The 144,179-nt window shown below is 43.7% G+C and overlaps 1 protein-coding gene and 1 long non-coding RNA gene across 5 annotated transcripts; one reads left to right on the top strand and one right to left on the bottom strand.

Annotated features, from left to right (window-relative positions):
• The first annotated feature begins 24,730 nt into the window (after positions 1 to 24,730).
• Positions 24,731 to 99,575, top strand: snx10b (sorting nexin 10b). 4 transcript variants are annotated; one of them, XM_085988651.1, is made up of 7 exons: positions 24,731 to 24,871; positions 61,128 to 61,203; positions 63,749 to 63,835; positions 65,536 to 65,636; positions 67,382 to 67,480; positions 79,755 to 79,964; positions 80,372 to 82,686. In XM_085988651.1, exons 2-6 carry the CDS (start codon positions 61,174 to 61,176, stop codon positions 79,927 to 79,929), a joined length of 492 nt encoding a protein of 163 aa, XP_085844777.1. In that variant the 5' UTR covers positions 24,731 to 24,871; positions 61,128 to 61,173; the 3' UTR covers positions 79,930 to 79,964; positions 80,372 to 82,686. The 4 variants fall into 4 exon arrangements, with proteins under 4 accessions (XP_085844777.1, XP_085844776.1, XP_085844775.1 ...); XM_085988650.1 differs by having other exon boundaries at positions 24,787 to 24,871; positions 61,158 to 61,203; XM_085988649.1 differs by lacking the exons at positions 24,731 to 24,871; positions 80,372 to 82,686 and adding exons at positions 62,000 to 62,231; positions 93,307 to 99,575 and having other exon boundaries at positions 61,158 to 61,203.
• LOC147117566 (uncharacterized) lies at positions 79,703 to 90,366 on the bottom strand. The gene is made up of 2 exons (XR_015078480.1): positions 90,097 to 90,366; positions 79,703 to 79,912 (listed from the first exon to the last, which is right to left on the bottom strand). It is a non-coding gene; the product is annotated as an uncharacterized LOC147117566 (long non-coding RNA).
• Positions 99,576 to 144,179: the final 44,604 nt, after the last annotated feature.

The raw sequence follows: 144,179 nt of genomic DNA, 5'->3' as shown, positions 1-144,179 counted from the left end.
TATTTCGCTAGCCTACGCAGTTCGACCAAGTATTCCGCATTGCTTTCGTCTTTCTTCTGCGTTCTTGCGTAGAATTTGAATCGTTCAGCCAGCATCAGCGGTGTGGGGTTCAAGTGGTCCTTCAGCACAGCCACAATCTCTTCGAAGGTCTGATCCGCTGGTTTATTTGGTGTTATTAGATGCTTCAAGAGCCCGTATGTTTTTGCCCCCATCGAGTTTAGCAATGTTATCGCCTTGTCGTCTTCCTCTATTTTGTTGGCTTCACAATAGATCTCTATGCGTTCCACGTACGTGGCCCAGTCTTCTATTTCAGAATTAAAGTCGTTAATATTCCCTCGCTTAGGCATCTTTCTTCCCTTGGGAGCAGCACCAGTATTTCTTTAAGTATTCTTATTTATTTGTTTGTTTCTAAGATGGCGGTTTTCCCGCGAAATTGGCGGTTTCCCGCTCTTCCTTTCTCGCCCCGCCCACTTCAATGGCGGTTTCCCGCTTCTGGCGTCTTCTCCGCCTAATGGCGGCTTCCCGCGTTTCTTCCCGGTGGAAGGGGTACGCTTCCCCCACAGCGGGCAGGTTCAGCCGCTGGCTGGCTTCCGCACAGCTCCCCTTACTCGGCTATGTCTTGTCCTCCCGCCCGCACGGCTCTACCAGCGCTGGGTACACCCCGTTAACGGAGGACAGTTCAGCCGCTGGACTGGCTCTCGCGCAGTCTCTCTCTCCGTACCCGGCTCTGTCGCTCTCTCACCCGCACGTTCGGTGCTACCGGCCCTGGGTACCCCGTTGGTGGAGAACAGTTCAGCCGCTGGACTGGCTCTCGCACAGTCTCTCTCCCCTTGCTCGGCTCTGTCTCTCCCTCTCCCGCACGTTCGGTTCTACCGGCTCTGGGTACCCCGCTGGTGGAGGACAGCTCAGCTGCTGGACTGGCTCCTCGCAGTCTCTCTCTCCGCACCCGGCTCTCACCCGCACGGTTCCCGTTCGCCTCCCCAGCCCTCTCGCAGACCGGTGTTTCCCTCCCCGGCTGCGGCTGGGTTTCTCTTCCCGCGCCTACTCGCAGGCTCAGTGCTTCGTGGCTGCGGTCGCTGCCCGGATTTTTCCCGCCGATCGCGGTCCGGCTGTCACCCGACGCCGTTGGACCCGACTTTTGGCCGGCACAGCTCCCCCTCGACCGAGGTCGAGTGCTCTGCCCTTATCCTCCGGATACTTCTACACCTTCCCCTACTCACAGTCTCTTCGGCCGCCTTGTTTCTTGCTGGTCGGCTCACTCCGCACCGTGGCAGAAGGGCAGTCAGTGCCTGTTGCTGATACAGCTTTTGTTGTTAGTCTTCCTGCTTTCTGTTGTTGCAGCCTCGTGTTTTCTTTTGGTAGCACGACGAGGGCGGTTGTCTCTCTTCGACGCTCTTCGTTGCTTTTGGTAGTCTTGCCGCAGGGTACGATCGGACTCGTCGCCACTGTAAAGTCTGTGGTTTTTGCAGTTAATAAATACACAGACTTCAGAAGTAACAAACAAACAGGTCTTTACTATTCGAAGGTCCGGGCGAATCTGCCCCAGCAATCCTGCTACAACACTTATATACTGGTGTGGTCACTATCGGTATTACAGTATACAGAAGCCAAACAAATAGTGCCACACCTAAAGTAGTTCCCTTAAAGGTGAACGGTTACATTCAATAGTTCCCTTAAAGATAGACGGGTACATACACTACACCCCCCACCCCCCATTCCATGCCTGTTCTCTGCTTTTTTCATTGAACTCCTGGAACGCTTTGAAAATTTGGCTTCCAAATTCCTAGACTTCTCCGGACATCAAGACTATGCTTCTGCACTTAACTACACCGTAAGACTCATCTGCTATGTCTCTGATCTGCTGCTCTGTTGCTTAAATTTTAATGTAACTTTGATCAGCTGACATCCCTTCCCCCATCGCTGCTGCTCCCTGCTGATCCTGTGACTGGCCTGCTGGTTCTACTGGTTTTTCAGCTTCAGCTACATTCTGGTTCCTGGCTAGTGTTTTACTCTCCTGAGCTGAAGTACATTTCTCCGCCCCTTCTGGATCTTATGGTGACCTCAAACTTCGCCATCATCTTTCTGTCCCGCAACCTATTCTGCACATCACCTTATTCCCATGGAAATAACCTCCATCCTCCAATTCTCTACCCTTCAAATAGCTTCTGGATTTCACTCGCCGGCTACACCTGCCTCCGAACTTGGACAACAGTTCATCGATGCTCCATGCCATCTCTACCTTACCTATGTCAGCTTTATCCCACCACGGGACCTCTGACTTTAACTCTGGACTCCCTCCTATTGTCTCCTATCTATTCCCTGTTACTACCGGGATATATGTCTCCCTCTGTGCCTCTCTTGGCACCTTCCGAACGGCTCATCAAAGCACTCGTCGGTCCCTCCTTACGAGCCGCAACCCTAATTGCCACATCCTACTCGCTCGTTGTGGTAAACCACTGTTATACCTGCCTGCATGTGTGTGTGTACTCCACTAGGTACAGGTCTGTACATGCCTCGGCTGACTCCTCCCACTATTCCAGGTATATAAGTGACTGCCTCTCAGTCCCTTGGTATTCTGGACGGGTCGACCACTCGAGGCAAGACCTTCATTCTCTAGTTAATAAAAGCCTGGTTGTTACTCGCTCAACCTCAGTCTTTTGAGTAATTGATGGCGCATCAATTTTATTAACTAGATTTTTATAATGGAGAAGATCCTCACACCAGCATGCCTGGACCTGGACAGTCGGGAAGCGGACGCTTCCACCAAGTTTGCTCACTGGCTCATGTGCTTCGAGACATTCCTGACTGCCTCCACTGTGGTCGTAATGGATGCGGACAAACTGTCTGTCCTGATCTCCAAGGTGAACCACCGAGTGTACTCAGTCATCCGGGACGCGACCTCGTACACAGCCGCCCTCCAGCTCCTCAAGACCCAGTACGCGTGCCCTGTGAACGAAGTGTACGCCAGGCACCTCCTGGGGAGTCGCAAGCAACAACCTGTGGAATCGACTGAGGAATACCTCCAAGCACTGTCCGTGCTTGGCCGGGCCTGTGGGTGTAAGGCGGTAACGCCTGCTAAGTACACGGAGGAACAGATCCGGGATGCCTTCGTAGCGGGCCACAGGTCCAACTACACCCGACAGCGACTGCTGGAGCAGAGCGACCTCACCCTCAACAAAGCCTCCGAAATTGCACTAACGCTGGACGCAGCCTACCGGGGCATGGATGCCTACTCCTCTGCACCGTGGACGCCGCAGGGAACGACAACCTGGGACACAGTAGGACAGCCCCATAGCACCGTGCCACCCCAGCCACATCCCAACAATGGCCCAACTACCGCAGCAGTGTCCCAAGGCCAGACAGCAGTATCCCAAGGCCAGAAATGCTACTTCTGTGGCCAGGCCAAACACCCCAGAGCGCGCTGCCCAGCGAAGAATGCGACCTGCTCGGGCTGCGGGAAAAAGGGACATTACGCCAGCGTCTGCAGGGCCAAAGCCACCCCGAACGCCAGCAGTGCCGCGTGTGGGCCGTGCGAGCCGCCATCTTGGGCCCCCAACAGCGCCGCGTGTGGGCCGTGCGGGCCGCCATCTTGGGCCTTCCCAGCCATGTGCGAACCACTGCAACAGCAGCCATCTTGGACGACTCCAGCCACATGGGGATCATGGACGCCGCCATCTAGGACACCAGCCGGGACGCAGCAGGCCGCCAACCCCCCCCCCATCTGATACCCGCAGCGACACACCGACCCCTACGCTGGCCTCTGTTACGCTGGACCAAACGAGACCGCACCAACTAGCTCGGTCCAAAATGGACGTTAAGGTAAACGGCCATGCAATAAACTGCCTTTTTGACTCCGGGAGCACAGAGAGCTTCATCCACCCCGACACGGTGCGGCGTTGCTCTCTCCCAGTCCTGCCTGCGCATCAGCGGATTTCTATGGCCTCCGAGTCCCAGTCAGCGGACATTGGCGGCTACTGCGTGGTGACACTAGTAGTAGACGGGACTGTGTTCAATAATTTTAAACTCCTGGTCCTGCCCCAACTTTGCGCTGCCGTTCTACTGGGGTTGGATTTCCAGTGCCACCTCAAAAGTGTTACGATGGCGTACGGTGGACCCCTCCCCCCACTCACAGTCCGCAGCCAGCAGCTTCCAAATTGCCCGCCGCGCACCAGATGCAACCTCTCCACACTCAGAGTCCCCCCCCCACACTGTTTGCTAACCTCCCCCCCGACTGTAAGCCCATCGCCACAAAGAGCAGGCGATACAGTGCCGAGGACAGGGTTTTCATCAAAACCGAAGTGGAGCGGCTCCTGAAGGAGGGGATTATCGAGGGCAGCTCCAGCCCCTGGCGAGCCCAGGTTGTGGTCGTTAAGACCGGCGAGAAACAACGCCTGGTCATCGACTACAGCCAAACAATTAACCGCTACACCCTGCTGGACGCCTACCCACTCCCCCGCATAGCTGACATGGTCAACCAGATCGCGCAGTACCGCGTCTTTTCGACCATTGACCTGAAATCAGCGTACCACCAGCTCCCCATCCGCCCTGAAGACCGCCAGTATACTGCCTTTGAGGCAAACGGCCGCCTCTATCACTTCCTTAGGGTTCCCTTTGGCGTTACCAACGGGGTCTCCGTCTTCCAAAGGGAGATGGACCGGATGGTCGATCAAAACGCGCTGCAGGCCACTTTCCCTTACCTGGACAATGTGACCATCTGCGGCCATGACTTGCAGGACCATGACGCAAACCTCGAGAAATTCCTCCGCACCGCCCAACTCCTGAACCTGACATATAACAAGGAGAAGTGCATATTCCGCACAGACCGCCTCGCCATCCTTGGCTGTGTTGTGGAACACGGGGTCATCAGTGCCGACCCGGACCGGATGCGTCCCCTTATGGAACTCCCACTGCCCCACTGCCTAAAAGCTCTGAAGAGGTGCCTAGGGTTTTTTTCCTACTACGCACAGTGGGTCCCCTACTATGCAGACAAAGCCCGTCCGCTGATCAAGTCCACCTCTTTTCCCCTGACGGCAGAGGCTCACTTGGCCTTCCACCGTATCAAGGAGGACATTGCCAAAGCCACCATGCACGCAGTGGACGAATCCATCCCCTTCCAGGTGGAAAGCGATGCGTCCGACTTCGCTCTGGCCGCCACCCTTAATCAGGCGGGGAGACCTGTGGCCTTCTTCTCACGAACCCTCCAGGGCCCGGAGACCAGACACTCCGCGGTCGAGAAGGAGGCCCAGGCCATTGTGGAGGCTGTGCGCCATTGGAGGCACTACCTGGCCGGAAAACGATTTACCCTGCTCACTGACCAGCGTTCAGTTGCTTTTATGTTCAACAACAAGCAGAGGGGCAAAATCAAAAATGACAAGATCTTGAGGTGGAGAATCGAACTTTCCACCTACAATTACGAGATCTTGTACCGGCCTGGGAAGCTCAATGAACCCCCAGATGCTCTATCGCGTGGCACCTGCGCCAGCGCGCAGATCGATAGGCTGAGGGCCCTCCACAATGACCTCTGCCACCCGGGGGTCACCAGGTTCTTCCACTTCATCAAGGCCCGCAACCTGCCTTACTCCATCGAGGAGGTCAGGACCATGACCAGGAACTGCCAAGTCTGCGCTGAGTGCAAACCGTACTTTTATAGACCAGACAGAGCCCACCTGATAAAAGCCACTCGCCCTTTCGAACGCCTGAGCGTCGATTTTAAAGGGCCTCTCCCCTCCCCCGACCGCAATGTGTACTTCCTCAACATCATTGACGAGTACTCCCGTTTCCCGTTCGCTATCCCCTGCCCGGACATGACCAGTGCCACGGTCATTAAATGTCTGAACAACCTCTTCACCCTGTTCGGTCTCCCCAGCTATATCCATAGCGACCGGGGCTCATCGTTTATGAGCGACGAACTCCGCCAGTACCTGCTCGCTAGGGGTATAGCCACAAGCAGGACCACCAGTTACAACCCCTGGGGGAACGGACAGGTGGAAAGGGAGAATGCGACAGTTTGGAAGGCCGCCCTACTAGCCTTAAAGTCTAGGGGCCTTCCGACCTCCCGCTGGCAGGAGGTGCTCCCCGATGCGCTCCACTCGATTCGGTCACTGCTCTGCACGGCCACCAATGCCACCCCTCACGAGAAAATGCTTGTCTTTCCAAGGAAGTCCACATCGGGGACATCGTTACCACCATGGCTGACGTCCCCAGGGCCGGTACTGCTGAGAAGACACGTGAGGACCCATAAAATGGACCCCCTGGTCGAGAGGGTCGACCTCCTCCACGCCAACCCCCAGTATGCTTACATTGCGTACCCGGACGGGCGGGAGGACACAGTCTCCATACGAGACCTCGCACCCTCGGGGGCCGCAGTAACCCACTACCCATTACCACCACCCCCCACGACCCGATATCCAACCCCAGCAGCCGGCACGCCTGAGCCCATCACCCACGAGGACTACACTCCAGTGCACCAGCCTACACGGGATGCGACGCCAGAAGCTCCACCACCCCTGCCGTCGCCACGTCGATCACAGCGGCAGACAAGACCTCCGGAGAGACTCCAATACACGAACTTCTAAATACACTTCACCCCGCCGGACTCATTTTTAAACAAGGGGTGAATGTGGTAAACCACTGTTATACCTGCCTGCATGTGTGTGTGTACTCCACTAGGTACAGGTCTGTACATGCCTCGGCTGACTCCTCCCACTATTCCAGGTATATAAGTGACTGCCTCTCAGTCCCTTGGTATTCTGGACGGGTCGACCACTCGAGGCAAGACCTTCATTCTCTAGTTAATAAAAGCCTGATTGTTACTCGCTCAACCTCAGTCTTTTGAGTAATTGATGGCGCATCACTCATCGACCTTCCCGCCCAGCGTGCGACTGGGGGCTAATCTTGCCAATCTCCTCCGCGTCCAATTCAGCCCTCCCAGTGTTGACCCTGTGGACTCCGCCAGCAGATTAGCCATTGCCGCAACTTCTCAACCTCAGTGAATTCAACCTCCATCTCAATTCATCATGCTCCCTCTCATCTTAGTTCACTATCCTCCTATCCTCCCTTAAACTCTCCCTCCATGTAAGCTTCCCAACCCATATCCATGACCACTCCCTTGATCTTGCCATCTCACATGGCCTTGCTACTCCCATCGTGTCAATCATAGATAAGGCCTTCTCTGATCATTTCCTTGTATCGCTCTCTACCCACATCCCCCTTCCCCCTTCCCCTTTCCCCCTCCAAACCCTACTTCCTTCTGTGTCCGCCCTTGGAAAAAACTCTCCTCCAATTCACTTACAACTGCACTTTCAAAATCCCAACTGTCCAGCCTTTGGCCCTTCATTCACCACAATGTTTCTGCAGCTACCGAGCTGCTCAACCATACCTTCACCTCCACCTTTGATACCCTAGTCCCCATTAAAACCATTACTGTCTCTCACCTTGGTTGTTCCCCCTGGTACAGTCCTCATCTCCGCTCCCTTAAGACCAAAGGGCACAGACTTGAATGGATGTGGCGGACAACTGGTTTAGCCATTTACCACCAGATCTGGCTGGACCACATAAAGCATTATCGGGTCCTGCTCTCATCTGTCAAAATTGCTCACTATTCCAGGATCAATCTGGAATGCAAAGATTGCCCTCGGCTTCTTTTCTCTACTGCAAACCATCTTGTTAAACTCCTCTCCCCTGTCTCCTCCACCCTCACCTCCAACAACAAGTGCGAAAAGCTCATGGACTTCTTTGTCACTAAGATTGAGACTATTCGATCAGCTGCCACTGCCACTTCCCTCCCTCCCCTAGCCCACTGGGCCAAACTTCCTCTAAGATTCCCCCCTGCCCTAGCCCTTGTAATGTATGTACCTTTAAGGGGAGAACTACTTTTTACAGCTCCTGTATACTGTAGTACCGGCAGTGACCACACCTGTATATAAACCCTGAGTAGTGATCTGTACAGTTAGTTCTAGAGTAACCCTCATTCAGTAAACACCTGTTGAATCGTTCCCTGCAGTCTGTTGTCTGATTATTGAAGGACACAACATTAAGATACACGGATCTAACATTGGCGACGAGGTAGATTCGAACCTACCTGCAACTCTGCATCACCTCCCAGGGATTCGCTCCTGGAGAACAGTGGAAGAAGGTCGAGTCCAGAAGCACGGGCGTCGACCACGGGCAACCGCCCAGTCATCCAGCGGAGATTTGAGCATCGCAGGGGAGGCTGTCGAGAGCCAGGCTTGGCTTTCCAGTCATGGTGGTCCAGCGAAACGGGCTGGCAACAGATACTGCGCAGACCCTTCCCGGACAGCGACGGGCTAGAGCCCGACCGAGCGGCACAGAAAAAGGCCGAGCAGCGTCGACGGGGGAGAGAGAGAGGGCAGAGCGCACAGGGCGCAGCCGGTGTTCAGGACCAAGCGGCATCAACGGGGGAGAGAGACGAGAGAGAGCAGAGCGCAGCCGGTGTTCAAGGGCCGAGCAGCGTCAACGGGGGAGAGAGGCGCGCAGGAAAACGCGAGGCGCTGCCATTGCCACGAGGACCACAGAGAGTGGCATTGGCAGCAGTGCAGGAGCAGCGCACAAAACCCACAGGGCATCGCCATTTGCCACGAGGACCGGCGAGAGCGGCGTTGGCAGCAGCGCGGGAGACGCCATTTTAAGCCGCAGCGGGGAAGAAAGGAAAGCGCGGGAGACGCCATTTTAAGCCACAGCGGGGAAGAAAGGAAAGCGCGGGAGACGCCATTTTAAGCCAGTCTAACCACACCCAAAAATGCCGAAGAGTGGCAATATCACAGCGTTCGACAATGAAGTTGAAGATTGGACGACATATGTCGAACGCATAGAAGTATACTGCAAGGCGACTAAAGTGCCAGATGACAAGAAAGTGCTGGTATTGTTGAATTCAATGGGTGCAAAAACGTATGGCTTACTACGAAACCTAGTAACCCCAGAGAAGCCAGTAGAAAAGGATTTTGAAAACATAGTGTCAATCCTACAGGACCACTTAAACCCCACACCGCTGCTGATAGCAGAAAGATTTAAGTTTCACAAAAGGAACCAGCATAAAGATGAAAGTAATGCTGAGTATTTAACGGAACTGCGCAAGCTATCGAAACACTGCCAGTTTGGAACGGGACTAGCAGATACTTTAAGGGACAAGTTTGTGTGTGGGCTTCAAAGTGAAGGAACCCAGAAATGGCTTCTATCAGAAAAGGATCTTACGCTGGACAAGGCTTTCAGCATTGCAGTATCACACGAAGCAGCAGCATGGGGTGCTGCAGAGATACAACGGAGACCGCAAGAATATGGCACAAATGAAATGTCATACGGAACAGTGAAGTGCTATCGCTGCGGCAGAACAACACACGACCAGAATGATTGCTGGTTCAAGGACAAAGTGTGCAGACAGTGTGGAAAAGTAGGACACAGCAAGAGTCTGCAGGTCGGAAAAGAAAACCAGCAGCAAGAAATCTCCACAGGAGAAGTACAAGAAGGTACATAAGGTGACGGAGAGTAGTTCCGACGAACAGAAGAGTGATACAGACTCCGGAAGCAAGGAGCTGGGTTGTCTGAAACTACATAATGTGATCAAAACGGAGGATCACCAAACTATCTGGGTCACGCTCAAGATAGCAGGAGTCCAAGTGAAAATGGAATTGGACACAGGATCAGCCCTAACAATCATAAACCGAAGGGCCTACAAGTGGATATTCTCACATATACCCTTGAGAGATACAAAGATTGTCTTGAAGACGTACACGGGGCAAAAAGTCTACCCCAAAGGAAAAATAAGGGTGAACGTTATATATAACGGCAAGGAAACACCAAAAATGGACCTATATGTATTGCCAGATGGAGGACCACCACTACTAGGACGTGAATGGATCCGGAAGATACAGCTAGGTTGGCATTCCATACAGGCACTGACTGTGGCTGACAAAAAGGATGACGACGTCACACCTGGGCGACTGTCAAAGACCCTAACTGACGCGAAAGAAGTGTTCCAGCAAGGACTCGGAACACTAAAAGGCATGACAGCGACGATTAAAATTGAAGAAAACGCAAGTTTGGAACGGGACTAGCAGATACCTTAAGGGACAAGTTTGTGTGTGGGCTTCAAAGTGAAGGAACCCAGAAACGGCTTTTATCTGAAAAGAACCTTACGCTGGAAAAGGCTTTCAGCATGGCGGTATCATATGAAGCAGCAGCACGGGGCGCTGCAGAGATACAACAGAGACCGCAAGAATATGGTACAAACGAAATGTCATATGGAACAGAGAAGTGCTATCGCTGCGGCAGAACAACACACGACCAGAATGATTGCTGGTTCAAAGACAAAGTGTGCAGACAGTGTGGAAAAGTAGGTCACATAACACGAGTCTGCAGGTCGGGAAAGAAAACCAGCAATAAGAAACCGACCAAAGGGAAATACAAGAAGGTACATAAGATAACGGAGAATAGTTCAGATGAACAAAAGAGTGATAATGACTCCGAAAGCAGGGAACTGAGTTGTCTGAAACTATATAATGTGATCACAACGGAGGATCACCGAACCATTTGGGTCACTCTCAAGATAGCAGGAGTCCAGGTAAAGATGGAATTGGACACAGGATCAGCTCTAACAGTCATAAACCGACGGGACTATGAGCGGCTACACTCACACATACACTTGAGAGACACAAAAATTATTTTGAAGACGTACACGGGGCAAAAAGTCTACCCCAAAGGAAAAATAAGCGTGACCGTTATATATAACGGTAAGGAAACACCAAAACTAGACCTGTATGTATTGCAAGATGGAGGACCACCATTACTGGGACGTGAATTGATCCGGAAAATACAACTGGATTGGCATTCCATACAGGCACTGACTGTGGCTGACAAAAAGGATGACGACGTCACACCTGGGCGACTGTCAAAGATCCTAACTGATGCGAAAGAAGTGTTCCAACAAGGACTCGGAACACTAAAAGGCATGACAGCGACGATTAAAATTGAAGAAAACGCAATCCCAAAATTTTTTAAGGCCAGCCGTCGAAGCAGAGCTGGAGAGTCTGGAATGTTCAGGTGTACTGTCCAAGGTAGACTGGAGCGAGTGGGCTACACCCATCGTCCCTGTGATGAAAAAGTCGTTGAGCAGCACGCCTGGGGAACCAAGGAAGGTTCGCATCTGTGGGGACTTTAAGGTAACAGTGAACCCGGTCCTTCACACCGTACAATATCCACTTTCGCGGATTGAAGATATTTTCACCTCGCTATCTGGAGGGAAATGCTTCACTAAGATTGATCTGGCCCAGGCGTATCTGCAAATGGAGGTAGAAGAAGCATCAAAAAAAACCTCACAATCAACACCCATAAAGGTCTCTACCAATACAACCGGCTGGTATTCGGGGTAGCATCAGCTCCGGCTATTTGGCAGAGGGCAATGGAACAAGTCCTGCAAGGGATCCCAGGGACCCAGTGTTATTTGGACGACATCCTGGTCACGGGTGAAAATGACAGTGATCACCTTGCCAACCTGGAGCAGGTGCTCACTAGATTGCAGGAATATGGGCTCCGAGCTAACCACCCCAAATGTGAGTTTTTTAGAAAACAGATCTCGTATTGTGGTCACGTTATCGATAAAGAGGGGTTACATAAGTCCCCAGAGAAGATTGAGGCAGTAGTCAAGGCTCCAGCACCGGGAAATGTGTCACAACTGAGGTTGTTCCTCAGGCTGGTAAACTACTACCATAAGTTCTTGCCAAATTTGTCTACAATACGACACCCACTGAACACCCTACTGCAAACTGGGGTGCCATGGAAGTGGAGTGACGAATGTAGACGAGCTTTCCAGAAGAGCAAAACACTAATCACATCGAAAGAGGTATTGGCCCATTACATCCCGGCATTACCAATTCGGTTGGCATGTGATGCGTCACCCTACGGCATTGGAGCGGTGCTGTCGCACAAATTCTCGGACGGCTCAGAGAGGCCAATAGCCTTTGCATCACGATCACTAACCTCAGCCGAGCATAACTACGCCCAGATTGACAGGGAGGCCCTCAGCCTAGTGTGGGGAGTGAAAAAGGTCAATCACTATCTGCACGGGCAGAAGTTCACCTTGCTGACTGACCACCAGCCACTTGTCTCCATCTTTAATCCAAAGAAGGGCGTTCCGGTGATGACTGCGCAACGGCTACAAAGATGGTCCCTTTTTCTAGGGGCGCACCAATATGAAATCGAGTATAAGGGCACGAAACAGCATGGAAACGCTGATGGGCTATCACGCCTGCCACTGCCTACTGCGGAGGAAGCACCAGCAGTGGGTCCTGTCGAAATATTTCATTCGACTATAATTGAATGCTTGCCAGTAACTAACGCTGGTATAGAGAAGGAGACCCGAAATGACCCGACACTGCCTCGGGTATATGATTTGATGGTGAAGGGATGGCCAGCACATGCCGACTCACTGTTGCCAGCATTCTCATCCAGAAGAGAACAGCTGTCAGTATGCCGGGGACCTTGATGTGTGGATCCCGAGTGGTAATTCCACCCAAGTTAAGGGAGAGAGTGCTCAATGAGCTTCACGAAGGTCATCTGGGAGGGGTGAAAATGAAAAGCCTTGCTAGGGCTTATATGTGGTGGCCGGGGATCGATCAGCAAATCGAGGACCTGACAAAGAGCTGCTCAGGATGCCAGAAGGTCCAAAATGCACCACCACATGCCCCTCTACACCCATGGGAGTGGCCCTCATCTCCATGGCAACGGGTGCATATTGATTTTGCTGGTCCATTCATGGACTCAATGTTTTTAATAGCCGTGGATGCGCACTCAAAATGGCCTGAGGTGATCAAAATGTCCTCCACCACCACGGAGAAAACTATTGCAGTCCTACGGACCATTTTTGCCAGGAACGGCTTGCCAGAGCAGATTTGCTCTGATAACGGACCACAGTTTGTGTCCGAAGAGTTTCGAAGATTTATGAAAAGGAATGGGGTAAGGCATTCCACATCCGCCCCGTATCATACAGCCACAAATGGATTGGCTGAGAGGTTCGTACAAACCTTTAAGAAGGCAATAAAGGCTATGTACAATGACAACATTCCGCTGCAGCACAAGGTGGACAATTTCCTGTTCGCCTACCGGAATGCGACACATGCAGTCACCAACCAGGCCCCAGCCATCAAGTTCTTTAAGCGAAGGTTGAGATCTCGCCTGGATTTGCTCAGACCAAACGTACGAAGAGATGTTGAGAGTAAGCAATTCCAGCACATCCATGAGAAGCCAACAAGGAGCTTCAATGTAGGGCAACCAGTCTTGGCCCGCGACTACCAAACAGAAAAATGGCAGCCAGGAACGATATGCACACGGCAGAGCCCACTAATGTACACAGTGGACGTTGGGGAGAGCATCGTGAGACGCCATGCTGACCAGATCCTAGAGTCACAGGAACAAGTCAACCCCATGCCTCGCCCATACGTACCTGGTGAGGAACCCGACGTACAGGTAGCATCTACCCCAGAAACGGTAGCATCGGAAGCTTATGAACCAACCGACGATATGGGTCCAGAATCGCCTCCGCACCAAGAGCAAGACACTCGGGAAAGGCGCTATCCAGAAAGGATCAGGAAGCCTCCCCAAAGACTGAATTTATAAATAGACTATTTTCAGCTAATGTTGCATGTTAAAAGTGTTAATTGTAATTAGTTTGATATTTAATTGTTAAATGAGTGTTATGGTACTGTTAATCTAAAAGGGGAGGAATTGTTATGTATGTACCTTTAAGGGGAGAACTACTTTTTACAGCTCCTGTATACTGTGGTACCGGCAGTGACCTCACCTGTATATAAACCCTGAGTAGTGATCTGTACAGTTAGTTCTAGAGTAACCCTCATTCAGTAAACACCTGTTGAATCGTTCCCTGCAGTCTGTTGTCTGATTATTGAAGGACACAACATTAAGATACACGGATCTAACAGCCCTGAAATTTCGTCTTTCTCAATTTCTCTCCAATCTCCCCTCATGACCTCTCCGAGTTCATCTTGTCCATGAGACCCACTTCCTGCTCCCTTGACCCTATTCCCACTAAACTGCTGACCACCTAACTTCCCTTCCTGGCTTCCATGTTAGCTGATATTGTTAACGGTTCTCTCTCCTCAGGTACTGTCCCACTCTCCTTCAAATCTGCTGTCATTAGCCCCCTCCTCAAAGAAACAACCTTTGACCCCTCCATCCTTGCAAACTGCCATCCCATCTCCAAACTCCCTTTCCTTTCCAAAGTCCTTGAACGTGTTGTCGCCTCCCAAATCCGTGCCCATCTTTCCCGGAACTCCATGTTTGAATCCCCCCCCAATCAGATTTCCACCCCTGCCACAGTACTGAAACGGCACTTATCAAAATCACAAATAACATCCTATGTGACTGTGGCAATGGTAAACTATCCCTCCTTGGCCTTCTTGACCTGTCTGCAGCCTTTGACATGGTTGACCACACCATCCTCCTCCAATGCATCTCCACCGTCGTCTAGCTGGGTGGGACTGCACTTGGCTGGTTCCATTCTTATCTATCAAATCGTAGCCAGAGAATCACCTGCAATGGCTTCTCTTCCTGCTCCCACACCATTACCTCTGGTGTCCCCCAAGGATCTATTCTTGGCCCCCTCCAATTTCTCATCTACATGCTTCCCCTTGGCGACATCATCTGAAAACACAGCGTCAGTTTCCACATGTGCACTGATGACATCCAGCTCTGCCTCACCACCACCTCCACTGTTTCTAAATTGTCAGAATGCTTGTCCGACATCCAGTACTGGATGAACAGAAATTTCCTCCCAACTAAATATTGGGAAGACGATAGCCATTGTCTTTGGTCCCTGCCACAAACTCTGTTCCCAAGCCACCGACTCCATCCCTCTCCCTGGCAACTGCCTGAGACTGAACCAGATTGTTTGCAACCTTGGTGTCATATTTGACCCTGAAATGAGCTTCTGACCACATATCCATACCATCACTAAGACCGCCTATTCCCACTTCTGGAACATCACCTGACTCCGTCCTGCCACAGCACATCTACTGCTGAAACCCTCATCCATGCCTTTGTTACCTCTAGACTTGTCTATTCCAAGGCACTCCTGGCTGGCCTCCCATGTTCTACCCGCTGTAAACTTGAGGTCATCCAAAATTCTGCTGCCTGTGTCCTAACTTGTACCAAGTCCCATTCACCCATCATCCCTGTGCTTACTGACCTACATTGGATCCTGGTTAAGCAACGACTTGATTTTAAAATTCTCATCCTTGTTTTCAAATCCTTCCATGGCCTTGCCCCTCCCTATCTCTCTGCACTCCTCCAACCCCACAACCCACCAAGATATCAGCGCTCCTCTAATTCTGCCCTCTTGAGCATCCCTGATTATAATCGCTCAACCATTGGTGGTCGTGGCTTCAGCTGCCAAGGCCATAAGCTCTGGAATTCCCTCCCTAAACTTCTCCACCCCCCTACCTATCTTTCCTCCTTTAAGACGCTCCTTAAAACCTACCTCTTTGATCAAGCTTTTGGTCATCTGCCCTAATATCTCCTTATGTGGGTGGGTGTCGAATTTTGTTTTATAACACTCCTGTAAAGCACCTTGGGACGTTTTACTACATTAAAGGCGCTATATAAATACAAGTTGTTGTTGTAGTTGAAGCTCAGCGAGGAACAACATGTGAGACGTCTACATTTCAGTAAGGACGTCCTCACTGAAATCTGCCACTTTCTGCGGCCACAACTGCAACCTCAAAGCAGGGCAAGGACCACATTGCCAGTGGCTGTGAAGATGACCATGGCGAGGAACTTTTATGCATTGGGCTCCTTCCAGGCTGGAGCTGGAGATATTTGCAACATCTCGCAGTTTGCCGTCCACTGTTGCATAAAGGAGGTCACTGAGAGTTGACTACATTTCATTCTCTTTTGCCAGAGACCAGCAGATGGAGCGAGCACAAGGTTTTGCTAGAATTGCAGGATTCCCCGTAGTGCAGGGTCCCATTGATTGCACGCACATCACTTTGCAGGCACCGCATGTCAACTCTGCCATATACCACAACTGAATGGGATTTCACTCAACGTCCAGACGATGTGCGGCCATAGACAGCAAATTGTGTAGGTATTCTAACAGCACTCATGATGCCTTCATTCTGCGGCAGTCCGCTGTGCCAGCTGCATTTGAGCCACCACAGCAAACCAAAGGGTGACTATTGGGCGACAGGGGCTATCCACTGACGATATGGCTGATGACTCCAGTGTACAACCCACGCACATGTGCACAGCATGCATACAATGAAAGCCATGCTGCCACACAAAATGTGATACAGCAGATCACTGGAGTGCTGAAACAACAATTCTGCCACATGGACTGCTCTGCATTAGCCCTGCAGTACTCGGCAGAGTACCTCTGAAGATTCGTGGTGGTCTGCTGCATGCTGCACAACCTTGCCATCATGAGGCACAGCCCTTGCCATCAGCTATCAGGCGAGCGACTGAAGAGGAGGAGGAAGAGGAAGGGAGAAGGCAACCTAGGCAGCCCCTTTCTGCCCAGGCTGACGATGAGGAACTCATCCGAGTGCGATATCAGTAACCACAACCCCAATTCCCCATTCACCAACAGTCCCACACCATAGTTTCCCTCTGTCACTGACCATCACAGCGTCTGCTTGGCCAAAATGCAAAAATAAAACCCTCCACAAAATAAACATTCCAAACCAAATTTATAAATCAAATCATGCCATATTGCATACAAATGTAAACTAATCATCCTTGTGCATTCCCTTAGTGCCCGTCTTCCGTGCGCCTTTGCCTATCCTAGTGCTTCTACGCAGTGCTACCCCAATGGCTGCAGCATAGCTGGTGGAAGGCTGCTGACTTTCAGTGGAGGAGACTGCAGATGGCCTTGGAGGATGATCTCGAGCAGCTCTGGTCCTAGAAGGCCTGGCTGCAGACAGCACCATCTCGGCAAGGGTGGCAGCAGTTTGGGCTGGATGGCTGACAGGCAACAACAAGGGCACTGGCTGAGTGGTAGTGGTTGGAGGACAAATGCTGTCATTCTGAGAGAGGACAGCAGGTTTGTGCTCCATGGAGCCACTACCACTCGCCTGGGGCGGCGCCTCAGCAATCCTAGTAATCTCTTGGAGGACAGATTGCCGTGACATCCTGCAAGCCCCTTTGAGCACTGCAATCCACAGCCATGATGGCAGCAGTCTGAGCTTGTATGGCAGCACTCAGACTTTTGATGGAATCTTCTTGTGCTGCAATGGAAGCTGAGACATCGTCATCAGAGGCTGCACCATGGTTGGATCCACAAGTGGGCTAATGGAGTTGGCCACCACTTCCATGCAGGAAAGGATGGGCGCTGAGCTCTGCGCAAAGCCCTGTGCCAAGTTGGTGCCAGACTCCTCCATGCTCCTTGATGTTGCACGCAGCCTTTCTGGCAGGCTTCCCAATGCATCAAACATTTCATTGTGCATAACCATCAGCCTTCTTCTTTAGCCTGTCCCATCGAAGTCCTCATCTGAGTCCTGTGCAGCAGAACTCATGTGCGACCTCACCCTCCAGCGGGCTGGCACCGGCGCTATCCTTGCCCCCTGCTCCGGCTGCAGGCCACTCATGCCCAGTGTCTCACCATGTGCCGATCCCGCCTCTATGCTATCCTCTAAATTATGCGCAGTGTCAGTATCTGAGCTGGTGGTTGCGAGTGTCAAATCAAGTGACATCACTGTCTTGTTGCTCTTCCACCACTGCCTGGGCAGGTTGCAGTTCTTGGGTATGTGAGAGGAGAAAGGCACAAGGGTAAGGTTGTGGTGAGGGGAGGGGGAAAAGTAAGAGGTGCATGCTTACACCATCTGAGGGGGAAGTGGGATGTGAGTAGGAGGATTAGGTATGAGGATACCGTTATCTTCGATGGTTTCAGCCCCTCCGCTGGCCACAGCCTCAGCAATGGCCATTCCAATAATGGCCAGCACCATCTCTGCCATAGGGGTTAGGACATGCAGGCGCACCACTGGTTAGCTCCTGCTGCCTCCGGTTGTGCTCCACCTTGACCTGCAAGAGAGAGGAAAGTGTGTCAGTGAGTGTGGTGCAATCTGTTTGGGTGATGTTGCTGTCATGTTTGAATAGCTGGCAGTGTGTGCAAGCTGTGAGATGTGGGTGTGAGGTGTGCAGCAGTGCTAAGTGTTTGAGGCTGAGGTGAAGCTATGAATGTTAGGTTAGAGATTGTTGGTAGATGAGTGATGGAGGTGTGGTGCATTGAGCAGTGGCTGAGGCTAGTGGTGCAGATGGTGGGATGTGGCATTTGAAGATACATTCATTGACCTTGACCACTCGTGTGAGGCCATTGAACTTCTTACGGCACTGCATTCAGGTCCTTGGGGCTTGACAACTGCCATTGATCTCCACGGCTTTCTGCTCCCAGTGCCTTCTGAGCATGTGTCTGGAGTGCCTTCTGGCCCCCTGCAGATACAGGACATCTCTCTTCCTTTCCAGCTCCTCCAGCAAGACCTCCAGTGCAGTGTCTGAAAAGCTTGGAGCCCACTCTCTCCCATGTTGTGCCATTTTTCACTGTTTCCCAGATCAGATTCACTTCCTGAATGACTTCCAGCACTTCCTCCAACCACAATGCACCTCCCGTTTAAGAGATGCAGGCTAGCTTTAATCCGTGCAGGCTAGATTTAACTGGTGCTAGCAAGTGACGATTTTGGGCCCTGTGCTGATGCATGCAGCTAATCAACAGTGTGGATAGCAGTGGTTGCTCACTGAAATCATTGAAATGAGCAGTCAGCACGAAGTTGGCATATCGCGATCTCCCGCACCTGTTTTCAGGGGCTATTGAATTTAGTACCCCCCTTGTCTCTTACTGAAGCATCCCCACCTGGCTGTACTTTCCATCACCCTCCCCACCCAAACCACTGCAGTGGGAGTGTGCCTCATCACCAAATCTCACCTCGGTCTCTCCCTCTATTCCTCTGGTACCTTCGCCTTCTTAAAACATCTCACTTATTCCGCCCCTCTCACCTCTTCTTTAAAATCCTCATTGCCTACTGCATCCCAAACCCCACCCCAAATTTCTAATGAAGATATTCTCCCTCCTTTCCTCCCTCATCCTCTGCAATAAATAACTCTTCATAACTCAAGTCTGTGACCAATGAAACTTGTAACACTGTATCAACCTCACCTTGTTCCACCCCTCTTGCCTCTTTAAAATCCTAGTTGTCTACCACTCCCCAAGCCCCAGCCTGAGTTTCTTACTGAGATATCCTCCCTCCTTTCCTTGCTTAGCCTCTACAATGATCAACTCCTTATTATCGGTGATTTCAATCTTCATCTCAACTCACCATGCCTTCTCTCATCTGAATTCACTGCCAACTGTCCTGCCTCGACCTCACCCTCCATCAAACTCTCCTATCCATTATCACAGTCACTCCCTCAACCATGCCATCTTCTATGGCCTCTCTACACCCATGGTCTTGATTGCAAACAAGGCCATCTCCAACAAATTCCTTGTATCCCTCACCATCTACATCCCCCTACACCCCTTCCAACCCCACTTCCTTCTGTGCCTGACCTTGGAAAAAAACTGTCCCCCAAGTCACATTCAACTGCTCTTTCAAACTCCCAAATTTCTAGCCTTTGATCCTCCATGTGCCACACTACTTCTACAGCTGTCAATCTGGCCAATCTGTTCCTAGTGTCCACCTGTGATGCCCTTGTTCCTAGCAAAACATTTACTCTCTCCCATGCTGATCAGTCCCCCTGGTATTGCCCCATATTATTACGTTTATCTTATAAAGGTTGGGTTCCCTATAGTTGAACATCTTTGCTGATGGTTTTGTGCCAGCAGCTGTTTTGTGAGAAGTTCCAAGAACCAGGAGGCCAGCTATGACCAAACACATAAGGGAAACCTAGGGTGGGCAAGACAGGAACCCAGAGTTAGGAGGAACTTTGATTTTACCAGTAACTAATAGTGACTCACTGAAATTGCACTGATAACTAATAGTAATAGTGCTAACACTCAGATTCCCCATATAACATAATACACTGATAGTCTACATGTAATTGGTAGTAACAAGTGTAATGCCTTGATATCCTACCTGTAACCAGTAGTAATCCTGTAACCCGCTGATAGTCATCCTGAAAGTACAGCCAGAATCTCCCTGCACAGTACAAGGTGTGGTCAGGCTCTCCAGTCAATGTCACTTTAATAGGCCTGATATCTCTCCTTATTTCCTTGGACTCTGGTTTGGACTCAGGTTCTGTGTGAAGGTGACAACTCTGAACCAAGAACCTCGGTCAGAGCTCATCTGTACTTGGGCTTCACACGTCAAAACTGGGAGGCACAGACGGACCTGAACCAAACCAAGAGATCGTGCAAAAGGGCAGTGGGTTCAGCGTTAGGGGCACTTCTCATAGGGCACATCGACCTAAATTCAGCTTAGCACCAACATTTCAAAACCACTCCCTGGGCTTAGACTCAATAAAGGAGGGTTTCCATAGAATTATAGAAATGACAGCACAGGAGGAGACCATTCGGCCCCTGGTACCTGTACTCTCTCCTGTAACCCCATTCCCTCCAGATCCTTTTATATTCCTTCTTTTCAAATATTGCTCCCATTTTCTTTTAAATTATGTTTTAATCTCTACCTAAATAGTCAGTTGTGGTGAAGGAATAGCCCTCAGTTCAAGAACTTTCCTCCTCCCTTCCTCTTTGATTCTTCCAGTGAGAATCCTTCATCTTTGTTCCCTAGTTCCCCATTCACACACCAGTGGAATCAATCTTTCATTGTTTAGCCACAATAAAGTCTTCAGATTTCACTCAGCCCTTTACTGGCTGCTCTTCTGCAATGCCGCTCCCACTCACCAAGTTACTGCTCCCAGCTCTGCAGGAAATACTGGGTCCCACATCCACCCCACTCCCTAATCTCCCTCTCTCCCCACCGCTCGAGGCCAATGCAACAGATTCTCAACTCCCGAATCCTCCCCAAATTCCCGACTCCTGTGCCCACCCAGATTCCCAACTCCCGAGCTGCCCCCCCCCACCCCGCTGCCAATTACTGACAACCCCCACTGACTCCAGACTCCTGAACTCCTCTTCCAACTGTTCCTGGCACACCTGCCTCTCTGTGCTGGTGGATAGGCCAGAGGTTTCTGTGCAGCAACAGTTGGTGAAGTCATGGAGAGGGGCAGGGCACTGCTGCGGTGGGAAATTTAAAGTGCGAGCCATCCAGGAGATCCATGCCCCATTCTGGAAGACTCCCACACAATCTGGAAGGGTTAGCAACCTTAGGTACACACGCAAAATATCATAACCTGTCACTGTGTCCACTTTTTAATGACACCTCTATGCAGCACCTTGGGATATTTTTCTACATTAAAGGCGCTATATAAATGCCAGTTGCTGCCGCTTTACAGACACTGACTGCCCTGTTGTGTATTTCCAGCACTTTCTGTTATTTTTATCTCCTGCCTATTTGATGAAAATTGCAATAACTGTGGGTAAGTCTGATAAGCTTAAGAGCTGAAAAGAGAGAATTGTATCTAATAAACAGCTGTAAGTGTTCAGAGCCTTTTACGTTACAGCTCAGATCCTGAGCGAATGACGTTAAAAGTGGAACTCCACTGTCATCAGCTCTATATAGGTCAGGTCATTTATATTAAGGAATGCCACTTACAGCACAAGAACCATGCATCTGTAGTTCATTTCAGCACTGACATTTTATAGCATTTGTGTGACATACCCTGGGTCATGGTTTCCATAGAGGACAGATTTCAGCTCAGCAACAACATCGAAACAGCTCTTGACATCTGAAAGTTTTAGAATTTGGTTTATAAGTTCTGAAACCTCACTGTCCATAAGAACATAAGAATTAGGAGTAGGAGTAGGCCATACAGCCCTTCGAGCCTGCTCCGTCATTCAATAAGATCATGGCTGATCTTCTACCTCAACTCCACTTTCCCACCCGATCCCCATATCCCTTGATTCCCCATGAGTCCAAAAATCTATCTATCTCTACCGTGAATATACTCAATGATTCAGCATCCAGAGCCTTTTGGGGTAGAGAATTCCAAAGATTCACAACCCACTGAGTGAAGAAATTCCTCCTCATCTCAGTCTTAAATGGTCAACCCCTTATCCTGAGACTATGCCCCCTAGTTCTAGACTCTCTAGCCAGGGGAAACAACCTCTCAGCATCTACCCTGTCAATCCCCCTCAGAATCTTATATGTTTCAATTATCCATTATTGGCAGCAAGTCATAATTTAAATGCTAAAATCATCTTGACCTGGGTTTTTAGCAAAGCTGCCAGGTTTCCCTCACCAGTTAGCTTGCTTCTGCCTCCTCAAAGGCATGCCTCTTGTGAGGCCGCTGCCCACTAACCGTGCTGTCTGCAGGTCTTCAAAAAAAGTTACTCTGGTTTTTAAAGTCACTGTCCCGCTTTTAAAGTCCTACAGGGAGAATCTCCATGGTGTTCTCCCAATCTACTTTTGTAACTTCAGCCGAGTATTAGCAAAAACTAGAGAAAATGTCTGCTTTTAACTGTTTTTGCCATTTCTTCGGGGGTTCTGCCAGAGTTGCAGCAGTAGATTGGGAAAACTCCTGCAGACATTGCAGAATTTGTTCTCATCCCAACCCTGCTTATAAACCATCGGAGTCTCTCACCACTAAGTGCTGATCCCGCTTCCCTTTTTCTACAGATAATGGCGTAGGATGCATGGCTGCTGCTGTTGTCCAATCAGAGAGCCATACTGCTGCCAATCACATTCAAAGGCCAAACGTATTGGATGGTGGAGGAGTGGACTAGATGTCGCCAGAGGCACTGGCAGTCGGATGTCCTGGCGCTACGTCCAGCCCACACTCAAAGCCATCCAGGCACTAAAAGTCGCACTCGGTCCTGACTCCACTAGATAAGTCGAGGAGGCTCAAGCGCGTGGAGCGATCTCGTGTGAACTTACCTCCATTTGGACGGAATTCTTTATTGGCACGAGGCCCTGAAACTTCCATCAGGAACCTACGCCTCACAACTTGAGCCATCTCCTAGAATTCCCTCATGTCATTCCACAATTCATGGAGGGATTTCCTGTATGGGCTGCTCCTGCACACTCTCCACTTCCTCGCCCTTGTCTTCTGTCCGGCGTGCCAATGGAGGGCTCTCTATGTAGGAGTCCTCCCCTGCATCATTGGACACCTGGGGTGGAGAGTGTTGCACAGAGCAGTCTCATCTAATTGGGTTTTAAGCTATTTTTGGACTCCCAGGCCAACTTTTGCAGCCTGGACAAGACCATTTTCTATATTTTTGTTTAGTGTGAGAGGTTGCAGTCCCTCTTCTACTATTTGAAGGGGCTACTCCTCAACTTCTGGTTCCACTACATTCCCAATCTTTGACCATCTGGTGTGGAGGTGCGGGAGTGGGTGTGCAGGTAAGTTGAAGGCCCTCCTTATGGGTCTGCTCTTGGGCCTGGCTAAGGTGCCCATCTACAATTCCAGGTTGGACACGGCCCGTGGGGTTGGTCGCTCTGGCTGCCTGCCTCTCTTCCGTGGTCCTGTCCATGCCCGGGTGGCCCTGGAGAAGGAGCAGGCTGTGTCTGCTGATACGCTGAAGCCTTCCGCGACCAGTGGGCATCGCATAGACTGGAGTGCCTAGTGGATACTAGTAATAATATTATTATTTAAGTTTATAAGTTTCCTTTGTTTTTATGGTTAGGTTCTTTATTAGCTGTGCCCCTTTTAAAAGAGGGCACTTTTGTTTGATGACACTGGGGCAACCCAATGTCTCCTTATTAATTATTGTAGAAAAAGTATTCAAAGACTAAGGAGACACACATAAGGAACAGAAGAGCTGCTTGTGACCTGTGAGCCACATGTTTGGCCATCAATTGCTCTGGGGTACCACAGCATTCAAATATATTTGAAAATAAGCTCCCTGGTGGATTTTTCAAATGAGTAGCTAAGCCTAAAGTTCTGTGCTTGATCCCTGATTTTTGCTGCAAATGAGACCTGTGTCTCTGTCAGTATTCAGATGAAAGCTACCCCGCTGCCTGCGAATGATGTCACTACGAGGCAGCGTGTAGGTAAATAGAGAAGATTGATTCTTGGGGGACTGCAGAGGTGACTATGTGAGGGTAGGAAGAGAAGCCATCACTGGTATGCCAACCAGAGTTGTCAACTCTCTGTGTACCCTTCATCATTGCTATGTGTTTACAGCATCTTCTATTTATATTTCAGATTTTCAGCATTTGCAGCTTTTCCTTTTTTTTAACAGGAAATAAAGTCTGTTATTTATATATATATATTAGTCCAAGTGTGTATCTATAATTACACACATATATGTATGCATTTTACTGTACATACATAGGAATTATAATTGTACCATAATAAACAATTTTAATTGTGGAAAAATATTCATTATTTATAAGCTGGTAATCAGGTTTCTCGTTCTTTTTTATTTTGCAGTTGCATCAACAAAATCAAATACATATAACGCGTAAAGGCAATTAAACAAGTTTGTGCAATCAACGTGGGAAATACGATGTTTCATTACAAGCCTGCAAAAAAATTAATTTAATTCTTATTGTTTCTAAAATGGTCAGCTTTGCAATGAATTGCGCCATCAAACAGGATGGGCGTTGAAGGACGGGTATTTCCATTTTTGAAGACGGGATCCCCCCCCATCCATCCATATCCCATAGCAATGTGGCCGTGCCCCTTTAATTGTGCGGCTCTGGACAGGGCGGAAGCAGCGGCGCAGAAATTGGTCGTTGTCACGTGCCTGGGGTAATCCAGTCTCGGCACAAAATAGGAAGGAGCTGGCCGTGCGGAGTGGAAACAGCGCAATAACGTCTTGGTGCTGCTGGGTAGGGAAGGTGTTCGCTGGAGACAGGTGAGCAGAGGGTGTCTGGTGGGAGCGGGGACAGCTGGATAACTGGACACCTTGTGTCGAACGTTGTTACTGTAACAATTGTTCGCCAGAGATGAAAATTGCAATATGCGAACCTCACGGGACACCCTTTAGAGAAGCAGCGCCTGATATTAGTTAGTACTTTATTTCTCAGTGCTTTTGACTTCCCGTTTGTTTTCCCCTAAACAATCACCGCACTGTCCAGCCGAGTGTTTCCTATTTTCATATTCCCTTTTTTTTACTGTGGTTCTTTGGCCTTTTCGCTATTATTTGCTACACATCTGCCCGTTGACTGCAAAGTCTGCTGTGCCCGAGGCTGTGTACTGATTTTTAACTTAAGATACCAGGTGCCATAATAAACAATTTGGAAGTATGTATTTTTTTTATTTGTTAGCTAGTAATCAGGTTCCTGCTTTTCTGTTTTGCTGTTGTATCAAAAAGAAATCAAAACTGAAATAAATGTTGAAGTTGATTTGTAAGTGCCAGAATACAAGATCCACTTGGCTCACTTCTGGTATTGTTTTGCAACTGCATTGACACACCACCATTGAGAGGAAGCTGCGACTAATGCCATGAGTAATGCATGGTATGTCAAATGAATAAAGGCAATTAAATTAGTTTGTGTGATAAATGTGGGAATGATACAATAGCAAAGTACTGTGGATGCTGGATATCCGAAATAACAACAGAAAATGCTGGAAATACTCGGCAGGCCAGGCAGTATCCGTGTAGAGAGAAACAGAGTTAACGTTTCAGGTCTGGGATCCTTCATCAGAACTGGAAAAAGCTGGAGATGTAACAGATATTAAGCAGGTGCAGAGACGGGGTGGTGTTTAGGAGGGGAGGAAGGAATTGAAAGAACATACTGTGCTTATGTAAGAGGCAGGAAAGATAACATTTTGCAAATGGGAATGGCAAAATCATACAGTATGGAAAAATGGGGGCAGGGTTTATTATCTGAAATTGTTGAACTCTGTTGAGTCCGGAAGGCTGTAAAGTACCTAATCGAAAGATGAGGTGCTGTTCCTCGAGCTTATGTTGAGTTTCATTGGAACAGTGTAATAGGCCGAGGACAGAGAGATCAGAGTGGGAGTGAAGCGGAGAATTAAAGTGACAGGCGACCGGAAGCTCAGGGTCACCCTTACGGACTGAATGGCGGTGTTCCACAAAGTGGTCGCCCAATCTGCGTTTGGTCTCCCCAATGTAGAGGAGACCGCATCGTGGGCAGCGAATACAGTATATTAAATTGCAAGATGTGCAAGTAAATCGCTGTTTCACCTGGAAGGGGTGTTTGGGGCCCTGGACAGTGGGAAGGGAGGAGGTAAAAGGGCATGTGTTGCATCTCCTGCGCTTGCATGGGAAGGTGCCAGGCGAAGGAGAAGGGCTGTTGGGGGTGATTGAAGAGTGGACCAGGGTGTCGCGGAGGGAGCGGTTCCTTCGGAATGCTGAAAGGGGAGGTGAGGGGAAGATGTGTTTGGTGGTGGGATCACGTTGGAGGTGACGGAAATGGTGGAGGATGATACGTTGAATGTGGAGGCTGGTGGGGTGAAAGGTGAGGACAAGGGGAACCCTATCGTGTTTCTGGGAGGGAGGGGAAGGGATGAGAGCAGAAGTGCGGGAAATAGAACGGACACGGTCAAGGGCCGTGTCAACCACAGTAGAGGGGAATCCTCGGTTGAGGAAAAAGGAAGATCTGTTGGAAGCACTGGTATGGAAGGTGGCATCGTCAGAACAGACGCGGCAGAGATGGAGAAACTGGGAGAATGGAATAGAGTCCTTACAGGAAGCGGGGTGGGAGAAGTGTAGCCCAGGTAGTTATGGGAGTCAGTGGGCTTGTAGTGGATGTTTGTCAAAAGCCGATCGCCAGAAATGGAGACGGAGAAGTCAAGGAAGGGAAGGGAAGAGTTGGAGATGGACCATGTGAGGGAAGGGTGGAAATTGGAAGTAAAGTGAATGAACTTATCTAGTTCAGGGCGAGAGCAGGATACAGCACCGATACAGTCATCGATGTACTGGAAAAAGAGGTGAGGGAGGGGACCTGAGTAGGACTGGTGGGAATGATTTTTTTCTGGTTTGTGGAATAGTGAGGGTAGCATTCACTTAGCCCCAGACATCAATAGGAGTGTCACAGATGACTACTCTGTGTTAAATATATGAAGCTTTTCCATTTTTTTTTTTTTGGGTCAAAAATCACATCTCAATTTTTTTCCACTCCTGAAGGGGTTGATTCTCGGGTATGGTTCCAATGACACAAAATGGCCAATCGCATGGATGAATCCAAAGTGTTGGCAGGACCATTTTGGAGGAAAAGGAAGGAGCATCATTGCCAAACTGATCCTTCTATAACCTGACATCAAGAAAGTGCGCACACATGAATGAGAACAGAAAAATAACTTTTACTGACTTCTTTTTCCCCTCTCCCATCCTAGTCCAGTGGCACTGAGAGCAATCATTGTGTCCTACCAGTGCCATGGTCAAGATAATTTAAAACTGCTGATTGAGCCATGGACCTGTATAGTTTCAATCGCCCACTGAACTATCAGGAAAAACTGGAATCATCTTGTTTTCAAAAATGACATGTACCAAATAAGTTACATTTTTAAACCAAAATGAGTGACACTCAACTTCAAAAAGAGGGAAATACAGCTCTAATTGTCCTACTGAATTTTCCATTCACTTCCTTATTTAACTTCCCCTGCCTCTCAGGCTAGACTTGTAGCAAATCCATACTCTGTTATAAATCTCTTTTGGTGCTACAGTGGAAATCTTCTAATACAATCTGTAACCAGAATATAACTTCTTAAAAAAGCTACAGTAATAGAGGACAGTCAGTGATATATAACAAATTCTGGGAACATTTTTGCTGCATGCTTGCATATTTAAAAAAAAAAAAAATAGAAAATGCTGGAAATACATATGTCTGTCAGTATCTTTAGAAGAGAAAATGCAGAATTAGGTGGCACAGTGGATTATACTTGGGCCTTTTGCCTCTGTGGCCTGGTTTCAAATCCAGCCCAAACTAGGTGGGATGAAAGTCTACTCTGCCTGCTGGCTGCAGGCGTCCCATGCAAAATGAGCTTGGGTTGGGCAGCCCAGATGGCCTACATACCCTAATTTACTACAAATTGGCAATCTCACTTGGAGAGGCCACAGAATGGCTGCTGTGGGTAACTGGAAAAACTCTCATTAGTGCAGTCGAAGATGTTCTTGGGATGAGGCTGAGGCACATTGGGGCAGAGTAAAAGGAGCTTCACTCTGCATTTGCCTGTGCTGTACCTGACCTGGCAGTGGTAAATGCAGACACTGAGTGCCTGAAATGGGAAGTGTTGCATTCCCCAACAATAACATCTCTCTTCTTGGTGAGTACAAAATTTAAGAAATAAGACTGCATAACTTTTTAAGGTCAGGCAGCACCTGTGGAGAGAGAAACGGTGTTAATGTTTCAGGTTGATGACATTTCACCTTGCTGATGGAAGGTCATCTACCTGAAATGTTAACTCTATTTTTCTGTCCACAAATGCTGCTTGACCGGCTGAATATTTCCTGCCTTTTCTGCTTTTATTTGATTTCCAGCATCCGCAGTATTTTGCTTTTGTAACTTTAAGTGTATCTGCTTCAGAACTGAAATCTGAAATAGAAAAAAGATACGTTAGTGTAGGAATGGAGATGGGGGTTAGTGGTTATGGTTAGAACAGTGATGAGCAACGAATATAGTGCACCACATTTGGAGGGAGTGAAATGAATTGCTGAGACATTGGCCTGTATTTTCCGATTGCAGGCCTCCTGCGGGCGGAGGCCTGAGATCTGGAAAAATCTACGCCCATACCTGAGTGCTCCCATGACGCACACGCTTCCGAGTCTGGGCGCCTCCAAACTCCAAGTGCACAGGGCCCACGTATCCCAGAGGCGCGTGTAGTTCGCAGCGTCCCTGGGATCACGTGGGCCGTGGGAAGCCAATCAAAGAAGGGCCCTGTGGGTAGCGGAGCGGGCCCAGGGGCCGTGTAGCCTGATCCTGCTCCTATTTCGTGTGTCTAATTCTGTTAGATTCAGGAGATGGTTCTGCGATAGTGGATTGGCGGTTAGGATCAGATCAGCCATGATCTTATTGAATGGCGGAGCAGGCTCGAGGGGCCGATTGGCCTACTCCTGCTCCTATTTCTTATGTTCTTATGAATCTCCCTTCATACACTTGACGAGAAGACCTGTCATATATGAATGGAGATCACCCCAAAAACATAGTAAAACTTTAAGTAAATTTAAAAAAAATCACAGCACAATAAATTTAACATTTTGGAAAAAAAAATAATTAAAGTTTTTTGCGGGGCTAAAAATAAACGTACCTTTTTTAAAAGTATTTTTAAATGATAAATCAGTGAATTTTTAAAAAACTTTTTTCAACTCTTATTCTGGTAAAAGCAGGTCTTACGCCTGCTTTTACCAGGCGTAAGAATTGTAAGGGTTTTCTGTGGGCGGAGGGTCTCCAAAAAACGGAACTATCCACCCGCAGAGGCCCTTCTCCAGGGCAGACCATTCTTGACAGATCGGAAATGCCGGTTTTCAGCGCATGCGCTGTGCATGCCTGAAACCGGCATTTCCGATGTCCCTACGGGTGGGTACACAGCGTGTACCCTGGGGCAATGTCTTGATATCTCAAATAATCATCTGATTCGGATTCTAGTATCAGTGGTCGACTTTTGTTTCAGATATTCATTACAGTAAGCAACCAGACAGTACATACGTTGGTGTATACAAGCAAGCAGCTCATTGGGATAATCCGGCCCTTCGGTTCTTTCCTCTAGTCCAGGTACTTTAAGCTGCTCAACCTCTCTACCAAACTTCATTCTTGTATATCCTCACATAAACTACTTCCTTCTTGTTTCATTATTCTTGCCTAATTTAGGCAAACATGTACCTCAGCACATTCACTCCCCCACCCCAAAGACCCCAGACCACTTTTGTGGACTGCCAACCTTTTTAAGTACCTCCTCATTATCTAATTTTATCCTAATCAATATCGCTACTGCCTTTTCCTTTACTGTTACATTGGCAGCATCCTCTTCTGTAGTGAAGACAGATGCAAAATACTCATTTAGTACCTCAGCCATGCCCTCTCCACAAGAAGATCTCCTTTTTGGTCCCTAATTAACCTCACCCTTTGACTACCCTTTTGCTATGTGTTTATAAAAGACTTTTGGGTGTTCTCTTTTTTTTTTTATGTTAGCTGCTAATCTATTTTCATACTCTCTTTGACCCTCTTATTCCCTTTTTTTGATCTCCTCTGTACTTTCTAGCTTTCTACTGTAATATGAACCTTACATTTGTCATAAGTCTCCTTTCTCTATCTCATTTTAACCTTTATATTTTTAGACGTCCAGGGAGCTCCAGCTTTAGATGCCCTCCCTTTTTCCCCTCATGGGAATGTGTCTACTCTATATCCGAACCATCTCTTTGAAGGCCTTCCATTGTTCAATTACTGTTTGGCCTACCAATTTTTGATTCCAATCCAGCTGGGCCAAATCCCTTTTCAACCCACTGAAGTTAGCTCGCCTCCAGTTAAGTATTTTTATGTTTGATTGTTCCTTGCCCTTTTCCATAACTATTCTAAATCTTGATATGGTCACTGTTCCCCAAATGCTCTCCCACTGAAACATGCTCCACTTGCCCCACTTCATTTCCCAAAACTAGATCCAGCATTGCTTGCTTCCTTGTTGGGTTAGAAACACACTGATCAAGAATGTTCTCTTGTACACATTTCAGGAATTCTTCCCCCTCTGCCCTTTACACTGTTACTATCCCAGTCTATATTAAGATAAATTAAGTCCCCCATTATCGCGACTGCAGTTTCTGTAATTTGCCTGCAAATTTGCTCCTCTATTTTCTTTCCACTATTTGGTGGCCTATAGTATACACCCAGTAGTGTAATAGCTCCTCTATTCTTTAGTTCTAGCCAAATAGATTCTGTCTTTGATCCCTCAACTACATCATCCCTCTCCAGTGCTACATAGTTTATTTGATCAATACTGTCACCCCCCCCCCCCCCCCCCTTCCTGTCTCCTTCCCTATCTTTCCTGAATACCTTGTAGCCAGGAATATTAAGTTCCCAGTCCGGCTCCTCTTTGAGCCAGGTCTCTGTTATTGCCACTATAACATAATCCCATGTGGCGACTTGTGCCTGAAACTCACCAACCTTATTTACCATGCTACGTGCATTTACGCACATGTACTCCAAACCCATCTTAGATACTGATCAGTCTCCCTCTTGAGCGTTTGCTATAAGACGCTTAAGCGACTGGCCCTCCAGTGAATATATCCAGTAGTCAGTGCTGTGCTGAACCCAGACCAAGCTGGTTTCCACCGTGGCTGCAGTACGCGTGACCAAGTACTCGCCCTAATCACCTTCGTGGAAAATGGCATTCAAAAGACTGCTGTTATCATTATCTAGCAGCAGGGCTTTTCCTTACCAACTCATTGGCATAAAGAGTGGACAGCAAATGCTCCTCTAAATCACCATGTCATCTCCGACCCTACAGACTTGTCAACCAGGATTCAAATGGCCATGTCGCAGTTGGGTGCTTCTCAACCGCTTTCGAACTAGACAGGAATAGTGCGCCCCAAATCTTCATCTATGGGGTCTTCGTGATTCGTGATGTGCACAAATACAAACCATGTCTTGCGTCGTTGAATCATGCCCACTAATTTAAACTATCTGGTGGCCTATGTACGTTTTATGCTGGTGATTACAATGCTCTAACATGGCTGGAATTATATTCCAAATTTGCATATGCTAAATAATCATTATATAAAAATGTTTTCCTGATATCCTAGCTTGGTAGTTGCCAATTTGAGCCTGTGTGCTCTAGTTTTACTCCTGCAGTTTAAATTAAAGTAATATATGCTGAGTTAAATATTTCTATACCCTTAATAATCTTGCATACGTCTAAGAGCACCTCTCGGGTACCTTCTTTCCAGGCTCAAAGTCTAACTTACTCCAGATATGCACATTTGTGGTTTTAAAAGACACAGCCAACTTCATTCATGTATAGAAACATAGAAGATAGGAGCAGGAGTAGGCCATTCGGCCCCTCAAGCCTGCTCCGCCATTCAATGTGATCATGGCTGATCATCCAAATTCAGTACCCGGTCCCTGCTTTCTCCCCGTACCCCTTGATCCCTTTAGCCTTAAGAAATATATCCAACTCCTTCTTGAATATATTTAATGAATTGGCCTCTACTGCCTTCTGTGGTAGAGAATTCTGGGTGAAGAAATTCCTCCTCATTTCTGCCCTAAATGGCATAGCCTTTATCCTTAGACTGTGACCCATGGTTCTGGACTCCCCGACCATCGGGAACATCCTTCCTGCATCTAGTCTGTCCAGTCCTGTCAGAATTTTATAAGTTTCAATGAGATCCCCTCTCATTCTTCTAAACTCCAGCGAGTACAAGCCCAATCGACCCAATCTCTACTCGTACGTCATTCCTACCATCCCAGGTATCAGCCTGGTGAATCTTCACTGAACTTCTTCCATGGCAAGAACATCCTTCCTCAGATAAGGCAAACAAAACTGCACACAATACACAAGGTGTGGTCTCACCAAGGCCCTGTAGAACTGCAGCAAGACATCCTTGTTCCTGTACTCAAAGCCTCTCGCTACGAAGGCGAACATGCCATTTGCCGCCTTAACTGCCTGCTGCACCTGCATGCTTACCTTCAGTGACTGGTGCACAAGGACACCCAGGTCTCGGTGCACTTCCCCTTCGCCCAATCTATTGCCATTCAGATAATCTGCCTTCCTGTTTTTGCCACCAAAGTGGATAACCTCACATTTATCCACATTATATTGCATCTGCCATGCTTCTGCCCAATCACCCAACCTGTCCAAATCATCCTGGAGTTTCTCGGCATCCTCCTCACAGCACACACGCCCACCTAGCTTTGTGTCGTCTGCAAATTTGGAGATATTACATCTAGTTCCCTCGTCTAGATCATTAATATATATTGTGAATAGCTGGGGTCCAAGGACCGATCCCTGTGGTACCCCACTAGTCACTGCCTGCCACTCAGAAAAAGACCTGTTTATTCCAACTCTTTGCTTTCTGTCTGCCAACCAGTTCTCTATCCAAGAAATGGCAGACCAATTAAATACACATTTTGGTTCTGTCTTCACAAAGGAGGACACAAATAACCTCCCAGAGATGTCGGGGAACATAGGGTCTGATGAAGGGGAGGAACTGAAAGAAATCAGTATTTGTAAGGAAATGGTGTTAAGGAAATTGATGGGACTGAAGGCCAATAAATCCCTAGGGCCTGATAATCTACATCCTAGGGTACTTAAGGAAGTGGCCCTAGAAATAGTAGATGCATTGCTGATCATCTTCCAACATTCGATGGAATCTGGAACAGTACCCATGGATTGGAGGGTAGCTAATGTTACCCCACTATTCAAAAAAGGTGGTAGGGAGAAAATGGGGAATTACAGACCAGTAAGCCTGACGTCAGTAGTGGGGAAAATGCTAGAGTCCATTATAAAGGATGTAATAGCTGAGCACTTGGAAAACTGACAGGATCGGACAAAGTCAACATGGATTTACAAAAGGTAAACCATGCTTGACTAATCTACTGGAATTTTTTGAGGATGTAACTTGTAAAATAGATAAGGGAGAACCAGTGGATGTGGTGTATTTGGACTTTCAGAAGGCTTTTGATAAGGTCCCGCATAAGAGGTTAGCGTGTAAAGTTATGGCACATGGGATTGGGGGCAAGGTATTGACTTGGATAGAGAACTGGTTGGCAGACAGAAAGCAAAGATTTGGAATAAACAGGTCGTTTTCCGAGTGGCAGGCAATGACTAGTGGGGTACCGCAGGGATCGGTCCTTGGACCCGTTATTCACAATATATATTAATGATCTAGACGAGGGAACTAGATGTAATATCTCCCAATTTGCAGACGACACAAAGCTAGGTGGGCGTGTGTGCTGTGAGGAGGATGCCGAGAAACTCCAGGATGATTTGGACAGGTTGGGTGATTGGGCAGAAGCATAGCAGATGCAATATAACGTGGATAAATGCGAGGTTATCCACTTTGGTGGCAAAAACAGGAAGGCAGATTATTATCTGAATGGCAATAGATTGGGCGAAGGGGAAGTGCAACGAGACCTGGGTGTCCTTGTGCACCAGTCGCTGAAGGTAAGCATGCAGGTGCAGCAGGCAGTTAAGAAGGCAAATGGTATGTTGGCCTTCGTAGCGAGAGGCTTTGAGTACAGGAACAAGGATGTCTTGCTGCAGTTCTACAGGGCTTTGGTGAGACCACATCTTGAGTATTGTGTGCAGTTTTGTTTGCCTTATCTGAGGAAGGATGTTCTTGCCATGGAAGGAGTTCAGCGAAGATTCACCAGACTGATACCTGGGATGGTAGGAATGACGTACGAGTAGAGATTGGGTCGATTGGGCTTGTACTCGCTGGAGTTTAGAAGAATGAGAGGGGATCTCATTGAAACGTATAAAATTCTGACAGGACTGGACAGACTAGATGCAGGAAGGATGTTCCAGATGGTCGGGGAGTCCAGAACCAGGGGTCACAGTCTAAGGATAAGGGGTAGGCCATTTAGGACAGAAATGAGGAGGAATTTCTTCACCCAGAATTCTCTACCACAGAAGGCAGTAGAGGCCAATTCATTAAATATATTCAAGAAGGAGTTGGATATATTTCTTAAGGCTAAAGGGATCAAGGGGTATGGGGAGAAAGCAGGGACAGGGTACTGAGTTTGGATGATCAGCCATGATCACATTGAATGGCGGAGCAGGCTTGAGGGGCTGAATGGCCTACTCCTGCTCCTAACTTCTATGTTTCTATCTCCCTGGCCTGGCAAATCCTACAATTGTGATGGTTGTGGCCCCCCTATTAACGTTTCACTCAATTGCCCACTAGGGAGCAAGTGACGACCGCGATTACGCCTTTTTTTTCTGTCGTTTTAGTCCAGCAGCCATCACCACCAGTTTAAAGGTACCTGGGCTCTAATTTCCACCCCTCTCCATAGCATTGCAGGTGAGTTCAGCAACTAAGCAATGAAGAGATTGAATTTGTGTCCCTGGTTCCATGTGTTGGCACTTCAGTGTGCTGTACTGCTTTTTAATATCTTTAATTTGTCAGGTAGGACGTGCTCAAGATTGACCAATGTTTATTTCCCCCCCTTCTCGCGGCCTTAATATTGCGGTGCTTCCTTTTTTGGAAAAATTGGATATCATGATTTAGGATTGTGGGGCCACTTTTCAGGAATAGGTCCCAGGCATGAACTGTCTTAAAATGCATTTTGAACAGAAACTTGCCTAAAAATGGTTAGCTGCTCCAGCCAATCCCATACTGAGTTGTCAATCTAATGGCAGTCAGATGTTGTAAATGTGGGATATGCCATTTTGAAGAGATCTCAAACAATGGTGCATCTGTTGGTGCTGTCTGGTCATAGAGACATCTAGCATCTTGATGCTGACAAATTTCTTTGATCTCTGCTAGTCTTGAAGAGAGGCTTTCTTTCAACACTGAATCAGAAAGCCAGAAAAAAAGCAGCAGAAAGGCTGCAAGGGAAGGTAATCTTGTTGGCAGCACAGATAGCAAAGTGACTCTCTGGGGGCAATTTTAACCTAATCTGCCCGTTGGGTGGAACACTGATTTTACACCCTACCCAATTTCACAATCCACTGAAGTCAATGGAGAGCAATATTGGGTGGGGTGTAAAACTGGCATTCCACCCGATCCCATCAATTTCCTAATGGGCAGTTTGGTTAAAAATTCTCTTTCTACATTAAGATCATGCATCTACTAGCCCACTTGGGAATCCCCCCAAGTGGGCCAATATATGCATGATCTGTTCACGTACTGTTGTAAAAATAAAGAAGTTAAACTGATTGTACTGAGTAACTTTCATCATACTCTGTGTTCTGTACATTTCGATGAGCATGGAATAAAACCACTTACAAACTGAATCCAGCAACAAATTGCCTAGTATTGGTCGCCTTTTCCAAGAGAATAAAGGAATACACTTGCTTAAGACATGGAGATCTGGTCCCGATCACAAGGATGTTTCATTGTTACACTACTGGGTTCTGCTACTGAGGTAGCAGACACGGCAGTGGGAGTTAACTTCCACTTTTTTTAAAAGCAGGCCTCCAGGCTATTTGAGAGCAATTGACATTAATGAACCCATGAAGATTCCTGTGACAAACCTGAGTTCATAATGTACACATTGGCACTTAAATATTTTGCGTTGCTTTTTAGTATCTTTTAATCTGGCAATTAGGAAGTGTTCAAGATTGGCCAATGTTCATTTTTCCCTTGCCCATTGCCTCATTACTCTTTGACTTCCCTTTTTAAAAAGAAAAATCATGAAGTCCGTGTATTTAAAATCTATGTACTGTTCAGCTAATGAATAGCCTTGAGTTACCTTCTGTATCCCAAATTTTCCCCATATTTGATCGTGTTTCATCAACTTAAAACATAAATCCACGTTAAGAATGACTGCATATAATGTATCCTTGATTTTTCGATAGTTCTTTTACTTGATTTCTCTTCCTATCTTGATGGCGTTCACACTTACCTGGGTTATTCTTCCATTGGTGCTGTCTGCTACTTTGTCCATTGTTCAGTGAATGTTTGCATCACAAGGAGCATCACAGCTGAGCCTGATTCTATCCACACTCCGTGCCGACAAATGCAAACTTCAAGCAGAGGTTGTTGGATAGCTATCAGGAACTTCGTCCAGTTGTTGCACCCCTATCACTGTGCTGGTTATGACTGTTTAACTAAACAAACACACAAGTTTGAACTTTGGACCCTTCAGTCTATACAGCTCAGTTATTCACTGGATAAATTTGCAAAAGTGTTGGTTGAGAATTGTAGCAATTTTTCTTGCAACTAGTGTTGGAATGTATTAGATCGATCACCCGCTTCACACTAATGTACTTTATTGAGAACGTGTTTTTTGTTGGCAGTTTAAACTGCTGTGGATCCTTAAGTTCAATATATTGTAAACCTTGGATTAGTTTGTCTCCCATTTGTGTAATAATTCACAGGCCTCAAAGATTCCATCTAGGTTTGTTCGAGGTCTTTCTTGAAGCTGAACTCTGCTATGAAAATATCATCTGTAATTATTCTGTTGGCCTGCCAGCAATTCTTGAGGTACATAAACCCTTTTGTGTTGCGGCACTATATTGATCGAAAAAATGAATGTAGCCATTGAATACAGCATTGATCTCCAGGTTGTATAATCGAGAGAATTCTTTCGACTGAATGTGATCCAGTTCTTTGTAGTAAAACTACAGTCAAAATCAGGAAAAAGTAAACTGACGTGTCAATTGAATTTTTGTCAATGATGGTCAACGCCAGTAATGGATGACCGTGAATCGGCAGCCCATTTTACACTGCACCCACTTTTCTTTTCCATTGATTTATTGCACATTGGTGAACCATTTGGGGTTTTTATGACAATTTAATAACTTCATGGTCACTTTTTTACTTATTTCCAAATGGTTTTTAACTGAAATTAAAATTTTCAAACCATTATTTTCTCTGGATTATTAGTTCACGCCTCTGGATTATGTCCAATAACAAAGCTACTACACTACTGTACCGAGAATATGTGATCATGGAGCTTGCATTGCCGTGCCCTCTTGTACTGCGGGGCCGTGCCCTCTTGTACTGCGGGGCCGTGCCCTCTTGTACTGCGGGGCCGTGCCCTCTTGTACTGCGGGGCCGTGCCCTCTTGTACTGCGGGGCCGTGCCCTCTTGTACTGCGGGGCCGTGCCCTCTTGTACTGCGGGGCCGTGCCCTCTTGTACTGCGGGGCCGTGCCCTCTTGTACTGCGGGGCCGTGCCCTCTTGTACTGCGGGGCCGTGCCCTCTTGTACTGCGGGGCCGTGCCCTCTTGTACTGCGGGGCCGTGCCCTCTTGTACTGCGGGGCCGTGCCCTCTTGTACTGCGGGGCCGTGCCCTCTTGTACTGCGGGGCCGTGCCCTCTTGTACTGCGGGGCCGTGCCCTCTTGTACTGCGGGGCCGTGCCCTCTTGTACTGCGGGGCCGTGCCCTCTTGTACTGCGGGGCCGTGCCCTCTTGTACTGCGGGGCCGTGCCCTCTTGTACTGCGGGGCCGTGCCCTCTTGTACTGCGGGGCCGTGCCCTCTTGTACTGCGGGGCCGTGCCCTCTTGTACTGCGGGGCCGTGCCCTCTTGTACTGCGGGGCCGTGCCCTCTTGTACTGCGGGGCCGTGCCCTCTTGTACTGCGGGGCCGTGCCCTCTTGTACTGCGGGGCCGTGCCCTCTTGTACTGCGGGGCCGTGCCCTCTTGTACTGCGGGGCCGTGCCCTCTTGTACTGCGGGGCCGTGCCCTCTTGTACTGCGGGGCCGTGCCCTCTTGTACTGCGGGGCCGTGCCCTCTTGTACTGCGGGGCCGTGCCCTCTTGTACTGCGGGGCCGTGCCCTCTTGTACTGCGGGGCCGTGCCCTCTTGTACTGCGGGGCCGTGCCCTCTTGTACTGCGGGGCCGTGCCCTCTTGTACTGCGGGGCCGTGCCCTCTTGTACTGCGGGGCCGTGCCCTCTTGTACTGCGGGGCCGTGCCCTCTTGTACTGCGGGGCCGTGCCCTCTTGTACTGCGGGGCCGTGCCCTCTTGTACTGCGGGGCCGTGCCCTCTTGTACTGCGGGGCCGTGCCCTCTTGTACTGCGGGGCCGTGCCCTCTTGTACTGCGGGGCCGTGCCCTCTTGTACTGCGGGGCCGTGCCCTCTTGTACTGCGGGGCCGTGCCCTCTTGTACTGCGGGGCCGTGCCCTCTTGTACTGCGGGGCCGTGCCCTCTTGTACTGCGGGGCCGTGCCCTCTTGTACTGCGGGGCCGTGCCCTCTTGTACTGCGGGGCCGTGCCCTCTTGTACTGCGGGGCCGTGCCCTCTTGTACTGCGGGGCCGTGCCCTCTTGTACTGCGGGGCCGTGCCCTCTTGTACTGCGGGGCCGTGCCCTCTTGTACTGCGGGGCCGTGCCCTCTTGTACTGCGGGGCCGTGCCCTCTTGTACTGCGGGGCCGTGCCCTCTTGTACTGCGGGGCCGTGCCCTCTTGTACTGCGGGGCCGTGCCCTCTTGTACTGCGGGGCCGTGCCCTCTTGTACTGCGGGGCCGTGCCCTCTTGTACTGCGGGGCCGTGCCCTCTTGTACTGCGGGGCCGTGCCCTCTTGTACTGCGGGGCCGTGCCCTCTTGTACTGCGGGGCCGTGCCCTCTTGTACTGCGGGGCCGTGCCCTCTTGTACTGCGGGGCCGTGCCCTCTTGTACTGCGGGGCCGTGCCCTCTTGTACTGCGGGGCCGTGCCCTCTTGTACTGCGGGGCCGTGCCCTCTTGTACTGCGGGGCCGTGCCCTCTTGTACTGCGGGGCCGTGCCCTCTTGTACTGCGGGGCCGTGCCCTCTTGTACTGCGGGGCCGTGCCCTCTTGTACTGCGGGGCCGTGCCCTCTTGTACTGCGGGGCCGTGCCCTCTAAAATAAAAGCTTTTTTTTTACTGATTTTTCTCAAATTACTTGAATTTTTTGGCTTCAGTTCTTCCGTTACCCAGATAAATTTTTCTCTCTCTTTGATGCTAAAAATAAAAACTGAAAAATGTGCAAAAACCCAGGTTTTTAAATCGTAAGTAAAAACTGCCTTTAAAGGCCCTTATTTAAGCTTTTTAAAGAAAATGTGCTAACTTTTACCATCTTAGCTTTTACACTTTTTTTTCTGAATTGTGTTTAAATTCCACCTGACAGTGCCGCCTGATTCTATCCAATATTCTAGACTGGAATGGCTTATCTTCAGTGCAATATCGCAAAACATAAAATTGCTATTGTACCCCTGCAGATTAATTATCAAATCAGCTAAGATGACCTTTCAAAGAACTAAATGTGATCTGTTGACCACTTTTGTATATACATATAAATCTCGAGTGTTAGCAATTGTGAAGATTTGGCAGAATAGCAACCATTTGTGGATTTTAGGTTGGCTAAACACACTAGTCTTAACTTAAGGTTGTTACAACTGAACATTTTCTAATTGAATATTTATTAATAGCTGAATTAATTCATGATTTACCACCTTCTAAATTAGATCAATTTGTCCAGTAGTGTGCTAATTTCCCCAGCTAAATAAGAGTAACTTCAAGTTCATTAAAAAAAAAAATTAATTAAAATAGCAATATGGCATATTTTGGCATATTCTAACAGCAGGATTTTTTTTCTCAGCAACTTAGTTTTTATTGAAAGTGTTGGTTAGTGTAATGCTACATTAAATCTATGCTATAATAGCATGGATGTTGGTGTCTAATTCTAAGATGGTTCTGGCAAATGTTGAATCAATATACTAATTTTCGAAGAACTAAATGAACTTTGTGTGCTTTTAATTATTGCATGTAGCTCACTACATGACAATGATTTTACGATCATTATTTTTCTCCCAGTAGTAGGTGTTTGTTTCTAAAGGACAAGTTTGTGTGAAGTTCTGTAACATGTCTAAACTTGCTGTATTGAGGGGCAACATCACAGATGGAAATCTTTGTTTCTGTATTTCTAATTGACTACTTCTGTTTCTTGACATTTTCTTGACTGGCTTGGAGAACAGAAATTTTTAAGTGAAACAGCATTTTTTTGACGCAGCTTAGCTATAATTAATTTTAAATGTCGATTTGTTTCAAAACTGAGAGCCTTGAACTTTTGAGGTCCTGTTGCTTGGGGCCATGATGTGGGTGTAGAATTAATTAACCTGAAATTTGTAGCATGAAAATGGCTAATTGGAGGTGTGTTTTGTTGCATGTATTTAAGTAACTTTCTGAATTTTAGAAAAGTGATTATAGTGCCAAATTTATTTAACTGATGTACCTAGCTTCTTTTAAAATCTGCCTACTGTGTGTGATTTAAAAACAGAGGTTTCCACTTTGTAGCTAATGACCATTTAGCTGTTTCTCTTAACGAGGCTAGATATCCATTTAGAGTTGTGTGGTTGTGCTAAAATGAAACACTTTGTGGTGTATTGATACTGGATAAAGAAATGGTTGCCTTCCTGATGAGAATTGACAGTGGTTCACCTTTGTTTAAAAATTCACAGGCAGTTGCATTGTTCTGCACGGATTATATTACCTGTCTCTTTCCATAGGTACAAAATAGGAATATTTTTAGGCGGAGGAAGAGATTAATAGTAAATTTGTTGTTCTTCATGGTCGACTGCAAAGCTGAACAAGATAAACTACAGGAGGATTTGAATATACTTGGGAATTAGACAGACAGGTGGCAGATGAAAATCATTATAGAGAAATGCAAGATGCTTAACATGGGGATGAAAACATTCAGGAAGGGCCTATTATCCTGCCACTTTATAAATCATTGGTGCAGCCACACATAGAATACTGTGTACAGTTTTGGTTGCCGCAGTACAAAAAAGGATATTGCAGCTACTGAAAGGATACAGAAGAAGGCAACCTGAATGATGGAGTAATTGGATTATGAGGAGCGATCATGTAAATTTGGCATGTTCTCACTGAAAAGGGGACGGTTAAGAGGTGATAGAATTACTTTTAAAATTCTAAAGGGGTTAGATAATATAGACAATGACAAACTATTTCACTTTGCCCAGAACAGTAGAAGTAGATCAATCAGGCAGGGGGATTGTGATATACTTGACCAAATTAGTATTGAGAGGGAGGAGGTACTAGCGGTTTTAGCAGGCTTAAAAGTGGATAAATCCCCAGGCCCAGACGAGATGTATCCCAGGCTGCTGTGCGAGGCAAGGGAGGAGATTGCAGGGGCTCTGACACAAATTTTCAGAACCTCTCTGGCCACAGGGAAGGTGCTGGAGGACAGTTAACGTAGTACCATTATTCAAGAAGGGTATTGGGGATAAACCAGGGAATTACAGGGGAAAACTCTCCATTGGTTGGAATCATACCTAGCACAAAGGAAGTTGGCTGTGGTTGTTGGTCATTCATCTCAATCACATGACTTCACTGCAGGAGTTCCTCAGGGCAGTGTCCTAGGCCCAACCATCTTCAGCTGTTTCATCAATGACCTTCCCTCCATCATAAGGTCAGAAGTGGGGATGTTCGCTGATGATTGCACACTGTTAAGCACCATTCGAGACTCGTCAGATACTGACTCAGTCCGTGTCCATATGCAGCAAGACCTGGACAACATTCAGACTTGTGTGGTGCGAATATTACTTGCCACTTGTCAGCCCAAGTGCCAGGCAATGACCATCTCCAACAAGCGAGACTCTAACCATCTCCCCATGACATTCAACGACATTACCATCGCTGAATCCCCCACTATCAACATCCTGGGGGTTACCATTGATCAGAAACTGAACTGGACCAGCCATATAAATACTGTGGCTACAAGAGCAGGCCAGAGGCTGGGAATTCTGCGGCGAGTGTCTCACCTCCTGACTCTCCAGAGCCTTTCCACCATCTACAAGGCACAAGTCAGGAGTGTGATGGAATACTCTCCACTTGCCTGGATGAGTGCAGCTCCAACAACACTCAAGCTCGACACCATTCAGGATAAAGCAGCCCGCTTGATTGGCACTCCATCCACCACCTTAAACATTCACTCCCTCCACCACTGGCGCACTGTGGCTGCAGTGTGTACCATCTACAAGATGCACTGCAGCAACTCGCCAAAGCTCCTTCAACAGCACCTTCCAAGCCCACGACCTCTACCACTTAGAAGGACAAGGGCAGCAGACGCATGGGAACGTCACCACCTACAAGTTCCCCTCCAAGCCACACACCACCCTGACTTGGACCTGTATTGCCGTTCCTTCACTGTCGCTGGGCCAAAATCCTGGAACTCCCTTCCTAACAGCATTGTGGGTGTACCTACACCATATGGACTGCAGCGGTTCAAGAAGGTGGCTCACCACCATCTTCTCGAGGGCAATTAGGGATGGGCACTAAATGCAGGCCTAGCCAGCCAGCGACGCCCACATTCCATCAATGAATAAAAAAATTTAAAAAAAATTACAGGCCAGTGAACCTAACATCAGTGGTAGGGAAATTATTGGAAAAAATTCTGAGGGACAGAATTAGTCTCCACTTAGAGAGGCAAGGATTAATCCAGGATAGTCAGCATAGCTTTGTCAGGGGGAGATAATGTCTAACCAATTTGAATTTTTCAAGGGGGTGACTAGGTGTGGATGAGGGTAGTGCAGTTGATGTAGTCTACATGGACTTCAGTAAGGCTTTTGACACAGTCCTGCATGGGAGACTGGTCAAGAAGGTAAGAGCCCATGGGATCCAGGGCAATTTGGCACATTGGATCCAAAATTGGCTTAGTGGCAGGAGGCAAAGGGTGATGGTCGAAGGTTGTTTTTGTGACTGGAAGCCTGTGTCCAGTGGTGTACCGCAGGGATCGGTGCTGGGTCCTTTGCTGTTTGTAGTGTACATTAATGATTTAGATATGAATGTAGGAGGTATGATCTGTAAGTTTGCAATGACATGAAAATTGGTGGAGTGGTAAATAGCGAGGAGGGAAGCCTCAGGCTACAGAATGATGGGCAGAACAGTGGTAAATGGAATTTAACCCTGAGAAGTGTGAGGTGATGCATTTTGGGAGGACTAACCAGGCAAGGGAATACACAATTGAATGGTAGGACCCTAGGAAGGACAGAGGATCAGAGGGACCTTGGTGTGCATATACATAGATCCCTGAAGGCAGCAGGACAGGTAGATAAGGTGGTTAAAAAGGCATATGGTATACTTGCCTTCATTAGCTGAGGCATAGAATATAAGAGCAGGGAGGTTATGATGGAGCTGTACAAAACGCTAGTTCGGCCACAGCTGGCATACTGTGTGCAGTTCTGCTCGCCACACTATAGGAAGGATGTGATTGCATTGGAGAAGGTGCAGATGAGATTCACCAGAATGTTACCTGGGCTGGAGTGTTTCAGCTATGAAGAGAGACTGGACAGGCTGGGGTTGTTTTCCTTCGAGCAGAGAGGGCTGAAGGGGGACCTGATTTGAGGGGCATAGATAGGGTAGATAGAAAGGAACTTTTCCCCTTTAGTAGAGGGGTCAATAACCAGGGGGCATAGTTTCAAGGTAAGGGGCAGGAGGGTTAGAGGGGATTTGAGGGAAAAAAAATTCACCCAGAAGGTGGTTGGAATCTGGAACTCACTACCTGGAAGGGTGGTAGAGGCAGGAGCCCTCCACATTCAAGAAGCATTTAGATGAGCACTTGAAATGCCATAGCATACAAGGCTACGGACCAAGTGCTGGAAAATGGGTTTAGAATAGACAGGGCTCGATGGCTGGCACAGACACGATGGGCTGAAGGGCCTCTCTGCTGTATAACTCTGACTCTAAATTCAGGCTGTTTTGGGAAGGGCCTAGAAAAGGAAAGAAAAATAATAATCTTGTACATTATTAGAGTGCACTGCTTGGGCGGTCCATTAGATTGTGCAGAAATGCTGATTGTCATTGAACATCTCTAACTGCAATGGTTGTTGAAATGAGAGCAACAAATATATTTCCAGGTACTTCTTAGGAATGCCTATTCTAATACAGTATTAATGGAAAGCTTTTTTTGTACAATTTTATTCACTTTTAAAAGATTTGTATCTCATATGTCCGGTGACTAAGATGAAGAGCAATGAGGATGACCCTTAACCCAAGTGCTTTGAGTTATGGAGAAGGACCATGCATTGGGTTTGGATTCACTGGGCAGGCAGACTTAGAGGGGCTCCGTTTCAGGTATTTAGAATTATTAAAGGTATCAATAACCGACAAGTGGATATATTGTTTGAGGTGATGGGGCTGGTTTGTACTATAGGGTACATATTTAAACTGAGGAAACGGGCAGTGAGGTTGGATGTGCAGAAGCTTTATTTTTCCCATACAGTGATTCAACTTGTGGAACAGCATTCTGGAGGTGGCAGTCCTTCAAGAAGGCATTAGACATGTTGCTGAAAAACTGAAATCATGGCAGAAGAAGGGCATTATTTTGGGTAAAAACTAACGGGTTTGGGCCTTCTGGGGCCTGCCCTGGTCACTTTTTTGATTGATCAGAGTGGACATTTTTTCATCGAGGTTTCCTGAATTGGCGACCAATCTTTGTGCTTTTTGATTTTGCTCAGGAGGTGTGGGGGAAGGGGAGGGATGAAGGATGGGTGGGTACATCGGGATGGGGCTAGTGCATATGTGCATGAGTTTGATGGCTTTTTCTTATCCTAAGTACATAGCATAACTATTGAGGCAAATAGTTTTTTTTTTCCTCCCTCCTGTTTCCTACACCGGTTAACTTTCTGGACTCTTGGGATCGATGCTGTTGTTTATGCATAATCAAAGGTAAGTTTATTTGGTTTTCAGGCCACAAGGAATTGGGTTGAGACCAAACACCCATTCATGCTTTAGAGTGTGGAGGATTTTCATCCCATCAGAATGGCTGGATTCATACCCAGATTTCAAAGGCCAAAGGATAATATTCTAATCCACTGCTCCACCTACTTCCTGCAGTTAGTTTTTAATGCACATTAATCAGGCACAGAAAGTGAAAGAGAGAAAGAAAAATTGTATTAAGAGGTAAGAGAGTTTTCAAAAAATTAATTAAATTGTTTTTATTTTTAAAAATCTCCAACAATAATTAAAATCTGAAGGAATGAGACTCCATACTTAAAATTAATTTTCAGTGCCAGATAGGTTGTTTGTGGTAATTAAGACTTATCATGCCATTAAAAAAATTACTTACACTGGAATGGACAAGCCCTAACTTTTTCTAGCGTGTTTCGTGGGTATCTATCTCATAAATACAGCAACTTCATGCCATTCATGTGTTTCAATGCTGAATGTCTCATCAAGATATATCGAAGCTTCTGGAGGAGCAGGGCAACTCGGACAGCAACTTCCTGATTTTTCACTTTTTAACTGTGCATGTGCAGTTCCCAGAAGTTGATGTCCAATTTACTCTTTAGTAACAGTGACTGCTGGTAGCCTCACTGTTATTTTTACTGCAAAATTTGGGCCAAATTAGCCTTTGGTTTCCTCAAGGTTGGCACTGCAAATGTTCTGTTTGTTCTTTCATATCACAGCTAAGATTCTTCAGGAAAGTTCACATGTACAAATATACAGCATGGACTGGAACAGGACCAGGGACAATTGGAACTTGGCATCTTCCGTCCAGATAATAAAATGAATACATGCAGTTTGATCACTAATTTTGAGAAATTAGTAGATGGGATATTTCAACCAGACTTTGTTTTATGCAGCACCTGCTCTTGAACAAATGCCCTTCATGTGACCTATAAAGAAAAAGAAATTAAGTGGCACAGGGTCAAATCATTGTATGTTTTGAAGTTTTAGTTTAATTCTATTTTCCTTGTGACCCATTTGTTACTTAGTCACTCCACTGTTCTGTGAATCATACTGATGGATGCTAGGAGACTCTCCACATGTCACTGCAGTATTCTGGGACTTGCAGGCACAGGAATGAGGCAGTAGTTTAGTGAAACTACAACACTGGGCTACCTGTGTGCTAAAAGCCAAAAGTAGTGAGCTACACAGTCCCACAAGCAACTAATTAAAGCAAAGCTCTGTGCGCACCACAACTCTCCATTGGATGTGGTAGGGCTAATCGGGCAACTAACTTATGGGGGTGGCTCCATGAAAATCCTCATCCTCAACCGTGGCAGGTGGGGCACGTGAATGCAAGAGACAAGGTTAGAATGTTTGTAAGCGTCTTCAGCCAAAGGTGCCAAGTGGACGATCCTACTTGGCCTCCTCGGGGTCTTCACCCTTTATAGATCCCAATGGCCAATCAATTTGGTTCATTCCATGTGACCTTTAGAAGCATTTGAGTATATTGGTCGCTGATGGCCATCATGCTGAAGATTTATGCACCAGAACTCACCACTCCCACTACCAAACTATTCCAATGCAGTTATGACGCTTGCATCTACCTGATGTGGAAAATTGCCCAGGTATGCCCCAATGACAAACCTAATCCAGGAAAATACTGCCTCCTCCCAATCATTCACAAAATGATAGAAGTAATCCATACTGCTATCAGGTAACACCAATAACTAGCACACTGATGATCAGTTGGGTTCTGCCAGAACAATACTGCTCCTGCTCTCACTCAAGTCCTCGATCAAGAGCTGAGGAAAGGTGAGAACAGCTGTCCTTGACATTAAGGCAGCATTTCACCAAGCATACACCAAGGGGCTCGACCGAAACAGATAGTAGGGAAAACCCTCCAGTGGCTGGATTCATACCCGCCACATAGGAAAGTGGTAATGATAATCGGAGGGCAATCACTGCAACCCCGGGACATTGTTGCAGGAGTTCCTCAGGGCAATGTCCCTGGCCCTGACATCTTCAGCTGCTTCAGTGACCTTCCCTTGGTCACGAGGTCAGGAATGGACCTGTTCACTGACTGTTTAGTGCTATTCATAACTGCTCTGATAATGGCGTAGTCATGCTAGCTTGCAGCAGGATTTACACCAGGTCCAGGCTTGGGTTGACAAGTGGCAGGTAATGTTCATGCCACAATTGACAGGCAGTAACCCAGCTCTAAGAAGAAAAGCCTAACCAACTCCCCCTGACCTTCAACAATGCCATCATCATAGAGTCCACCATCAGCATCATGCCGATTTGTATTACACGCCATCCTGAATTGGACTTGTCACAGATCCTTCGTGTGTGTGTGTGGTCTTTTTCTGTATCATTTCATCTTGTCAAGTTTTCTACTGTCAAAACTTATACTTTTGCAACTTAAATAGCATGCTCTGGAGTCTTGGTTGCGTTTCATGAAGCATTGCAAATTATGATCACTCTTAGTCACAACATTTCTTGCGTACCATAATGGTTGCATTTTTTTTACCCCCAAATATGGCAGCTGCAAATTTTTCTCTTTCTTATTGGGCATACCTGCATTAGGTTGGTGTGATTGATTGATTGTGAGGCACATGCTATGAGCGGTTCCTCCTGTAATAATACTGGACCTTTTCCTGAACTGCATGCCATCATTGCTGATCCTTCTTGGATTGGTCACATCATAGCATTTTAACACTGGGGTTTCTGTGACCATGCATTGCAGCTCTTAAAATCTTCCATCATGCATATGTCTGTTTCAAATAGCTTTCATTAGAGGTTTTGTGTATTGAGCTTGAACATACCTAACTATGCCAACATACTGTTGCAGGATTTAAAAAAAAAAAAAAAAAAAAATTTGGTTGGGTATCTTTTTTTACTTTGAGTGCTTTCATCAGCCTTTAGTCCTTTTGTTGAGTCTTGAGTAACTGACTTCTTGTACTTCGTCTGTGCACTTGTTCATATTCAGCTTCACATTATGTTCCCTTGCTCATAGGACAACCTTTTTGTTATGTTTGTTCATTCTGGCCCCAGATCAACATATTGTCTATAATAACTTCCACTCATTCAATACCTTCCAGGATCTGACATTATGGGGGTAATTTTAACCCCCAAAACGGGTGGGTTGGGTGGGATGTTAAAATTTTAAAAATCGCAAACCTGAACCCAACCCACCTACTTCTGGTTTTAGCAGAGGCGGTATGGCGGGTGGGCAAACAACCTGCTCCCAGGAGGCGGGTTACTCATTTAAATGAAGCTACAGGAAACTCTCGATTTACCGGCACCCAAACAACTGGAAATCTCGGTTAACTGGCAAAATTCAGGAGTAGGTTCAGTTAAGTTTTTCTTCATATTAGTGGCCGTTTTTTGATTCTTGGCTGTGTAATCGGGGATTCCTGCACTTGTTGCTAAGCAACAGGGACGCTTGGTCTGTGGCCGGGCTTCTTGCACCTGTTGCTAAACAGTTGTTGCTGTGTACAGAGCTCTCTTACCTTTTAACTATATCTGTAATCTGGACTTTTTGATAAACCGGCACCACGTCGGTGCCGGATAAAGAGAGTTTCCTGTATGTGCCTCAGAGTTTGTTGTCCAGCTTTAACGCTGGCTGGCTGGGTTTCCCAAGCCTTTGGGGAAACCCAGCAGCTAAAGGGAGGTGAGGACTGCTGCGTGGAAAAGGTAAGTGTCTTTCCAGCACTGCTTATGGACCAGGAGGCCACCCCCCCCCCCCCCCCAGCAAACCTGCTGACCCAACGCGCCCACCTCCCCTCTGCCCCCAATCTCTCTCCGACACCCCGTGATCATTCCCTGACCCTCCAATCCACGCTCTGCCCACCCCCCCCTTGCTATCACTAACCCGAGGAGCAGGAAACCTACCTGCTCCTGGCTGCGGCCTCTTGAGCGTTCCCCGCCCAACGGGGCGTCAAGCCTGCCAATCAGGTTGGCTTCCGGGTGGGGATCCTGATTTAAAATTTAAAAAGGCACAAGTTAAAACGCCAACGTTCGAAGCAGAACTCCTTACCTCCCTCACCCCCCCGGCAACTTTGAAATCCCACCCCAGTAAATCTCTGGGTCTATGCGTTAGAAAGTTTCTGGAGCTGGGGTGATCCCAAAGACTTAATCATTTGCTAACCGGGACACTACTTCCTTTATGGTCTGCCTTGGCTAATGTTCTCTTTCTAGCTTACTATTTAAACCTTTAAGGTTCAGACATATTCTCACTCATTTGCTGTTTGGTTTGACTACTGTTGCCATACTGCTGACACTAGTTTGGTTCTTGACCTTTTTCATTGCATCAAGTTTCTCCATTTTATTCAGCTCGTCACAAACTTTATCATGAAGTGAGATTGATGTTTTCCTTGGTGCATGTATAATGATTGAGCAGTTGACTTTTATTCATATGCTTTGCTTTTATGCATCTTAAGTCTTTAAATAGAGCAGCCTACATCTGTCACTTTTCAGCATTTTATTGTTAATGACTGCATCAGATCTCTTGATAAGTCTTAACTGATGGTGCTGCATTCCAGGAACTGGCTCAACTTGTTCCAGACATTTAAATTCCAGGCTTTATATTCACATCACATTTTCCTATTTGCTTGATATGGCCAGAGTACATTACCAACTTTACATTAGATTTGCTCCGTTGTATACTTGGCTTCTTGTAAATTGACTGTGGCACAGCTTTAAAATGAACTCCCATGCCTAGCTTAAAGATCTTGTGGGAATGAGGCTTCACATTACCTGAGTACTCAATTGTTCTTTCTGGGCAGTCTTTGGGATCCGCACACTTGAGTTAAAACAGCTTTCTGCTGAGCATGGGTTGTAAATTGTGTAAGGGGATTTTAAGCAAATGTATCTCCACAGATCAGAGGGCTGACATGTATGTCCATCATGTCAGGAATCGAGTCACTTGTGTTTATATGGTAATAAAATGATGGGGCGTTTATTCGGGCACTTTTGTGTTAATGGAAGTGCATGTTTGTTTAGTTCATGTTATTCTGTTGACATTTGTATGTATCTTTGAACTATGATTTGCATGGAATGTAGTGATCGAAGGTGAAATTTGGTATGAGATGCAAGTGAACCATTGTTCAGCTCCTACTAGAATTGTGAAGTGTGATGTCACACAGAGCGCTCATACTGGTTTTGTGAAGTATGGAGTTTCAGTAAAGTCCTGATTCTGTATTGAAACAACTGTGTGCGTAAGTAATCTGGTGTTTAAAGTAACGAGATGAACAAGAAAGCAGTCTAACCGATCTTCCTTTCATTGTATGAAGTGACTGATATTCCAGCTATGTTTTGGTGCTTGGCAAATATTCAGCTGCTTTCTGTAGATCTACGCTCCTATTTGCTTAGTAATTTTGCTCTGACTTTATCATCTGTTATCTCGATTAAAATTCTGCCTTTAATGAGGCTTCTGCTCACACTTGTCTTTTTTCACAAATCGTATCTATTAAATATTGATCAATGCTTTCTCCTTTGAGCTTGAAACCTGGTTTGAACACATGTCATCTGTATTAATCTTCTGAAATGTAATGCATTCTTCAAATGTGCCTACTTAATGGTTGTATTGCGTACACTTCAAAACACTGCTTCCATTTTCTCTGTGCTTCTACAACATTTCCTTCAGGTCTTCTATGATCCGGGAGCTTTACATCTCCCAGTTCTGACACCATGTAAAGGTTTGTAGCCTGCTGAACATCTTTAATCTCGGGACACTTCTGTACCATGTCTCAGCTTTATTTAAGATGTCAGCCTTCTCTGAGCCTGTGGAGGTCATAGATTAATTCCATCTCTGATCACTACCTACCTCAATACAAATTTTATTGGAATGCTTTAGGTACTGCTCAAGTTCTCCATTTTTATGTGGCAGCTGTGGCTCAGTAGGTAGCACACTCGCCACTGAGTCAGAAGGTTGTGGGTTCAAATCCCACTCCAGAGACTTGAGCACAATCTAGCAGTGCTGCACTGTCTGAGGTGCCATCTTTCGGCTACGACATTAAACCAAGGCCCTGTCTGCTCTCCGGTGGATGTAAAAGATGCCATGGCACTATTTAGAAGAAGAGCAGGGGAGTTATCCCAGTGTCCTGGCCATATTTATCCCTCAGTCAACATAATCACATTGCTGTTTATGGGAGCTAGTTGTGTGCAATTGACTGCTCCGTTTCCTACATTACAACCGTGACTACACTTCAAAAGTACTTCATTGGCTGTAAAGTGCTTTGGGACGTTCTGAGGTCGTTAAAGGTGTTCTATTAAATGCAAGTTTTTTTTTATATCGCTGCATTTTGACTTTCCAGTAGCCAAGATTTTAGTGAACTAGATGTATTTATTCACCTTTCCACCTGTAGAAGTTTTGCGCCTGTTCTCTTTTAGAATCTGTCAACAGTCTGCTTTCTCATCTGAGTAGTTGTCATCCACCGATCTTCCAAGGAGTTTGAAAAATGGGACATAGTGAGTTAGTAATTTTTATACTTTTTTGTACATTATAAAGCCTCTTTTTGTACAAAAGCAAGGACGTTCTGTTAAACCTTTATAAATCACTGGTTAGACCTCAGTTGGAGTATTGTCCAATTCTGGGCACCACACTATAGGAATATGTTAAGGCCTTGGTATGGGTGCAGAGGAGATTTACCAGAATGGTTCCAGGGATGCAGGACTTCAGTTATGCTACATGGAGAGACTGGAGAAGCTGGGATTGTTCTCTTTAGAGCAGCGAAGGTTAACTGGAGATTTAATAGAAGTGCTCAAAATTATGAGGGGTTTTGATATTGTAAATAGGGTGAATTGCTTTCCACTGACATATTAAGATGATTGGAAAAAGAACCGGTGTGGGGGGGATGAGATGTTTTTACACAGCGAGTTATGATGTGGAATGTATTGCCTGAAGGGGTGGTGGAAGCAGATTCAATAGTTACTTTCAAAAGGGAATTGGATATATGCTTGAAAAGGAAATATTTGCAGGGCTATGGGGAAAGAACAGTGGAGTCCAACTAATTGGATAGCTCTTCCAAAGGGTCGGCACAGACACAATAGGATGAATGGCCTCCTTCTGTGCTGTAAGATTCTATGTTGTATTGTGCACGGAGGCATTGGCTCATATTTTATGAACAGTATTGCACTGATGCCATACAGTAAGAAGGTAGGATCAAGAAAATCATTCAACACACCTATCTCGCCCAGTTGGACAATGCACACTGCACTCTTGGCTTGTCTGTTTCTTTAGAAGAATTCTGTCCATATGCTTTTTAGAAGAGTGAACTCTAAACTCTGCCACTTCTGTGCTCTGTGCAGAAGCTGGTCTCTATCGGCAAGCTGGGCTCTGCTGTACAATACATGGGAGCTGCTCCCTGTGTTTATATTACTCAGGTGCCATAACCTGACAGTAGATTCCTAAACCCATTGCAAAATCGAGATGTTTACACTGTGGAGAACTCTGTGCTTGGAGTCCGCTGCACAACTTTTAGTGTAAAAGCACCTTTTGAAGGTTTCTGCTTGTCTTCATTTTCTGTACCAGGTAAGTTTGGAATTCCGTTTATTTCAGAAGCTAGTGTGAAATAGCTTTACTCAACTTCTGTTCAGTTTGCAGTTGATTTTCTGAGCTTATCAGCTGGTGTTGTTTTGTCACTCCTAACATCTTGTAAGATTGGGCCATAATTTGCTGTGGCAGGGCATCTAATGAATCCACTGTTAGTTAGACTTGCCCTTGCATGTTCAGGTGTTTAAAATTATTTGTGTGGCAAGTTGCTGAAAGTGCGAGCTGATAATGGTGCAGCAAGGGAAACTGGGCATCTGGGACCTGAGTGAACGGGGCAAGCAACTGTGTACTCCTTAACCAATCAGATTGAAGGATTGTGAAATTAAAAGTGCAAGGATTGAAGAGAGTGTAAGTTCAAGTGGATGAATTCAATATCCCATCAGGTACAGAAAAAGAAATAGAGGGGAAAAAAGACTGGATTAAGAGAGCGAAAAAGAGGCAACAGAAAAGTTTTTCAAAAATTGACATTTTTTAAATCTTCAACTATTAAAACCTGAAGGAATGAGACTGCACACCTGTAATAGTTAATTTTCAATGCCAGAGAGGTTGACTGGCAGTAATTAACACTCCTCACGTTGTTAAAAGGGTACTTGGACTTGAAATGGACAAGACTTAACTTTCTGTGGCGAGTTTAGTTTGTATCCACCGTGCAAGTACAGCAACTTCATACTGTTCAATGGTGAGGTAGACAGTGAGATGCTAACGGCGGACCAGGGCAATTGGGACAGCAACTTTTGCATTTCAGGGTTTTAGCATGCAGCTGCCCTTGCCTGAAGTTGCTGTAGCATTTACGCATAAACTTTTAGCATGCTACTTCTAACCCATTAGGATATAGAGGCACTGGAGAAGATGCAAAAAAGGTTTACTAGAATGATGCCAGAACTGAGGGGTTATACCTATCACAAAAGATTGAACAGGCTGGGGCTCTTTTCTCTAGAAAAGAGAAGACTGAGGAGTGACATGATAGAGGTCTTTAAGATTATGAAAGGGTTTGATGGGGTAGACTTGGAGAAGACACATCCACTTGCGGGGGAGATCAGAACTAGGGGTCATAAATATAAGGCAGTCTCTAATGAATCCAGTAGGGAATTCAGGAGAAACTTCTTTATCTGCAAAGTGGTTAGAATGTGCCACTCGCTACCACAGTCGTTGAGGCAAGTAGCATAGATGCATTTAAGGGGAAGCTAGACAAACACGAGTGAGCAATGAGTAGAGGTATATGTTGACTGGGTTAGATGAAGGGTGGGAGGAGGCTCACAGGAGCATAAACACTGGCATGGACCTGTTGGGCTGAATGGCCTGTTTCTGTGCTGTAAATACTATCTAATGTCAAGTGGTACTTGGGGACATCATCATTAGGAAGGCTAGTGCCGGTGGTCAAGATCCTCCCCAGCCTGGTTTAAGGGCTGTAAAATTTTTACCTGAGGGCATCTTTTTCGAGCCAATCCAACATAACAAAATGACCAATGCTAAGAGAAACTAGAAAAAGTAAAAAAAAAAAAAAATGTTATGACCAGCATGTAAAACTTCTACCTGTATCTCCTGGGATCTCTTTTTTAGAACTGAGCAGAACCACAACTGGCTGAGGAGGCCAAGTTGCACCCAGGTCTTGCATTGTGAAAACACAGCAACACTAAATGTAGAGATGTTCTGAAAGTCAGCTAATCAGATGGTCAGGATTTGCATGATTTGAAAATTATTCTATTATAAATTACAGATAATCCGCTTGATGACAGTGAACACTCTCAAATTAAATTGTCTTCCTTATCTGTCTGTCATTTACACAAACTTAAAACTGTGTTTGAGCAACATCACAGAAGATCACCTTGGGGATGATTTTGCCAATGGGGAGCTTTTGGAGGCGGGACTCCCACTTGTTGAAGGCAGGACTGAAACCCGACAACTTTTGGCCAACCCACGCTATTTTCCCTTGATTGACCTTGTTAAGCCCGCCCAGCGGGCTTAGTAGGCCAATTAAGGGAAAGCCGGTTGCAGAGAACGTCAACGTATGATGTTTCATCTGTCCATTTTGACAGATGAATTGTCATCGTTTGACAGCTGTGAAGCTGTCAAACAGTGACATTCTTTGTAGTTTGATGAGGTCTTGAACTCAAGACCTCATCAAACTACTTTTCTTTTGTAGAAATGAGATGGTTGTTGCATCTGAGAATGCAATGGCCATCTGTCAGTTCCAAAGCGGAGGTGCGAGACTCTCCGCATAGACACCGACTGAAGCCTGCAGGAAGAAACAAAGGTAAGTACACTTTTAATAACACTTTGCACTTACCTCAGATACTCACCTCTACACTCTTGCACCCATTACTTACCTTCACAGCACACTTGTGCACCCCTGCAGACCCAGTACTCGCCTCGCTGAGCTGGCGGGTTTCGGAACCTTCGTAAAGCACGCACTTGAGGGCAAAAAGGGGATAATCTTATTTTCTGCCTGTTAACTACCTGTTAATAGGCTTTAATCCCTTCCCTCCTCCAAGGAGACGGGACCCGGCGCGGGACGGCTACTTGCCTCCTGGGATATTGGCATGGGGGCAGGTTGGGCACCCGCCCCCAAATTCTGCCATTTTCCTGGCAGTTTCGCCTCCATACCCACCTCCCCAGGGCTGGCAAGATCGTGCCCCTAGTCTTTGGTTAGTCATGAAAGATTGACAATCAGAATTTGAAACCATGCATATCTGGATACTTTGGATATGGGCAAGACTTTCTGTTGTTGGAAACAGACTGCTCAAACGTCAGATGTCTGTGTATCTGTTTCGATGGTCCATCTTTTGTGTTTCAGTCTTGTTCGCAATCATAGATACTGGCTTTACTAACAGCATAGATTATGATGGCAATAGAATAAAATATGGTATAAAAATAAGATAGTAAATTAAACAATGTAGAATTAACAAAAGTACTGTCCATTTTGTGTTTTAACAAGCTATCTTTAACTGGCTTATTTATGGAGTATAACTTTTTTAAATTGGTGATTTTCAAACTTTTCTTAGTGGGGGACCACCTGCAAATATAAACCCATTCATGAAGATCCACTATCCTAATCTCAAAGACTAGCAGCTACCAAAAGAAAAACCGTATTATTGTAGGAAAATGTTTTTGCTATTAGTACACAGCAACAGCAATAACATACTAATAGAGACTTGCATTTATATAGCGCCTTGCATGCATTTATATAGCACCTTTCACGACCTCGCGATGTCCCAAAGTGCTTCAAATACAAAAAAGAATTATGTGCTTGAGATAGACACATCTGATAACCTAATGGATCCCGAATGTGTGACAACCCCACTTTGATCACAAGTTTTAAATGACCCTTTTCAGATATTTACAGAGAACTTTTGTGAGATGCTAAATTTAACTGAAGTTGTGCAGGAATATTCCAGTTAAAACTATGAAACTTAAGCAGCCCATAGAAATTAAAATCACAAGAGCTTCTATAAATTGGAGGTACTGTGGATACCAGAACAACAACTTGCATTTATATAGTACCTTTTTAATGTAGTATAACATCCCAAGCCAAAATCTGACACCGAGTCGCGAGAGTTAAGACAGGTAATCAAAAGCTTGAATCAGAGGTAGGTTTAAGGAGCATCTGAAAGGGGAGAGGTAGAGATTCAGAGAGGTTTAGGGAGGGAATTCCAGAGCATGGGGCCTAGACAGCTGAAGGCACAGCTGCCGATAGAGGGGCAAAAGAAATCTGGGATGCACAAGAGGCCAGAATTGGAGTAACACCAAGTTCTCAAAGGGCTTATAGGGCTAGAGATATTCACCATCTAGAATCGGGGCAGAGGGTATTTAAGAATAATAAATTTAATTAATTACATAGAATGGGAGATCAGGTGATGTGTTGCTGCTGCAATATGTGGGAGCTGGTGAACACCATTGATGCTCACGGTGATCACATTTGCAGTAAGTGTTGGCTGCTCGAGGAACTCTGGCTCCGTGTTGAAGAGCTGGAGTCCGAGCTTCAAACACTGAGACACATCAGGGAGGGGGAGAGTTACCTGGACTCTGTGTATCACGAGGTATTCACACCAATTAGATTAATTAATTCAGATGTAGTCCGTGGCCAGGGTCAGGATGGTGTGACTAGAAGTGAGGCAGGTACGGGGATCCAGGAGGTAGTGTTGGAGGAGCCGCAGCCATTGCACTTGTCCAACAGGTTCGAGGCTCTTACTCCCTGTGAGGATGGGAACAGGGACTGCGGGGAGGATGAGCAACCTGACCATAGCACCGTGGAGTAGGGGGCCATTCAAGTGGGGGGAATTAAAAGAAATGTTGTAGTGGTAGGGGATAGTATCGTTAGGGGGATAGATAGAGTTCTTTGCAGCCGAGAGCGAGAGTCCCGAAGGCTGTGTTGCCTGCCCGGTGCCAGGGTTAAGGACATCTCCTCTGGACTGGAGAGAAACTTGGAGTGGGAGGGGGAGGATCCGGTTGTCGTGGTCCATGTTGGTACCAATGACATAGATAGGACAAGGAAGGAGGTTCTGCTGAGGGAGTTTGAGCAGCTAGGGGCCAAATTAAAAAGCAGAACCACAAGGGGGGTAATCTCTGGATTATTACCTGAGCCACGAGCGAATTTGGCTAGGACAAATAAAATTAGAGAGTTAAATGCGTGGCTCAAAGACTGGTGTGGGAGAAATGGGTTTTGCTTCCTGGGACACTGGCACCAGTACTGGGGCAGGAGGGAGCTGTTCCGTTGGGACGGGTTTCACTTGGCCAGTGCTGGGACTAGAGACCTGGCGGATCATATAACTAGGGCTGTAGAGAGGGCTTTAAATTAACTAGTGGGGGGGGGGGGAGGTTCCTAGAGAGCAAATAATAAAAATGACAACAGAGAAGGTCATAGGCTTAGGTAGCAGTGGGGAAATTAAAAACCAGAGCGTGTCAGGAAGGGGCGGAAGGTATGGAGTAAAAGGTAAAGTAATAAAAAGGGCAAAAGCAGGAACTAAGTGTCACAAAACATCTTTGAAAGTTCTCTATCTGAATGCACGTAGCATTTGTAACAAAATAGACGAGTTAATGGCACAAATAACTACATATGGGTATGATCTTGTGGCCATTACAGAAACATGGCTGCAGGGTGACAATGCCTGGGAATTAAACATACCAGGTTATTTAACGATCAGGAAGGACGGGCAGGAAGGAAGGGGAGGTGGGGTGGCTATGTTAATAAAGGAAGGAATCACTGTAATACAGAGAAATGATATTGGGTCAAAAGATCAGGATAATGAAACAGTTTGGGTGGAGGTAAGGAATAATAAGGGGAAAAAAACACTAGTGGGCGTAGTCTATAGGCCTCCGAACAGTTGCAACTCTGTTGGACGGAGTATCAATCAGGAAATAGTTGAGGCTTGTAATAAGGGAACATCTATAATTATGGGGGATTTTAACTATCATTAATTGGACAAATCAAATTGGGCAGGGCTGCCTTGAGGATGAGTTCATTGAGTGTATTAGGGATGGGTTTCTTGAGCAGTATGTAACTGAACCGACCAGGGGGCAAGCAACCTTAGATCTGGTCCTGTGTAACGAGACAGGATTAATTAAAAATATCCTAGTAAAGGATCCCCTTGGAATGAGTGACCATAACATGGTTAAATTCCATATTCAATTAGAGGGTGAGAAGGTTGGATCTCAAACAAGCGTGCTAAGCTTGAATAAAGGAGACTATGAAGGTATGAGAGTGGAATTGAGTAGAGTGGATTGGGAAAATAGATTAAAGGGTAAGACGATACATGATCAGTGGTGTACATTTAAGGAGTTATTTTACAACTTCCAAAAAAAATATATTCCACTGAGAAGAAAAGGGTGTAAAAGAAAAGACAGCCATCCGTGGCTAAGTAAAGAAATTAAGGATAGTATTCGACTAAAAACAAGGGCATATAAGGTAGCCAAATCTAGTGGGAGGATAGAGGATTGGGAAAACTTTAAAAGACAGCAAAAAATAACAAAAAGATTGATTAAGAAAGGGAAGACAGATTATGAAAGTAAATTAGCAAAAAATATAAAAACAGATAGTAAGAGTTTTTATAGTTATATAAAAAGAAAAAGGGTGGCTAAAGTAAATGTTGGTCCCTTAGAGGATGAGACCGGGAAATTAATGGTGGGAAATATGGAGATGGCAAAAACACTGAATATTTTACATCAGTCTTTACAGTAGAGGACACTAAGCATATCCCAACACTGGACAAACAGGGGGCTAAAGGGGGGGGAGGAGCTAAACCCAATCAAAATCACTAAGGAAGTGGTACTCGGTAAAATAATGGGACTCGAGGCGGATAAATCACCTGGACCTGATGGCTTACATCCTAGGGTCTTGAGGGAAGTGGCGGTAAGGATTGTGGATGCATTGGTAATTTTCCAAAACTCCCTGGACTCAGCAAAAGTCCCGGCAGACTGGAAAACTGCTAATGTAACACCCTTATTTAAAAAGGGCAGTAGACAGAAGGCTGGAAACTATAGACTGGTTAGCCTAACATCTGTGGTAGGTAAAATTTTGGAGTCCATTATTAAGGAGACATTTGGATAATCATAATTTAATAGGACAAAGTCAGCATGGTTTTATGAAGGGGAAGTCATGTTTGACAAATTTGCTGGAGTTCTTTGAGGAAGTAACATATAGGGTGGATAAAGGGGAACCAGTGGACGTAGTGTATTTAGACTTCCAAAAGGCATTTGACAAGGTGCCACACAAGATTATTGCTTAAGATAAAAAATCATGGGATTGGGGGTAATATTCTGGCATGGATAGAGGATTGGCTATCTAACAGAAGGCAGAGAGTTGGGATAAATGGTTCATTCTCAGACTGGCAATCAGTAACTAGTGGTGTTCCGCAGGGGTCCGTGCTGGGTCCCCAACTCTTTACAATCTATATTAACGATTTGGAGGAGGGGACCGTGTGCAACATATCAAAGTTTGCAGATGATACTAAGATAGGAGGGAAAGTAGTGAGTGAGGAGGACATAAAAAACCTGCAAGGGGACATCGACAGGCTAAGTAAGTGGGCAGAGATTTGGCAGATGGAATACAATACTGGAAAGTGTGAGGTTATGCACTTTGGCAGGAAAAATCGTAGAGCAAGTTATTATCTTAATGGCAAGAAACTGGAAAGTACTGAAGTACAAAGGGATCTGGGGGTCCTGGTGCACAAAACTCAAAAGGTTAGTATGCAGGTGCAGCAAGTGATTAAGGCGGCCAATGGAATGTTGGCTTTCATTGCTAGGGGGATAGAATATAAAAATAGGGAGGTATTGCTTCAGTTGTACAAGGTATTGGTGAGACCGCACCTGGAATACTGCATACAGTTTTGGTGTCCATAATTAAGAAAGGACATACTTGCTCTCGAGTCAGTACAAAGAAGGTTCACTCGGTTAATCCCGGGGATGAGGGGATGGACATATGAGGAGAGGTTGAGTAGATTGGGACTCTACTCATTGGAGTTCAGAAGAATGAGAGGCGATCTTATTGAAACATATAAGATTATGAAGGGGTTGGATCGGGTGGATGCGGGGAAGATGTTCCCGATGATGGGTGAAACTAGAACTAGGGGGCATAGTCTTAGAATAAGGGGCTGTTCTTTCAAAACTGAGATGAGGAGGAACTACTTCACTCAGAGGGTGGTAGGTCCATGGAATATGCTGCCCCAAAAAGCTGTAGAAGCTACATCATTACATAAATTTATAACAGAAATAGACAGTTTCCTAGAAGTAAAGGGAATTAAGGGTTACGGGGAGCGGGCAGGAATTTGGACATGAGTCTAGGTTCAGATCAGTCATGGCCCTGTGGGTAGCGGAGCGGGCCCAGGGGCCGTGTAGCCTGATCCTTCTCCTATTTCGTGTGTCTAATTCTGTTAGATTCAGGAGATGGTTCTGTGATAGTGGATTGGCGGTTAGGATCAGATCAGCCATGATCTTATTGAATGGCGCGGAGCAGGCTTGAGGGGCCGATTGGCCTACTCCTGCTTCTTATGCTCTTATGTAGAGGGGCAAGGCCATTGAGGGATTTGAACATGAGAATAAGATACTTAATCCAAGCCTAGTGTTCCAGTGTAATTTCTGTTCATCATCTGCTCTTGGAATTTGAATAAAAGGTTCCTCAGTTTGTCAAATTATTAATTCTTGATATGTCTGTCAACTGTTGCCAGTAGACTCGCACAATTTTGACCTAATCTGTTATAGGTTTGGTTTTGTATTTTTATGTTGAGCTCATGTAAAATCAAGTTATTTTAGTAAGTTAAATTTCAATAAAAATGGCAGTAAAGCAGCATGGTGTACCCTAGCTGAGTATAGAAATGTTGCGTGCATTTAGTCTTTTTTTTAAAATTCTATAACGTACCCAGAAATGAAAATACTGTGGATTTCTCATCTAGACTTCTACTAGAAACAATGGAAGAAATGATAAAGGAAAAAAGAAAGGTAAGACGTGTAAATGTTACCAAATTTCTCAATATTTAGATGCCTTTGAAATCTTGGCAGGTTTGTGGAGTTTTGCTGAAGTTCAAATTGTATCCACTATTGTGTATGGTGTTGGGAATTCTGTACGTCATTTTGTGATGCTCAACAGGAAGAGAGTTTGCAGGCAAGGTTCATTTTAACTCTTCGGGTGCAAGTACCTAGAAGAAAGCTGCATTTAAGGCACATCAGGGAATCCTCTATCTTTCTACATCATGTTGTGCTAATGAGTTTTAAATATCTAGTGAAAACAGCTCCACTCTCCAGGTTCATACACAAGGGCTGTTGGCCACAACACCAGTTGTTGCCCTTATCGTTCCGCAAGTGAGAGAAAGTTTGTTCAAATGCCATAATTTATGTATAATGGCCACTTGGCCCAAGTTCCACAAGGCACTTTGCAGCAATGGGTTTCATAGCCATTTGAAAATTTATGTTGGTAATCATGCCACATAGGTTCTCCTTTCTCCACCTCCAGAGCAAGACAAGTTGACTATTCAATAGTCTATTGGTTAAAAAGGACCTCCTGCCTGTGACCAGACAAAACTCTGAAGGCTCTGCTAGTTTAGCCTTGCTTTCTGTTTAATTGCATGAAATCATAGTATCTGACTTGATCAGTGTGAAAGAGTTATTTTATTATGGTAATCCCAAGGTTTATCTTAAAGATTCCTGTTAAGCTGTTAATATATAGAAATCTTATTACAATTGGAAATGGTTTTAAATTTTGCCATTTTATTTCTTGCCAATTTTCTCTCTTCTGAAGACATGGCTCCAGAATTTCCTCGGAGCTGCACCCGCTCCATCACTTTAGGGTTAAGTGGCTCAGAACCAATAATAGCCAGGGACAGACGTATATATCCGAGGGTGCTAAGTGACACTAGGGGCACTACGAGATGCTGACCCTCATCATGAGGGAGTCGGTAAATACAGGGGAAACCCAATCAGATTGGAAATGTCATCATTGTATCTATTTTCAAGAAAGCGGTAAAACCCAGGTAACTATAAACCCATTAGTTTTACATCGGTAACTAGCAAAAAAAATGGAATTGATTATTGAGAACAACGTTGAGTACTTGTATACAAATAACCTAGCAAGTGGAAGCCAAAATAGTTTTGGAAGGAACAAATTCTGCCTCCCTAAACTCCGTGACTCTTGAGAAAGTTATAAACCAGGTGGCTGTTACAAAGCCCTGTTATAGTTTACTTGGCCTTTGGGGAAAACCTTTGATAAAGTTTTGTGTGTAAGGCTGAGGTAGCCTACATAAAACTTGTAGATGGATAAGGAATTGGCTGAAAGAGAGGAAGCAACAGGTACTAAACAGCTAATTTTGAGGCTTCACCCTATAAACTGCTGACCTGTTGTGATTAATACTGCATGCGTAAATATAAATGGAGAGTTTACCTCTTTTTGCCTTGTCCTCTCTGGTTTCCCCCCCCACCCCGAAAAACCCCCTGAATCTTTTAGACTTTTATTTCAATTTACAGAAAAAGAACTAATTCTCATTTTGAGATTTTCAGGACCATTTTAATTTCTCCTTTGGTTAACTGAACTCAAAGCTTGGCTAAATCAGCAAGTGGAAATAACAATTTCACTAGCTGGAAAATAGATCATTAGCTCTCCAGTAAATCCCTACTGGAAATCCTTACTTTTTGAGGACAGCATTGAGCTCAGCTGTGATGGCTTGTATATATGAATAAACTGGCTGATTAGAAGATCAGTCACTTGGGCAAGGTACCAGAGGATTGTTGCTGGCAGAACTGTACTTCAGCATAAAGGTATGGGTGAGAAGATAACTCCTTGGGGCTATATGTTGTGCCTCAAGACCTCAATCTGAACATTGTGGGTCTACGTATGGAGCCTTTTTTCTATATCTGCGTGCCATTGTTTTAAACTTTCCATTTGAATCAAGTTGATCAGCCAACCTGTGAACTGATGTCAGCAGAATTTGCTTTCAAATTTCACCTGTTGTTTTTTTTTTTTTTGGTGATACTAGCAAGGTAGTATTTACTGTCCATTCCTAGTAACCCTGAGGGCATTGAGTCAACCACATAAAGCAGGTTAGGATGGCAGGTCCCTTCCCAAAAGGACATTAGTGAACTAGTCGAGCTTTATGCCCACTTTACCTGATGCCAACCCATAAATTACCAGATTTATAGAATTCAATTTTACAGCTTGGGACTTGAACTCTCTCCCTCTAGGTTACGAGTCCAGTATCATAACCATTGGGTCACAGTACCTTGCCCTCCTTCACACAATGAACAATGGGTAAATTATTGGTACTTTCTACTGCCTGGAAGATCGTACTAAAAATAACTAAGTTATTTGTGGGTTTTGTGAATCTGCTGACTATTATGTCTAAAGGAATTTCCATTATGAAGCAAGACATCTAACTTCTGGAATGCTGTCACATGTTCTAGTATCTTGTATAAAAGCACTACATTTAATAAAGCTTTCATACATGCTGGTGTGAAGTGACCATTTCTAACATCCTTCTCTACTATGCCAAATCAGGAATTCATCAGTGTGTGGGTGCGAGATCCAAGAATCAAGAAAGAAGATTCATGGCACTCCTATGTAGATTATGAAATTTGTGTTCACGTAAGTGCATTATATTTAGTAATCTACATTTCTAGAAATAACAATTTTTGGAAGATTTTGGCTACAAGATAAAGTTACATTTCCATTCAATAACATTTCTACCTTGTGCTAAATATTATGATTTAACCTATTATTATTTGCAGCAGAGGTAAAAGTTTCAGTATAACTATGTAGTTATACTGCTACTTATTCATGTTTGTGTGCATCACTTTCAAATTCACTGCCACTTCTCTTCTAGGAATGCCCACCTTGAAGTTCTGCTCTTCTCTTCGACGGGATCTCCGTTTGGCTCTTCACACTTCATCTAGAGCCATCCTTTGTTCTTTACCTGTCCTATTTCCATCTCATCTCGCCTTGAATATCTCTTAATGTCTCTTCACCCCCCCCCCCCCCCACAGACCTTCCCTTTTGTACTTTCATCCCCTCCCCCATTTCCCAGCCCCCAAACTTGCTTTTTAATCTGTTTCATTTCCTGCTTTTTTTCTCAGTTCTGACGAAGGGTCTTCGACCTGAAACGTTGACTCTCTATCTCTCCACGGATGTTGCCTGGCCTGCTGAGTTTTTCCAGCGTTTTCTGTTATTTCAAGTTGACAATCTGACTTTCAAGCACGTTAAAATGAGATGCAAGACGACCACTGCTTGGAGTCTGTACCGGTGCAAAGCTCTGTTTTAAAAATAATTTCAGATTATCCACTGGCCCTCTTGGGGATTTTATAAACTTATTCTTAAATCTTTTCAAATCCTGAGAAAGTGGGTGCTCCTGCCCATTCTCTTATACCTTTTTTAAAATTAGCTATTTGGGGAGTGGATCTCTACGTGCATTTAATCACACACACGCATCCTTGATGCTGTGCTCATATGGGGTGCAATATTGCACTGCTATCAGCTGTAGTTTAACTGCACTCGAAGCAACCGGAGTTAATTTTGTAAACACTTCCTATCACTTTTTAAATTTGTTTTATATGTAAACATGTTTAGTTTTCTGTTGTATGAAGCTGTTTCTAAAATTGTCTGCCCCAAGCTTGGTCAATAATTTCCCTCTGGTTATTGTGTGCTTAGTAATATAAATGTAAAGAAAACTGTTTCTGATTTCATTATAAATGGCAGTCTGATTAAATCATCCACTGTTTCTAATGTTGCTAATGCATAGTGATCAAAGGGAATCTTCCCTCGTTTTACTGTGGTGTGTTTTGTTTTAACATTGCTCCCATTTTTCTTTTTAGTTTTTGAAAGTTTGAGCTTTTACACCGGCCAGAAAGGGAGGTATACACTGCACTGCAATACATGACTCTTGAGCTTTTCAGAAAAGCAAGACTTCAAAACTTTTACTGTCAAACTGAATTTTGTACCCACAAGCACATTTTTAATCTTTAGGGTAGATAGATTTTTCTCTTGGCATCAGGTACGCATTGTTGCCACATTCCTGGAACCACATATTAAAAGCTTTGAATTACCTGAGCTACCCACAGTTTATAAAATAAATCTATTCTTGGGCATGTGTAAGCTAAGTAGTATAAAAATGCCTTTTTTCAATGCTTAAAATGCCAATCCTGTTGATGCTTCAATAACTAAATGTTCAGTCTTCAGCCACAATTTTCTGCATTTTACATTTAAAATTGGATTGTCAGTGAATGGGGGAAACACTTTTTTTTACTTCTCAACGTAATTTTTTTTCTCAAACTTTTTTTTGTTTCTTACAGACTAATAGTATGTGTTTCACAAAGAAGGCTTCCTGTGTCCGAAGACGGTACAGAGAATTTGCTTGGCTCAGGCAGCGACTTCAAGACAATGCTGTATTGATGTGCGGTTTTATTTTTGCTTCTATTTTTAAAGCCAGTCTGTTTTGCATGGTATTCAACCCCACAAGGGTAGAAAGATGACTTGTCAAAATACCAATGCAGCTTTTAATTAGACATCCCAATGTGTAACAGTAAAACATGCCTTCTAGTTTTTTCCCTCTCTCTCTGTCCTCTCTGGTGAAGTGCCCAGCCATTGCTTGGGATTGCTCAATATCTGATTGGCAGTTGTAGGAAACAGCAGACAATAGTTGTCACAGTATGTTAGTACAAATGTACTGGGCCTGATGATTTAATGTAAATATTCCAGAACTTATTGCATAGAATGTACAGCACAGAAACAGGCTTAGCTTGTTTAGTGCATCAACCATTGACCAGAATCTTAACTGGACAAACCACATAAATACTGTGGCTACAAGAGCAGGGCAGAGGCTGCGTATTCCGCAGTGAGTGACTCGCCTCCTGACTCCCCAAAGCCTTTCCACCATCTACAAGGCACAAGTCAGGAGTGTGATGGAATACTCTCCACTTGCCTGGATGAGTGCAGCTTCAACAACACTCAAAGCTCAATACCATCCAGAATAAAACAGCCCACTTGATTGGCATTCTATTCACCACCTTAAACATTCACTCCCTCCATGCGCCGTGGCTGCAGTGTACCATCTACAAGATGCACTGCAGTAACTCGCCAAGGCTCCTTCGGCAGCATCTCCCAAACCCGCGACCTTTACCACCTAGAAGGATAAGGGCAGCAGGCGCATGGGAACACCACCACCTCCAAGATCCCTCCAAGTCACACATCATCCTGACTTGGAAATATATCACCGATCCTTCATCACTAGGTCAAAATCCTGGAACTCCCTCCCTAACAGCACTCTGGGAGTACCTTCACCACATGGACTGCAGCGATTCAAGAAGGCAGCTCACCACCACCTTCTCGTGGGCAATTATGGATGGGCAATAAATGCTGGCTTTGCCAGTGACCCCCACATCCCATGAATGAATCCTGTGTAGCCTCCATTATGAAAAGTAAATCCATAAATTTATGGGAGTGATGCAACAATGCACAGCATTTCTAGTATCACAATCTAAAGCAATCACCTCTTTGTTTGCTGTTTAAAGTCTTCCATAGTACAGTTTGCCGCACTCATGTATACATAGAGATGTGGATGCTTAGACTGGTATTTCACTTCCATTTTCTCCTCTTCTACCACCTCCACCCACTCCTTCAAACATGCCTGAGATATCGAGGCCAACTCCCAATGTTGCACTGGCTGAGATTGACCGATTTTGAGACTGGGAGCTTTCTGATCAGTCTTGCTGTGTAGCACCGCTAATTAACTGCTGCATTGCACTTTGTATTTATCCACTGAATCATCGGAGATAATTGGAGTTTATTGGGGATAAAAATTGTTAAAGCACGAGACTTTGTTGATGGTTGCTATAATATTGTTTTTTATTGTCAGTTGTCAGTTAATTGAAGACCAAGCAGTGCAAGATATTCTAGATTTCAGTTCTTCTAGCTCTGTCATGGTTGTGTAATACATCGAAGTTATTTGTACAAAGCCCTTCCTGTTGCATACTATGGCTCTTACAGTAATGTTGCTTATTTTTGAGATTCACTGATGTAATGCTTCCAATTTTTTTTCCAGTGATAGCACAAGATTAACAGTTTGTAACAGTTTGTAATAACTGTTGGTGGCCAGCTGATCTGAGCACTGAAAGTTCATTGTCCTTATTCTTTTTACAGGAGTTTACCAGAGTTTCCTCCTAAAAACCCTTTTTTTAGTGCCAGTAATGCCCAGCTTGTAGAGCAGCGCCGCCAAGGACTCCAAGAATTTCTCGAGAAGTAAGTACCTGCTGCACAGCTTAATTTATATTTACAGAATCTGTCATGGCAAGTGAGCCTAGTCATGGTTGTTACAAGACAATGCATGAATTTTAAACTTTTATGGCAACCAGCTTTCCCCTATATTCCCCTTTTTTTACAAGTGTAATCCTTACCTCTCTCAGCAAATCAGGTGAGTTAGAATGATAAATATGGTGTTTGCACCTGATGAATTTCCTTTCTCTCTTTGCTCCTCCAAGCTTTTTGATCTTGCAATTAGAATTGGCTTGCACAGAATGTGTTAACTTGTTTTCTGTATGTAGGATTTTTGCTGTTCACTATTTGGATGTCATACTGGTCATGTGCAGCTAATCAAGATGTTGTGCAATAAGTGTGAATTTTGCTGCTGCTTGCTCCATGTACAAGGTTTAGCTTAAGTACTCAATCCTGAAGGTTAAACCACAAAGTTAGATCATAAGGTGTGGGTTGATGAACTCCATATCCTAGGAATGTCAGTCTCCTTCTCCATCCCCTCCACCCCCGCCCCCAACCACTCACAACCGAATATGTGACTCATGCAAGTTACAACGAACATGCAAATTGATACAATTGAAAATGATTACTGGAACAGTTGTGTATTTGTTTGTCACACATGGTTTGAGTTTTCAATCTCTGTAGATAACGATAAGGAAACCAACATGTGCATTATCCCTATTGCATTTTTTACTGAACATTTACTGTACAGGAATAAAGAAGGCAGAAATTAAAACTGTATTTTACAGGAATGAACCTAAATATGTAAGCGTCCTACATCTACTTTTGATTTTGTCAATAATTTGATTTTTTTTTTTTGTTTGCCTTTGGTATGTCCAGGACTTGCTATAGTGAGCTATATATTTTTTTTTAAAACCTGTAAACTTCTCAATGCCAATAGAAAATTACACTTTGCTCAGTTTTACTGAATTGCTTTGTTCCTGTTTTCTGGATGCTGTCTTAACCTGTGCCTTTTGTTTAATAACCACTGCCATCTTGTGGTTGAAGGTTTGTACTGCAGTAAATTTGTGGCTATAGCTCTGGTGTGTTGCTGAGAATTTATTTTATTTAAGCTAGGTATTTTCTTGTAAAGATTAAGTAAATTGTCCCTGTTCCCCTATTCTACTGTGGGCAGATTTTTCAACAACAGTAAACTGTTCAAACATGAGATTTATGCATGCAGTTACTTCAATGCTATGATCACAACTTTAAAGTTACTGTGCATGTGTAGTTCTTGTGCTTGTGCAGTCACATTCTTTTTTGAATGTAATAGTGGCTCCTTGCTGACGTGTGAAGACCTGTACAATCCAGCAATACTAAAACACAATGCTGCCTCTCCAGACAGATTGAGAGGCCAGTCTGCTCACGGCCAAGTCAAGTGGCGGGTGCTACTAATGGAAGCTGTTTGTGTCTCCAACCAAAACAAACAGAAATTGCTCACTCCCACTACTTTTGGCAAGAGTGTGGGGCCATTTTACTCTGGAATTGTTGCCAGTGGTGCTGTTGTATCAGAGACAACCCTGTAATACATATTTTCTTTCGAATGGCTAATTCAATAAATTACAAATGCGCAGGCCCAAAAATGCCTGCCTGATGAGTGTGACTTAATGCTTGGCCATGATGTGCAATACTAGTAATGAATGCATTTGTGGTGAAATTCGCTCTATCTGCAATTTAAGTGAAGGCGTTTATTTCAAATTGGTTAATGCCTTGGTGAAAAAATAATTGATAAATTCAAATGAACAAATGAAGGAGTTTTCTAGTATGCACAGCACAATTTAAGTTGATAGAATGTAGCCTACAGTACTGACATTTTTGGCGAATTGTCACAGTTAACAAATTTGTTTGACACTGTTAATGGTTACTCTGGTCTTGATTCTTAAATTTATATATACAGGTATTTATATCCTGTACGATTGTCTGAGCTTACACAATTGGCTGTGTAGGCAAATTATACCTTTTATAGTGTGTGAGCAGTTGTACCTCCAGTATGAAATCACAGCAGAGTACAGGACTTGCTGTGAATTGGTTCTGAGCCAGAGTTAGGATTTGGACTCTACCCAGCCAGCCTGCCACTTTGGCACCTGTGTTTGCTCCACTCACCGAACACTATTATTTTTTTTATTTTGAGTTCAGACAACACAGTCTGGGATTATTAAACAGAATGATAGAAAGACTTGCATTTATATAGTGCCTTTCACGACCACCGGACATCTCAAAGCGCTTTACAGCCAATGAAGTGGAGTCCCTGTTGTAATGTGGGAAACATTGTAAAAGGGTAAGCCATTGTGCAGCAATTACTGCCAGGTTTGAGACTGGCTGAAGCTGGTTTTGAATTTAATACATGTAATGGATAATATCCAGACTCTCTGGTAGGTGTAATCTAAACTTAATGGGTGTGGGAGATGACCTTGCACATTGTCAAGTCCTGAAAGTGTCCAAAAGTGTGTTTTAGGATAAATACCTGTGCCTGTTCAGCAAGTGATTCCTGCTAGTGCCAGATTGGTCAGGCAGTGTAGAAGTTATGGTACGCCTCACCAAACACATTCACTGTCTGGCTTTGACTTCACTGAGCATCATTCTGCAGCACCAATAAGATATGGCTCTCTCCATCTCCAGATGGCGCACTGAATAGATTATAGCTGGAAAGTCTCCTGGCTGGCATTTTAAACCAAATTGCAGCCTTAGTTTGAATGATAATTCTATATTCGATCTCCTTCCTGGGGGTTGCAAGAGTAAACATATTGGATGATTCAATCCAGTCTCTGGTATATGACTCATCTAGCAGTCGTGTGCTTTTTAGGTCTCTTGTATTTATTTCAGCTGAGTATTCTTTATTGTAGATTTCTCAAGATAAATGGGTAAAGGGAAAGGAGGAATTGCATATGTTGTGATGCAAATTAAATGAATGAGCGCTGCACATCCAGCCAGTAGTGTGGGACAGCTACTGATCAGTTCCCATACTGTTATCAAGACCTGGTCCCCATTGCAACCAGTGGAGCTGTTTGGAATGCCTTCGTCAGTAATGTCACCAAAGTGCACAAGTAGTGAGGAGGTCTTCCATGGTAGTTTCCAAGATGTGAGAAATTATACTTGGTTTTTCAAAAAAAAAGTTAGCCAATATCTTTATATTTAAATAAATTGAGTGAAAGGGTATTTTGAACAAAACTTAATCTTTCTCCCGCCCCAGTTACCCTCTCATTTCCTTCTCCCCCTTTTTAATTAATGCATCAGACATGAGCTTCATGTCCTTTTAATCCCCCTTCCAAGCCAAGTAACTCGTGATGTTGCATGTGCTTACTCATTTATCTTCAATGTTTCAACTAAAATGGCAGGGGGTTGGGAACCTGAGCAGGGAGACAGAGGAAAGGGAAACAGGGATAGAAGCAAAAGACAGGAAGGAGAAAAACAAAGGTGGCAGTCAGAGAAATCAAGGGTTTCAATCAAATATGGCCACAGTAAATAATTCTAAAAGGTCTAAGAGAATTTAAAAAAAACAAGCCTGAAGGCTTTGTGTCTTAATGCAAGGAGCATTCGTAATAAGGTGGATGAATTAGCAGTGCAAATAGAAGTAAATGAATATGATATGATTGGGATTACGGAAACATGGCTCCAGGGTGACCAAGGCTGGGAACTCAACATACAGGGGTATTCAGGAAAGATAGGCAAAATGGAAAAGGAGGTGGGGTAGCATTGCTGGTTAAAGAAGGGATTAACACAATTGTAAGGAAAGATATTAGCTCTGATGATGTGGAATCTGTATGGGTAGAACTGAGAAATACCAAGGGGCAGAAAATGTTAGTGGGAGTGGTAGATAGACCTCCCAAGCAGTAATGCAGAGGTTGGGGATGGCATTAAAAGGGAAATTAGAGAAGCGTGCAATAAGGGCACAGCAGTCATCATGGGTGACTTTAATCTACATATAGATTGGGCTAACCAAATTAGCAACAATAATGTGGAGGAGGAATTCCTGGAGTGTATATGGGATGGTTTCCTGGACCAATATGTCGAGGAACCAACTAGGGATCAGGCCATCTTAGACTGGGTATTATGCAATGAGAGGGTTAATTAGCAATCTTGTTGTGCGAGGCCCCTTTGGTCAGAGCGATCATAATATGACAGAATTCTTCATTAAGATGGAGAGTGAAGTAGTTGGTTCAGAGACTAAGATCCTGAATTTAAATAAAGGGAACTATGATGGTATGAGACGCGAGTTGGGTAGGATTGATTGGATAATGTCACTCAAAGGGTTGACGGTGGATGGGCAATGGCAAACATTCAAAGATCGCATGGATGAACTACAGAATTTGTTTATCCCAGTCTGGCATAAAAATAAATCAAAAAAGGTGACTCAACCGTGGCTAACAAGGGAAATTAGGGATAGCATAAGATCCAAAGAGAGGACATATAAATTGGCCAAAAAAAGCAGCAAACCTGAGGATTGGGAGCAGTTTAGGATTCGGCAAAGGAGGACCAATGGATTAATTAAGAGGGGGAAAATAGGTTATGAAAGTAAGCTGGCAGGGAACATAAAAACTGACTAAAAGCTTTTATAGATATATGTGAAGAGAAAAAGATTGGTGAAGTCAAGCATAGGTCTCTTACAGTCAGAATCGGGAATTTATAATTGGGAACAAAGAAATGGCAGACCAATTAAATACATATTTTGGTTCTGTCTTCACAAAGGAGGACACAAATAACCTCCCAGAGATGTCGGGGAACATAGGGACTAATGAGGGGGAGAAACTGAAAGAAATCCATATTTGTAAGGAAATGGTATTGGGGAAGTTTACTGGATTGAAGGCCGATAAATCCCCAGGGCCTGATAATCTACATCCTAGGGTACGTAAGGAAGTGGCCCTGGAGATGATAGATGCATTGCTGGTCATCTTCCAGAACTCGATAGACTCTGGAACAGTACCCATGGATTGGAGGGTAGCTAATGTTACCCCACTATTCAAAAAAGGTGGTAGAGAAAAAGTGGGGAATTATAGACCGGTAAGTCTGACATCGGTGGTGGGGAAAATGCTAGAGTCCATTGTAAGATGTAATAGCAGAGCACTTGGAAAGCAGTGACAGGATCGGACAAAGTCAACATCGATTTACAAAAGGTAAATTGTGCTTGACTAATCTACTGGAATTTTTTGAGGATGTAACTGGTAAAATAGATAAGGGAGAACCAGTGGATGGTGGTGTATTTGGACTTTCAGAAGGCTTTCGATAAGGTCCCGCATAAGAGATTAGCGTGCAAAATTAAGGCACATGGGATTGGGGGCAAGGTATTGACTTGGATAGAGAACTGGTTGGCAGATAGAAAGCAAAGAGTTGGAATAAACGGGTCGTTTTCTGAGTGGCAGGCAGTGACTAGTGGGGTACCGCAGGGATCGGTCCTAGGACCCCAGCTGTTCACGATATATATTAATGATCTGGACGACGGAATTGGATGTAATATCTCCAAATTTGCAGATGCCACAAAGCTGGGTGGGAGGGTGTGCTGTGAGCAGGATGTCGTGAAACTCCAGTACAATTTGGACAGGTTGGGTAATTGGGCAGAAACATGGCAAATGCACTATAATGTGGATAAATGTGAGGTTATCCACTTTGGTGGCAAAAACAGGAAGGCAGATTATTATTTGAATGGCAATAGATTGGGAGAAGGGGAAGTGCAAAGAGACCTGGGTGTTCTTGTGCACCAGTCGCTGAAGGTAAGCATGCAGGTGCAGCAGGCGGTTAAGAAGGCAAATGGTATGTTGGCCTTTGTAGCGAGAGGGTTCAAGTACAGGAACAAGGATGTCTTGCTGCAGTTGTACAGGGCCTTGGTGAGACCACATCTTGAGTATTGTGTGCAGTTTTGGTCGCCTTACCTGAGGAAGGATGTTTTTGCCATGGAAGGAGTGCAGCGAAGATTCACCAGGCTGATACCTGGGATGGCAGGAATGATGTATGAGGAGAGATTGTGTCGATTGGGCTTATACTCACTGGAGTTTAGAAGATTGAGAGGGGATCTCATCGAAACCTATAAAATTCTGATGCAGGAAGGATGTTCCCGATGGCCGGGGAGTCCAGAACTAGGGGTCATAATCTAAGGATAAGGGGTAAGCCATTTAGGACTGAGATGAGGAATTTCTTCACCCAGAGAGTGGTGAACCTGTGGAATTCTCTGCCACAGAGGGCGGTGGAGGCCAGTTCATTAAATATATTCAAGAAAGAGTTGGATATATTTCTTGAGGCTAAAGGGATCAAGGGATATGGGGAGAAGGCAGGGACAGGGTACTGAATTTGGATGATCAGCCATGATCTCATTGAATGGCGAAGCAGGTTCGAGGGGCCGAATGGCCTACTCCTGCTCCTATCTTCTATGTTTTGGTTCACATTAAAGGTGCAGTGCCATGAGCATAACATTTTTAAATCTCAATTTAATCATGTGATAGTACCAAAAATTATACTTGTAATAAATCATTTTTTCCTGTAATAACTTGACTTTTGTAGTGCTAGTTGGTTTATTTGGCATATTGATATGCTACAGGAAAATTGCACATTTCATAGTTGCACAGATATGTTTCTTCTTTGATGCTCTTAATTACTGCAAAATACTACCACCAGTACTTCTCCCATGGTTTATACCTCATAATACAGCCACAGACAAAATCTGGAATTGTAAATCTATAACCTGGGTATTTTCTATAGTATGAAATTTTCATCTGCTCACTGTTGCATTTTACCATAATCCCACCTACACCTCAGCTGGGTTAAAATGTCACATGCTTGCCATTATGCTTCACTAAAATCCTAGTAACAATACTAGTTTTTCCAACAGCATGCAATTCTGTTTCAAATATTTTTTCCACCCTTCCAAAATGTTGGAATGGCAAGAGAGACAGGAATTAATTCCAGTGGTAGTGATTTGAAACTTGCATTCTGGAAATTGGACCAGAATGAGGAAGGTAGCTTTCATTAGCTACAAATTTACAGCTAGCAATAACTCATTCTTTTAAACAAGGGTTTTCTTTTGTGGTTTTATTGAATGCTGATACAATGCTCTTACACTTTATAACATTAGGATCATTAGTCTTTTTACATTTTTGCCTTTCTGAGCATGCATCTAAATATATTGTAGGCATAAGGACTGCAGCTTTCATTTGTAGACTTCCCCCTCTTGCTTGATAATGGTGATTTTATATGCCTTTGGAAATTTAGCTACAGATTTCATTCAATTTCTCTGTATTGAAGTGTTTAATTAGGTGGATATGTAGACATGCCTAGCTCACAGTGCATAGCTTGCACATGTTTGAACAGGAACAGTGCAGTAACCACATCCATAAGAGTAGCCATTTCACTCCCAATTAGCAGGGACCTCAAAGCTTTTATTTAAAATATGGTTCTCTGTAAACTTTCATGCCAATAAAGCATTTTAATTGGAACAAAACAAATATTCAAGCAATTTATTATAAGATGCTGCATCTGAATCTGTACACGGAAAAAGAGGAACTTTAGGCACATAGTGATTGTGCATTCCATACCTAAAAGAAAACATTTCCTAAAGCATTCTAGAAGTTTACAAGAGGGAGAAGTTTACAAGTTAAAGCCACAGTCCTTGTGGGGTGAAATCATTTATAGATTTTACCTATTTATGTGAATGCTCAAAAAGGCAACATATTTGAAATTAACATTCAGTTTGGATAATGGCTAATGTTAAGGCTCTAATTTATCATTAGCATTTTGGGAAAGGCAGTAGTAGTTCCAACAATATTTTTTTGCAGTGGCTCTTGACCATTGTTCTAACCCTGTTCCTGCAGCATTGGCTGCCACCATTTGGCCTCTAAGTGGCGCCATCTAACAACTGAGAAATACTTTTTTTAATATTCCTTAATTCTACAAAGTCTTTCCTGAAAATGTGAACCTTAAACTGCAGTTTGGATGGTGGGTGAAAGTTACTTCAGTTTGCATTGAAGAACATGGGAACAGGAGTAGTCCATTCAGCCCCTCGAGCTTGTTCTGCCATTCAGTGAGATCATGGTTCATCTGTATCCTAGCTCCATCCACCCGATTTGGCTCCATATCCCTTAATACCCTTGGCTAGCAAAAATTTAATCGATCTCCGATTTTAAAATGATTAACTGAGCTAGCATCTACTGCTTTTTATGGGAGAGTGTTTCACCCTTCTACCACTCTTTGCATGAAGTGTTTCCTAACTTCTCTCCTGAATGGCCTGACTCTGATTTTTAGGGTTATGTCTCCTTGGCCTAGACTTGCTTACCAGCAGAAAATGTTTATCTATCCTATCAATTCTTTTCAAAAATCCTTAAAACCTCAATTAAATCATCCCTTAACCATCTATATTCCAGGGAATATAAGCCAATTTATGTAATCCTTCCTCCATAATCTAACCCTTGGAGCCCTGATATCATTTTGGTGAATCTGCGCTGCACTCCTTCCAAGGCCAATATATTCTTTCTAAGGTGCGGTACACAGTACTCCAGGTATAATAACTAGGGCTTTGTATAGCTGCAGCAAAACTTCCTTCCCTTTGTACTCTAGCCCGCTAGATATAAAGGCTAACATTCATTAGCTTTTTTGAGTTTTTTTGTACCTGCCCATTACATTTTAAAAACCTGTGTACGTGGACCCCTAAATCTCTCTGGACCTCCACTGTTCCTAGCTTTTCACCATTTACACTGCAACTAGGGATGCTGCAAGCTTCAAGTAGGTGTAGAAGTAGTTTCCACAACTACTTGAATCAGAATACTTGTTACATGAGCACAAACATAATTTTAACCCTAAGAATTCCTGGACTCTAGTTTCTTAATGGCTTTTTGTTAAAATCCTGTCCCCCCTCAAAAATGGCAGAATGTAAAATCCATTGATCTCTCTCTCTGGCACACTAAAGAAAATAGATGTTTTTGTTGCATTTAATTTTTTGGCTGTTTTAGAGAGGTACTCTTCAAAAGCTTAATGATATGTCTGGGAACAAAAAAAGTATATATCAGCAATAATGTACATAATATTTTGTAAGCTAAGTGTTCACGCTGAAGCTGAATGTAATTTGCAGTGAACAAAAGGTTGTATACTTACTGGAAATAACCAAACATGAACAAATGGCTCCCGACTTAAGTGCGCAAACCGTATTTACCACTTGGCAACATTTAAGGAATAGATACTTTTCGGTTTCTTTTTGGGTTGAGCTTCGAAGCTTTTAAAAGGCTTTTATATTTACACAACTGACTTTCCTGTGAAATTTACATTTATCAGCAATGTATTTCTTGTAAGCATACTTTTGAAACCTGTTCTCATTCTTCTCCCTTTTTAGTATATATGATTTAATTGTAGTTTAGAAAATTGGCACGGGTTTAAAATTAATTTGCTACCTGCAAACTATTCTATGCAATTGGTTACCCTACTTAAGACCAGATACTTACTATACCCTGCAAATCTGCCTCGATCCTGGGGTCATGTTTCTCAATTAATGCTAATTAGATCATTATATTTATGAAGTGCCCTCAATAAATCAGTTTACCATTATTTTAACTATCTGTAAGCATTGTTCTCCCTCAAAATCTGACTTTAGTGGAGAGCTTCAGATTATTTCTTTAAATATAGCAACCTTTGGCAAAACCTTCTGAATCAAAACTTCCCTGTACACCAGGCTTTGCTGGGAGCTCCTGACTGCTGTAAATGTCAACAGGAACCTACAGCTGAATGAAGTACTTAACACATGCACTAATCACTTTTTTTAAACAATATTGTGATTTGTGATGAGGTGTTGCTTTATTCAATATTAAAGTGAACTAAGATTTCACTGAACTGCAATTTCAGAATGTTTAATTCAATCATTGTCTGTGAATGATATGCCAGAATTGCTATTACCCAATGATTGATTAACTTTCATGACTATGGTATGTTTTGGACTTCTGATCAAAGGATCCCTGCATCTTTCTGCAGGAAATGAGAAAGTCATGTAGTTTTTATTATAATGTCCCAGTGGCTTGGGCTGAGTTATGGTAAACTTACTAGTTCTCAGTAGTATATGCTTTTGCTGTTAAAAGTTGCAGCACTTTTTTGTGGGGGCGTTGGAGAGAACGAACAGAGTAGAGGAAATGATTACATATATTTGTATCTGTTGTGAATGTATTTGCTTCCATTTCACTAGCACTGATATTCCCCATCTTGAGTACAAAAAGTAATTTATATTAATAAAAAAATCTACAGTCATGACATGCATCCTAATATTTATCTGAACGGCAATAGATTGGGAAAAGGGGAAGTGCAACGAGACCTGGGTGTCCTTGTGCACCAGTCGCTGAAGGTAAGTATGCAGGTGCAGCAGGCGGTTAAGGCGGCAAATGGTATGTTGGCCTCGCTTTCATTGCCCAATGCAGTGAAGAAATAAAAAAAATAAAAAACTAGTTTATGTAATCAGAACACTGGAATACAAATTACAAAAGTTATGGTAAGGCTATAAAGTGTGGAAGTCAAACCACACTTGAAACAGTGCTTCAGTTTCTGTTGCTGCACTACAAAAAATATGTAGTTGCATTAGGAGAAAGTAGACTGATCCCAAGTGTAAAGGGAAAAGGGGAAGTGCATGAGACCTGGGTGTCCTTGTGCGCCAGTCGCTGAAGGTAAGCATGCAGGTGTAGTAGGCGGCAAATGGTATGTTGGCCTTCGTAGCGAGAGGGTTCGAGTACAGGAACAAGGATGTCTTGCTGCAGTTGTACAGGGCCTTGGTGAGACCACATCTTGAGTATTGTGTGCAGTTTTGGTCGCCTTATCTGAGGAAGGATGTTCTTGCCATGGAAGGAGTGCAGCGAAGATTCACCAGACTGATACCTGGGATGGCAGGAATGACATGAGGAGAGATTGAGTCAATTAGGCTTATATTCACTAGTTTAGAAGAATGAGGGGATCTCATTGAAACTTATAAAATTCTAACAGGACTAGACAGACTAGATGCAGGAAGGATGTTCCCGATGGCGGGGGAGTCCAGAACCAGGGGTCACAGTCTAAGGATAAGGGGTAAGCCATTTAGGACTGAGAGGAGGAGGAATTTCTTCACCCAGAGTGGTGAACCTGTGGAATTCTCTACCACAGAAGGCAGTTGAGGCCAATTCATTAAATATATTCAAGGAGTTAGATATATTTCTCAAGGCTGAAGGGATCAAGGGATATGGGGAGAAAGCAGGGCCAGGGTACTGAATTTGGATGATCAGCCATGATCGCATTGAATGGCGGAGCAGGCTCGAGTGGCCGAATGGCCTACTCCTGCGCCTATCTTCTATGTTTCTATGATATGATCTTGGTTTAAATTGCTAAAGAAAGATGTTTGGAAAATTGCATTATATTTTGAAATCAAAGTAAATAGTAATTTAATTTATTTCTGCATCTCCTTCAAGTTTAAAAAAAAAAAAAAAAAAAGTAGTCTGTTTTGTAATTCTCTTGTGCTGCATCATGCCTGATTTGAGAGCAGGCAACCTACCTGCAGGTTTCTACTGCTCTAATAAGTTAATGGCTTTGATCTTGGTTTTTTTTCTCCCCTTTTTTGTTTTGAAACTTTTGTTGAGGAAAAGTCCTTGCCTCCCCCCTCCCCTTCCAGGGTTTAGTAACATGCATAACTCTAAATTTTAAACAAACCAATGAATGTGAAGTTTATTCATTTTGACTTTCCTTTGGTGTCTCTCTCTCAATTACTCAGTTATGAGCCCAGACAGTGAGTGTTGGCAGGATATGTATCTTTAGAGAACTTCACACTAAGGGGAACATCACTGCCAAACCCAGTCCTTGCTGACTTTTACACATGCGCACCTTTATCTACATGCAGATGCACTCCCAGCTTAGGCTGATGAATGGCATTCGGGAATGGAAGCCATGGCTTTTTCTTCCACGCCCCCCTCCACCAACACAAGGATACTGAGAGAATTCTATTGCTGCCATGCCTGAAATCAACTAACCCAGCATTAACTGGATATTGAACCTGCTTCCTGGCCTCTTCCTCGTTCAGCTACTTACTGCTTTAACTGACTGAGCTGTTGAGGAAGCACTAATGTTTTTAATACACTACTGTAAAACTATTCTTTGTAATGAGTAGTATGAAACTGGAAATCTTCCTTTACCTGCAGCAGTTGAATTAAAGATTTTAACAGCTGCTGTTGTTCCTGAGATTGTGTTTTATCATATTGCAGGCTATCCATTATATGGGGAGAGAGATAGATGAAGATATAATGTATATATGTATTTTAAAGCACATAATTTTTTTTTTGTGTTGCAGAGTGTTGCAGATCAACATCCTCCTTTCCGATAGCAGATTGCATCTCTTCTTGCAGACACAGCTAAACCCCACAGAGATTGAGGCCTGTGTCTCGGGTCTGACTGACTACACGGTTGCTGATGCAGTTCATAGGCATGCCACTTCCAACCGAAGGTTCCCTGTAGAGGAAGCATAGAAAGTGAAGATCTGTTTAGATTTAAACTGAGAAAGGTATTTCATATAATGCTTCACTTTGTTTTTAATCCAACGTAGGCATAACTTTTTTTTTAAATGTTGTTAATTGACTGAATTTTTATAGAGCTGTGACAGCTCATCATTAAAAAGCTGCTCACACCTACACACTGAATTAATGAATGCAGTGGAAATTCAATTATCTGCATTCTGATTATCTGAATTTCATTTTGTTAGACTTGGGTTATTTCCTTTTTAAATTATCTAGCAAAAAAATATCAGACTCTACTCCAAACACCTAATTAAAAGACCAAATTTCCTGTCTCTCTGACTGGAGATAATTAAGGTTCTCCTCTGTTACTCAGGCTTTAACTGTGTTGTAGAAACCAATTTCCTCTTTATTATTTTATTTTCATCACTTCATCCTCGGGGCTTGGAAATGGCAGCAATGACAACAACGTGAAGTCGTAAAAGATGAACATTGCGGGAATCTGTTTTGTGGCTCGCTTTCTGCTTTGGGCATGTGTTCAGAATCTACGGACCAGATTGCTGGTTATCCAAATGTAGACCTCCAAATGGACCTCATTCGCAAAAGAAATTTGTGGAAGCTCAGAGTTTGATGCACTATTTTCCTTTATAGTCAGGAAAATCACATTTATTTCTGGCTACAGTGAAAACTGTTCAGTTAACTTTTTGACTTGCTGTATTTTCAATTGCAGCTTCTGGGGTGAAGGGCAGCAGAATAAATGGTTACGAAATTGGTTTATTTTTAAAAATAAAAGCTAAATGTAATTGGAATATTAATATATATTTATACATTTTTCCTAAACTTAACTAGTCTCAAACTTGGATCTTCTGCCTGCAACATCTGTACATGGGTGGGTGTAATATGCATTGTATTAACTGCAATCCCACTATTACCAAGGTCTTTTATACACGTGCTGCTGTTACTTGGAAGGAAATCTTGGTGATGCACAGGGGAAATGTCATCGAATCATTCGTAAATCACTTGTGCTCAGATTTTATGCTAATTAATCACTGTCTTGATTTAGTAACATATTTGCCACAGAAACTTTAGATTTTTAGCCTGTGAATTTAGCTATATTTGATTAGGATGGGGAAATTCACTGTTAAACTCTAAACAGTAACTCTCATTATTGGTCATAGCTTATGTTAAGTAACCATGCACAGTGCTCCATCAAAATATTTAACACATACAGCTTTGAACTTTAATGACATAATGCTGGTCACACTGTTTACTGCACTCTCAGCTGAGTTTTAGTTTGAAGATTAAATTTGCATTGTACTCTACAATGTAGAGTATTGTCCATTTGATTTGGTGATCTGAAGACTGTTATTTTAACTGTATAGAAGAAATTTTGGTTGTGGTGACTGTCAGTTTGGCTCTGTTCAGAACATTTAATCTTGCTCCTTACAACAATTATTCTTAGTCTTCAAATTGCTTCAGTACCCCAGTAGCAGATAGTAATTCCATTCTCTCCTGACCAGGAAGATAGCAAGATCGATTCCTGGTCTATATTTAATAAGCTGGTCTCTTGTGGTGGAGATGGGGGTGCTGCAATTGGCCTAAGCACTCCTGGGCTGAGAAAGGAAGATTGACCTGGCTTCCTGCTCCTGATTGTTAACTAGCAACCTCTTCTAGAAGTACATGTCAGTATTGGGTCAGGACAGAATTGGACTCAGTTCTGATTCTCTTCTGGACAAATAGCCAGCCGATAACTGATCCCAGGCTTTCACATGAAAATGGCCACTTGGTTAAAGTAACAGAGGGTGACCACTGCTTGTGGAACCTTGACCCAGCAGGGAGCTAATATCTTTATGGAGGGAAGAACATTGATTGGGAGTGTGTTGGAAATTAGCTTTTTAAAAAAAAAAAAAAAAAAATCCCACCACCATCCATAATTTACTATTTTGAATGTAAAGTGGATTAATGTGCAACTTTAACATTCTACCCAAAAATATAATTTAACATTTTAAGAAATGATTTTCATATGTTTTGATTGTGGATTTAAAAATAGCTTCTTTCTATCTTGTGTTCTGTAGATCTTGGTCTTTGAACCAGTGTAAGCTCAAATAGCCTAATTATTTATTTAGCTGCTTACCTGAGGACAATTTGCTTTTGGACTTTTTTCCCATCCTGATCTTATCAAAAAAATGGACATGTTCAAGAGAAACAGTCACTACCTATATTATTTTGGTTATATTGATTCCTCTGTATAGTGTAGAAATAAATCAATGAGTTGGACTGGTGAACCAGGTGAAACTGGGTTTAGTACCATATTGGAATTGGATTTTCTCGTTACTAAAGAGTACACTTTAATAATGCCCAAATAGTTATTTTCCATTCCTAAATGATGCACAAAAAAACTTTAGGGAGCTAAAGCTCTGATGTACATGTTACTAAAAGGGTCATTTATTTGTCTCCTTGATGCTGTGAATCTGCATTTTTTTTTTTTTTATATAGCTGCAATTTGTTGTTTGTTATTTAGCCTGTTGGCCATGAAGGTGCTGTCAGAGAGCTGGCAATTGAACTGTGCAATTTAGATTAGTTTAGTAGGAAAACGTTTGGACAGTGGGGGGAGGGGGGAAAAGAAGCTGGAACTTCAATAGATAGCTCATGTGCTCTACTTCACTTGATCTGTCTAATCATGTGTCCACTATCGAATCCTTTCTTAAGTCAATGTTTATGGATTTGTGCACTACTGTACTTTTTATTACTTTATTAAATTTATCAAAAATGTATGTGAACTACTTCTGATTTACAAAACCCTACAGACTAGCTCACTGATGATCTGTTGCAGGATGCATGAAATGAACCTATGGTCTGGTAACCTGCAGGAATTCTTTCTATTCTGGAGACTGAAGTGGTGGAATGCTTTGTGAAGCAAAATATGTGCAAAAGCTTAGACTGTTCACAAATGTACATGTTTACTGGCAGGAAAATCAAATCTACAGCTTCATGTGAGCTATGTATATAGACTCTGTCTTACTCTCTCGGCACTGCTGTAGGCCATTAGCACCCAGTTTGTCAACAGAGGTCTGTTCTCCCTGACCATATGGTATTAGGTGGTTATGAAAGTCTTTTGAGTTGTCTAGACCAATTAAAGGGCTCTCGTACTACTGCACCATACATTGCTTGACAGCTTAGTGGGCTTTAGATCAAAATCTAAATGCTGTTGTGCACTTAAGTTGTTCCTTTACTATAAATTGCCACCACATTTTTTATGCAGAACTTGTTGAAATAACATGGAAGCAGAATTAACAATGTTGACTTTTTTTCTCTCGCAGGGATTCTAGGTTCACCCAAAGCTGTCGGTACAATATTCTACAGATGTACTATCATCAACTAAAACTGATGTATAGATAGGTACAGAAAATATTTCTAGGACTTCCACTTTTTTTTTGCAGGAACCATTGAATTCAATCTGCTATTTTATCTTTGAGATATAGAAAGTTTACAAATTTTTTGATTTGTATACTTGCAGATACCTGCATTGAGATAGTGTTTTATTTTTAATAAGAGCACAGGGATCAGAAAAAACCATTTGATGTTTCAAAGCTCATCCTTCTAAAACATTCATTCTTCTGTCATGGCATCTAATTGTATTTTCAATAACTTGAACGAATTTTGGCCTTTATTGCGTTGCTTGGTAGATCATTCTGAACACTTATTAGAGATATTTATCGTGATATTAGTTCAAAACTCACTGCTTTCTTTTTCTATCCTCTGAGCTTAGATTACTGCAAAGAATATCAATAATATGAGTTTACTTTCTGTACCACTTTTTTTAATATTTATACTTTTGAGGCCACACACAGGACTTTTTTTCCCTAGACTATGGGTAGAGTTTCTGCTAATTTGCCCGAAATTGGCCAAATCTGCACAAAAGATCGAGGAATTTCAAGCGCAAGTTATGTACAGCACAAATCTTTTCTGGTTTTTAAAAATCATGCTGGAAGATGGCCCCGCCCACAAAACTGTCGACTCCCCCAGATCAAATTAATCACCATGGCAAGTTTCCGCTAATTGTGCCTGTTTGCAGCCCTTCGAGGAGGCTCTTAAAATTGAGTTTTTTTAGGACACTAATGGGCACCTTTTTAAAACTTCTTAAATATCAAATATATAATTTACTAAAACTGATTGGTGTACACCAATGAAATTGAGTGGTTCTGTATAGTTTTTTGATGTAAGTTTCAGTTATTTAAAATCAGGTTACTCACAGGTGGTGGACTAGACATTCTTATTAAAAATGCTTTTTTTGTGATAAACCCATTTTCAGTAGCATTAATAAAATTGCACCAGGTTACTACTCTTAAATACATCAAACAATATTTATTTGGAGAAAAAAAAAATAACAATTGCATTCTAAAATGCTGTGAATATGGAAATTAGTTTGAATGGAAACTTGAACCATAACTTCACTTCCGAAAACTAGCATGTGTGCCCGGATTGCTGATTGTGCCCAAATCGGAAACTCTACACCCTAATCTTTACTCTTGGCTCATTCATAGAAACATAGAAGATAGGAGCAGGAGTAGGCCATTCGGTCCCTCGAGCCTGTTCCGCCATTTAATGAGATCATGGCTGATCATCCAAATTCAGTACCCTGTCCCTGCTTTCTCCCTATATCCCTTGATCCCTTTAGCCTTAAATATATCTAACTCCTTCTTGAATATATTTAATGAATTGGCGTCAACTGCCTTGTGTGGTAGAGAATTCCACAGGTTCACCACTCTCTGGGTGAAGAAATTCCTCCTCATCTCAGTCCTAAATGGCTTACCCCTTATCCTTAGACTGTGACCCCTGGTTCTGGACTCCCCCACCATCGGGAACATCCTTCCTGCATCTAGTCTGTCTAGTCCTGTTAGAATTTTATAAGTTTCAATGAGATCCCCTCTCATTCTTCTAAACTCTAGCGAATATAAGTCTAATGACCCAGTCTCGCGTTATACGTCATTCCTGCCATCCCATGTATCAGTCTGGTGAATCTTCGCTGCACTCCCTCCATGGCAAGAACATCCTTCCTCAGATAAGGTGACCAAAACTGCACACAATACTCAAGATGTGGTCTCACCAAGGCCCTGTACAACTGCAGCAAGCCATCCTTGCTCCTGTACTCTAATCCTCTCGCTATGAAGGCCAACATACCATATGCCGCCTTAACTGCCTGCTGCACCTGTATGTTTACCTTCAGCGACTGGTGCACAAGGACACCCAGGTCTCAATGCACTTCCCCTTTTCCCTTTACACTTGGGATCAGTCTACTTTCTCTTTTCTAATGCAACTACATATTTTTTGTAGTGCAGCAACAGAAACTGAAGCACTGTTTCAAGTGTGGTTTGACTTCCACACTTTATAGCCTTACTATAACTTTTGTAATTTGTATTCCAGTGTTCTGATTACATAACCTAGTTTTTTTTAACTTTCTTCACTGCATTGGACAATGAAAGTGAGTTATTCATTTCTACCAGATTCCTTTGTCACACTACCAATTCAATTTGCTTATCTCTTACATTTTTTTCAATCTGTTTATACTTTTATTAAATGTCCAATGCCATTTAGCCATTTGCATAATCGATTTGAATCCTTCTGCAAATATTTTGCTGCATTCTCTGACTCTACTGCTCTGTCTAATTTCTTCCACTGAAAATGTGATCATCTATGTAGATTGCTTCTATTGGTATCCAAGAAATTGCAAATTTAAACAGATTCACTGTGATCAAGAAAAAACAATTAAAAATTTTAGTTAGAAGGCTTGCACCAATTGATGTATATTGTGCAGTGGAACATTCACAGATGGCTAGCACAATGATTGCTGTAATCTGGGCTCTGCAAGGACAAACTCTCCATATATTATGAGTAACTTGAGTCACCCTATTGTGGATATTAAGTGAAATAATTAGGAAATTGCACTACCCGATTAAGATACTATCCATACTTAATGTTGAATATAAAGTTGTGATGTCCTAAGTGAACAAGAGAGGGCAATATGTGTATAAACATGACAAATTCAGATTCTTAAATTGATTAGAAAACAGTAACTGGTTTCTCTTTCTGTTGCTGATTAATGTAGGACAAAAGTTTGTTTTTCCTATTTCCTATGTTCATTAATCTTTAGGGATTATGATATTTTAGTTTCACCAAATACCTTGAAGCATAGTTTCAGGATTATACACAAACTACAATTTGCAGGCACATTTTTAAAATGAGATTTCAAAGCAATATTCTTGTTTGCATAAAAACTTTTACCATGGCAAGATAAGGAAACACAAACAAACAGATACAGCTACAGATACAGATACATAAATGTTATTTCTTAAAATAACCTAATGGCTTGTTTACCTGTAACTTTGCTCCTCTAGCTAAATGGCCATAGCTCTAGAAATCTAGGACTAATGTACTAATATTTAGTATTCCAACTTCTAGTCAGAATTCTATTTTTATTTTTCATTGGATATGGGGAGATGTCTTTTTCCTCCCACCCACTCCCCTCAAAAGAATGTTCCTTGGTTATCTGAACACAAATGAAGCAAATTTGTGCATGAAACGCTGCAACATATATGACATGCCTAGGGACATTTTTCATACCTTTTTACCAATGGTGAACATTTGCTTTTATAAATAGGACATCTGTTATGGCTAATGGTTAAAAATATCCATAAGTGAGAATGGTGGAAGCATTTGGTTTCAAGTTTTCTGAAAATTAAGCAATTTGTAGGACATTTCTCCTGTCTCTCCTCTGCCCTCAAGAAATGGAAGGCTTACACAGTGCAATTTGATTCCATTGCTTATGTAATGTAGTAGGTACAGCAAGGGTTGACTGACAGTGGTCCAGTCAAATTTGATCAAAGGTTTCTGCATGGTGACCTTTCTGAATATAGTGATGGCACTTATCAGCTCTAATCATATAAAGTCAAAGTTCATGCCACAATGCTGCTATTGTGAAATGTTAATGAAGTGAATATAGATTACTTGGATGGGATTGAAACTGATAACTACAAAGAACCAGGTAGGAGTTTGTTGAAGGGAATTCCCTTAACCGCCATAATATGTTGGGGTCCTTTATAGATTTGGCAAATAGGGGAAATATTTGATTGCTGGAAGAATAAGAACATAACATAAGAACATAGTAGGCCAATTGGCCCCTCGAGCCTGCTCCGCCATTCAATAAGATCATGGCTGATCTGATCCTAACCGCCAATCTACTATCACAGAACCATCTCCTGAATCTAACAGAATTAGACACACAAAATAGGAGCAGGATCAGGCTACACGGCCCCTGGGCCTGCTCCGCTACCCACAGGGCCATGACCGATCCGAACCTAGACTCGTGTCCAAATTCCTGCCCGCTCCCCATAACCCTTTATTCCCTTTACTTCTAGGAAACTGTCTATTTCTGTTTTAAATTTATGTAATGATGTAGCTTCTACAGCTTTTTGGGGCAGCATATTCCATGGACCTAACACCCTCTGGGTGAAGTAGTTCCTCCTCATCTCAGTTTTGAAAGAGCAGCCCCTTATTCTAAGACTATGCCCCCTAGTTCTAGTTTCACCCATCATCGGGAACATCCTCCCCGCATCCACCCGATCCAACCCCTTCACAATCTTATGTTTCAATAAGATCGCCTCTCATTCTTCCGAACTCCAATGAGTAGAGTCCCAATGTGATGTGGAAAGGTGTGCATTGCAAGTTGCTTCAGATACAATGTTTGTTGGGTTTCTTGCCATTGAGCAAACTGTTACTTTAACCTCCAGTTTTATTTTTACAAGGTTTTTTTATAGATTTCTGGATGGGGCATGCTTGCTGTGTGATTTGAAGTCAGTATCCTTTGAAGATGGGACCCATTGCACGGTGTGTGAAAAAGATTGTATGGCAGGGGAGACCTGATTGGAGGAGTAACAAAAAAGGCAGGGAACTGATAGAGGAGAGTAAAATCTTATGGTATTCATGATAAAATTTGATTTTTGACAACTGAGCTGACATTTTTGTTAGAATTTTTAAGGAAAACCATGTTACTAGATTTTGCTACAGGGCAATCTCTTGTATCTAGCTATAGTGCGAATTTCCTTTAGTGCCCACTGAGTAGTTTTCAGGGTAGATTTTTCAGTAATTGATTCAGCTTAAAGCAGTACCCTGTGATAACTCTCTTTACAGAATCTCTTTCCCCCCCCCCCCCCCCCCCCAGCTCAGTCATGACTTAGTTGATCTTTAGTTATCCAATAAACCGTACCCGAGGCTCAACATGTCAATGCAATCTATAATCCGTCTATACAATATATGGAAAATGAAATAGCATAGCTTTTATATTTGGTACCCTCATCTGTACCAGATCCTGCCTTTCTTTGTTACCCCTCCAATCGGGTCTCTCCTGCCATACAATCTTTTTCACACAGTGCAATGGGTCCTATCTTTAAAGGATACTGACTTCAAATCTCACAGCAAGCATGCCTCATCCAGAAATCTATACAAAACTTTGTAAAATTTAACCTCTGGTTTTATTTAACAGTTGCCTCAATGGCAAGAAACCTGATTAAAATATTGCAATAGTTAACTGAAACGGCGAAGGAGATGAACGTATGATCAATATAAGCCACCAGCGTTGAATTTCTGTGTGGCCACAGGTTTGAAGTTTTCCAGTTTTACCACGAAACTCCATGTCAATTACTAAGGCTCCAAATGTGCTACTAAACCCCCCCCCCCCCCCCTCCCCCAGGATAATGCATCACGGTAAGGTAGTCGGAAGTACGGTCCGGAATTTCCTGTGTTTGGGGTATTCCCTCCAGTTCTAAAAGATTCATCTTTTTTGGCAGGTGTATCCCTTTCTCAGAAGGAAGCTATTTCGACAACTTTTTACAAGCCCATCAGATTCTAACCTGGTGTATGTCATTCTGTTCACCGCACATTTACTATATTGGACGTTGTACAGCTAGTTATCTGTTGATTTAGTGTTTGTTGGCCCTTTTGGGGATCTCCATGAAGTTGAACCCAGAGTTCACCCCCCCGCAGTGCTTCCTAACACTAATGGTAGATGAGCTCTCCAGAACTGTTGTAGCGAACGAGATAAGTCACAATGTTTGGAACCCGATTTTATTCCTGTTAAAATTTACTTTTGCAATTACTAATGGGCTCTTGCACGCTAAGGAAACAAATATAATGGGGGGAATAACGCTCAATGAATAGTTTTACAACCATTCATGCTGGAAATGGAGCATTTTTGTCTTACAATAAACTTTGAGAACCGATTTTTAAAAAATTGTCGCAGGAATGCGGTAGGTTTAAAATAAAATATCGAATGGGTTAAACAGGTACAAAGGTTAAAGGCATCGACCTTTTTAATTCCATACAACCACTTAACCTGCTATGTTTCGTACCTGGCGGTTTTAAACCAGAGTAATTTTGTTTAGTTTGGATTATATACATTATTACAGACATGACCTAAGAACAAAGCGCGACACTTTATAAACACGTGTAAATAAAACCAGTTCATAATTGTGAACGGCCAAAACTAGTAATTAGATACCGCATACACTGACCTTGGATATGAGCTGAAGCTTCCACTGAATGTGATCATTGCACTTGCTAAGGATTTAACTGCACATCACTTTCAGATACACTTATTTTACGACGAAACGCTACTCCAATTAGATTTTCAGCCATAATCTTTTAAGCGATCTTGCACAGCTCTACCATCAGCGGGCGACTATAAATAACCATTTGGATTGCATAGTCTTCACTTTGGTAAAAAGCCAGAAACTCTCAACACCTAATCTACTTAAATTGGAGTAAGGCTCGAATGATGTGTTTGTCGCACATATCCCGGATTGGAAACAAACTAATTAAATTTAAACATACTTTTCTTTAAAAAAAAAGTTAAATCATACTATGCAGTGGTCCGTAAAATATCAGAAGCAGAATTATTGTAGTTATTGCATAACTGTAAATGACTCAAGATAGGTGTTTTGTACTTGAGCTATTTTCGGAATCAATGGTACGATTAAAAAAAATCCTTTTAACAGCCCAAGAGCAATCATTTCAGAAATATATTTTTCTCTTGCGAGAATTAAATTAAAAGTAACATTTTATAATTATGATGATCACAGCAACGCATTGCAACACACACAACCGGCATATAGCACTAGAGCGGTGTACCTGTCTGTGTAAATGTCCCAGATAATTCTCACCTCGGTCAAGGCCTGGAGCCAGGAACTAATGGATAAAAGTTCCGGCTTTTCTCGGAAATACGGACTATTATTTTTATTTTTTGTTGCAGCAATGCTTTCTCTGGCAGTTTATTCCTAAATGCTGTTTGCCGATGCTGGTGGTATTTCTGTACCAGTTTCTTTTACTGGCAGGTAGCAGTAACCCGGCGCCGGTAACCCATAGCAACCGTTGTAAGAGCCAGCCAGAGGCAGCAGTCAGCATTGCTGCAGCCAGACACAACAAGCACTCGGCGGCGGTGGGGGCGGGGAGGGGGCACAAGACATAACAACCCCTCCTCTGCAGTAACTTCCAACGACTTACTTTTTATAGTTTTAAAATAAACTAGGGATCAGTGCGAAATTTTTTTAATTATACATTAGCTTGTAGGAGTCTTGGAAAACCAAAACCTGGCTTTATTTATAAATTCATCCAACAATGTAACAAAAATTAAAGATAACATTTGCAAATTTAGCTGGGGTGGAAACACATGTAATGTATATTAATATAGATAAAAGCACCATCTCCGTCCGGTTTTAAATAAAATATGCATTTACAACGTTGAATGATTTTTAAAAATGTTTTACTATTGTTTATTCTAACAGTTAGACAAATCAAACTTTGGCGAAGAGTTGCACCGAGCAAAAAAGCTCTTCTACATTACTGCAGTATACTCTGCTTTAGAAGAAATATTCTGTTATTTGATTGTGGCTGTTTCTTTCAATAATCAGAACCACTGAGCAGATGGGGAAGTAACTGGATACATGAAAAGGGCGAGTTCTCTGCATTAATATAATGAAGCTATTCTTTAAAAAGATAGGATAAACCACTTTCTATTAGTCTTTATTGTACTTTTATTATATGTTGTGAACAGTATTCATTGATTGCAGGATAAAGCAGTAAGCCACCCTCGTTTTCTATATTATCTGGTAAAACGTCCATTCTATATCATCTCCTGTTATAATTAGGCAGATCTTGGAATTCAAAGGAGGAAATACACACACGCTCTTTGTGCAATTGTCTTTGAAACCACAAATCAGCCTCCTTTGTTAAAACGTTCCTGCAACGAAACATAACCAATAATTAGGCCAGAGTTAAAGAGCAAAACTCTATAAAATAAGTAATCTGACATTTGCTTAAAATAAATCAACGTAATTTAAAATCATCTAATCTATTTCAATCACCACCTTCCATTTTAAACTTATTTTGTTACAATGCGATTCTTTTTTGAAAAATAGATTTGCATATTGTGTTTCTAACTCCTCTGCAAAATGGGAAAACACGTTTATGCTACATATGCTATTATTTTGTTTAATTGTAAAAAAAAAAAATTAAAACGACAATGGGACTTCAGAGTCGTTCATTACACACGCCGCTTATGTAGAGGCGAGTTGTTCATAGTAAATAGCATCCACTCAAAATACCATTCAGCACCGGCCTGAGAGTAAACGTGTTACCAGTGAACGGTGTAGTAGGTGGCAACTACTGTCAGTGGAAAGGCCAGTAATAAGCAGCACTGCGTGCCCATCTCACACGTTTACAGTATGTCCCAGCGATGAGCAATTTGTGCCTGTCAGCTTCAAAAGATGTATTTATTTTATAATGTGAACAGCTTGTGTTTGCTGATACCGATTTCTTCGGGTTCCCATGACATAATCTGGTTTTGCAAAATGCTGTGGAAGGCAATCACTGGTTCCATGTCATAGTCACGGATAATATCTGACCCGCACTACTTCTCACATGAATGCAATTGTTTGCTCAATCAATCTCTCTTTGGACGTACTAACAAATAAACATGTATGGCCTTAATTTGTTTTAGCATAATATCGTCTTAAAAGAAATCCAAATAGTGCCAATCGAATTGAGCTTTGATGCACTTCAAAGAATGATTGCAGATACGGTTCATCTTTTGCCTTCGTTTTATATTTTGCGTATCACTACCTTGGTGATGAGGGTTTACGTGACAGGAAAAATAGTATTTTATTTCCCATATCTGTCGGTAAAACAACAGATGCTATGATGTATATGTGTAATGTAAGTTTACTAAGCGCGCAGAATATTAAAAACATAAAATCAGGTACAATTAATTCTGAGTAATTCAAACATGCTCTCTGATGTATACGTGTAAATAGAGAGAGCATCCAATATACATTTATAGATTTTACATTCGATACTTTTAAATAAAATGCAGCGTTTATAAGGACTACAATGTAAAGTTCTTTGAAAATCAACTAAATATTGACACGTTTTGCTTAGATTTTATTGTACATTTGATCCCTATTTATCATAAATAGATCAGCCATTTGATTTTCTTGGATTAACTGATTATTTTGTGGAGATATGTGCAAATTCTTGTATATTCCTCCATTCGCTGAACACTTCTGGGATGTCACTTTAGGACGAAGAATGTGACACTTTTAAAACGCGTGTTCAGCGGATTTACATTGTATACGTATTCAGTAGGAAAAGGGGCTCCATTTATAGTGCATTGATTTTAAAGAGCTATATAGTAATAGGTTAAACCCTTCTCGATTCGTTTTTAACGCAGCTAAATTCTGATTTCTAGAGAATTTGACACTGAAGTTGCTTTTAACAATAAAAAATGTAGCGGGAGCGATTGCAGCAATAGTGGGTTAATTAGGAGCGAATTGAAATTGTGTGTCATGTCCTTATGTTGCCATTTGCTTCTATGAGTTGCAAATATTGTAAGTTTGCCGAAATTGTTTTATGAATTAAGCCCAGAATTTGCTGGGAAAATAACGGCGAGTTCACAGCGCAACAAAAAATCTTTTGTGCCGACCATCTTCTGCCTGTACCTGACTTTCTCCTGTTGGAGGCGCTGGGCGATGTTCATCCAGTACTGCTGTATTACATTTGAGTTTCTGTAAAGTAACATCATTGATCACAGTGTCTTTTGTGCTTGAAAACAGTAGGTTTTACAACAATGTTCAGGTAATCTATTGCCCAGGAAAAATACGATATTTCCCATATAAACTCTCAATTTTTATTTCCCTTATCCTTTCAGGCAATATATCAATTGCAGGTTTTCCTGCACTACTTTCGAAGTTATGACCGTAACAGTTATTGATTTTCTTAAATTATTGTTATTGCATTAGCACTTTATACATGTTTTTAATAATTGATTTTACAATTTTTTTATAGCTCCTATCATATGAATCACAGTCCGTATTAGAGCTACGTATATTAGGAGATGAAGATTTCTCTGAGGGGATCACGTTGTGCTTGCGAGCTTTTTGGTTCGAGTAAATCAAGACGATGAAGGATATGAGCAGATTAAATTTAATCTCTTGCATGTAGAATAACATTATGCGAGGTCTTATTTCTTATCTCTTCTGAACGTCATTGTTTCATAAATTCGAGTCCATTAGGTTAAAACGCACAAAGGAAACACATTTACCTGAAGCTGGGCCAGAGAAAATAGGAAGCCCAAAAAACCGTAGTGTCTTTTCAGATAAGTACCACGAAAATGTATAACTGCCTGTGTGAATTTGTGCCCTTAACTTTACATTTACAGCATTTTGAGTGTTTAAACTAATTTAAATTGGTCAATTAAATCAGTTGAAAATGAGCCTATTGAAATTGATGTAGGCATGTAAACTGGCTTTGAGGCACTACCTCCCTAATGAAACACTAATGAAAACAACCAGCTGTTCTTGGTGCACTTTTCTCTTTATTGATCCTTTGAGGACTGTGGCAGCATTTTCCCACATTTATAAAAAAAAAAAAAAAATGTTTTAAAATTTAAACACTCTTCACCCATCTTATGGTTAGTTTAAGTTTATTTTAATTTATATTAAATTCGCTAAGTACCATATCCTCAGATGATGCCCGTTTAAACAGGGTCTGTGGTTCTGTGAGACACAAAGGAAATTATCTAGTTTCACCTGGTATGCCAAGCAGATCCAGATCCATTAAGCAGCCAGCACTGCTGGCCTGAGAGTTGGGTGCAGATTATTGCAGCAGTGGTGGCACACCTGGTATAAGCTTGCTTTTTAATTGGTGTATTATACTGTCACTCAGTCACTTTAGTTTGACCAATGACTATCGACGCCTCCAGCTGGTGGTGCAGAACAGTACAAATTTGCACTGTATTCTGAAACAACCTGTAGGGTAACTTCACACAACTTGGGTTTAGTTTGGCCTTTATTCATTCCCAAAATGCAATTGTCAACTATAGAAAAAAAAAACCCCCACAAGAATAATATCAATTTACTCAAATACTGTACCACACATACCAGCTGCTGAACATAATAGTCGCCATCAGACCTAAATGACTGACTATATAATGAACCAAGGCAGAAGCATGATTAGACAGCACTGCTCTCTCTTTGCACTCTAACCTCTAGGTCGGTAAGTTAGGCTTGCAAATGAATCTATTTAATGTGTCAGGCAAAACTGGTCCATTTTAAATTTAGGGGATTAGTCTCACTTTTAGTTGACACTATCCCTTTTAGCTGGTTTGTACAGGTCAGTTCCCAATTCATCCAAAAAGGTGTTATACAAGCCTCCTCAGTATGCAACTCAACACCCCTCCCCCAGTGATTGAAGACACTTTACAAGTAACAGCAGCATAAAATAATACATCTGACTACCATCATTTTTATTTTGGCACAACAAAAGTATTTAGTAATGGGAAAAAATGTAAAAATAAATTCTGTTAAAACAAATGCATCCCTGTTAAGGAAAATGTGTAGATTTAAGTTCAAAATAGTTTCAAAATTGAAATCCTGCAGCATTAAAATAAAGTATGAAACAACTTATTTGTGATGATGAACAGTGTAGTCATTAAATCAATAGCTTTTGAGAAATGAACCTCCAGCACTTTCTAACCTAAAGAATTATCACTATTTCATTTGTTCGAGTGCTGTAAAGGTTAATATCTAAGGTATGTTATGATAGAAAAAGGCAACATTCTTTACTGACATTTACCATTTGCTGCAGCAGATGGTCTTTCCTTAAGTGGTGCTTTTTGTGCAATAACAAAAGCCAAAAGGCCTCATTGAAACACTGTGTCATGAAGTAATGGAATATGTAGGGTCTAGGCTGGAAATACACAATGAATCGAGAAGGTTTTATGTAATTAATTGACCAGTCTTAAATAGTTACTGTGATGTAAGGAATTTGGAACTCATTAATTTGGGTCCTGACAGTTTTCATATTAGGAATGGCAAAAATGGATTGGAACGCTCATTCTTTGTAACAGCTAGAATTTTACATGACAGTGAGGTTTAGCAGGAAAAGACCCTGTGTCAGAGTATAGCCGCCTAGCCTGTAATCATCAGCACTGCTGGGTAATAAAAGGTAATGAAAAAGACGGAAAATAATAACAGTGTGCCTTGATGTTAAAAATAAAGCGAAGCAGACCAGCAGAGGGCAGCTGCCACTTTTTTTCGTGTTTTTTTTTGGGCTGTGATGCTGTAAACTAGAACGTAAAGATGAATAGAATTTGTAAGTAATGAAGTTTTGATCTGGCTCTGTACCCTGGTCCTGACAGGCTAATCACAACATTACTCCAGGCAATCAGAAGGGTCATACCAACTCTTGTGCCAGGCCTTTCTAATTAGAAAAGAATAGACACAGCATACCAATGCTGAAACTGAGGTCAGTTTTCTGTTTTTTTTCTCCCCCTTCTATTTCCAGTTAGCAACCCTTTATTACATTACATTTTTCTAAGATAATGAAGAGCATGAGTTTTGAAAATGTAGTAATTGTTGTACATTGTATCTGTTTTGCTTGGAGTGGATAGCATATACTCTAGAGCTGGACCTGCTGAAAAACTGTGATAGTCACAGTTCCTTTGGACCATTGTACTAGGGAGGGGATATTGCTATTTGAAATAAATCTGAGAAAACATTTATCTATCAAGAAAACCTCACCAAAGAACACCAAATTTTATCTTTGATTCACTCTAAACTAATATATTTATAATATTTTAAACAACACACCCCTGGCTTGGGGGGGGGGGTGTCTAGAATGAGGGGTCACAGTCTCAGGATATGGGATAGGACATTTAGGACTGAGACCCGTGGAATTCTCTACCACAGAAGGCTGTGGAGGCCAAGTCACTGAATATATTTAAGAAGGAGATAGATAGATTTCTAGACTCAAAAGGCACCAAGGGGTATGGGGAGCGAGCAGGAATATGGTATTGAGATAGAGGATCAGCCACAATCATATTGAATGGCGGAGCAGGCTCGAAGGGCCGAATAGCCTACTCCTGCTCCTATTTTTCTATGTTTCTAGAAGCTTGTCTGAAGTTACAGGAGTAAATGTTAAGTACTCCAGAATGAAAACTGAGTGACAAGCATGCTGTATCTGCTTTTTTTTCTTTATATCACTTGTATATTATACATCAGTCGCTAACTGCATGCCGTTTCCCAGCTTTATGCAAACTGTTATGTGACCGTCCAGTACCAGCAGATACTGATTATAAAATGTTCCTGTATAAAAACAGAATTACCGTTGAATATTTTCCTATCACTAGATTAGATTTATACAGTTTTGTTATATTCAGGTCAATCTTTGGCTTTGTGTGCAGGAGGAAATTAGGCTCCGATTGGAAGAGATTTCTCTCTACTTCCTCAGGGTCAACTTAGTTAAGATAGGTGTATTAAACAGGAAACAGTCTTGTCCACAGACTCTGTCAAGACTTTATACCAAAGTTTAGCAGGCACGTCATAGTTTGAAAAAACAATTGTTATACAAAACATTTATTTTATTTGAAATATCAGGGATGTAAAATATTATAAGTAAAAAAATATATAGTTACACCATTATTAAAAGATTTTGTAAAATAATGTATTGTCTAGCAAAATTTAAGATCATGTAAATGTTATATAGCCAAATGATAGCTTTGTGCTTGCTGGACAGCTAATTGGCTAAAGATGGCGGTTGGCATGAAAGTTAGAGTCCGTGGTGTACGTGGTTAATTTCATAAACTGATTATAGATACACGTGGAGCTTCTTTTGGATGAGACTTTAAAATGAGGCCCCGTCTGCCCTCTCAGGTGGACTTAAAATATCCCATGACATTATTCAGTGAAGAGCAGGGGAGTTCTACTATCCCTTTTAGCTGGTTTGTACAGGTCAGTTCCCAATTCTGCCAAAAAGGTGTTATACAAGCTTCCTCAGTATGTAACTCAACACCCCTCCCCCAGTGATTGAGGACACTTCACAAGTAACAGCAGCATAAAATAATACAGCTGGCTACCATCATTTTTAATTTGGCACAAGAAATGTATTTAATAATGGGAAAAAAGTAAAAATAAATTCTGATAAAATAAATACCCTGTTAAAGAAAATGTGAGATTTAAGTTCAAAATAGTTGCAAAATTGAAATTCTTCAGCAGCACGGTGGCATAGTGGTGAGCACTGTTCCCTCACAGCGCCAGGGACCCGGGTTCAAATCCGGCCTCGGGTGACTGTCTGTGTGGCGTTTGCACATTCTCCCCGTGTTTGCGTGGGTTTGCTCCGGTTTCCTCCCACAGTCCAAAGATGTGTGGGTTAGGTTGATTGGCCATGATAAAAAAAAAAATTAAAAAAAATTGACCTTTAGTGTTAGGGGGGATTAAATACGTGGGGTTACGGGGCTACGGGGATAGGGCTCGGGTGGGATGGCTGTCGGTGTAGGGACCGGGTGCTAGGGTTTGGATGATCAGCCATGATCTCGTTGAATGGCGGAGCAGGCTCGAAGGGCCGAATGGCCTACTCCTCCTATCTTCTATGTTTCTATGTTTAAAATAAAGTATGAAACAGCTTATTTGTGACCATGAACTGTGTAGTCATTAAATCAATAGCTTTTGAGAAATGAACCACTAGCATTTTCTAAACTAAAATTTTATTTAATTTGAAATATCAGGAATGTAAGCTATTATAAGTAAAACAAAAAGACCAACAGATAATATAGTTACACCATTATTAAACGGTTTTGTAAAAAATATGTATTGTTTAGCAAAATTTAAGTTCATATAAATTTTATATAGCCAAATATAAGTCCTGTCAGGTAGACTTAAAATATCCCATTGCATTATTCAGAGGAGAGCAGGGGAGTTTTACTAATGCCTTGGTCAACATTTATCCATCAACCAACATTACTAAAACAGCTTATTTAGTCATTGCTGTTTGTGGGACCTTGCTGTGCACAAATTGGCTGCTGCACATCTCTACATTACAACAGTGACCATACTTCAAAAGCAATACACTAGCTATAGAAATGCAAGTTATTTCTTTTTTTCTATTTTCAGACAAGTACTTCAGGTTGTCTTTGAAATAAAACAATTCTCGTCTGAAATTCCTCTGCTCTCTGCAGAAGTATTAATTGATTCATTTGGAATGGGATAATGCTTCTGCTAAAGTAGTAGAGAGCAATTTGAGACAAATGCAGTAAGTACAAATTTGCAATTCACCCACGGTGTGAGTTCGAGACCTGTGTATTTTTCAACTAAAATGTATTTACAGTAAATGGTGGGTTCTGCAGATCAGAAATATCCCAGATTTGATCATTGCTGCTTTAGCTGAACTCAGCCAGAGTGGTGGTGGGCCTGGTCTCAGCTTCCCCAGGCTAGGAAGAAGTAAAGTCAGCCAAGGTTCCTGCTTGTGATTGTTATCCAGTGGCGCCTGCTGGAAAGTGTACCTGTGGAACTAGAATAAGGACTGGATTGGACTTACCTATGATACTACCCAGCCATTGCACGGTTGAATACTCTACCGAGAGTCACTATATGTTTTATGGATGAATAAAGGCCACTTAGGAGAGAACTGTTCGTGCCTATGGACCCACACATCAGTATGATTCACCACCTTTAGGAGAAATGGGGTAAGAAAAAGCAATTGAAGGAAAATTATTTTTTAACCACGTAATTAATTAATTAAAAAACAAACTTACTGACCTGCAATTATTTAATGCAGTTACTTATTGCAGGCATATATTATGTTGCAGTATTAATGCATGCTTTTGCTTCAGGTTGTCTTTCTAAAGGTCTGGTGGACAGGGTGTTTGTGTAGGCTGGGCTCCTGAGTCAGCTTTACAGGGAAAAAGGGGTAAAAATACTGAGCACATTACTATCAGTGAAGGCACATCGTCAACATGAGCTAATGACTATTATAAATTAAACTTTATTTAGACAGCTTTTGGAAGAAACAAATATTTACTTCTATTTAAGATGTGAATGATTGCGCACTGTTGAATGAGAAAAGTGACTGTGAGCTGGGTTTGTTCCCTATGGTTTCTGAATCTGAGCACATTAGTTTTTGCTGCAGCTAGGATGCAATTGGAGAGAGGGATTCTTACATTGTTTGTAAATTGATTAAATGAATAAATTGTGCTGCATTAATTAATATTTTAATGTTATTAACTGTTGGTGCTGATTACTATTTTCTAATACTGTATGGAGCTATTTTAACACTTGTATAAGGAGGAAGTGGGGGGGGCTGTGAGGAGGGGAGGGGTGGAGGAAGTGGGGGGGGGGCTGTGTGGAGGGGAGGGGTGGGGCGTGTAGGGTTGCTAACCCTGCAGGATAACCCTGGAGTCTGCAGGAATTCCAAGTGAATCTCCCGGACACTGCTGCAAACAAATCGAGAGAAAATTTATAGGGGCATTTAAAAAAAAAAAAAAAAAGTGTGTTTTTAAAATTTTCTTTGAACATTTTTGTTTATTAGTTATAAAAATATTGGAGATGGGGGGGTGGGGGGAAAGGCTGTTTGACTGGGTGATGGTTGGAGAGAGGAGGTCATGTAGTCAAGCCTCCAGGAATATGTCCGACCAGAGTTGGTAACCCTAAGGGTGGGGGGAGAGATGGGGTTAGCGAGGCCTGAAGAGGAAAAGAGCAGTGAAATTAAGGAAATAAGAGGTTAATACAAGATCGGGAAATAAACAGATGAAGAAGATAGAAGAGGGGTAATAGCAGTGGGGAAGTGCACTCACTCAGTGATTTACATCAGGTTTTTGGCTGGTTTGAACAGAAATGGAGCTGCAGGATGTCCCCCCCCCTCCCTCAGTATTGTTACAGTTGCTTGAATGGTTGAATTGCGCACACATCCTCTTAGGCAGTCCCTCGGAACTGAGGATGACTTGCTTCCACACTAAAAATGAGTTCTCAGGTGACTGATGAGTCCAATGCGGGACCAACAGTCTCTGTCACAGGTGGGGCAGACGGTGGTTGAAGGGGCGGGTGGGTGGGGTGCTTAGGTTGATGTGAGCTCCTTCCGTTGTTTGCACTTGGCTTCCGCTTGCTCCTGGCGAAGAGACTCTAGGTGTTCGGTGCCTTCCTGGATGCTTCTCCTCCACTTTGTGCGGTCTTGGGTCAGGGATTCCCAGGTGTCGGTGGGGATGTTGTACTTTTTAAAGGAGGCTTTGAGGGTGTCCTTGAAGTGCTTCCTCTGCCCACCTGGGGCGCTCTTGTCGTGTTGGAGCTCCGAGTAGAGCACTTGTTTTGGGAGTCTCGTATCGGGCATACGGACGATGTGGCCTGTCCATCGGAGCTGATTGAGCGTGGTCAGAGCTTCGATGCTGGGGATGTTGGCCTGAGCGAGAACACTGACGTGGACCATGTACAGCAGGCACCTCAAAGCACTAGAAAGGTACCATCAACGCTGCCTCTGGAAGATCCTGCAAATCCATTGGCAGATAGGTGCACCAACGTCCGTGTTCTCGCTCAGGCCAACATCCCCAGCATGTGCACACATGGGCTCAGTGGGTCATGCGCATACGCAATTGAAGCAAATAGTAAGGAATATTGTATCTGTGGGTTTAACCAAATATCGGTGTGCTTTTGTGGACAATTGAACCTTGAAGCAAATAGTAAGCCTGCCAGGAGGCTGTGGTGGATCGGGGATGGTGGGAGCAATTTTAGGGGGTGTGGGGAAACTGGGGGAGGGGGGGGAAGAGTGGGGGAGGTGTGCACATGTGCAGAAATGGCAGCCGCACATACACACTGAAAAGGGAAAAATAGAGCTTAGAAGCTAAAGATACTCGGAGCTTATTTAAGGGCAAACTGTATCTGTGGATTCCAGCAGATGACCATGCTTTGGAAAAAAATAATGAAGAGACAATAGAACACAAAATTGAATCTTGCAGGTGAGTTTAATTGTGGTATTCAGAAAGGTGTAATATGTAGTAGGTGTATCACCTTAAAAAGCTTATTTTGAGTATTAGAAATTTCTTAGAGAAAATGCCAAGATGGTGGGGTCTATATAGATTTTTGGAACAACTTGATGATGAATTTTCTCAGGTAGCCTCCCTCTCTGCTTCCTCCTTTTATATAATATAAATTAACAAGTGAATACATTTGCATAGCCATGAATGAAGTGAAAGAAATTTGATTGCGTTGGAACACATTTTTATACAATCCAATGAAGTTACAAAAGCAAAATACTGCGGATGCTGGAAATAATCAGCAGGTCAGGCAGCATCTGTGGCGAGAGAAACAGAGTTAATGTTTCAGGTCGATGACCCTTCATCAGAAGTTAAAGAAAATGTGGATACACTTAGAAATGTGACTGATTAAATGTGGCTGAGAAGTGTTAGAGAGAAGTATTACAGGAAGCATGTGACATAGCTAGACTTTTAATGTATGATGGATAAATATCTACAAGACAGTATGGTTCAGTAGTGAATTGTAAAGTCAATTCATAGGTCAGGAGACCGATGTACAGATTCATTCTGCGACCTGTGCTCCTCAATGAGCAGGAGAATTTACCTGGTATGAGTCTTGCAGCACATCATTTTTGTTTCTTAACTTGTCCCATTACCTCTCCTTTTGCCTTGCACCATCATCCCTTGTCAGTCAATCCCTCCTGCCTTCCATCCTATCACAGACCTTCCCTTTGTTCTTTCCTCCCCGCCCCTGCTTAAAATTCTCTCCTCCCTAACCTTTTCCAGTTCTGATGAAGGGTTCAACCTGCAACGTTGACTCTGTTTCTCTCTCCTCGATGCTACCTGACCTGCGGAGTATTTCCTGCACTTTCTGTTGTTATTTCATTTGGGATGCTCTACTACAGTGATAGCCACTTTGCTGCCATACACAGACTGCTGCACACACTCACTCCTTTTACTACTAGTTCCACTCACTGGTTGTTCAGTTTCTTTAGCACTATGTCTCAACTATACTTTAAAAATAAAGTTGTTGAAAGCTATTAAACTGTCATTCATTTATCTATTGTATATTTTTGTAGGTGTGTGAGTGTGTAGTTAAGTAGTCTGTGCGGTTGCCTGAACCCCGAGCTTCTGTTACATCATAGCATGTTGGTAGGTACACAAAACTCTCAGATCACTTTCAGTGATGTTTTTATGAAGATAAACTTTTTAAGGAGAGCAAAATGTAATCAATATTTGCAGAGTGTTAAAATTGATCCCAGTGCAAGTGTGGCCTGCAATCAAAACATGACAGTTGCTTTTCACAGTTATCACATCAGTCAACAAAGCAAGACCATTTCCTCAGGAAGCAGCCTGTCCAGTAACTGAAGATGTTTGCAGCAATCCTTCTGCTTGTTTTCAGCTTCGTGGCCCTGAGACCTACCAAATGAATGAAAGTATTATATGGGGGTGGGGGACGGAGTTCCTTCTGTACAGTAACACATCATAAATTGGAAATACAATTCATACCAGATTCATGATTCACGGGTGGAACAAGTAATTTGGGGCTAGGACAGTTCGACAAATGTATTACATAATCCTGGATGAGGGGATTTTGAAGATTAGACAACTGTCTCTGGAGAGAGGTAGGAGGCAGCTTACGACAATGAGCATTAGAGTGACCTCTGCATTTGTAATGGTCTTCATTAAAACTAAATAAAACTTAAATGAATACTAAAATATTTAATTATAAGATTGCATTAATGTTATAAATAGAATATGCTATGAAGAGCAGTGAAATATGATTTTAATTCCCACTCATGAAATGAAGCTTAACTCACTTATTGAAATAAAATTCATTTTATTGCCCCACAGCATATCTCCTCTTTATTGCACATTAGTGGATATTTGATAATTAAGTATTTTTACTAACTGTATCAAACAATTATTTGCATCAATTACTTTTCTTCCATTAAGTGAAAACTTTTATCTATAAATCTTGCTGAGTAAATGCTTTGGCAGGATTATACATGGAGCCTTGTTTACAGTCAAAGATACCACATTCATGATTGCATGCAAACTGACCTTGTAATCATTGTAGAATAGCTGCGCAAGACACAAGTGATGTTTCTAGAATGTGTATCTGGTGACGTGGATACATTTTTATATTTAAAGCAGGTTATTCAACCTCTTTGTTTTGAATGTTTTTTCCTGTGCTCCCTTTTTAGGTACTATGGCAGGGATAAGCAGGTGACTGTTTTGAAGGCCTTGGCTAACATCACTCTTGAACCTGCTACTGGGAGTTGCATTAGGGTTGCCTCCTGTAAGTTGTGGTGACAATTTTCCCCTTCTTGACATGAGGAAGCCTTCACTTGGCATCTGTTCTAAGGACAGGCCAAGATCTGGAACTCACATCAAATGTAGGCATGAAGTGACATGGCACAGCTTATTAGGGGCACTGGTGTACTCGGTCACCATGCATTAACCATTTAATCAAAACTATTAAGGATTAAAAGTAAGAATAGAGAGTATAATTTGGAGGATATGTAATTTCAAACTTAAAATATTTATGAAGTCATCAGAAGCGCGAGATTGTGTTGCACTATGTAGCACACCCCCGCTTACCATTTTATTTTTAACCTGGCATTCAGTCCTCCAATTTTGGTTTATTTTTCTCTATTTTGAATGCATATTTTCAGCACAGGCACAATGGGCTAAATGGCCTCCTTCTTTGCTGTATCATTCTATGATATTTTGCATCACCACCATCTACCATTATAGGCGACAGGCTTTGTTGTGTGACTTCACGTTAGGGGAAGCAGAACATGTGAGTTTTAGTTGATAATAAAGTAGTAGGCTATTTTGGAAATTGTACAGAAGGTTGGACCAATAAGATCTGAGCTAAGAGTATCATGTTACATAGAAACATAGAAGATAGGAGCAGGAGTAGGCCATTCGGCCCCTCGAGCCTGCTCCGCCATTCGATGAGATCATGGCTGATCATTCAAACTCAGTACCCCTTACCTGCCTTCTCCCCATATCCCTTGATACCTTTAGCTCTAAGAAATATATCTAACTCCTTCTTGAATATATTTAAAGACTTGGCCTCAACCGCCTTCTGTGGTAGAGAATTCCACAGGTTCACCACTCTCTCTGGGTGAAGAAATTCTTCCTCATCTCTGTCCTAAATGGCTTACCCCTTATCCTTAGACTATGACCCCTGGTTCTGGACTCTCCGACCATCGGGAACATTCTACCTGCATCTAGTTTGTCCAGACCTGTCAGAATTTTATAAGTTTCGATGAGATCCCCTCTCATTCTTCTAAACTCCAGCGAGTATAATCCCAATCGACCCAATCTCTCCTCATACATCATTCCTGTCATCCCAGAGATCAGCCTTGTGAATCTTCGCTGAACTCCTTCCAGGGCAAGAACATCCTTCCTCAGATAAGGCGACCAAAACTGCACACAGTACTCAAAGGTGTGGTCTCACCAAGGCCCTGTACAACTGCAGCAGGACATCCTTGCTCCTGTACTCAAACCCTTTCGCTATGAAAGCCAACATACCATTTGCCTTCTTCACCGCCTGCTGCACCTGCATGCTTACCTTCAGTGACTGGTGCACAAGGACACCCAGGTCTCGTTGCACTGCCCCGTCTCCCAATCTATTGCCATTCAGATAATAGTCTGCCTTTCTGTTTTTGACACCAAAGTGGATAACCTCGCATTTATCCATGTTATATTGCTTCTGCCTAATCACCCAACCTGTCCAAATCATCCTGGAGTTTCTCGGTATCCTCCTCACCGCACACACGCCCACCCAGCTTTGTGTTGTCTGCAAACTTGGAGATATTACATCTCGTTCCCTTATCTAGATCATTAATGTATATTGGTAGAAATATTTAGGTGATCTTGTCCTCGGACACTATCCAATGCTGGATTAAATTTCAGAGCCGAAGAGATGAGTTGTGATTTCAGTCAGTAGTGACTTTTTTCTATTTTCTCACAGTCCCTGTTGATTTCTCACCATGAATTTGTATTTAGAAGTTGATTTCTTTTCGACCTGTGTCTCATTGGATCGCATATTCCGTTTTTTATCAAAAATGGAATAAATGCCCGTTTTCATTGCTTATTATCAGGTGCAAAATGGCAAAACAAGAGGTTTTAAATCATGTGATTTTGTTGAATATGAATATTGGGTGGAACAAAAAAATACAGCCAATCATGATCTACCTTTGGTGATGATCCTTTAATGCTTCTCAAGCAATTAACATTCCCTTTAACCGATATAAATGGTGAAGATCTCAGTAAGTCAGCTGTCCAATATGTTTGTGAAATGGCTGAGCAGCAAATTTGAAAAGTCTGTTTTACCCATAATACCCTGCATGTCCTTGTCAACTGCATTAAACAGCACAATCTTTTGGTTGTCACGGACAAGGTGAATTTTGGGGTTAATTTTTGTCTTCAGTGCTGCTTGCTGCTGAGCTTAGTATGCCAGAATCACACATTGAGAATTTTGGGCAGCTGCCTCCCATGATTTTCCATCCATCAATTTTAATAGAATGAAAACCTGGGGGGAGGGGGGGATTTGTGCGCATTGGGAGGACTGAAAATGAAAATTTACACCTTTGTGTCGACAAATCTGGCAGATACTGTGATAGAAGTTGCAAGACTTTTTATTTTTTTATATATAATTATAAAAAAGCTGCACAAAGGCAAAGCAATCAGAATACTGTGAAGCAGTAGCACAGGACAGGAGATGAAGGAATGTAGATTCTAAAGATATACGCAAAGAACACTTACACAAAAACTGTTCACAAGAATTTTGCAAATAAGGTTGCACAAGTGAGATTAGTAGGGTTTTACAAAATACATTGCAATTATCATGATATGAAAAAGAGTGCATCGTAGGAAAGAGATTGCATGGACCAAATCACCTCTTTTTTCAACCAAGGAATCGGTTCTGTTTTAAAGGCAAAACTTGCACCTAATCGCAGAGCGAAATAGGTAATGGATCCTATTCTTCAACTAGGGGAGCACATTGTATTCGGGCACATCAACAGCAAACACAGCATACAAGAAAAATCCACCTGCCAAACAGTCTAAACATACACCATATACACAGAGGTATAAAATAAAAGGTATTTACTTTTCTTTTGCCTTGCAGTCTAATTTTTTTTATTGTACAGAAAATAAAGCATTAATTGTTCCATCTGCGGAAACTGGCACTTTAACAACAATTCAATGGCCCAGATTTTGTTCTAGAAATAACGGTGAGGCTATCGGCGCTCACTGTTATTAAAGAGTAAATTGGACAGCAACTTCCATTGACGGCACATGTGCAGTTAAACCGAATTGCTCTGCTCCTCCAGAAACTTCGCTCTAACAGTACCTCACCGAGTTACTCGGCATTCAAAGACATGAAGGGCGTGAAGTTGTGGTACTTACCCACTAGATACCCAGTAAACACGCCAGAAAAAGTTAGGGCTTGTCCATTCCAGTGTAAGCACATTTTTAATGGTGTGATCAGTCATAATTACTGACAAACAGCCTTTCAGTCACTGAAAATTAACTTTTACAAGTGTTGAGTCTTATTCCTTCAGATTTTAATTATTGTTAGAGTTTTAAAAACACTAAAAAAATTGAATAATTTTAAAAAACTTTTTCTTTGTCTCTCTCATCTCTCTCTCTAATCCCATCTTTCTTCCCCTCTCTTTATTTTGCTTTCTGTACCTGATTTGACATTGAATTAAATATTCTGACACTTCCTGGCTCAGATGCTGCATGCCTCATTAACAATTCTTCAATCTGATTGGTTAAGGAGATACACAGTTGCTTTCCCTCTCCACACAGGTCCCAGATCCCCTGTAGAGGGCGCCACACCGAAATGGATTACTATTTACAGCAATTCCCAGTGTAGAAAGTCTGTGGGCAAGTGTAAGTGTAATGAATGGCTGGCGCCGTTCGTTCACCGCTGATGGCAAAATCCGGGCCATTGGCTTTGGGACATCTCAAGAATGTGAAAGACTCCATACAAATGTAAAATCTTTCTTTCAAAAGTAAGCTTAACGGAACGTGTTGTTCTCTGCAGTGTATATACAGGCAAAGCAAAGAATCGTTCTACAATTGTAGAAACATCAAATAGAAAGTAATTAAGTCCAATTGCAGAGCTCACTAGAAGGACTAGGTAGCAAGTTCCTTGTACCTTTTTCGTGACCTGCAATGGCTCGTCAGCTGCTGGATAACCCTGAAATATATATAGCTGGGCGCGAGCTAGAGTAGAACCTTGATACATAGATACATAGATACATAGAAGATAGGAGCAGGAGTAGGCCATTCGGCCCTTCGTGCCTGCTCCGCCATTCGATGAGATCATGGCTGATCCTTTAATTCAGTATCCCGTCCCCGCCTTCTCTCCGTAACCCTTAACCCCTTTTGCCCGTAGAAATATATCTAATTCCCTCTTAAATATATTTAATGAGCTGGCGTACACTGCCCTCTGTGGCAATGAGTTCCACAGGTTCACCACTCTCTGAGTGAAGAAATTCCCCCTCATCTCTGTCCTAAATGGTTTAGCCCTTATCCTTAAATTATGTCCTCTAGTTCTGTTCTCACCCGCCAAGGGAAACATTCCTTCTGCATCCAGTCTGTCTAGACCTGTCAGAATTTTATACACTTCTATGAGGTCCCCTCTCAATCTTCTAAACTCCAGTGTGTACATCCCTAAACTACATAGTCTCTCCTCATAGGTCATTCCCGCCATTCCTGGTATCAGCCTGGTGAATCGCCGCTGCACCCCCTCCATGGCAAGAACATCCTTCCTCAGATGAGGCGACCAAAACTGTACACAGTACTCAAGGTGTGGTCTCACCAGTGCCCTGTACAGCTGCAGCAAGGTATCCCTGTTCCTGTATTCTAACCCTTTTGCTATGAAGGCCAGCATACCGTTTGCCTTCTTGACCGCCTGTTGCACCTGCATGCTCGCCTTCAGTGACTGGTGTACAAGAACACCCAGGTCTCTCTGTACTTCCCCCTCTCCCAATCTATTGCCATTTAAATAATAATTTGCCCTCCCGTTCCTGCACCCAAGGTGGATAACTTCGCACTTGTCCACATTATAGTGCATCTGCCATTTATCCGCCCAATCGCCCAGTCTGTCCAAATCGCTCTGGAGCTTCCTGGTCTCTTCCTCTGAGCCCACCCCCCCTCCTAGTTTAGTGTCGTCTGCAAATTTGGAAATGCTGCATCCGACTCCCTGATCCAGGTCATTAATGTAAATTGTGAACAGCTGGGGGCCCAGGACAGATCCCTGTGGTACCCCACTTGTTACTGCCTGCCATTCAGAAAATGAGCCGTTTATTCCAACTCTCTGTTTTCTATCTGACAGCCAGTTCCCTATCCACGCCAAAACTTTCCCCTTTATCCCATGAGCCTCAATTTTCCATGCTAATCTTTTATGTGGGACCTTATCGAAGGCCTTTTGGAAGTCCAGGTACACCACATCTACTGGCTCTCCCCCATCTATTCTACCAGTTACTCCCTCAAAAAATTCCAATAGATTAGTCAAGCACGATTTACCCTTTGTAAATCCATGTTGACTCTGTCCTATCCTGTCCCCATTTGCTAAGTGCTCCGCTATTTCATCCTTAATGATGGACTCCAGCATTTTGCCCACAACTGATGTAAGGCTTACAGGTCTGTAATTACCTGCTTTTTCCCTACCCCCCTTTTTGAATAGTGGGGTAACGTTAGCTACCCTCCAATCCATCGGCACTGTTCCCGAGTCTAATGAATTCTGAAAAATCATCCTTAGTGCATCCGCTATCTCTAGGGCCACCTCCTTCAGTACCCTAGGATGCATGTTATCAGGCCCTGGGGATTTGTCCACCTTCAATCCCTTTAGCTTCCTTAACACCATATCCTTAGAGATATTGATTTGCGTCAGTTCCTCCTTTGCCAATGTCCCTATTTTTCCCGATATCCCAGGGAGGTTTTTTGTGTCTTCCTTCGTAAAGACTGACCCAAAGTATGCATTTAGTTGATCTGCCATTTCCTTATTTCCCATTATATATTCCCCCGTATCTGACTGCAATGGACCAACTTTGGTTTTCACCAGTCTTTTCCTTTTGATATATTTATAAAAGCTTTTGGAGTTAGTTTTTATATTTTCCGCCAGCTTCCTTTGTGGAGTAGTAAAAGACAAAATAACTGACTCTTCAGATATGTCTGTGTGCCTGGAAGGGTCCTGTGGCTTTAAAGTTGAGGGCTGTGGAGCACTGCCCCATTGTATTATAATGTGTATAGTATGCTCTCCCTTCAGGTCTTTTTTGATCAGATGGCATGGCTCAGTCACTGATTCCTTACTGAGCCCGAGACTATTTATGTACTGCTCCTCCATCATGCTTGAGCAGCTGACTCTGTTGTGACAAATCCACTACCTGGGATGCCTGCCATGAGAGCACCTCTTCTGTCCTCTGTGCTTCTAGTCTGCCATTTTCTCCGACTGCTGCATTGCAAGATACCTGACATTGGCAGCTACATCCGAACTCTGGGGTAGAAAGGTTCTCTCTAGTATTCACTTCTTTCATGGTAATTCAAAATATTAGTCTTTGTTAAGCTCAATAACCCTAGGTCTAACTTGGAGTTAAATACTACTTTTTCCAGTTTTCTCCTATCATATAATTGTGCAAAACAAGTATTAATCTGCTGTTTTGCTCACTTTTCATTATGCTTCATAAGCCAAAAAGAGACAGTTGTCAGAACAACAATAACCACGAGTAGTTTTTCCTTTCTACTGGACGGGCAGTGCTGCTTACGCACATCAACATATTTGATAAAGTTATCAAACACAGGAGAATAATGTTATGGTCTCCCTTTTTTTCTTTAAGAATTGCCCGCTTTACTGTTCTCTTCTGCCTGTATATTTAATTTATTTTGTCCCTCTGCCATTATCTGCCCCTCACTGTCTCTTTCTCTCCATCTCTTTCTTTTGCACTTTGCGGCCTGCTCTTTGTCTCTCCTAAGCTGCTTACCATGCAGTTTTGACAGCTGTTGACAGAAACATTGTCACCTTACTGTTATAACTACTTCTGCCAATTCTTTTCAGCATTACAAAGAAAAGGCTGTTGGTAAAGTCGTCTGCCTGACACCCTATAGTTTACAATGGCAAAAGACCTCCGAGGGGCCAACTGCCACTTCCTTCGAGGAGCTTTCCTGTAAGGAAGTGCAGTAAAAGTCCCAGGAGGAAACTGTAGAATACACTCCCACTGAGTGAAGCCTGTGTCTTCTGATTTCATTGTCTAGGTGTCAATAAAATACAGTATTACTTCTGACAGGATGAACTTTGCTGTTCATGAGGTGCTGGTTTAAAGTCATCTTCTATGTCGAATAACTTCATCTAATGGTTGTAGTGCTATAATTATGCAGTTAACATATCATTAAAGTATACTGGAAATTCTCGGTGTAAAACATGGTTGTTATTTGTAATTAATGTTTTCTTCTACTGTATTTCTGTTTCTACACTGTGGATACATAAAAATAAATATTGCATGCAACCTTGGGGACTCCCCTGGTGCACCATTTCAAAAATGCAACAGAGTCGATTTTTTTCAATTTATTTGAAAATACGGTTAATTAGAAAAAATCTCTTGTGTCACTAACTTCACTTTACATTGTAATTTTCAAAAAAAAAATTGGTACACAATGGTGGATGGAAAACATATTTCTGTTGCTCTGTTCACATAAAACTGCTGGAGAGAAAATGTAGCCAAGTAATCCCAGTGCTAATTAGCATTGGAAATGAGACTCGCAGATTGTCGCTTTTTAAATAGCTGTAGAAGGGAGTGGAAGAAAAGCAATGCAAGAGCTGGCCTATTGTGCAGCACATGTTGTTTAGAAAATGGCCTACCCAATGTCTGTCTACTATCACGGGATCCCAACTAATCCACACATAAATTATCAACGTAACACATGTAGGTCACAAAGCCAGTTACCATGTTAATCACATCTGAGCATTTTGCTGAGCAAGAGAGGTGGCTTATTGCTGCTGTTCTGAGTGTTTCTTCACTGTGACAGAGGGTGTTTTTGAACCGACCACCAGAGTAACTTTGTAAAGCTAATCCTCTAATTACTTACAAATCCTCTCAGTGATTTAGTTTGCATTGCTCACATTCTTATGGCAGTAAAAAAAAATGCTAAAAGTAGATGTAATGAGTTAGAAAATGTATTATTGACTTTATTTAGGCTGCAATGACTGGATTTGTATTGGTAGAACTAATTAAGCCATTTGTTAATCAAATATACAGCTACTGTTTCATTTAATACAGATATTTGAACACTTTAAAATAAATCTTCACATGATAAAGTAAGAGGTATATAATTGTAGTAGTAAATATTTCTAGACAATACAAATAAAACAAATAAGACAATAACCATATGTAAAATATAGCAGAAAAAAATCTGTTATACTTTTGCTGAGCATACACAAACGCTCAGACCTGAGTTAAAATTACAGTCGGGTCTCAATGATGTCATCGGGCCGCAACATGCATATGTAAAGAAGGACCTGCTGGCTCCGGGCGTGTGTCCTTGCTGCCTGCTCAGGAGAACAGGTTAAAATTGCAGATGTTATGATCATGGCTGCTTTTGGACAGGTAAGAGCCAGGGTGATTTTAACTGTCCATCTGCCAGGTTTCTGTTGAGTAACTAGGGTTAAAATTGCCCCCATTGTTTCGGCCATTTTTGCCCCCCTCTTGAATGTACATATCATATCCAACTATAGTTCCATGAATACCATTAGCCCTCCAGTACCATGTCAAGTCGTCATTCATTCATATGTGAGCCTAAATAATTAAAAAAATATTGGCTGGCTATTTGACCACATGAGGCATCACAGCCAATTCTGATTCTATTCTCACCTAATGCCCACAAACCGAGCAATGATCAGGAGCCATGGCTGACCCTCCACCCCCTATCCCTAGCTGCCAAGCCATCTGAGACCACTTGGATATTTCAATGTACATAAATAGACCATTTCATTTTTGTTATATTTTGCTTTATATTTTTAGATGTATTTTTGTATTCATTAAGATGATTGTTGTCAGAGCTAACAAATGGAACACTTTTCCCATCTTCCGAACATAAAACCAAGCACGGAGTGATAGAGTATAGTTAAGTAAAAAATAAAGCTCCTTCTACTCTCTCAACCTGTACCTTAACCCAATAGCAGAGGAGCACACTCAAAAGCACGTCTGACTTCTTCCAATTCCCACAAAACCATCTTTATGGTCTTGGTGAGTAAGGTGACAATTTTGTATTTAATTGTCCTATACACACCTAAAAACTAAGTCTTGTGCCTTCAACACTTTTTTTTTACTGTTCAAGTTTTCATGTACCTATGTTTTTTTTCCCTTCCAATGCAAAAGCAGGAATATTAGTAGAACTAGAAGCCCATGTTCCTGCTACACTTTCAATGTAGTTACTTGTTTTCGCAAACTAGATTTTCCTCCATTTTGTTGACCATTTTTTGGATATATCAGTGACCAATGGAGGAAAATTAGGCAGTGAGGCTTAAAATCTGATTCCTGTCCCAAAATAATTACTGTACCACTTTCCTCAGGCTTGCTAGGGGTGGCCATTATTGGTTGCCGTGCCCTCAACCCACTGCATGTAAATAATGGTGGGTGGGTGGAATTTACTGCACCTTGTGCCATTTCTGTCCCCTTCCACCAGAAGGCTTCTGCCAAAGAGTTAACTGTATCAAAGGCCCATGTAAAATTTAACTGGCATCTGAATGTCAGTTGGCAATTTACCTGGCCATAGTTTGACACAGCCCGTGGTATAACTTGAGTCTGCTGACCCTACAGTGCTTTAAACAGGTAGAATTCTCAAACAAGTATAACAACACCATTAATGCTACCTGCGTTGAAAGCAATTTTCAAGAGAATTATTTTCTTAATAGTTGAGTTATTTAAAAATATTACATTCAATAAGACAGACAGGGAGGGGTAGTTATTCATGTGTCCTTTTAAGATGCAATAAAGAAATAGCCATTGTATTATCAGATAGAAAATGCTGAATGCTTGCATGCTCTTATTTGTGCCACTGGCCTCTAATGTATTAACAAGCTTTGACACAAAAATTGTTTCATAGAACAAGTGCATTTAATAATGTCCGTTCAATTTAATTATGCTCATCCAAATCCAATAGTCCACACACAGGTTTTCTACAATTCCCTCTGAGATAGTTTCTGCTACTTCTTGGGATTTAGTACTTTAGACGTGATGCTAAATTTGATTATTTAAATTAAAATTGGATGACTGTTAGGAAAATAAAACAAATATAAAACATTTAGAACTTGATAAAATGGCAATTTATTTGATGAATGGGCCTCACAGTTTCCTGTGTCAGTACATTGCAGACGACAGCCACCGTTGGTAAATGTGCAGACCTCCTGGCTGTGAGATTGTTCAGAAACACTGACGGAGGCCTCTATTAACGTAATGAACGTTAATTTGAAGTCCTGAAAAGTAGATTTAAAAACATAGAAAAAAGACTATTTTCACTCACAGAATTTTTTTGACACAAATAATCCTTCCTTTTAATTTTCCCTATTACTTGAAGGCTCATGTTGGGATACTGTCTGCAGACAGTAACAGCCCTCTGGTACCTCACCCAAAATGCTAAACTTTATGGATGAGCCTAGACATTTGACAGATGATCTCCCACTCAAATCAAAGGTGGGTGGCAGTGGAAAGTCTGCTGGGGAGCTGATTTGCTGGCTCCCCACCTGTTGCCATTACTTCTGGGATTTTCCACTGGCTGTAACAGCAGTCATTGGAAACGCCCACCAAAATATCTGTTACAGGTTGGCCAGAGGAGTGATTTAAACTGTATGATTGGTTTAGTTTTATATGGCCGATGATTCGTTTTTAAATTTGAATAGTGGAAGGAGGTAGTGGTAACTCTTCTGGTTTTATAATAATGAGCTGTACTGGTCATCTAAAAGCCTGTTTGAAAATCGCAAAAGGAACCGATTAGTTTGAAACTCCTGAAAGAGGGAAAAAAACTTTAAATTTCCAAGAAACAGTTTAGATTAATAAGGCTCCCACAGTGGTAAGAAATCCTAGGGGGTAAGAAACACTTATTCTAAAAGTTATTTACAAAGGGTTAGTTGCGTTTTCAGATTTGCGATTCTTTGTATTATTTTGTTTGAAGTCGATGGATATAAATTTTAAAAAAATTTGTTTATGGGATGTGGGCGTTGCTGGCAAGGCCAGCATTTATTGCCCATCCCTAATTGCCCTTGAGAAGGTGGTGGTGAGCTGCCTTATTGAACCGCTGCAGTCCATGTGGTGAAAGTACTCCCACAGTGCTGTTAGGGAGGGAGTTGCTGACTCGCTATCAATCAGTTTACACTATCGCACAAAGTTAAGATCTACCCCTGTCTCTGTTGCCTGCACATGAGATTGATGCTTCCGAATCATTGGCCCCTGAGACCTGGATACCTAGGATCCTGTGCTGGGGCTGTTTCTCCCCTCTCTGTGTAGGAACAACACTCTCCCTCTCCCATTTCCATGTCCTTATTCTCACTAGTGCCCAGTGACTTACCTGGTAACTACTCATCTGACTGTCTAACTAATTCCCCATGAGCAAATGTCTGTGCTGGTGCTTGGCCAGGTGAGATGTGACGTGTAAGTAAGTGAGGCCATGGCATCAGCTTTGGGTCCGGTGCCTGTTGAAGTGGCTGACCTTGTCCTCCAAGACACCCGTGATGATGTGAATGATGGAAGAATTTGTTTAGCTCTGAACACTAAAGAAATAATGGGTGAGTATAAGGGCATTGCAATAATTTGAGAAAGCAGATGAAGCTGAAACGACATATGATAAGTCTTGCCAAGCCTTCTCCAACCTTCTCTTGCCAATGCCCACTCACCCTATCTACAGGCTCTCCTGTACAGTGGTCTAATGCTTCCTCTTCCTGCGGATTCCAGGTTTTCAGTGAAGTTGGTCCTCCCCCAGTGTACCAGTGTTGGTTGTATGCCATTTTTTCCTTTTGAAGGAGAGAATACAGACCCCCCCCCCCCCCCCCCCCCGGCCCATGTAAGGTAATGAATGCCACGATAATGAGGTGAAAGTAAGAAAGTGAGTGAAGATATATGAATGGTAAAGGATGGATATTGGCACCAGAGTCTTGACTTACCTTGGCCATCCTTGTGAGATCATTGTGCCTCTTTCTTTATTGTGTTGTAGTTCTAGGGCTGGTGGAAGTTGCACTGACTGCCTCTACTGCCTCCATCCAGCCAGCCTTCACCACTCTCTCTCAAGGGATTTCCAGCCCTTAGTGTCCATCAGACAGTACCTCCTGCAGGCAGCACCTCCATAGACGCTTTGGAAAATTTAGGGGACATTCCAGCTGCTGACAGCCTGAATGCTGCTGCTCCTTCTGCCAGTTTGCTGAAAAATGATGTTGCCTTTTAACTGGCTATGGCCTATTAAAGCTGCCAACAGAACTGTATTTGTCTCTCTCCCAGCAGCAGGAAGGCAACAAAGGGCAGTTTCTTGACCTCCAAACCTCCCACATGGTTAATAAGGGTTCTGGGCGGAAACTGTGATGGGTTATCGGTGGTTTTACATTGGTGTCAGCTGTAGCTCAGTTGGTAGGACTCTCTCCTCTGAGTCAGAAGGTTGTGGGTTCATAGTTCCACTCCAGGCACTTGAGCACAAAAATCTAGGCTGACATTCCAGTGCAGTACTGAGGGAGTGCTGCACTGTTGGAGATGCTGTCTTTCGGATGAGACATTAAGCTGAGGCCCCGTCTGCTCTTTCAGGTGGATGTAAAAGATCCCACGGCACTATTTAGAAGAAGCGCAGGAGAATTATCCCCGGTCCGCTGGACAATATTTATCTCTCAATCAACATCACTAAAACAGATTATCTAGTCATTATCACATTGCTGTTTGTGGGAGCTTGCTGTGCACAAATTGGCTGCTGTGTTTCCTACATTATAACAATGCCTACACTTCAAATACTTCATTTGCTGTAAAGCGCTTTGGGACGTCCTGAGGTCATGAAAGGTGCTATATAAACGCAAGTCTTTCTTTAATCTTTTTTGGTGGACATTAGGACCATGCCATTGCAAACTCACCAATGGGAGGAGGATCCAGGCCTATACCTCTCCGAGTGGCTGCAGAACATTGAGGTGGGAGGGTGAACAGCCAGAGGTCGTGGTCCATATCGGTACCAACGACATAGTTAGAAAGAGGGATGAGGTCCTGCAGGCAGATTTCAGGGAGCTAGGAAAGAGATTAAAAAACAGGACCTCATGGTAGTAATCTCCAGATTACTCCCGGTGCCAGGTGTTAATGAGTATAGAAATAGAAGGATAGCGCAGTTGAATGCATGGCTGGAGAGATGGTGCAGGAGGGATCGGTTCTGGGGGAGGTGGGGCCTGTATAGGCCGGATGGGTTGCACCTCAATAGGGCCAGAAACAATATCCTCGTGGGGAGATTTGCTAGTGCTGCTGGGGAGGGTTTGAACTAATTTGGCAGGGGGATGGGCACCTGGATGTAACATTCGAAAGGGGAAATAGTGTTCAAAGGATTGGGAGAGGCAGAGAGCATTAAAGTAAGAAATAGTAAGGTGGGGTCAAACTAAGAGAATACAGGTCTAAGATGGGTTTATGGTGTATGTAGGTATGTGAACGCACGGAGCTTAGTAAAGAAGATAAGTGAGCTGCAGGCACAAATAGCCACATGGGAGTATGATGTTGTGGCAATACTGAGACCTGGCTCAAAAAAGGGCAGGATTGGGTATTAAACATTCCTGGCTATAAAGTGTTCAGGAAAGATGGGGAAGGAAAAATAGGAGGTGGCGTGGCAGTATAGGTCAAGGAGAATGTTACAATGCTGAAGAGGGAGGATGTCCTAGAGGGGTCAAGGACAGAATCTATATGGCTAGAGTTAAGAAATAATAGAGGTGCCATTACAGTACTAGGTGTATTCTATACACCACCAAATAGTGGGAAAGATATGGAGGAGCAAATTTGCTGAGAAATTAGAGGAGCAAGAACGAGACAGTAGTAATAATGGGAGACTTCAACTATCCTAATATAGACTGGGATTGCAAAAGTGTAAAGGGTAGAGAAGGGGAAGAATTTCTGAAGTGTGTTCAGGAGAACTTTATGTTAGATCCGTGATTCTGAGAGTATGATGTTTTTCAATAACCACACGGATGCTGTAACTTAACAATCAACAGGTATTTACTGGAGGAGGGTAGTCTCAAGACTGGGGGTACAGAGGCATGCGCAAGGCTTATATACAGGTGTGGTCACTGCCGGTACTACAGTATACAGGAGCTGTAAAAGTAGTTCTGTCTTAAAGGTACATACACTACAATTCCTCCCCTTTTTTAGATTAGTAGTACCCCTAATATTCAAATAACAATGAACACTTTAATATGTACATTAAACAACAATAGTCCATTCATAGATTCAGTCTTTGGGACGGCTTCCTGATCCTTTTGGGATAGCGCCTTTCCTGAGGTTCTTGTTCTTGGTGCGGAGGTGATTCTGGCCCCTTTTCATGGGGTAGTTCATCGGTTTCCACTGCTACTGGTTCTGAGGTAGATGCTCAGGTTCATCCCCAGGTACTCGAGACATGGGGTTGACTCGTTCCTGTGATGCTAAGATCTGATCGACGTGGCATCTCACAATGTTCTCCCCGACATCCACTGTGTACATTAATGGCCCCTGCCTTGTGCATATCATTCCGGGTTGCCATTTCTCTGTTCGGTAGTCACGGGCCAAGACTGGTTGTCCTACATTGAAGCTCCTTGTCGGCTTTTCATTGATGTGCTGGAATTGTTTGTCCTCAACATCTCTTCGCACATTTGGTCTGAGCAAGTCCAGATGAGATCTCAACCTTCGGTTAAAGAACATCATGGCCGGGGTCTGGTTGGTAACTGCATGTGTCGTGTTTCGGTAGGCTAATAAGAAATTGTCCACCTTACGCTGTAGTGGAATTTCATCGTCGCACATGGCCTTTATCGCCTTCTTAAAGGTTTGTACGAACCTCTCAGCTAATCCATTTGTGGCTGGATGATACGGGGCGGATGTGTAATGCCTTACCCCATTCCTTCTCATAAATTTTCGAAACTCTTCGGACACAAACTGTGGTCCATTATCAGCAAATCTGCTCTGGCAAGCCGTCTCTGGCAAGCCGTTTCTGGCAAATATGGTCCGTAGGACTGCAATCGTTTTTTCTGTAGTGGTTGAGGACATTTTTATCACCTCAGGCCACTTTGAATGAGTATCCACTGCTATTAAGAACATTGAGTCCATGAATGGACCAGCGAAATCAATATGCACCCGTTGCCATGGAGAGGAGGGCCACTCCCATGGGTGTAGAGGGGCATGTGGTGGTGCATTTTGGACCTTCTGGCATCCTGAGCAGCTCTTGGTTAGGTCTTCGATTTGTTGATCGATTCCCAGCCACCACACCACAAGCCCTAGCAAGGCTCTCATTTTCACTCCCCCCAGATGACCTTCATGTAGTTCATTTAGCACTCTCTTCCCTTAACTTGGGTGGAATCACCACTCTGGATCCACACATCACTGTCCCCTGGCATACTGACAGCTGTTCTCTTCTGGATGAGAATGCTGGCAACAGTGAGTCACCATGTGTTTCCCATCCCCTCACCGTCAAATCATATACCCGAGACAGCGTCGGATCATTGCGGGTCTCCTTCTCTATATCCGCGTTCGTTACTGGCAATCGTTCAATTATTGACGAATAAAATATCTCAATAGGGTCCACTGCTGGTGCTTCCTCCACAGTAGGCAGTGGAAGGCGCGATAGCCCATCAGCGTTTCCATGCTGTTTCGTGCCTTTATATTCTATTTCATATTGATTCGCCCCTAGAAACAGGGACCATCTTTGTAACTGTTGTGCAGTCATCACTGGAATGCCCTTCTTAGGATTAAAGATGGAGACAAGTGGTTGGTGGTCAGTCAGCAAGGTGAACTTCTGCCCATGCAGATAGTGGTTGAATTTTTTTACTCCCCATACTAGGCTGAGGGCCTCCCTGTCAATCTGGGCGTAGTTGTGCTCGGCTGAGGTTAGTGACCGAGACGCAAAGGCTACTGGCCTCTCCAACCCGTCTGGGAATTTGTGTGACAGCACTGCTCCAATACCATAGGGTGATGCATCACATGCCAAACGAATTGGTAGTGCTGGGTTGAAATGGGCCAACACCTCTTTTGATGTGATCAATTCTTTACACTTCTGGAAAGCTCGTTTACATTCATCATTCCACTTCCATGGTACCCCTGTTTGCAGTAGGGTGTTCAGTGGGTGTAATACCGTCGACAAATTTGGTAAGAACTTATGGTAGTAGTTTACCAGCCCGAGGAACGACCTCAGTTGTGACACATTTTCTGGTGCTGGAGCCTTGACTACTGCCTCAATTTTTTCAGGGGACTTATGTAACCCCTCTTCAACGATGACGTGGCCACAATACGAGATCTGTTTCTGGAAAAACTCGCACTTGTGGCGATTAGCTCGTAGCCCATACTCCTTTAATCTGGTGAGCACCTTCTCCAAGTTGGCGAGGTGATCACTGTCATTTTCGCCCGTGACCAGGATGTCGTCCAAATAACACTGGGTCCCTGGAATCCCTTGCAGGACTTGATCCATTGCCCTTTGCCAAATAGCCGGAGCTGATGCTACCCCGAACACCAGCTGGTTGTATTGATAGAGACCTTTATGAGTGTTAATCGTAAGGTATTGTTTCGAAGCTTCTTCTACCTCCATTTGCAAGTACGCCTGGGCTAGATCAATTTTGGTGAAGCGTTTACCTCCAGATAGCGAGGCGAAAATATCCTCAATTCGTGGAAGCGGATATTGTACCGTGTGAAGGACTGGGTTCACTGTCACCTTAAAATCCCCACAGATGCGGACCTTCTTTGGTTCCCCAGGCGTATTACTCAACGACCTCTTCATTACAGGAACGATGGGTGTAGCCCACTCGCTCCAGTCTACTTTGGACAGTACTCCTGAACGTTCCAACCCTTCCAGCTCTGCTTCGACAGCTGGTCTGATCGCATAAGGCACTGGTCTGGCCTTAAGAAACTTTGGGCTTGCATTTTCCTCTATTTTAATCATTGCTGTTATGCCTTTTAGTGTTCTGAGTCCCTCCTGGAACACTTCTTTTGCGTCAGTTAGCATTTTTGACAGTCGTCCAGGTGTGACGTCGTCATCCTTTTTGGCCTCAACCTTCAGTGCCTGTATGGAATGCCAATCTAATTGTATCTTCCGGATCCATTCACGTCCTAGCAGTGGTGGTCCTCCATCTGGCAATACATATATATCCATTTTAGGTATTTCCTGGCCTTTATATATCACTTTCACCCTTATTTTTCCTTTGGGGTAGACTTTTTGCCCCGTGTACGTCTTCAAGACAATCTCTGTAGCTTTCAAGGGTAGATGTGAAAATAGCCGCTTATAGTCCCTTTGGTTTATGACTGTTAGGGCTGATGCTGTGTCCAATTCCATTTTCACTTGGACTCCGTCTATCTTGTGTGACCCAGATAGTCTGGCGATCCTCCATTTTGGTTACCTTATGTAGTTTCAGACAACCCAGCTCCTTGCTTCCGGAGTCTGTGTCACTTTTCTGTTCATCTGACCTACTGTCCATCACCTGGTGTAACTTTTTGTACTTCTCCTGTGGAGATTTCTTACTGTTGGTTTTCTTCCCAGACCTGCAGACTGCTGCTATGTGTCCTGCTTTTCCACACTGTCTGCACACTTGGTCCTTGAACCAACAATCCTTCTGGTCATGTGTTGTTCTGCCGCAGCGATAGCACTTCCCTGTTCCATAGGACATTTCATTGGTGCCATATTCTTGCGGTCTCCGTTGTATCTCTGCAGCGCCCCTTGCGGATGCTTCGTGTGATACTGCCATACTGAAAGCCTTGTCCAGCGTAAGATCCTTTTCTGATAGAAGCCGTTTCTGGGTTCCTTCACTTTGCAGCCCACACACAAACTTGTCCCTTAACGTATCTGCTAGTCCCGCTCCAAACTGGCAGTGTTTCGATAGCTTGCGCAGTTCCGTTAGGTACTCAGCATTGCTTTCGTCTTTGTGTTGGTTCCTTTTATGGAACTTAAATCGTTCTGCTATCAGCAGTGGTGTGGGGTTTAAGTGGTCCTGTAGGATTTCTACTACGCTTTCGAAATTCTTGTTCACCGGCTTCTCTGGGGTTATTAGGTTTTGCAATAACCCATAAGTTTTTGCACCCATGGAATTTAACAAAACCAGTGCTTTCCTAGCATCTGGCACTTCATTCGCCCTGCAGTACACCTCAATACGTTCCACATATGTCGCCCAATCTTCGACTTCATTGTCGAACGTAGAGATACTGCCACTCTTCGGCATTCCTGGGTGTGATTTAACTGTCAAAAATGGCGTCTCCCGCACTTCCCCTTCTTCTCCGCTGGCACAATATGGCGTCTCCCGCACTTTCCTTCCTTCCCGCGCTCGCCCTTCTTCTCCGCTGCGGCTTCTAAAAATGGCATCTCCCGCGCTCGCTCTTCCTTTTCCGCGGCTCAATGGCATCTCCCGCGCTCTCCCTTCTTCTCCCCGCGGACACTGTTCAGCCCTTGAGCCCTGGTCGTGCTCTGCGCAGTTTTTTTTTTCGTTTCTGCCGCTCGGTCCTGAACCCGGCTGTTGCTTTACCCTCTCTCTCTCTCTCTCTCTTTTTTTTTTTCTCGACGCCGCTCGGTTTTCAACCCCCGGCTGCACCCTGTGCGCTTCACCCTCTGTCTTACCCCGTCGACGCTGCTCGGCTTTGTCTCCGCCGTCGGTCGGCTCCGGCCGCCGCTGTCCGGGAAGGGTCTGCGCTGTACCTGTCGTCAGTCTCTTGCTGATCGTCGTGGCTGGGGAACCAAGCCCGGCTCTCCACAGCCTCCCCTGCGATGTTCACTCTCTGCTGGATGACTGGGCGGTTGCTCGTGGTCGACGCCCGTGTTTCTGGCCTCGACTTTCTCCCACCGCCCTCCCGGAGCGAATCCTCGAAGGGAAATGCAGAGTTGCAGGTAGATTCGAATCGACACTCGTCGCCACTGTTAGATCCGTGATTCTGAGAATATGATGTTTTTCAATAACCACACGGATGCTGTAACTTAACAATCAACAGGTATTTACTGGAGGAGGGTAGTCTCAAGACTGGGGGTACAGAGGCATGCACAAGGCTTATATACAGGTGTGGTCACTGCCGGTACTACAGTATACAGGAGCTGTAAAAGTAGTTCTGTCTTAAAGGTACATACACTACACTTTAGTGATCAGTATGTTTCTGGCCCGACAAGGGAAAAGGTATTGCTGGCTCTGGTTCTGGGAAATGAGGTAGGTCAAGTGGAGCAAGTTTCAGTAGGTGAACATTTAAAGAACAATGATCATAGTATCGTAAGGTTTAGATTAGCTATGGAAAAGGACAGGGAGCAATCTAGAGTAAAAATGTTTAACTGGGGGAAGGCCAATTTCAGTGGGATGAGAATGGATCTGGCCCAGGTAAACTGGAATCAAAGGTTGGCAGGCAAAACTGTAATGGAACAATGGGCTGCCTTTAAAGAGGAAATAGTTCAGGTACAGCTGAGGTACATTCCCACTGGGGGTAAAGGCAGGGCAACTAAAGTCTTAGGGCTCCCTGAATGACAAAAGAGAAAGAGAATATGATGAAGCAGAAAAAGAGTGTGTATGAGAGATGTCAGGTTGCAAATACATCTGAGAATCAGGCTATATATAGAAACGTCAGAGGAGAAGAGAAATTAAGAGTGGCAAAGAGAGGGTATGAGCCAACAAAAGGTAATCCAAAAGTCTTCTATAGGCATTTAAATAGTAAAAGGGTAGTAAGAGGAGGGGTGGGGCCGATTAGGGACCAAAAAGCAGACCTATGCATGGAGGCAGAGGGTATGGCTGAGGTACTAAACGAGTACTTTGCAACGGTCTTCACCAAGGACGAGGATGCTGATATAGACATAGTAAAGGAGGAGGTAGTGGAGATACTTGATAGGAGAAAAATTGATAAAGAGGAGGTATTAGAAAGGTTGGCTGTACTTAAAGTAGATAAATCACCAGGAGCGGATGCGATGCATCCTAGGATGCTGAGGGATTTGTGGGAGGAAATCACGGAGGTACTGGCCATAATATTCCAATCCTCCTTAGATACGGGGGTGGTGCCAGAGGACTTGAGAATTGCAAATGTTACACCATTGTTTAAAAAAGGGTGTAAAGATAAACCCAGCAACTTCAGGCCAGTCAGTTTAACCTCGGTAGTGGGGAAGCTTTTAGAAACAGTAATCAGGGACAAAATTAACAGTCACTTGGACAATTGTGGATTAATTAAGGAAGGCTAGCATGGATTTATTAAAGGCAAATCGTGTTTAACTAACTTGATTGAGTTCTTTGATGAGGTAACAGAGAGGGTTGATGAGGGTAATGCAGTTGACGTAGTGTACATGGATTTCCAAAAGGCATTCGACAAAGTGCCACATAATAGGCTTGCCAGCAAAGTTGAAGCCCATGGAATAAAAGGGGCAGTGGCAGCATGGATACGGAATTGGCTACGTGATAGGAAACAGAGAGTAGTGGTGAATGGTTGTTTTTCAGGCTGAAGGAATGTATACAGTGGTGTTCCCCAGGGGTTGGTTCTAGGACCACCGCTTTTCTTGATATATATTAATGACTTGAACATGGGTATATCGGGCACAATTTCAAAATTTGCAGATGAAACAAAACTTGGAAGTATAGTGAAAAGTGAGGAGGAGGGTGATAGACTTCAGGGAGACATAGACAGGCTGGTGAAATGGGCGGACACATGGCAGATGAAATTTAACGCAGAAAAGTGTGAAGTAATACATTTTGGTAGAAAGAATGAGGAGAGGACATAGAAACTAAATGGTACAATCCTGAAGGGAGCGCACGAAGAGAGAGACCTGGGGGTATGTGTGCACAAATCGTTGAAGGTGGCAGGGCAGGTTGAGAAAGCAGTTAAAAAGGTTTACAGGATCCTGGGCTTCATAAATAGAGGTATAGAGTACAAAAGTGTGGAAATTATGATGAACCTTTATAAAACACTGGTTTGGCCCCAAATGGAGTACTGTGTCCAATTCTGGGCACCACACTTTAAGAAGAATGTGAAGGCATTGGAGAAGGTGCAGAAAAGATTTACGAGAATGATTCCAGGAATGAGGGACTTTAGTTACATTGATAGGCTGGAGAAGCTGGGGTTGTTCTCCTTGGAGCAGAGAAGATTGAGAGGAGATTTGATAGAGGTGTTCAAAATCATGAGGCGTCTGGACAGAGTAGATAGAGGGAAACTGTTCCCATTGGCAGAAGGGTCGAGAACCAGAGGACACAGATTTAAGGTGATTGGCAAAAGAACCAAAGGCGACGTAAGAAATTTTTTTTTACACAGCGAGTGGTTAAGATCTGGAATGCACTGCCTAAAAGAGTGGTGGAGGCAGATTCAATCACTGTTTTCAAAAGGGAGTTGGATAAGAGTCTGAAGGAAAGAAATTTGCAGGGCTACGGGGAAAGGGCGAGGGAGTGGGACTAGCTTAAGTGCTCTTGCAGAGAGCCGGCACGGGTTCGATGGGCCGAATGGCGGCCTTCCATACTGTAATCATTCTATGATTTCGCCATATCAAAGATTTGTTGAGTTTTCTTGAAGGAAATCAAAAACACGACTGAGTAGCAGTCTGTCTCATATACCCATTGTTCTGAGTATAATGGGGTTCTTATGAAGTAACTACAGGCAGGATTTAATATCAAATCATGACCGCTTGTCTTGTTTTCAAGATTTAGCTCAAAGAATCTGAGTTTGCCTTTGGATTTTCCACACCATTCAATTTCTTAAGATATGAGTCATAGCATCATAAATCCTTTCTCCAAATTTGAACTCCTTGAGTCTATCCTCAAAGCTTTAATTTGACTTCAACAGTTATAATTTTTGTCCTTGTTTGTACTCATTGAAGAGTATTGATGTTCTTTTTGGAAGTGATGTAACTAGAATTTGAAACAAAACTCTTAAGTGTTGTTTCCCTACTGAGCTATGTTGTTAGGTCTGTCTCCGTGATATATTTGAATTAGTATCAAACTTGAACATAAGTTTGTGCAGTGGAATTATGGACTTGTGAGCCCTGATTTTAACCTAACGTGCCCAGCAGGACAGGGGTGGATTTGGGTCGGATACTCATTTTACACCCCTGTCCGATTTTACGCCCCATTGAAGTTATGTTGAAATCGGGGCTCCAGGAACTAAATTGAGATTCCCAAGCTAACCTTTCCTTAGGACTTCTAACAGCTGTCAAAGAAATCAGACTGCAAACAAATCTATTTGGCTCAGGTTTGAATTCAGTTTTCAGAGGTAAGGGGTTATTATGTGATCTGCAAACTTTGAAATTCTGCCCTGTATACTCAGGCCATTAATATATATCAAAAAGAGCAGTGTTACTAATACCGACCCCAGGGGACACCACTGTATACTTCCCTCCAGTCTAAAAAACAACCATCACCACTTCTCTGCTTTCTGTTCCTTAGCCAATTTCATATCCATGCTGCTTCTGCCCCTTCAATCCCATGGGCTTCAATTTTGCTAACGTGTCTATTATGTGGTACTTTATAAAACCCCTTTTGAAAGTCCATATACACAACTTCAACCACAATACACTCATCAACCCTCTCCATTACTTCATCAAAGAACTCAATCAAGTTAGTCAAACATGATTTGCTTTTAACAAATCTGTGCTGGCTTCCATTGGTTATCCCATGTTTTTCTAAGAGACAATTAATTTTGTCCCGGATTATTGTCTCTCAAAGTTTACCCACAACCGACATTAGACTGACTGGTCTGTAATTGCTGGGTTTATCACTCTTCCCCTTTTTTTGAACAGGGATGTAACATTTGCAATCCTCCAGTCCTCTGGCACCACCCTCATATCTAAGGAGGATTGTAAGATTGTGGCCAGAGCCTCCATTATTTCCACCCTTACATTCCTCAGCCACCTAGAATGCAACCCATCTGGACCGGGTGACTTTTCTACTTTGATTGTTGCCAACCTTTTAAGTACCTCCTCTTTATCTATTTTCATTCTATCCAATTTATTTACTACTTCCTCCTTTACTATGACATTGACAGCACCTCTTCTTTTGTGAAGACAGATGCAAAATACTCATACAATCGCAAAATACTGCAGATGCTGGAAATCTGAAATAACAACAGAAAACGCTGGAAAAACTCAGCAGGCCAGGCAGCATCCGTGGAGAGAGAAACAGAATCAACGTTTCAGGTCGAAGACCTTTCGTCAGAACTGGAAACAAGCAGGAAAAGGAACAGATTTTAAAGCAAGTTTAGGGATTGGGAAATGGGGGAGGAGATGAAAGAACAAAAGGGAAGGTCTGTGATAGGATGGAAGGCAGGAGAAGAAAAGAGGTATTCCGAGATATTCAAGGCAAGAGGAGATGGTAATGGGACAGGTTAAGAAACAAAGGATGGCTCTGGCTGGAGTGTGAATTGCGCTGGCAGAATGAAAGACAGCTGCCATGTGGGGAAAAAAAAGCACAAACAAAAAGTGTGGATAAAAAATATGTATGTGATAGGGGCCAAGGTTATGATCTGAAATTGTTGAATTCTATGTTGAGTCCAGAGGGCTGTAAAGTGCCTAATCGAAAGATGAGGTGCTGTTCCTCGAGCGTACGCTGAACTTCCGTGGAACAATGCAAGAGGCCGAGGACGGTGAGGTCTGAGTGGGAATGGAGCGGTGAATTAAAGCGACAGGCGACCGGAAACGCTGGGTCCCCCTTACGGACTGAACGAAGGTGTTCCGCAAAGCGGTCACCCAATCTGCATTTACTCTCCCCAATGTAGAGGAGACCACATCATGAGCAGCGAATACAGTATACTAGATTGCAATAAGTACAAGTAAATCGCTGTTTCACCTGGAAGAGGTGTTTGGCGCCCTGGACAGTGGGAAGGGGGGAGGTATAAGGGCATGTGTTGCATCTCCTGCGCTTGCACGGGAAGGTGCCGGGTGAAGAGGAAGGGGTGCTGGGGGTGATAGAGGAGTGAACTAGGGTGTCGCAGAGGGAGCGGTCCCTACGGAATGCTGAAAGGGGAGGTGAGGGGAAAATGCATTTGGTGGTGGGATCACGTTGGAGGTGATGGAAGTGGCGGCGGATGATCCGTTGAATGTGGAGGCTGGTAGGGTGAAAAGTGAGGACAAGGGGAACTCTGTTGTGGTTCCGGGAGGGAGGGGCAGGGGTGAGGGCAGAAGTGCGGGAGATAGAACGGACACAGTCAAGGGACGTGTCAACCACAGTAGAGGGGAATCCCCAGTTGAGGAAAAAGGAAAACATGTCGGAAGCGCTGGTATGGAAGGTGGCATCATCAGAGCAGATGCGGCGGAGATGGAGAAACTGGGAGAATGGAATAGAGTCATTACAGGAGGCGGGGTGGGAGGAAGTGTAGTCCAGGTAGCTGTGGGAGTCAGTGGGCTTGTAGTGAATGTTAGTCAATAACCTATCCCCAAAGATGGAGACGGAGAAGTCGAGGAAGGGAAGCGAAGAGTCGGAGATGGACCATGTGAAGGTGAGGGAAGGGTGGAAATTGGAGGCAAAGTGAATGAAATTGTCTAGTTCAGGGCGAGAGCAGGAAACGGCACCGATACAAACATCAATGTACCGGAAAAAGAGGTGAGGGAGGGGACCCGAGTAGGACTGGAACAAAGAGTGTTCCACATATCCCACGAAAAGGCAGGCATAGCTAGGACCCATGCAGGTACCCATAGCAACACCTTTGATTTGGAGGAAATGAGTAGAGTCAAAGGAGAAGTTCTTCAATGTGAGAACAAGTTCAGCCAGGCAGAGGAGGGTGGTGGTGGATGGGGACTGGTTGGGCCTCTGTTCAAGGAAGAAGTGGAGCACCCTCAGGCCATCCTGGTGGGGGATGGAGGTGTAGAGGGATTGTACGTCCATAGTGAAAAGGAGGCGGTTGGGGCCAGGAAACTAGAAACTGTTAAAGTGGCGGAGGGTGTCGGAAGAGTTGCGGATGTAGGTGGGAAGAGACTGGACAAGGGGAGAAAAAATAGAGTGAAGATAGGAAGAGATAAGTTCCGTGGGGCAAGAACAGGCTGAAACGATGGGTCTACCAGGGCAGTCCTGTTTGTGGATCTTGGGAAGGAGGTAGAAGCAGGCTGTGCGGGGTTGGGGAACTATGAGGTTGGCGGCCATGGGGGGAAGATCTCCAGAGGAGATGAGGTCAGTGACAGTCTTGGAATTGGTGGCTTGATGTTCGGTAGTGGGGTCATGGTCCAGGTGGAGGTCATGGTCCAGGTGGAGGTAGGAGGAGATGTCGGAGAGTTGGCGTTCAGCTTCCGCTAGGTAGAGGTCGGTTCGCCAAACAACAACAGCACCACCCTTGTCAGCAGGTTTAATGACAATGTTGGGTTTGGATCTGAGAGAATGGAGTGCTGCAAGTTCAGAGGGAGGTAGGTTGGAGTGAGTGAGGGGAGCAGAGAACTGGAGATGGCCGATGTCACGTCGGCAGTTAGCAATGAAAAGATCTAGAGAGGGTAAGAGTCCAACGGGAGGGGTCCAGGTAGAACGAGAATTCTGAAAGCGGGAGAAAGGGTCCTGGCCAAAGAAGTGGGCACGGAGATGAAGGCGGCGGAAAAAGAGCTCAGCATTGTGCCGAGCTCAAAATTCATTGAGGTGGGGGCGTAAGGGGATGAAGCTCAGGCCTTTGCTGAGGACTGATCATTCGGGGTCAGAGAGGGGAAGGTCAGAGGGGATAGTGAAAACATGGCAGGGGGTGAGATTGGGGGAAGGGGTGTCAGAGGAGGGGGAAGGGGGGTCAGAGGAAAGTGAAGGGGAAGGAGGTTCCGGAGGGACGTTGGTGTTCAAGAGTTGATGAAGCTTGCGATCCTTGACATCAGAAAGAAAGAAAAAAAGTTTTTCGTTGAAGCGTCGGATGAGTCGAAGCATGAAATGGAACTGTGGACCCGGACAGCTTTGAGATCGAGTGCGTCGGTGCTGCTGAAGAGAGAGGTCGAGAGTGTTCATGTGGCACCACATGGCATTGAGCGTGGATCTCAAGACGCCGCGAGAGCAGTAGTTTGAGGAGCAATGAATATCTTGGAGATATTTGTAATCCTGGGTGGATCCGAAACACGAAGGGTGGAAGTTTAGTTGGAATCCACGTGGAATAAATTGGAACCGGAGACAGTTGCTGAGGAAAGAGATTTTTTCTCCCCCCCCACATGGCAGCTGTCTTTCATTCTGCCAGCACAATTCACACTCCATCTCGAGCCATCCTTTGTTTCTTAACCTGTCCCATTACCATCTCCTCTTGCCTTGAATATCTCTTAATGACTCTCTTCTTCTCTTGCCTTCCATCCTATCATAGATCTTCCCTTTTGTTCTTTCATCCCCTCCCCCATTTCCCAGCCCCTAAACTTGCTTTAAAATCTGTTCCTTTTCCTGCTTGTTTCTAGTTCTGATGAAAGTCTTCGACCTGAAACGTTGACTCTGTTTCTCTCTCCACGGATGCTGCCTGGCCTGCTGAGTTTTTCCAGTGTTTTCTGTTGTTATTGCAAAATACTCATTCAGTTTCTCAGCCATGCCCTCTGCTTCCATAAGAAGATCCCTAGTTTCACTTCCTTGGACTATCCTTTTGCTATTTATCTATTTATCTATCTATATATATATAATTTATGTATAAAGCAGTATGTCTGTCCGCTGTCTGTCTGTCTGTCTGTCCGCTATACACTCAAAAGTTATAGAGTGTACCTACACATATGTTATATCAAAAGAAAGCTGATGATCAGGGGAGTGTCATAAGCATATTTACGTTTTGGTCAGACAAAAATTGTTCAGACAGTATACAAAAAACTTTCAAAAATCTGCTCATTAGCGGTTGACCAATCCTACCGCTCATTAGCGTTGAGTGACGTGATGGTTGACCGATCCTACAGTTCAGTGACCTGATGGTTGACCAATCGGTGCATCACGGGCGGGACCTAATCCTGCAGCCTCCCAAAACTTCGCCGCCATTTTTCCCCCTGCTTTTCCACAACTACATCGGCCCGCCGGAGCGGGAGGTGAGTTGGGGTCACTCGGGCCGGGCCTCACAACTGCTCGGCCCGAGACACAGAGCGGGGGAGTGGCAGCGGGCGGCCGTCAACCGCACGGCCCGACACACAGAGCGGGGGAGCGGGCGGCCGTCAACCGCGCGGCCCAACACACAGAGCGGGGCAACGGCCGGCCATCAACTGCGCGGCCCTCTAAACTGCCCTGGCAACGCTGGGCCCCCCCCGCTAGTATGTTTTGTGTTCCCTTTTATGTTACCCGTTTTTTCTTTGAACCTACTGTGGCATCCTGTCCCTCAATACTCTTGTGGACATTTACAAGAGTGGAAGATATTCAATATTCATAAATTTATCATCACTTTCAGCAGGTGGAACATGATAGTTAAGAAGTAAATGGTACTTTGAGCAATATTAAAACATTTTGATATAGGTTTAACAATGGTAAATGATTACAGCTGGTGAACTAAAAACATCAACTGTTTTCATTAATTGGGGAGGGGCAGAGTTGGATCCAATTACCTGAAGTAATATTCAGAGCTTTTAGATGAGATATTACCAGCCTAACAACAACAACTACTTGTATTTACATAGTACCTTTTAATGTAGACAAATATCCCCAGCTGTTTCACAGAGGTGTAATCAGAGAAAAATGGACGCCAAACAAAATAGGAAATATTGGAATGTGTGACCAAAAGCTTGGTCAACGAGTTTTATTGTTAGGTTTGTCTCAGTAAGATATTTGAAATAGTACCAGAATTATTACTGCCAAAATAGGGTCAAAGAATGTCCTATTACCTCCGAAACCTGAGTTCAAACCTAAGCCAGATAGATTGGGTTTTAAGGAGGGTCTCAAAGAAAGAGGGAGGTGTTGAGGCATCGGGCTTGGGCAGCTTAAAGCACATTCATCAACGGTGGAGCGAAGAGAGGGGGAATGTATAAAAAGCAATCAGAGTAATAGAGAGATGGGGGGTGGGGGTGAAATTGTAGTGCTGGAGGAGGTTACAGAGATAGGGAAGGGTAAAGCCATGAAGGGCTTTAAACACAAGGACACAAATTTTAAATTGGAGTCATTGGGGGATCGGGAGCCAATGTAGGTCAGCGAGCACAGTAGTGATAGGCGAGTGGAATAGGTTATAGGCAGCAGAGTTTTGGATGAGCTGAAATTTATATAAGGTGGGGGATGGGAGACTGGTCAGCAGAGCATTGGATGAGAGTTTCAGCAGCAGATGGGCTGAGGCCGGAGCGGAGGTGTGCGACGTTACAGAAGTGGAAGGAGGTGGTCTTTGTTATTGGGATCGGAAGTTTAGTGTCGAATAAGACGCAAAGAGTGCAAACAGTCTGGTTCAGCCTGAGACAATGGCTAGGGAGGGGGCTGCAATTGATGCCGAGGGTATGGAGTTTGTGGCGGGTCTGAAGGCAATGGCTTCAGTCTTTCCAATGTTTAACAGGAGGAAATTGCAATTCCTCTATGACTGAATATCAACCAAGCAGTCTGACAACACAGAGGCAGTGTAGGGGTCGGGGGAGGTGGTGGAGAAGTAGACCTACGTGTCATTAGCATGCATATGGAAGGGGCAGCACGTAGATGAGGAAGAGGAGGGAACCACGGATAAATCCTTTGGTGACTTTGGAAGCAACAGTGTGGTGCTGGGATGAGAGGTCATTGCTGAAGATGCTTTGACTACAATCAGATAGATAAGAGTGGAACCAACCGAGGGCAATTCCACTGAGCTGAACAATAGGAGGATGGTGTGGTCGACCGTGTCAAAGGCTGCAGAAAGGTCAAGGAGGATGAGGAGGAATTATGTAGCATGGTCACAGTCACTGAGGATTTAATTTGTGACTTTGGTTATGGCCGTTTCATTGCTATGGCCAAGATGGAAACCTGATTGGAGAGATTTAAAAATGGAGCTGCTGGAAAGATCGGCTCGGATTTGGGAGGCAATGACATGTTCAAGCACTTTGGAGAGGAAAGGGAGGTTGAAGATGGGGTGGTAGTTTGCAAAAACAGAAGGGCCATGATGACAGAGGTTTTGAAAGGGAGTGTGACAGTACTTGAGGAGAGTGAATCATTTACAATTTCAACTAGCATGTGGCCAGGAATGAAAGTTGGGTGCTCAGCAGTTTAATGAGAATGGAACCAATGGAGCAGGAGGTGGGTCTCATGGACAAAATGAATTTGGAGAAGGCTTGGAGATTGAAACAAAACTGGAGAAAGACATGGCTTCATGTCCAGGGCAAGGGAGAACCTAGGGGAAGCTTTAGCTTGGTGGGAAAGGCAGCTGAATGGATGGTCTCAATCTTAATGACAAAAAGTCCATGAGCTTCTTGCACTTGTTGTTGGAGGTGAGGGTGGAGGGGCAGCAGAGATCGTTTCAAGAGACGATAGTTGAAAGCCTTCGAATTCATCTGCATTTGGTGGGAGTCTTGCACATAAGACTATGATCTCACAATCTCCTGTCTGAGATTTGCAATTTCATGTGTCCACTGTAATGATAAATCCCAACTTCACACTTTCTGTTGTTTTCACTTGACGAAAAGTGAGAAAAAGCAAAATAATGTTATGGAAGTGGGACTATTAATAATCCCAGGCTTATATTTTTAATAGGCGGCCTTCATGTCACTTTGGATGTTGTGATAGTTCTGGTTCTATAGCATGCTTTTGCTTTCTCTGCTCTTCAACAAGTAAAGTGGCTGCAGATGGGAAAAATTAGATGAAAGGAACTAAAATTGAGAAAAAGAAGTAAAAATGACAGATTGAAAAATGTGCTAATAGGAGAGACAAATACTGAAAAAAATAAAAAGATATGGTGAGGCAAGACAGAAGGAGTCAAAGAAGGTGTCAGCACTCTCGCCTCTGAGTCAGAAGGTTGTGGGTTCAAGTCCCACTCCAGGGACATGAGCAAATAATCTAGGCTGACACTCCAGTGCAGTACTGAGGGAGTGCTGCACTGTCGGAGGTGCTGTCTTTCAGATGAAACTGAGTCCTCATCTGCTCTCTCAGGTGGATGTTAATGATCCCATGGCACGATTTGAAGAAGAATGGTGGCCTGACCAACATTTATCCCTCAACCAATACCTATTACCAATACCAGCATGTCATCTGTGGCTCAGTTAGTAGCACACTCACTTCTGAGTCAGAAGGTTGTGGGTTCAAATCAGAAGGTTGTGGGTTCGAATCAGAAGGTTGTGGGTTCGAGTCAGAAGGTTGTGGGTTCGAGTCAGAAGGTTGTGGGTTCAACTCCCATTCCAGAGACTCGAGCACATAAAGCTAGGCTGACACTCCAGTGCAGTACTGAGGGAGTGCTGCTTTGTTGGAGGTGCCGTCTTTCGGATGAGACGTTAAACCGAGGCCCCGTCTGCACTCTCAGGTGGATGTAAACGATCCCATGGCACTATTTCGAAGAAGAACAGGGGAGTTATCCCCGGTGTCCTGGCCAATATTTATCTCTCAACCCATAATAAAAACAGATTATCTGGTCAATATCACATTGCTGTTTGTGGGAGCTTGCTGTGCGCAAATTGGCTGCTGCGTTTCCCACATTACAACAGTGACTCCACTTCAAAAGTATTTCATTGGCTGTAAAGTGCTTTGAGATGTCCAGTGGCCGTGAAAGGTGCTATATAAATGCAAGTCTTTCTTTCTAAAACAGATTATCTGGTCATTTATTTCATTGCTGTTTGTGGGACCTTGCTGTGCGCAATTGGCTGCCATGTTTCCTACAGTGACTACATTTTAAAAAAAAAAAGTACTTCATTGGTTGTAAAGCTCTTTGGTTGTCCTGAGGTTGTGATATATAAAGACAAGTACTTTTTCTTCCTAAAAGTATGCTAATACCAAATTGATACTGCACGGAGTATTGTTGGGTTCTACTGTCAGAGTAATGCAAGTGGAAGCCATGTTTTTATTACTTGCCCACATCACTGTGAAGCTGGTGAACAGAGATTTCCAAATGCAGACACACAATACACTGCTTACTGGCCTCCCACCATCATTGTGATTTTGTATTTGTTAATAACTGATAATCAGTTCTTTTCAATGCATTTAAGGGGAGGCTGGACAAACCTATGAGGGAGAAGGGAATAGAGGGTTATGCTGATAGATTTAGATGAGGAAAGATGGGAGGAGGCTTGAGTGGAGCATAAATATCGGCATGGACTGGTTGGGCCGAATGGCCTGTTTCTGTGCCGTATATCCTATGTAATCCTTTGTAAAAGAAGAATGGCAGATGAGGATACACAGGAGGAGGGAAACAAAAGGGCTTACCCACAGGGTTCAATTTAACTATTTGGCTTTAATGTCGGTGCATGGTATCCAAGCCCACCAGTATCCTGGAAGTGACTCATGCTTTTTCTAGACAGTCGATAGATTCACCTCTCCAGAGGGCTGAATATAAAGCAAAAATTCTATTAATTGTTGGTTTTCTCAGTGTGCTAGGTCAGTTGATTGTATCTATGTGGAGATTTCCATCAGGCAACCTGATAGTGTACCAATCATAAGAGTTTCTCAATGTGTAAGACGATTTGTGATACTCGGATAATGAGCCACGTGATCATGATCAAATTCCTGGGGTTAACACATGACTTCCTCCTTATCCAGTTTCATGTACCTGACTTATTTCAAAGGGATAACCAACTGTAAATGTGGCCTTTGGACAACCTTGTTTATGGTTCATGGTTTAAGGCACCACTGTCAATTGCCTGCTGAGTGCAGGCCCAACCAGGTACTGTCATACATGAACATTTGATTCGCTCAAACTATGATTTCAGTGCCTTGTTTGATATTGGGATGCCATGTAATATTGCCATCCAAAGCTTGTGAATTCTTTGTGGTATGCTGCTCAACTTAAGCATTCAAGAGCAAACAGCAATTTGCATTTATATAGGGCCTTTAACATAGAAAATATCCTAAGGCATTTCACAGAGGCAGAAGTAAATTGGGTGTTAGGGTTAAGGTTAGGCTGAATTAAAGAAGGAGAGGTTAGGAGGAGTAACCAAAAGCTTGGCCAAAGAGGTGGGTTTTGTGGAGAGGAGGAGGACGAGAAGGAGGTGAAGGGGCTTAGGGAAGGAATTCCAGAGAGTAAGACCTAAGTGACTGAATACATGGCTGCCAATGGTGTCATGAAGGGGTGGATGCACAAGAGACCAGAGTCTGAGGAATGGGGAAGGAACTAGTGCTGAAGGAGGTTACACATTTAGAGAGGGCCAAGGCCATAGAGGGATTAAGCACAAGGAGGGAAAAATTTGTTCACTTAGCGCCACCCCTTAGCACCAGTAGATGGCGCTAATGCAGCATTGAGACCAGTACCAACAGGACGAGGCGAATCCAGCGTGGCACTCCAAATCAGGACCCCCTGTAGCGCTGCCAGTAACAGCTATTGCTGGGGACCTCAACGCCAGGGAGATCATGACGTCAGTGAGTGTGCAATGCTCACTGAATGCCTGACTTCCCAAATTGCTTTTAGCCACTTACCTCACCGCCTGGAGTAAACACCAACAGGGAGAGCTGGCATGCAGCAACAGGAAGACGACTGCAGGGAGGTTATTTAAAGGGATCATCAGTAATCACTCGTACCTGTCAGATTAGTACAGTTTCAGTGTTTTTTTGTTAATTTCAGCTACTGCAACAGTTTCATTGAGTAATTTCAAGGTTCTTTTGTATCAGGAGTCTTGTGCCTAGTACAAAGTAGCTACATTTATTCTTCAAAGATTCAAACTACAACACTTGGTAAGATTAATGGGGGCTGTACTGGCATGCCACCTCACCCTCCAGGATCTATGGTGGAGGGAGCGTAGGCAGCGAGAAAGATGGGAACATGTGCACAGATGGAGGAGGACGAGGACAAGGAGGAAGGAGATGAGGAGGAAGAAGGTGAGGAACAGGAGGGAGGGAGGAGACAGCCGGACAATTGGGCTTCCAGATGGGCGGTCCGTGATGTGGTGTGCCACCTCCCTCCACATAGTGCAGCAGACTTGTGGCAAGGACTTCCTGTCGGTTGGTGGGTACAGGACTGCCTGCCTTCTCTCCAGTGCTAAAACCAATGCCTCCAAAGCTTCATGGGAAAATCTATGGGCTCTCTCCCTGGGGCGGTGATCTGCCATGAGGATTTGCTGAGAATGAGGTGCTGCAGCATCAATGAACCTCTACTTTAAGTAGCAAAAAAAGCCTGTGGCAATCATGAGTTGCGATTAGACTGCACCTGATATTGGTCCAGCCTTTAAGTGTAACGCCAATGAGCTTGGGTTTTTAGACTTGATTTAAGACTCCAATCATTTTATTGAGCAGTGAGGACGAATTTTGCGTGCAGGCTAGAGCATTTTCACCTGGCGCTAATTCGCCATCTTTTGTCCTAACACTGTCCATTCCTTGGCTGTAACAAATTTATAGCCCTAAGTTTATAAATGAGAATTTGATGTGTTGGGGAAATCGGGAGCCAATGTAGGTCAGCGAGGACGAGTAATGGATGAGTGTGACTTGGGTTTGACATCATATAGGCAGTTGAGATTTTGACGAGCTGAAGGGTGGAGGATGGGAAGACAGACAGGGAAGCATTGTAGAAGCAAGTCTGGAGGTGATGAAGATATGAATTAGGGTTTCAATGGCAAGTGACTGAAGCAGGCGATGTTACAGAAGTAGAAGTAGACAGTCTTTATGATGAAAAGGATATGGGGTTGTAAACTCAAAAGGACATCCATATTCACAGTAGGTAGAAACAGACCAATACCCAGGCCTGCCTTCATTGGCAAAAGAGGTTTGGGACAAAAACATAAGACACTTCAATTGAGGGAGCATATTTTCCCAACATAACCTCAGTTATCCATGCTTAAGGCTACTTCGCAATTACTCCCTATGGTAATCCAGATAATTGTAGTTGACTGTAAATTGTAAACAGCAGCTGAGGTCAATTAGAAGTCAACAAGTTGCCTGTAAGTTTCAGGCTCCAAGTCAGTGCTGGGCGTTCTTTCTATTTCTTTCAAGATTGTTTTACCGTTGTAACAGGGTACGATGTCTGCTCTGTAATGTCTGATGTGTGAGGTTGAGAGTGTGATGGTCATGCTCTAGATGCAAGACTTTTTTTAATATATCATTATAACAGCGACTACATTTCATAGCAATTCATTGTGTGTGAAGCACTTTGGGATGTCTCTGAGAGAAGGCTTTATATAAATGCAAATTATTTTCTTATGTACATGTGCTGGGCATCTGATGACTATGAACTAACCTGCAACTACTCTTTACTCTTCACATATTATGGACAACTGTCATATCAAAAAGAAACAAAATTAATAAATGAAGCAGATGCATATTATTAGTAGAAAATATCACTGTACGTGGGATGCTTAAATAAGCCGATGGTCTGCTCGATGATGTTCCTGGTGGCAGCATGGCTCTCATTTTATGAGTGCTGGGCACGAGTGTTGGGATTGTGAAGGGGAGTCATGAGCCAGGTGGAGAGCGGATAGCCCTTGTCTCCCAGCAGCCACCCTCGAGCTTGATGTGGTGGCTGGAAGGCTTGACCGCTTGGGAGGAGTCCTCCAGTACTCGCCAGAGCGGGTGTCCCATTTCGTGGTGGTCTGCTGCATACTCCACAACTTGGCCACCGTGAGGGCGCAGCACTTGCCAGCAGGGATTGCGGGACGATCTCAGGAGGAGGATGAGGCGGATGATGAGGAGGAGGAACAGGAGGGAGGCAGGAGGCAGCGAGACAATCGGTCTTTCCGATGGGCTGTCCGTGACCGGCTCATCAGACTGCGATTCGAATGAATGAAACCCGCTGCTCACCACATTCCCATCCTACCATCCCTGTCTCATGCCACATCACCGCATCCTCCTGGGTGCAAAGGTGAAATGAGAGTGATCAAAACTATTCCAAACACCATTAATAAATTTATCTATAAACATAGCACACACATTACATGAATTCTAATAACTTGTGCCTGGCATTGTTGAATAGCTGTCATTGTGTGCAATGTGTGAGTTGTGGGTGTGAGTGTTGATAGGTAGAGATTGTTGGTGGGTGAGTGCTGGGGGTGTGGTGCATTGAGCAGTCTGTGAAGCTTGTGGTACAGATGGTGTTATGTAGCATTTGTTGAAGCCTTCACTCACCCTGATCACCTGTGTGAGCTAGTTAAACTTCCTCTTGCACTGGGTGTGTGACCTGGGGAGCGCAGTGCTGCCCGTGACATGGTGTGTTACCTCCCTCCACATAGTCCAGCATGTGGTGTATGTAACCTGTTCCACCTTAAGAGAACTTAAGCCTGGTCCACCTTAAGAAAGGTACTACTTTCTTTGGCTGCTGTATACGTAATACCGGTGGTGACCACACCGGTATATAAGCACAGTGTAATAATATTGTATTCAGTATAGTCCGACCTCCAACCAGTAAAGACCTGTTGAATTTACTCTTGTGGTCTGTGTAGTAATTCGCACTATAACACACAGACTTAACACAGCAGACTTATGGCGAGGGCCTCCTGCCAGTTGGCATAGGACCGCCTGCCTTCTCTCTACCGCTAAAACCAATGCCTCCAAAGCTTCAGTGGAAAACCTCCAGGCTCTCTCACTGGGGTGGCGATCTGCCATCAGGATTTGTAAATAAGTGCTCCTTCTCTTTGTCCTTTTTATGGTTGTTGAGGCAGCTGCACAGCCAACAATGCTGAGAATGAGGTGCTGCAGCATTAATGAACCTCCCCTTTGAGTAGTGAAAAAAGCCCGTGGCAATCATTGCTTGAGTTTAGACTACACCCAATATTGGTCCCTCTTTTCAGTGTAATGCTAATGAGCTTGGGTTTTTAGGCTAGAATCATGACTGCAAACATTTTAGTGAAGAATGAGAACGAATTTTGCATGCAGTCTAGATGATTTTCACCTGGCACTACTTAACCATTATGGGTGAAAAATTCGGTTGCTTTGCAGCTCCCGTTAGCACCCTAAGAGGGCGCTAATGGGTCACAAAGCAACTCGCGCCCGGGCGCGCGATGTTTGTGCCGCTCGCGAAATTGACCAGACATTTTGCGGCGGCACTAAACACTACCACCATGATCTCCTGCACCCGCAGATCATGACGTCAGTCGAGCATGCAATGCCCTGGTAGTGCCCCGGTAGCGCCCTGGTAGCGCCCCGGACTGGATATTGAGTGGCGCCCCCTGCCTTACCGCCTGCCACTAGCAATGACAGGTTGAGGGGAGCATTTTGCAGTTAAAGGGACTGGGGGAGTGCTATTTAAAGGCGACCGCTTCCTGCCTTTTTTTATCAGTGACCTTTTTGCACCATGCATTCTGAGAGAGAGAGGGAGAGAGAGAGAGAGACTTCCGGAGAGATTCAACGCTGTGTGAAGGAGTTTTGGGTACTGAGCAGCACTTTGCAGGTTCATTTTGATTTGACCTTCCTTGCATCGATTTAGAAGAGGCTATGGGGGCTGCACTCTGAGCTCTTTCCCTGGGCCTCTCCATTGTTCTTTCCAGCAGATTTGATGTACAGGTCTCTCCAGGCCGAGATTCAAGGCCGCAATGAGCAGGGCGTGGCTGGAGAGCAAGATCGACCCTCCCCTTTTAAGAACTGGCCGGCACCAGTGTGTCTGTGTTGCATTGCTGACTGACATCACGTGAGCTTCGCCAGCGCTCTAAGGTAGCGCCTTGCTCCTCAGCGTTAGCGCCTTAAGAGAGGTGTGTAGCGCCTGGTTTAGCGCTCCAATCAGCTCCAGGGGCGATAGAAGCCAAGTTTGCAGTCAGAGGTGATAATTAGGGCCAGGTGCTAAGCTTTGCGCCCGGCCGATAATTGCGCCCCAAACGGGGCAATAGCAAATTTCTCCCCCTTTTAGTCTAAACACTGCCCATTTCTTGGCTTTAACGAATTTTTAGCCCTCAGAGTGTTTACTTTGGCAGCAATACCAATTGAGGAAAAAGTTGTTTCCAAATGAAGTAATTAATGGAATCTAATGCACTGTCTCGGTTCCAATTTTTGTCCAAAGGTGTTCCTGTAGGCGTTCACATTCATTTCCTCCAGATGAGGCAGATTGAAGGAAAACTCAAAGGTCTGCAAAACCTTCCATCGTACATGACCTCAATCTCTTGCCATGATCTGCCAGCCCTGATTGAAGAGGTGCTTGTAGAGTTGAGCCCTACTTCCTTCTCTAAATTTGTGGTGTTATGTGCTCTATATTAGGCAAGTGCTGTGCAGTGGTGATATGGTACAATATGTTGACGCTTGAGGAAGGCAAAGGGAAACCACCTCAGCTATTCTTCTCGAGTAATTGGCTCAAGAATCTCGGGTGTGAGACCTGAGTTATTATATCAAATGCTTTTTGAAGATCCATCTGCTTTTTTTCCTTTATCTATCCTGTTATTTCTTTAAAGAATTCTATAACGTTGGTCAAGCATAACTTGCCTTTTAGAAATCCATACTAACTGGCCCAGATTAACTCTACGTACTTAGCAATTTCATCTTAATTATAGGCTCTAATAGTTTATCAGCAACTGAATTAAAACTAACTGGCCTATCATTTGCTGTTCTTTGTGAAGAGGAGTGCTTACTTTCTACAGATCCTTCCAAGGCCTCTATCCTGGTGTGTGAACTGAGGGATTGACGATTGTATCAAATACTATGGCCTGGAAATTCCTGAGGCCCTGCTCTCCATCAGCCTGTGACCTCACCTAAGGCCGGAGACTCGGCCCAAAATTCCAGTGATGGGTCATTTGCATAGCCGGGGTGGGCCAACAGCACCTGCTAGGGTGCATCAGCAGCACCTGCCCTGGCCCGAGCTGATCGGCTTGTAAGGTGGAGCGGAGTGCTGTGGAGGCCCAAAGGGACCGAATATTAAAAAAAAACTCTTTGGCTCCTACTGGAGCCACTCCAACTTAGAGAGGGTCCAGGATCTATTACCATCACTCTAGTGAATGTTGAGGCCTTTAGAAAACCTCAAAGGGACTCATGCCAGGTCTCAAATGGCGAGAGATCCACTGACCACTTTTAAGGGCATAAAGGTCTGATCCTAATGAGGTTGATGGGAGAGCCAGGATCTGGTCCATATCACACTCCTCCCCAGACATAAATGCGACTTACACCCTCTCCAGCCCCAGGAAATTTGGGGCTTATGACCTTACTGGACACCCTCCACACCAAGTTGACCTCTTGCTTTGAATCTGGCCTTGCTACTTCTTTTGGACACAGCAGCCATTTTCTAACAACTCAAGCAGTGACCTCAGTGCAAAATGAAATATACGGTATAAGAGCTTCATTTCTTACGTAATTTTGTAATTAACTGTGTTTTGGTGAGATGATTGGTTATCTTCACTTTTCTCATGCTAAATTAACAATTTCTGGATTAAGCTATGCAGTGTTAACAGTTTAGTAGTAAACACATGTCCTTAATGATGGAAAACACTGGATGGTGGCTCCCCTCCCCCTCATGATTGTGTAATAGTGGTGTGCAACTACTTAAATCAACATCACAGAAACTTCTGATCCGGGAAAGTAAAAAAAATGGTGCACAATTGGATTAATTACTTATAATTTTGCCACACGCAGTGAAAGATAAAGAGCTGAATGGTAATGTTCCCATTAACAGTGAATAGGGTAACAGAGGTATAACAGATACCCTGTATATAGAAGGCCAATAACTTGAGATAAGAATTTCAAACAAATTTTTATTCCTGGTGAGAAAGACCCTCGGCGAATGAGGAAAAAAGCTGATACGCTACTGCTACACTGTCATTTCTTAATGAGTCCTCTATTTATAATTTGCTCTGAATTTAATGGCAGAAGTTCCAGTCTGGGTGGCTCATCATACTCATGCATGTGTTTTCTTTTGATGTCTTACCATTTATTTGATGTTTTGCTAATTTTTAGATCTAAAGTGAAAACTGTAGCATATTATATGTCACTAGACAGGACATGGTCTCTTTAAAAGATAAAATAGGTATGCTGGATTAGAAACAATATATCATATAAATGTGATGTACTAGGACTATTACCAGCTGGGGGCTCTATAGGGCTCTTTGAATGTAAGAAGGCTGACAGCAACATCCATTTGCAACATGAAAAGAGAATCATACATGCAGAATACATATTCAGCCTCAATCTGTATATAAATCAGAATGCACTGGAAGTGTGATACATTCTTTTCAGAGACGCATTAAATGATTGAGTGAAATGCAATTGTATGAAGTCTCTACTCTGAAATAAGTAAAATATTGATACTTGTGTCTCATTTAATCAACAGCAGTCACAAAGACAGTGTTTCTTTCCCTATCATCGATTTGCAAGTGCAAAGGTGATAAATATTATCTTTATACTGATATTCACTTGACATTTCTGTAATAGTAATTGTATTCACATGTCAGGCAGTAGGAAATTTGTTTAACATTCATTATAAATTCTGAGTACAGAAACAATAACTCCACTTCTCGCTGACTGACAGCAAGTAGCACCTGGGGATGTCACCCCCCTCGAAAATTCTGAAAAGCTAGGGCACCGGACTTCATAATAAATTGAGAGTAGGAGGAATACTTTTTGAAGATTGCTTATTAAATTGGACAAAAGCTGTCTCGCTCCTGGTGATGTCTCAAGATGCCCTCTGCCTGCTTGCAAACTGCGTGTATGACTGAGAGCCATTTGCATTACCCTGCAGTCATTTTTATATGTGAAGGTAATGAAGTTGTCAGTGCTGCCTCAGTATGGCAGAACTGATATTCAAATGGAGCGTCCCCAGCTGATCTGTAAGCCCCTGTATTACCAACTGAATGATCCAATTATGCGCAGCAACTGCAGCTTTGTTTCTAGGTAGGCGACAATATGTCCGCCCCGGGATTCGAATGCTACAGCACAATTAATCCATTGACTGCTAATGAGTGTAGCTGAGTCATGCTATGTTTTTTATATATATATATATTTGTGTTGAATGTGAATGTATATTTGTATGTGGGTGAATGTTGTTGTCGCATATCTGTGACAACGTTTATTCCAAACTGGTTTCTATTTTGTCCACCTTTTATAAAGAATAACAAAACCAATAAGGAAATAAAGATTTCAATCAGGAAATCTGTGAAAAGATGAAAAGGCCAGCCAATGGGAACTGATGTTGCTGAAGTGCCACTCTCAATGGGTTTGGACAAAACTGAAAAATGTTGGTAATATCAGATCTATCGGCTGATTACTGAAGCGTTCGATTTTTGCAGTGTCAATTCATCAATGTCCACCTGGTTATATTTAACACTTTCTCCCGTTTCCAATGCATCTGCTAGGATCGCCAATCTTTGTCACATGATATCTGTCTCACAGAAAGGTCAATGGACCATTGTGCGGCCTCATGGCTGCTGCCCCCAGCTGGCTTACTGCTCTGCCTGCCATGGCTGACAGCAGATGGAGCCGGGGTGTCTTGCAGGGCCAAGTGGGACTGCAGCTCCAGCTCCTGAAATATTAATGGAACAAGTCAAGCTATCAATAGCCTGTGCCTGACTACCCCTCTCTGCTCCACACAACAGAACTGCCCTGTTTTTTAACTAAAATATTTATCCGTGTTTTGTCAGCTAGTGCTAACAATGATGACTTTGTGATTTTCATCGGCAGGCTTGAACGCTGGAATCAAATCTTACCTCTTTACCATGCCAATTCATCAGCAGGGTTAAGACTGCTGCTCACTGCCATACGCTTTTGCCAGAGACAAATGGCTTTAAAAATTTAAAATCAATCATTAACAGATTAGCTGTTAGTTCAAAGTAAATAGCAATCACCCTATTAAGCATCAGCCTGAGTGTGATAAAGGTGAAGGGTAATTGGGAATGAGGATGTTTTTTGGTAATGTGC

This window comes from Somniosus microcephalus, chromosome 5 (genome assembly GCF_052327205.1).
Source record: "Somniosus microcephalus isolate GS21.2 chromosome 5, FLI_Smic_1.0, whole genome shotgun sequence".
In the NCBI taxonomy this organism is placed as follows: Eukaryota; Metazoa; Chordata; class Chondrichthyes; order Squaliformes; family Somniosidae; genus Somniosus; species Somniosus microcephalus.
Note: the sequence above shows the minus strand (reverse complement) of the source record. Positions and strands in the feature narration are given on the sequence as shown.

Bases quoted from the DNA above. Each gene is read 5' to 3' on its own strand.
- snx10b (XM_085988649.1), top strand. From the start codon at position 62,130: ATGCTGACCCTCATCATGAGGGAGTCGGTAAATACAGGGGAAACCCAA. The intron at 63,836-65,535 runs GTAAGTGCATTA...TGTTTCTTACAG, and splicing joins ATTATGAAATTTGTGTTCAC to ACTAATAGTATGTGTTTCAC. The intron at 65,637-67,381 runs GTGCGGTTTTAT...TTCTTTTTACAG, and splicing joins CAAGACAATGCTGTATTGAT to GAGTTTACCAGAGTTTCCTC.